Raw genomic sequence first — 104,664 nt, 5'->3', positions numbered from 1 at the left:
TTTTTGTAACAGGTAAACACAAGTGGGCAGTTTGTTGGTTTAGCGGAGATGGTATGACCAGTTGATTAGAACCAGATGGCGGAGTGCTGGCAGCAGGACAAGTGGGTTGGTTGCTTCCCTGTTAAGTGTCACATCGTTAAAGATATCCTGAATAGTTCCTTGAGGCATATTACGCTTGAGAATGATGAGAACAAGCCTGTTACTAATAGCCATGATACACAGGAGGTTAGAGAGTCTTCTGGTTTCCTTTCTTAGTTTCTCCCTCTGTCATGTGAAAAAAAATTAAATTTTAGTTTCTGTGGATTTTGAAATGGGCAGGTAAAGATAGAGCAAGGAGTCAAAGTAATCATTTTTTTTAAGGAACATGTGAGCAAGACATGCATACTCAATGATTTTGTCTTCTATGAGAATTGTGAAAATATAATCAAAGACTGGGAAAAAGAAACACCAGCTGTATAAAAGACAGGTAAAAACAACAAAACTCATAGTGTGGTGCTCTTATCTAGATAAATATCTGATGGAGATTGTTTATCTTTCAGCAATCTTTTACTGCCAGTGACAAAAAGACAACACCAAAAGACAAATCTAAGGAAACCAGTGTGATAGCAGAAGTGGCTGAAGAGATATCACAAAACAGTGTTGCAGAAGTTGCGAGCACATGCTGAATCGCATGCTGAGTGCAGCAGCAAGCTGCTTACTTTACTTTGGATGGGTTTTTTTGTCCGTTTTCTCCACCAAATTTGCTCACTCTTTTCTTAGGAGTTTGGTTTTCTTTTGGTAGTTGGTTTTTGAAGTTGTAGAAGATATATGAGTAAAAATGATTTCGAAGGCTATATATATATTTCTTTTTCTTAAAAGTTCAATGCAAAAATATATTTTCTGTATGTTTTTGTAACTTCATTCACAAAATTTCAATCAGAAAATAAAGGGCATTGTAATTGAGAAAAGAAAGAAAACAAATCAACCTTTGTGAGCTATTTGAACAAATAAATGTTGGAAACCAACTCTTGGTCGTCTCTCCGCCACTGGTGTATCCCATGAGCTTCCTTATAGTCTTCAGAAGCAGTCCGGTTTACAATCAGCTTAGCAGATGGGATGACGTGAACAGGCTCTTGCACATCCACTGTAAAATGCTTCAAAACAGTCAAAGAAATATGATATTATACATCAATTCGCTGAAACAAAATAAGTTAAAGGTTCACATATTACTTGACAGACAAGTTATTTATCAAACCACTAGAGCATAAGAGACCAAAAAACTAACAACATAGTTTTCCACTACAAAAAAGGGTCACCCACAATTGGCAAAGCCAAGTGAATGACACTTTAAAAAACTTAAAACACAACACTGTTAACGGGACTATGAAATACAGCCGATCAATACCCGAACTTAACCCAATACTTCTAACCGAAACACTACCAATCCCACACATTTTAAAAACAGCAGCAGGTTCATGGCTTTAGACTCCAGTATTAACCTTACCATATCGTAATTAACTTTTTTTTTTGTTATCCTAGAGAGACCATCTATTAAGTTATATTTGGCAGACTACGTACGATCTTGGTGGATCTATCTTTTGTATCATTTAAAAATAAATGATAGAAGTTTGTATCATTTAATTTTGTGATACAATTTACATTTTTTTTTGTAAGATCGATTTGTTTTTTTCTCCTTTTTTTTTGTTTTCATTTGGTTGTTAATGCGAGCTTTGTAGTTTTTTGGTGGGGGTAGTGTTCTCTATCGAAATCTTATTTACATGTTTGTGGAACTTCCCTGAAATCTGACATATTTTGTTTACTATTAAGATTCTAATTGTAAATTTATTTAAGAAAAAAAATATACGAACCCGGCGCGTAGCGCCGGAATACCACTAGTTTAAATAAACACCTTAAATACTCCATTATATACAAAGAATGATATATTTCTTATGTTTTACTTTTAAATTTTAGATTTTACTTTGGATATACCCGAACCGATCCGATATAACCCGAATCCGAATGATATATGGTTACTTCGGACATATCCGAACCGATCCAAAACCGAAATGTTATATCCGAATTCGATCTGTACTTGTAAATTTACTAGAATGGGACCTATGAGGTGTTACAAAATGGAACCGAAATCCAAAAAACCCGATCCGAATCTGAACGGGTACCCGAACGCCCATGCCTACTTTCAATTAAAAACTTAAGCGCCAAGGTTCAGAGAAGGCGATACAAAGGTTGCATCTAACAAGGCCTGCTTTGCAAGAGAATCAGCAGCCTTGTTTTCAGAGCGTTGAATCCAAACAAAAGACACAAAATCAAAATCTAAAATAAGATTTCGAATGTCGGAGGTGATGCCATAAATCTCAGCGATGGGAGTTTCCTCATTTAGCGTCTGAACGAGTTGAAGCGAGACAAGAAAGAGCTAACGTAAAAACAGAGAGACAAGAAAGAGCTAGACTGGTTCCCCTCCATAACTATCTAACCCAAGCATGCTAGCTGTAGGTCCGAGCGCCACGCAGCATCAGAATGGAGACTGGTGTAAGTTGATGGTCCATGGGGCGTAATCTTGTGTCCGATAGCTCATTGTATTGGCCCTGTTATTTGCTCTCGAAGCCATTCCTGAGCCGCAACAATGGCTTTAGTGATCACTTCTTCCGGGGTTGTTTCTTTGTTGTTGAAATGCGGTTGTTCCTGGCCAGCCATAGGGACCATAGGATCCCTACTGCGCCGCTGATCATGGCGACAACTCTCACTAGTTCGGGAGTTTTGCTCGCGCTCCTGGTTCTGATAGTAACGGTTCCTATGGTCCTCGTTCCTTTGTGGTGTAGGATGAATGCTAAGTTCTCTCTGTTGGTGTGGTAATTGATTTCTTCCCGGTGAGCTCGTAGATAGAGAGTGCTCCCGTGGGGTTTCTGAAGCAATAGATAATGCTTTTCTCTTCTCTGCTTTAGCTTTGAAGCTGTCGCGTAATTCATGACCGAGCCTAAAGCAGCAAGAGCAGTGTTTCCCAATATTTTCATAGACTAGCGTCGCTGTAACTTCATCACCATTTGGATATTCTATCACAGAACTTGTAATTAGTGGTAGACGCCCATTAACTTGGACCCGCATACGGACATCAAGAGACGAAATTTCTGCCTTTTCAAATATTCCAATATTTTTGTTTATGCTTTCGACAGTGCCTTCTCTCTATAGGTGAAGGGGGATGCCCTGGACTTTAATCCAAAAAGGGATGAGGCTGGGGAAATCCGGGGCTGTCATTTGCTCCCAGCGTTGAATGATGACCATCCATTTAGCATAGGTGTAGGGTCTTTTCTCCAGAATCTCAAGCAAGTTTGCTTCACTATCGAATTGAAATTGGAACATGCCTTGGCCCACGTCGGAGCCTCGAGGTCTGGTGCATGTGCTCCATTTTTCAGTAAAGAAAGGGATTAGTGACCAAACTTTTTGGAGAGAGGGGTTGGTGACTCTGCCCACAACCGTGAGCGAGTGCTTCTGAATGAGGTGCAAGTTGTCTCGTTCTTCCACTCGGACGCGGCCCGTGCACGGTGCTTGGTGTAAGTGTGATAGCATCCAAGGCCCAACAAGACACAAATGTGAAGGCCCAAGACAAGCCAAACGTCTCTCTTCTCCAACGGTCTTCACCAAAACAGAGTTTGTCGTCTTGTGGAACAGAGGCGAGTACGGGAGCTCAGCTGGAGCTTATCCAGAACCGTTTCGCTCCGTTACTTTGGTCATGAGCTGGCCGTCAACGTTACTTTACCTTTACAGCTATTGTATTCAAAGGATTCGAGATTGTTCTCTCGAGTCTATTTAATCTCCTTTGTATTGTTCATGAATGGTTAACGAAGATATTATTCAGTCAAAACCCTTATTGTGTTTCTCATATTCACATGGTATCAGAGCCATCTAAACCTTAACAGGTATGGCAGATCCAGTTACTATGTATCCGTTTCCGAGTAAAGTTCATGTCTTGAGCTCCGTCACACTCAAGCTCAACGACAGCAACTATCTTCTGTGGAAAACACAGTTCGAATCGCTCCTGTCCAGTCAAAGATTGCTGGGATTTGTCAACGGGGCGGTCACCACGCCACCAGCAACTCACCGTGTCACCAGGAACGATGTTGAAGTGGAGGAAGCAAACCCTCTCTTTGAGACTTGGTTCTGCTCAGATCAACTTGTTCGGTCATGGATATTTGGTACCCTCTCAGAAGAAGTCTTGGGTTCGGTCCACTCGCTCACTACGTCTCGGGAAGTCTGGGTCTCTCTAGCCGACAACTTCAACAAGAGCTCCTTAGCTAGAGAGTTCTCTCTCAGAAGAAGTCTTCAACTTCTGACCAAAAAAGACAAGACCTTGTCCGTTTACAGTCGGGACTTTAAGTCACTCTGCGATGCTCTGAGTGCGATTGGGAAACCTGTAGATGAGTCCATGAAGATCTTTGGGTTTCTCAATGAGTTTGGAAGAGAATATGATCCGATAACAACTGTGATTCAGAGCTCGCTAAGCAAGTTCCCGGCGCCTTCCTTCACTGATGTCGTGTCAGAAGTTCAAGGCTTTGATGTCAAGCTCAAGTCGTATGAAGAGATTCCTTCTCCAAATCCCCATGTTGCGTTTTCAACGGAGAGAGCTGATCAACAAGTGGAATACAAACCACAGGTTCCTCAATACAATCAAAACTTTCGAGGCAGAGGTCGTGGTGGTTATCGTGGTAGAGGAGGCTACTCAAGCAGAGGTCGTGGCTTCCCTCGGCATCAGAGCAACGTCAGAAACCAAGGAGGACGTCCTACTTGTCAAATCTGCGGTAGACTTGGACACACTGCTCTCAAGTGCTACAACAGATTTGACAACAACTACCAAGCTCATGAAGCCTTCTCCACTATGCAAGTAACTGATCGAAGGGAGTGGATACCAGACTCTGGAGCCACGGCTCATGTCACAGCGTCTGTATCTCACTTACAGCAAGCTCATCCCTACATGGGTAATGACGCAATCATGATTGGGGATGGCGCTTACCTTCCTATCACTCACGTTGGCTCTACCACCATTGCCTCCAAATCAGGTACAATGACACTTCACGATGTCCTCGTTTGTCCTGATATACAAAAATCACTCATGTCTGTATCTAAACTGTGTGATGACTACAATTATGGAGTATTTTTTGATGCCACTCACGTGTATGTAATTGATCTACTAAATGAGAAAGTGGTGTCAAAGGGGCCTCGCAGTAATGGTCTCTATACGTTGAAGAATAAAGAGGAAGCAGTCTACTTCTCTAACCGTCAAACAGCAGCGTCTGAAGATGTTTGGCACCTCAGACTTGGACATGCCAACTCAAGTGTTCTTCAACAACTCAAGTTATGCAAGGAGATTGTAGTCAATAAGAGCAGAACCAACCTCATTTGTGAGCCTTGCCAGATGGGGAAGAGTAGTCGGTTGCAGTTTAGTCAGTCTAAATCTCATGTGTCTAAGGCTTTGGAGAGGATACATTGTGATCTCTGGGGTCCCTCTCCCATTGTATCTAATCAAGATTTTCGGTTTTATGCTGTGTTTGTGGATGATTGTACTCGATTTTCGTGGCTTTATCCACTTCATAATAAAGCTGAATTCTATCAAGTGTTTATTGCGTTCAAGAATCTCGTTGAGAAACAGTTCAATGCCAAGATAAAAGAGTTTCAGTCAGATGGTGGAGGTGAATTCGTGAATCATCAACTGAAGAAGTATCTGTGTGACAATGGCATTCATCACATAATCTCCTGCCCATATACGCCAGAACAGAATGGACTAGCAGAACGCAAACATAGACATCATGTCGAGCTGGGTCTATCTATGATGGCTCAGTTACCAGTTCCTTTCCTTTTGCCATCGCCGAAAATCTTTTACTTGACATCGCAAGGGTTTTGTTAGATAGTTATTGTAACTCGAAATTTCTGCTGCAGAGAGTCTTCTGTATTGTGGGAGGAGGAGATGAACAAAGTGAAAAAGCTTCAGGGGAGCTTGCTAGTAAGGAATCCCTTTAACTAATTTATACAAACCTTCAGGAGAGGGAGCTTATAAGTTTAGCTTCGGTAATCACCGGAAACCAAACTAAACATCGCTGGTCCTACGCAAATGAGATCAGCAGTGAGGATCCTCATAATGGCCGAGCTCCAGTGAAGTTGTCGCCGGCAAGTTTTCTTCGGTGAGCCAAGAAACCGCTGGATAATAGAGGACTTTTGTATTTTCTTAACTCTTATTTAGTGTAATTCCTGCCTATGTTGACTTTCAGAAAATCATTTATTAAATATTTTTTTAATTCTTTCTTTTAGATCCATGATTCTATCAAGTTCTCAATCATAAAAAGAAAATATAGCAAACTATCTGTTCCAATTTACAATAATCCATTGATCCTTAAGCTACGCAGTGGATATGAATTCCATCAATAGAATTGAATCTGTCGTATAAACTTGCATAAACATAATTAAGTCTAATCTAAGTAGGAAATTCAACCAAATTGAATCCCTTAATTGGAACAAGTCTTCAAAAGTTTGAATTTTTTTAAATATTTAGTCACATATAGAAATGAATCTTAGCTGGCTCATTTGTTTGAGGCAACCCATTAGCAAATTAACAATTAGCCTTTTGTCTGTAATTCTTGTTTTAAGTACTTAACTAGTATACTATATTTTAAATATACACGAACTTGGTATAAAATCCAATAAAAATACATATATCTAGTTTTCTTCAATTCAATGTTGGAAAGAAAAAAAAGATATCATGTAAAAAAATCTGAGACAAAACTACACCGCATTTAATCACCCATTGGAAGATAAAATAACCATTTCAACTCACAGCTAAAACCTTTTATTAGCACTTTAATTAGTCAAAATATTATCTATATAAACAGATCGAATGTAGAGAGCAAGTCGTAATACTCAACTTCTTCTCGAGATATTATCATTTTTGATTCTCTCCCTGGCTGTTTGATAATCCTCTGTTTTCATTGTTTCTGTTAACATAACACTAGTTTTCAGAAAGTCAATCTCTAATTATATAACTTTTCTAATAACTCGAGAAACAGAGGAATTTAAGAAAAGGAATGATTTTTCTTAAGATCATTATTATTATTTCCAAATATATTTTTCAATTTGTTCGTGGAACACACTGATTCATTTCCACCCAATTTTTTTCTTTTGAATGATGTAAAATTTTATTCATCAAAAAAAGCCATTTGTTACATCAAGTGCATCAAATTTTAATTTCAACTTATTTCAGTTATAGTTTTCATCTTTCGTTGTTGTTGAGTGTAACAAAACAGTGCAACTGTTGTTTTCCTTATCTTTCGTTTGAAAAAATGGCGTCTTTGGAAATGGTTTCGACAAAGATGTTCGAATGTGTCCCGAGTGATCGTAGCAAGGAAGAAAAGGATCTCAAAGTTATAGCCAGAGATCAATCCGAAAATTTTCGTGTCTTTCCTGTGGATGATTCTGGAAGTAAACAAGATGGAAATGAGGTTCTTGAATGTTCTTCAAGAACCTCTGTTTCCGAAACAGAGGAAGCTCAACAGATTATTTCTTCTCCAGAGACCAATTCAAATGCGTTTTATAATCTAGTTGAAACAGAGAACCCGTCAAGAAATGAGATCATCATGGGAGCTTCTTCTCTGGTTCAGATTTGGGAAGCTAGGTCGCGACCGTCTAGCCCGACTCGAAATCATTTCTTCATTGATAGCTTATTTTTTGAGTCTCTCAATGACGAGGCAAGAAACAACGGTGAAGAAGTAGATTGGTGTTTACAGTTAAACATATCAGATTCTTGTGAGAAGGAGAGAGAATCAAGATGTTCACCTCCGTTGGTAAGGATAAGAGGACGACAAGCATTTGAAGATTTCTTGATGATGATTCTACGTGAAAGGAAAAAGTATCTCAAATGGATCGCTGGTCTCACCGCGGTTTCGAAGTTCTCACCTCGTGGATGCGAGCGTCTTCAGGTACTTTTATTTGATCAATATAATAGTGTTGAATTACACTTGATGAATGCTAAAAACCGATTGAGACAAATACCAGTTCTAGGTTTATTTAATAATTGTGTGAATGAATTTACAGCTTTAAAATCCGTATTTATACTACGTACACCTTAACAAAGATGGCATTTTACTAGTGCAGTGGAGTTTAAGTGACTACTAGAATCAATAAATAGATTGCAGTTTTGATGAGGTTTGGTTACTTTTATTTACCAGTTTCTTTTTGTTGTTGTTGTTGTTGTTTAGTATATGCTTAGGATCAGATCTTTTGAAAGGTGCATCGCTATGCAAGAAAGACATCTGTTTAAATCATCAAAACGGTCTTCAAGAGGGTCAGGTGTGATGAATAATCTCAGGTGCTACAAGCTTATTAGTAATGTTATTCAGCTTGTTTTTATTGCAGTTTTTTGAAGAGCTTTGAACCAATCTATATTTGATTAATCAGTTACAATCACAATGCAATGATAGGTACAAGAAAAATATCGGGCAGCCGAAAATCGCCAATGAAGCTGTATTGAGTGAAGATACAAGCAACAAGAATGGGTTAAAGAAACATGAAACTGAGAGGAAATATACAGAAGAAGGAGAAGGGTCAGGAGAGACTACAGAGAAAGGTATTGTAATGGGAAGTGTAGAAACAAACAATACATTGAGTATCGCGGAGAAAGTGAACCTGTGGGACTCTAAGGAGAGAAGCAATATGGGGAAAGCTAAAAACGAGGGAAAAGCTGCAAGAAGCGGTATTGATGTGGAGGTCACAGAGGTAATCGATATAGAGACTGATGGATATAGACTCAATCCTCAAGACGTTACATCAATGATTAGTTTGGAGAAAAGGAAGGAAGAAGAAAACGCGAGCAGAGTATCTAGAGAGAGGCATACTGATGAAATGTTTTCAAAGGACGATGGAGAAACGTCGAAAGACAAGAAGCTAGAAGCATCAGAAACATTGTGTCTAGTCCTTGAGTCACCAAGATTCCTAAATAGTTGGGTTAAACATGACATGGAAGGCGAAGATGAATATGAAGATTACAGTGGAGAGAGTGTGAACTATGATTGGGTTAGCCACATATCGCGACCACGGAGTTATTGGGACGATCTAAGGAAAGAGAGGGAGCTGGAGATCATAAAAAAGCTTTCAAAGAAAGATGATATTTTTCAGAAATTAATCAAGGAGTATTGTTATATGATCAATTCTTTTTTTTTTTTTCTTAACTCGTTTAAACTTTTTGATTTTCTAAGCTTGTGATTGATTGTGCAGAAGGACAGTTTTTAGCTTCCTGACAAGCGATTTTCGGAAAAATATTGAAAAAATTCTGATCTCACGGCCACAAAAAGGGTTAGAAGTAAAAGGCAATCATGTGGATGGAGAAGCTAGTGAGGAGTGCTCAGCAGAATACCAAGAAAAAGAAAACGAAACAGAGAGTGTGGATCTTGAAAGTGTAATTGTATGTGATGGTTTCAGCCAAGACTCAGCGATGAAAACGTGGAGCTTCGAAGATCATGAACCCTACCTTAAGGATCATGAGAATACCTCCTCTGTGAGTTTTGCTCTTCTTTTCTTCTTCTTAGGTCAGTATGGTTACGTGTTAGTGAAGTAACAGATTTATGTTTCACATAGGAAACACAGATGGTATGTGGTCTCATGGAAGAAGTTAAAAAGATGCAAAGAGAAATGCTCGAACTAAAAGGCTTTGTCAAATCTTGCGTCGATTTCCAGAAATTCAAATCAGCTTCAGGTGTGCAAGCCTTTACAAGTATTCTTAATTAGTTCATATAAAAACCCATCAAGCCATTGAATGATGTAACTGTAACTATGAGTTATCTCAATCTCAGTTTCAGATTCTGTACAAGGAAATTGTTCTGTCTGCTTCGAGAAGCCTATAGACTCGCTTCTATATAGGTACGTTGTTTATGTATGCTTGTTGAACCTGATAATGATTCCGTCCAAACGCAAAAGCTGTAACAGAATCGCGATTTCATTTTGCACTTTTGCAGGTGTGGACATATGTGCACGTGTCTGAAATGTGGCCATGAGCTTCTATGGAGTACTAAGAAATGTCCGATATGTATGGCTCCAATTATAGATGTTGTCAGAGCATTTCTTGATTCTTAGGGCTCAAAAAACAAATGATATAGAAAATAAAACTAAAACTTTACTCAGTATTGTAAATTATCAATAAGGTGAAACAATCTGATTATATATACTAAGCAAAGTATTTTTTGTTGTTGCTATGTTATTAACTTTTCATGTGTATAATAAGACTGGTGCTTCAGTTGATGATTTACGTCATTAAAATTAATGTGTTGGCTAAAACCGTTGCAGAAAAAAACATGAAAATGAGAATTAAGGGACCCGTTTGTAACGACTAGAGATGTAAATTGGATAGAGACAAAGTTTTTTTGATTGCCCAACATCGGTTGGACATATCTCTTGAAGAGTTTCTTTCAGAGTGACAGAAAGTAAATTTATGCAGCCTGGAAATCTAGTAATCACCCACATTTAAGCATATATATGTTCATATATGGCAAAAATTTGTCAAAACTAATTAATGACAATATACATATACAAAAGTATGTTTAATTCACAGATTAAAACAATAATAAATCACAATAGAAGCTTTTTTTTTTTTGGAACTCTCACAATAGAAGCTACAAGTTGTTTTTTTTTTGCTAAAATAATAGTTATAACCTATCATTTTTTTAAAAGCGATTCTTAGCATTATTCATAACCAGACCACATGAGTGAAAAGTGTTTCTTTACATCTTTCTACAATATATATTACTATCATGCAAGACTATATATATATATATATCATTATTAATATATTGAAGAAAAATAGCATGGTATACGTATATGGGTCCGTATACGGGCAACAAAAAATTGTTTGGCCGAAGAAATGAATTAAGCAAATGAAAACTATTTTAATTAAGCTAAAACTATTTTAAGCTCTATGTTAACCAAAAAAAAAAAAAGCTCTATAGAAAGGAAACGAAACGCTTTTACAAATATTTAATATTTCGTTTAAATGTTAAATCAAGTCACAAAACTTTATTTTATATGGTTTGTTGATTAACACATGGGATGTCTCCTCCTCGTGATTCCATTTAAAGAATCACATCCCATATTTTTTTCTCTCACCTGGCCTTTTAGTAATATTAGCATATTATCTTCTAATAAGACATCAAACAATATTAATAAATAATAATTAAAGGAGACTACGGTCTATTAAGAAGAACAAGAAAGAGTTGACGTTTGAAGAGACTTCGGTTGTTCGGTTGTCATCCCACAAGCTCCAGCTTGACTTAAAATGATTTAACTTTTTTTTTTTTCCGTCAATTGATTATATTAAACACCGGATGAAATACAAAAGCCGGCGGAACACGTTGATATCTCCGGAAACAAAAGTCCATAGGAAAGACACTAAAATCCATACGAGGGCACCAAAGACCAAACTACAACATAACTTATATAAACGCAAATTCTTACAACTAAATCTTCCTACAATCCTTTAACAAACTCATAGATAGTAAAGTCAAGGCCAAAAATAATCACAAGACCACATTCAACCAAGCTGATAAGTGGCAAAAATGACTTAACAGAACCGAAATCACCTGAACTTCCTGTCTACGATGAAAAGCCAGAACCACGCCGAATAGCACCACACACACACCGACCCCAAACCATGGGTCTAAGAACCAAAACACCCGGGACCAACCCCCCTACAAAACTGCAACTTCATCCGATTGAACCAAAACCTCAACCTCTTTATACTGCTTCAATCATCCAAGAAGAAGCCACCGAGGAAACCAGAGATCAGCGAACAAACCAGGAAGGAGACGAACTCTTATTAAAAGCTGCAGCAAGGACTCCTTCACAACTGGAAATGGAGAGGTGACACCAACCAACTTCTTCACAACAAGGATGCTAAACCTGTTCTGCTCACGGATTCGTCATTAACGCCACTGCCGTACCGACACCAAGAAGAGACTAAAACAGCCAATCTATAAGGTAAAAAGGGATTCAGAGGATATAACCTCTCCGTTGAGTAGATAAGTAGGCAAAACAGGGGAGATGAGCCAAGATGGAGAGGAGCATCAAAGCACATCTGAACCTTTGAAACCCAACGGGTCAACACCACCACACGAAGGAGACACTCTCCACACGCCCCTAGCCACATAACTAACCCACCCCGGAACAAGGAAGATCTAAACCGCAGGAAATAGCGATTGACATATAAGCTAAACCGAAGACAAGACACAATATTACCAGATCGAAATTACTCTCATATGAAACCCTTCCTTCTCGACTCCTTGCAGCATCTCGCTGCTACTCCAGCAACGTGACAGAAACTGTCTCACCGTTGTAAATCCACCAGAAAATCCATGGAAATCCAGAGTAACTCGCATCTCGACGACGTGTGAAGAAGAGAAATAGAGATGGGTAACAGAGATACATATAACGTAATAACTTTTTCTAGACCACTTAATTTCGTGATTATTCTTTTTCTGTTAAATTTCGTAATTATTCTATTATCTAGTCTATGATGTGTCTCGCTAATTCGTTCTAATAAAACCTTTTTGTATCTAAAAAGAGGATTTCCGACCTAATTATAGAATATCTATTCTTCTGAATTTGTGAAATAACCGTATACATATTGTGCATTTGCGTACATATAATTATTGTATCCGATCAATACACGAATAATTAGTGTTTCATAATAATATGAATCGAATATAACTGTTTTAATCTTTTGGATATTTGTTTTGTGTTAATCCTTAAAAGCTTTTATTCTGTAATTCTGAAGGACCATATAAAGGTTTAAATGTAAGCTTTAGCTAGCTAAAAGATGAGATTCTATCAAAAGCTGGAAGCTGGTCCATTGGTACACAGCTTGAAACTTGGGACCAATTTCATATTTATATTCTTATAGATATACCATATTTGTGTTCCTCTCCTCATCTATTTGTATTTAGTTATACCATCTTAATATTTTATTAGTCTTTTATATTCCAGAGCGTAAGGGCTTTGAAGCCAAATGCAAAAATTGTTAGTTGATGATATATAAGTGGTTTTTTTTTTTTGTAACACGATGATATATAAATGGTTAATGAGAATAATTATTACTCGAGATCATCCATCTACTTTGGGTCTTAACTTCATAAATCTGTGAATGTATATTTAATGTTTTAGTTGAAAATTATTTGTAGAGAATAATAATATGTACATGGGTTGAGGAATGATAGGAATTAGAGTTGGAGGTAATAAACAGAAAAATGAAATATTTGATTGTGAAGCGAAATTGTCAAGCTGGATCTTTAATGAAAGGTCTCTCTCAAAATTAAAATAACTAAGGCACTTGCAATATTAATAGTAACGGCAAAAGTGAGAGAATGACATTTCTTCTTCTCGCTGACAAATTGCTAATTGCCAGTATAGTTCATATAAAGTTTATCAAAACCGAAATGATAACGAATCATAATAACATATACTTAATCATTTCTGTTCATAAGCATTAGTACGTATTACACTAATACTATACTAAGAAATCTATAAGTATCTGGTGATAAAAAGATTTTGTGGTGAATGGTGATCTAATAGCTCTTGAGAGTACTAAGGATCACTAGTTGTTTTACCTAGGATAAATGAATTGTATATCTTAAAGGCGATATTATCAATAATTGACCTTAAGAGAATTATGAGTGAACATTTAGAAGGTTAGAATTTATATATATACTATAAAACAAAAAAAAAATGTATGCATAAATCTCAGATAATTAGTGAAAATCACATGCATTTTAAAAACAATTGACTTCAAATAATGGTCAAAACTTAAATGATATACATAACACCATTAGTTGTTTAAGAATACATCAAATACTAAAACCTAAAATTTGTTTTATAAGATCCTAAAATTTGTTTATGTTAGTTTAATAAACTTTTCTATGTTAAGAATTGTCTTCCTAATTTTTCTTTTAAATGATTATGTATTGAATATAGAAAGTTTAAATGCTTCTTAAAATTTAAAAGACTCTTTAAAACATTTCAAGCAGTTTACAACAATTTGTGAAATTAAAATTGTTGAAATACTTGAGAACGTCTTCACAAAGATAACATAATATGAAACAGTTCTTTTTATATATATATACTAGGTATTTTGCCCGCACATGCGAACATAATCATTTTACTAATAATTATTAATATATGTATTATGATTTAAACATGAGGATAACTTATTCTTAATCATTTTAGTTTTCTTCGATTTTTATTTTGGTCTATGTCTCCCTAAGACAAAAAAAACTATAAAAGCATGAGATTATAAGAGCATAATTACATATCAAATATTCTACATAATAAAATAAATTAAGAATGTGAATTTTTGGTCTCTCTTAGTCTACTTTGTATTTTTGAATCAGAAACATGTATTAAATTACCAAAAACACTAAAAAACACAAAATACAAGCAAGAACAAAGTAAATAAAAAGTACATAAAAATTAAAGTTCGATGATAATTTAGAAGAATTTTTTTTTGAAAACGAATTGAGAAAATGACAATATTTCATTGGTTTACTTGATCAATATATACACATTGACTTATCTTAATATTTCATAAGTTTACTTTTAATAAAAGAAAATAGATAATGATAGTTTTATTATTAAAGTTAAAATATGGTTAATTATATAATGATAAATCTAATTATTAATTAAAAATATATATATTTTAGTCGTTTCATAACATGATTACATATGCAACTCTCTAAACTTAATATCAAAGCATATTTTTCTTATAGATTAAACATACACGAGAAATAACTACAGAATTAATTCATAATACTTAATTCATAATTCCAAACTCCATGTAACAAAACCGACTTGCTCCTAGTCTTTCAAACTCAAAGAAAGAAAAAAAAATAGAATTCCAACTAAAAAAAATATCAAAAGTACATAAATATATATGTCAAAAACTATAATCGAGACAATTTAGAATGAATGAGAAAAATGAAACTATAAAATTTTAAAACATCTTACATCGTATGAAAATAAGAATTGGTCCTAACTTGTGTAAAATAATTATAGTTGTAATTCCGGTTTGAAAATTTGAAATAGTTTTATATTATTTAAATTAATAAATTAATGATTTATGCTAAAAACTAATAAGAATCTCGTGAAAGTTAAAATAATTATAATCATATTCCAATTAGAAATTTCGAAATATTTATATTATTCAATTTTAATGAATTAGTTAGAAAGTTTGAAATATTTATATTATCTAAATTAAGAAACTGATTATTGAATCTAAAAACTAAATAATAAGAATATGACAAATAAGCAAAATTAGCTAAAATCATAGAGAATGTGACAAATCAGCAAAATCACTTCATAAATAATAGTATACTAGAGCTTGACCCGCGCATCCGCGCAGGTGTTAGTTTTTTGATAAATGAATATTTATTTGTATAAGTGATAATATATATTTTAAAATTTACCCGTTTAATTTTTTTTAATATGACATTTATAAACACAATAATTTTATAGTTTATATTGAGTAGTTTTATTTTATCATGTAAACCCTTAATTATATCATCCATTTATTTAGAATACGACCTGTAAAATCACACAAATGTATTTTTATTTTTTATGGATCAAAATTTTATGATTATATATAATGAAATTATTGTATAAACTGTTTTTATGGATCAAAATTTTATGATTATGTATAATGAAATTGTTGTATACTATTTATTATGTATATGTGGAATTAGTAAAATAATTACCGTATAATGTATGTAATTACGAAATGTATATATGGAATTAATTATTTTTAAATACACATATGTATAATAAAAAGGAAAAGACAAAAAATATTAAAAGTTAGGTTTATTAATTATTGTTGCCATGATTTTTTAGTTAAAATTTGATTTTGGAAATATATTAATTGAAGAGAAAAGACAAAAATCCTAAAAGATAGGTTAATTAATAACTTCAGTGGCATGCCATTGTAAATATAGTGGAAAACTAAGGGATAATCTAATTTTGTACTCCTATTTTAATAGATTAGACTAGATCTGGATCCGCCCGACCGGGCGGGTGTATTTTTCTGTTTACGTAATGCAATTAAAAATTTTCACACCTTATATAATGTATCAAATTTTTATACAAATGATGACAAAAATACATCACATAATACAAATATTGTTGTAACATAATTTGATCACACCGTGGCATTTCTAATGTTTTACCTGTTATTTATCTTAGATCATCACTTAATCATCCTGATCTACTTTACTAAAATTCAAAAAAATACAAAGAGTAGAACTAACAGTTTGATCAGCTAAAACCATTTCTAATGTTTCATCAGCGTAAGGTGGGTTTTGTATCCCTGAGTGAATCAGTTTTACTTGAACATGCCACACTTCCTTAAAGGGTTTAAGATCGCTGATCAAATGAAATCTTTTGTTAGCAGACATGATTTTTTTGTGAGGTAAGTCGTAAAAGAATGTGTAGAATGAGTTTGTACTCGGATAGAATATATAGTAGAGAGACAATACCCTAGTTGAGAATAAATATCTTTGCTTATTTTGCAAGGCAATATTAGGTGAAATAAATGAAAATAATATTTTGTTGATTATGTTTCTTGTTTTTGAAATTATGGTAAAATCTTAATGGTTATGATTTGAAATAGGAAATGATAAGATTTTATGCTTGTTCCGCAAGTGTGTGGGTCAATTTTTTTAACGCAATACAAAACGCTAAAGTTGAGGAAATATCTTAACCACCCTCGTAAGGCATCTCTTGTTTGCATTAGTATGCAGAATATGTTGTTGAAATTCGAATATTATGTTTATTGTTTAGTAGTTATGGATCAAATTATATATATATATATATTCCTTGTTCCGAAATTGAAGGGGAAATCTTATTTAGAAACAAATTAGTAAATTCTGCAAATATTTCTATGAACCGCGCACCCGCGCAGGTGTTAGTTTTTTTTATAAATAAATATTTATTTGTATAAGTGATAATATATATTTTAAAAGTTACCTGTTTAATTTATTTTTAATATGACATTTCTAAACACAATAATTCTATAGTTTATATTGAGTAGTTTTATTTTATCATGTAAACTGGCCTATACCAAGAAGCCATTTCCCAAATCAATGGTCGTCCAGTTCTTCAGCCAAAATCGAACCAAGTTCCCACTTTAGACCGACGCAACTCACTCAAGAAATCTCCTCCTAAGTCTTTGATACATCCCATTGCATCAAAAATAGCCTCACCAAGACCAATATCCCTAAACTCTCCACCTTTGTCTCCCAACTCAAAACCCATAAGAAAACTGGCCTATTATGAGAAGCCTAAACCGGCTGCTAAACCGGTAAAATTATCAGAGCGCACTGATGGTGGCTGCAGAGAGGTTAAGTCCACGGTGACTGTTCAGAAGCAACCTGGAAGTATAGCTGCTGCAAGAAGAGAAGAGGTTGCTATGAAACAAGAAGAAAGAAAGAAGAAGATCTCTCATTATGGTAGGGTGAAATCCGTACTATCAAACGAAAAGAGCTTAAATGTTGAACATGAGAAGAAGAAGAGATGCAGTTTCATCACTACAAGTTCAGGTTTGTAAAAGTTACTTGTTCTGCAAGAAAAATTAATTTTCTTTTTTCCATGCCAAATCAATATTTGATTAATTGGATCTAAGATCTTAGTTTGCTCTGACAGATCCAATCTATGTGGCTTACCATGATGAAGAATGGGGAGTTCCTGTTCATGATGACAAGTAAATAAAATTTTCTTTCTTTTATAAAGAGAACAAAAATTTCTTATTAACTGAAACTAATTAAGATTACTGTTGAAATCTTTTCACAGCCTATTGTTTGAGCTTCTGGTGTTAACCGGAGCTCAGGTCGGATCCGATTGGACTTCGGTTTTGAAGAGAAGAAACACTTTTAGGTAAGAAAATTTAAGATACCCACAAAATGAAAATGATGTTTTTGGTTATAAATTTTGCTTTTCAAAAAAAAAACTGAATGTAAAATTTTATTCAAATCAACCCTGGTAACAATAAATGCATCTCATTTTTGACGTCTTGATTATAGGAAGCAGAAGTTGTAAAATACAGCTTGATGATCCAATTCATCGTATTTTTAACTTAAAAGTCGTGTTGTTGCCGTGAACCATAGTTGAAGAGTGTCGTTGTGCTTCCTATTATCTTGCTCCTCTCTGAAACTTTTGGTCTAAATTTGTAACCTTTGGTTTTACAGAGAGGCTTTCTCTGGTTTCGAAGCAGAGTTGGTCGCAGAGTTCAACGAGAAGAAGATACAGTCGATAGTCAACGACTACGGAATTGGCCTTAGCCAAGTCCTTGCAGTTGTTGACAACTCTAAACAAATTCTCAAGGTATATATTAATAGAGATTGATAAAAATGTTTTTCTTTTTGTTGCAGTTTTATTTGCAAAAACATATTAGAAGACTTGATCTTACAAAAAAAATATAACTAGACGAAAAAAATTCATCTAAAAAAATTGCAGGTGAAAAGAGATTTCGGATCATTCAACAAATACTTTTGGGGATTTATGAAGCACAAACCGGTTACCACAAAATACACATCTTGCCAAAAGATTCCGGTTAAGACATCAAAATCAGAAACCATAAGCAAAGACATGGTTCGTCGCGGGTTTAGATTCGTTGGTCCGACAGTTATACATTCGTTGATGCAAGCCGCCGGGTTAACCAACGACCATTTGATCACTTGTCCGAGACATCTCGAGTGTATGGCCAAGGCTGCTCTATAGGCAAAAAAATATCATTGTTGTTCACATTGGCTTTATTTATTAGTTTTACGTAATCAAATAATATTGATGTGTTATTATCCATGTGATATATAGATTTGAGATCCTAACTTTAGGTATTGATTTTTGTACAAAAGTATGTGTGCGTGTGTGATTGTGCTTTATATTGAATATATGTGTGTATTTGGTTTATAATTATTTAATTTGGTTTCTGAGGATAATAGTTTGTGGGATATGAGGAATATTGTACAGAAGAGAGACAGAGCATGTGCACTAAGTTGGGATGCATTGTCATGTGTTAGATTATCAATGGACTTTTTATACTTTATTCTCTTTTTATGACAAATTTTCTTTAGCGTTTGAGTTGGAAGATAATATGAAAAAGCTTTGTTAGACCCCATCTAGTACAAAAATTGATGCATTCTTCCTCCCGGAAGCCTTATCATCTTGAAATTCGTTAAAGGAACTCACACCATTTATAAATTTCTTATCATTTGTTACAGCCTTATTTTAGTTGTGAAAAAAATGTAATGTTAATTCTTTGATATAGTAAACTTGTATGATGTATACAAAGGGTGTGAATGATCGCCATAAGTGGTACAAGACAAAAAATGCTGGTATTACTATTACATTTACAAGTGAAACATAAAACTAGTAATTTATAAGAATATTTTTTCTATTTGTATGATGCTTTGCGGCCTAGTCCTACCGAGAAATTCCCAACCGACTAGAGGAGGGAAGTATGTTGTTCATAAATCATAATAATACGATAGTTCCGTCGAGATGAAATATTTGAACATATTGTATAGGGGTGGGCACTTTTCCGATATCCGAAACCGCACATGAACCCAATGCGAAAAATCCGAGCAGAAATTTGAACTGAAGTAGCAAAATATCTGAATGGGTATTAAATTAGAAGAGATTGGATATCCGAACCCGAACATGTAATATCCATCCTATTCAGTTTGATTAGATATGTCACTGCGAGAGGTGCTTTAGCAACTCGACTGAAAAGGCGTTCCTCGGAGTCATGACTCGAGCACTTGTCTAGAGAGGCACGGAGCGAACCCGAATGGATATCCAAAGATAACCGAACATATATATATATGTATAATTAACCATATATTTATAGTTTGCATCTCTTATTTTATATAAAATATTTATATTGATACTACACATACTTTAAGTTCATATGATATACATAAAATTACGGAGAAAATGATTTGTTACTCACTTAAAATGCATGTCAAACTTTTTATTTCAAAAATTGGCAAAAAGTTACATCCAAATTTTAAAAACAACAACCAAAGTAATGTCTTTTTAGTTTCAAAATGTTACGTCCAAATCTATTAATCATTCAATCTATTAAAAATAAAAAAATAAGTGAAAATTTTATTTTTAAATACAAGAAATTTGAGAAATGATTTTTTTTTTCAAAATCTAAATATCCGAACCCGATTCAGAATAACCGAACCCGAACTAAAAATATCCGAATCTGACCCAAAGTACAGAAATACCCACACGGATTCTATATTTCTATACTGAAATACCTAAAAATCTGAAATACCCGATCCGAACCCGAACCCGAACGTCCACCCCTAATACTGTACAAAGAATAAAACAAACATGACCAAAACAGCGAAAAATTAATTTTGCCATGACAGTTGGAACCCTAATTATAATACGAGTAAAGACATATTGACAAATTCTTAACGATGATAAAAAAAATGCAAATTGCATTATGGCTTTCTTGTAAAGAAATATCTTGTCATAGAGAATCATGATGACACATAATTACGTATTTTCTATTTAATATCCATAAAGATAATGAACTACTTATTTCATCATTAATCATTTTAATCAATTACTAGATGGTTTCCTCCGTCAAGTGCAGAAATAATAACTCTTAAAATATATTTTCTTTTTAAATATATATATTTATTAAATATATATATTTATTAAAAATATAAAGTAATAATTTTTAATGTTTGTTTATTTTAATTTACTAATTTCTTTGCATTTAAATTAGTTAAATTTAATAAATTAATTTTCATATGTTGAAATAATAATTTTTATATATTTTTTATTTCTTTTTAGGAATAAAATTAAATAAAAATCTTTTTGTTGGTTTTAGTTAAAAAGATTTAATTTATATAGATCAATACTATTAAAAGGGAAGGAGTTTTAATAAATCTACTTAAAAAGGTTGTTTGGACCCTTTCTTTAACTAACAATATTTTTGGTCTTACTATAATATTTAATTAACAATAAGTAACCAAAAATTTCTCTAACAAACATTAATAATAATTTACATTTATTTATTAGACATATTATTTTTTACAAGACAAGTTATACAAAGTTATATGATATTTCTTCTTTATTATATGACCTTACCATTTGCTTCACAAAAATAATATACCACATATACTTTATTATATTATTCTCTAAACATGTCTCATTAGTCTCATAATTAATAAATGACTCATTTCACCCAATATAATTAAATTATATAAATCGTTTGATCCACCAACTATGTAAGAATACACACCATCCTTTCTATACTTCTGTTTTAAATTATGAAAAAGCTAATTTATTTATTTGCTAAGAATATATCTTACTTCGTATCTAAATTTGAAACAAATCAAAAATTAAATATTCTTATACTTTTATCCTATTTTAAAAACAAGATATAGCAACATTGTTACAAAATATTTTAAACAAAAAAATAATATACCGCATATATGCTATTTAAATTCAATAACTTTATCAACTTTAACAGATTTCATAACTCATTTAAAAATTAACATATATCATACATCATACTATACCATGTCATCATACATTATATATTTCCAAATATACAAAATCAAATTTAATAAAGTAAACCATCTGTTAAAAATTATATATTTTACTTTAAATTATCTTTTATACAAAGTATTTATCATAAAATTTGTTATTTAAAATAAGTTTTAAAACTATTAAAAACCTTACAAATTTATACTATTAAATTAGCCAAAAATATTTCAAGTACATTTAAAAAATAATCAACTCAAAAAATGTAACTCTTATAAAATGCATACAATCAGAGAGTGTGAGGTCAGAAAAAAAAATACAATTAGAGAGTGTAGGTCTAATCTCAGTCAGCAGGTCGGATTCATTTTGGGTCCTAAATATTTAGACATAACTAGGTATTTAATTTTTTGGTTTAGGTTTGGATTGGTTCTTTTCAGGTCCTGATCGGTTCGAATCTATTATTCAAATACTTATAAAATACATGTAATTTTTAGGTACGTAACATGTACTCGAAGTACCTGAAAACCCAAAAAAATACTGAAACACATACCCAAAAACCCAAAAAAATATCCAAAATATTAAAATACCGAAAGATCCAAAATTTTACATGAAATCTGACCCGAGGAACCGAAAAATACCCAAAAAAATTTCCGAATGCCCTATATATTTTCTTATTACAATTTTACTCAAAACCCGAAACTAAAATCAAAAACCTGAACGCAAAACTTAAAAAGTATTCGCAATACCAAAAACATATCTAAAATACTCGAATATACCTAATATACACAAAAAATTCAGGTACTTGGGTATTAGGTTGGGTCTCGGTTAGGATATTGACTCAAAGAAAACTTGCGGGTCCAAAAAAAATTGAATATGTACTTTGCCCTAGATCTCAACGCAAACAGCATCAATATTTCTTTCACGGATCTGGTAAAATGTTCATATCTAAGAGGGAGAATTACATAAGAGTATATACATAAAATCATAAATAAACTAATTTATAAATTATACAATTTTAAATAAATTTATTATTCGATATAATATAAATTTTGTAACATAATAATGCATAACAATTTTAAAATTTTAATTCATAATCTTTGTTTACAATCCAAAGAAAAATCCGCGCTTTCGAAGCGCGGATCAAAATCTAGTATTTATTAAACTTAATGAATCAAATGCTAATCAATCAATTAAATTATTCTGTTTATTCTACTACAATTAAATTTTAAATATAATTCAATAAATTTTAAAACTTTATTAGGTTTATCCTTATCTTGAGTAATAAACTTAAATATAGATTTACTTATTTTACCATCCACAAAAATATAAATATTTATTTTTGATACGATATAAAGATTATTAAAATGTCTAAATAACTTGTCAAAATGTAAATATCTATAATAATGATCATGTTACAATAATTTTAACATCATGGCTTAAATTTTGAAAAATAATATTATATTATTTATAAAAAAAAATATGCTAGTGACATAATATCTTATTATAATATTAGAAAATATTGATATTTCTCACTTAAAACATTAAAATATATAAAATACTAATAAAATAAATGAATATTTTTATTTATTGTTTATTAATTTTTTTAATGTGTAAGTTTATAATAAATTTTTTCTAAGATTTAAGTTATTTTTCTTATAATTTTTTAATTATAGTAACTACCATATATTTATTGTTTTTTATTTGAATTTCTATTATAAGACATGTTATGTTAAACTACCATACTTTATGTCCTAATTATATTAAAGGAAAATTGGAAAAAGAGACACTTTGAACTTGGTTTGTCACAATATGATTTGTAGAAGATGTTTTAGGAAAATAGGATTTTAATTCCTGTAAATACCACACTACCGTTAATTTATCAATTAAGTTGAATTATAATTATAAATTATAATTTTCGTAATTGATTTTTAATGTTAAAATATTAAAAAGTAAAAAAAATAACAAAAAATTAAAATAGACAAAAAGGGAGATGCAGCCATCACGAAACCCTAATTTCTTTTTTCTCATTGTCTTCTCCGCCGTAGAGTAGTTGCTCTTCCTTGGCGATTTAGGGTTCAACGGAGAGAAGCCTTGTTCTTCGTCGGTGTTTAACCAGACTCCTTTGACGGCTTCACAAACTCTGCTCGATTTATCTCAGGAACTTCTTCATCCTCAACATTACTTGAATCACACGGCTCTTTATTTAAATCGATATTGACTCGTTCCTTTTGATTTACACCAGAACCAGAGAACGTGACACACAAGGTAGTAGTCGAATCCCTCTTTGCATAGCCCACCAAATTAGATGCTTGCCGATCATTGGTGATAATAACTGAATTCGACATTAACAACATTATGGTTCATCCCATAATCCTCACACACCATCATCTTGAACTTCTCCAATGGAGTAGTAGTTTCTAATGTTACCATTTGACCACGCCTTTCTTTGCCTACCACGAAACTCCACTCTTCACTGAAACTAGGCATCCATTCACCAGATTTAACATAGATTAGAACCATGTTGTATTGATAGAGAGAAGAGATGATTATGTGGATGAAGAAGAGAGAAACACAAAGAACGAAGATAAAAAGATCATGGGAGTGGGAGGAGGAGAAAAACGTGAGAGAAAATATTCTTTGAGAGATTTAGGGAAGCTTTAGTTTAGATTTAGGAAACATCTTTAACCGAATATGAAAGTTTCCATTTTACGGATTTGCCTAGAATATATATTCTACCTACGCAGAACACAGTAGAGTATGTGGGAAACATATTCTTCCTATAGGTGTTATATAACGTAAAAGGCATAACATGTTATGGCACGTAATATAGCCAATGTATATCGTTGAGTTGTGACGATATGTCGTTATCAAGCTATAGGTAGACGGAAGACATCTTTCTTGATTATAACGTAACAAATTCTAGACTTGTTAGAATATACAAGAAATGTTAGTTTACGTTATATATCCTCGATAGATCTATGTTTTAAACTTAGTATCTGATTTATAGACTACGTAGATAACCAAAATGAGTATTCTAACTTTAGCTAGAAGATAAATAAAATATGATTCCACTTTAAACAAAAAAAATTAAACATATATATTTTCATACTTATTTTCAAATAGTTTTCATTTTTTAAAATTCAATTTACTATTTTCCCATAAAAAGAGTAAAACATGTCCAGAATTGCCAAAAATACCAGAAGTTCTAAAAGTACAAACAAAAGTTCAAAGTGTCCATTTTTTCAAATTTTCCCTTATGTTAAACCATATCATAATTACATAAGATCCATGTCATTATTTTTAATAAGATATGTTATCATTTATCTGTTAGAATTATAGTATACCGCTTTTTAACGATAGATAGTTATGTTATTACTATGAAAAATATAACAAAGGATTCACGTTTGACTGTACTCGTTGCGCCAGACTACATATCTGAGCCGCCCTATAGGATCAACATTTGACGGTACTCTATACGTCATGCTACAGATCTCTTTTAAGCATTTTTCTATTAATCTGCATAATTTCGTCTTCTATGGATTCGAAACCCAGACATTCTGATATAGAAGCATTAATGAACTCTTAGTCAAACCATTGTACCAAGGAGTTTTCACTAATAGTATACCATTAGTAACAGTAAAATTGTACAAACTAATAATATTATGATTATGATAATTTATTACATAGAACTATTCAATTTGAAGAAAATATTTGTAGATAAATATTGCTAAAATATTTTATTTTTCAATTTTTAAAATAAGAAAATTTGATTTTGTGATGTTATACTCATTAAATTTTGTAGATTTGGTTTTTGTCTCTTTTATTAGATTAGAAGTGACAAATATACATGAGTTATGTGTATTTTGATAAAACAATACCAGAATACTGAAATACAAAAAAAAAGAAGATGATTTTCATTTTAAAATAAAAACAATGAATACCATCTTTTCTTTATGTTTATATAAACCTTATACAACTATTGTATATAACAACTATTAATTTATAGGTCTAACAAGACCATGTATTCATCTAAAGGTTTTTAAAAATTAATCATCAAATTATGTCTTACTTTGCAGCGGTCTCATTTGAGGCCGGAAAACTTATTAATTTATCATATTTTTAATTTATTGTTTCTATTCTATATGGAATACACATTCGTATGTGGGTTTTTTTTGTTTCCCTTCGTCGAAGAAACATTATTCCATCTTCGGGTATGTTAGTTCAAAATCACATTTTTAATATCGTGAAGTTTGGGACTAAAAACCATAACTTTTAAAGCCCAAATTACAACATGAATATAAGTTTCATCTCAAAAATCACTTGAACAAAGGACTTTTGACACAATGTCAAGAGGTTCTTTCCAGTTGATCTAACATATCTATAAGTTCATAAACTACTTTATGCTTCTTATAACCAAAAAAATGGTTTTTGTGTGTTTTAACAAAAAGTGTTCTGATGAACCATATGCCAAGCTAGATATATGTCACTAATGTTTAACTCCTCATATAGTTTGATATTGTATGCTTTTGGCATATGCCCTCATAGATTTGTGATTGGGCCGATTGCTTTCCAAAATGCCTCATATAAATTATAGTTGGACCATATATATATATAGATTTTCTTTGGTCTAACATCCGATGTGAGACTTAAATTTCCTGTTTATTCTGACAATATTTCCTGAAACCAAAGACCACGTAACCTTAGGTTTTGATACCAATTTTCTGTGACAGATCAGATGCCCTCCTTGATCAGATGCTCTACAGCCTGGCCAGATCCTTTTGACAGAGGCTATATTGTCTTGAAATCTCTTTTGTCTATATTGTGGAAACCAATCAGTTTGCGCATCTCATTGTATTTGATCCATGCAGGAACCTTCATTAGATGTCTGCTTTTTGTTCATTGCCAGGTACATGCTCGACCTCCAAAAGAGCTTTCTCAACACACGCCCTTATAAAATGAAATCTGGTATGTAGGTAAACACCAGGTTCTAAGAGCAATTGCGGATCGATTGTCTATCTGGATGACAGTCTTTGCAAAAGGAACACCAATAACCTCGTACAACAAGTCCTTAAGCTAAATAGCTTGTCTTGCCGCTTAAGTTCCTGCCATGAACTCAGCTTCACAGAATGATAGAGACACTGTATCTTGCTTCTGAGAAAACCAAGTGATTGGGCTCTTTCCAAAATAAAATATATGACCGTCATGCTTCTTCCATCATCATATCGTCATCTTCCTTGCAGAATACGTCAACTTCTTCATCTGTTAGAGTTTGGTTCAAGTAAAAAAATACTCACTTTCATTAACTATAAATGGAAGATCTAGATCAAAGTAAGAACTCATGAATGAATTTGTGATTCATTTGATTATTTTTCTATCAATATATAAACATAATTTTTTTTAAGTTTGGCTCCAACGTAATTTTTGAACCTTTTGTTTTGGCTCCATGTTAAATTTTTTAAAAAACATTTTATCACAAATCTTGTTTGTATGTTCTCAAATCAGCATATAAAGTTGACTGAAAGATTAATTGAGCATTTATATATTTCTGTGATGGTGTTAAATGGCTGAAGACTCAAATAAATTGGGATTAGTAACATTTGACTATTTAGTGATGAAGTAATCTTGGAATATGTTGACGATACTTTAACTATGAAGAAAAACAAAATAGACTTTATTCTAAAGAGAAAACTGACAATAAAACCCCGAACATTCAAATTAAATCCAAAAATACCTTCAACTCGTGTTGGAGCTAAAATACTCCAACTTTTAAATGTTGACCATTTTAACTCTCATTTTGTGTTGACTCGGCCATTTTAGAAACTTGGAAAGTCAACTATTAAACCGTAAACGTCTGTTAACTTGTTAAACGAGGTCGTCTTGAATAATACTTAAAAATTCTTCTTCGACACCAATACATTTATTCTCAACCTCATTACCATTCCCATTAGTCTCACTATCATCTTCATTATCACCTTATTCACGAACTTGATTCTGTTGTTCAGTCATAGCTTCCCTAACACTTTTCGCTTAAGATCTCTCACTACGACAAACCCGAAATAACTCCATCGTCTTAGCCATCCTTGCTTTATCAATGGCTCTGAGTTTTAGAGATTAGAAGATTGAGAAATTAGAGAATTAGAAAATTTAGGTTTCGCAAAAAATGAGATGATTTAAATGTTTATAGATGTAAAACAGCATCATTTCATTAATATGTAATCAGTTTTTGAAATGATGTAGTTTAGGAGTTAACAGACATTTATGGGTTTTACAGTTGATTTTCCAGGTTTCTAAAATGACATAGGCGACTGGTTTTCTCGCTACCACCCGCAAACACAGCTTTTACGGTTGGTAGCGGTTGTCGGTGGTTTGCAACAATCACTCAAATCGTTTTAAACCGCTTCAAACCGCTCCGAATCTCATAAATTCAAAAGCTGGCTCCAGCTAGCGTTTGCGGTTGCGGGAGGGTAGATTTTTTTTATTTTTTTAAAACAATATATATACAAAAATAAAAATATTTAATACAAAAATAAAATTGAAATTATGAAAATATTAAAATATATCTATTATATTTTAATTAATATTATAAAATTTTATAATAAAAGCAATTTCAATAAATTTTCAAAAATTAAAATTATAACTTTCTAAATATAAATTTTATATTTATTATAGTTTTATAATTTTTGATATTTTTATAATTATATTAAATGTAAATATTGTTAATTTATTATTTGACTGTTACCGCATTTGGTAGTTAACCAGTCATAAGTCATCCACAAACGCACCAATTTTTAACCGCAGTACCAGTCGTACAAATCTCTTAAAACCGCTAGAAACCACAACCGCCCGTATCCACAAACTCCTGCAATCGCAACCGCAACCGCTGCGTTTGAACCAGTCAGGCCCATAGTCAACAAAAAATAAGAGTTAAAATGACCAATATTTGAAAATTGGAGTGTTTTTTTGGTTTAAACATGAGTTCAAGGTTGTTTTATATTTTAATTTGAAAGTTGAAGGTTTTTATGACTTTTTTCTCTTATTTTAACTTTTTAAGTTTTAGTTAAATCCTCTAAATTCAATTTTAAAACAAAATGGAGGAAGTATATATTTTATATTAACGTAATTCTATGTAATTCTGTAATAGCAAAATTAAAACACTTTCTAACATTCACTAATGAAATTTTTCTCTTTGTCTATAGATGTAACTATTGGTGAATTATGTTAAATCTGTTTTCCTTGGTTTATTCATCTGTTTCGTATAATATTTTCTTCTGTTATAAGGTTATAACTTTTTAATTTTTGTTAGATACTTTTTGCAGTGTATTTCCTTTCATTCTAGATAACACAGAAATTTGACCAACATCAAAGGTTAATTTTTTTTCTAAATATATACACTAAAAATAAACTCAAACTCAAACACAAACAATCGAGAACTTGATCAAAACTAGGCAAGTCTACCATAACAAGAATATTAAAATGTATCATCAATATTGTTTTCTTCGAGTTGGAAAACAATATCTATACTATTATTTATGAAGTGATTTTGCTTATTTGTCATGTTCTCCATAGTTTTTGATTAATAGTTTTACTTAATAAATAGTTATATAATGTTGCTAGATTATAATATATATTTAACCAATTGTTATCTTTTTGTTCACAAGGTAATATTATATAAAACCTATTCATCTCTTATCTCTTAGATTTTAGTTTAGTTTATTTCATATTGAGTGACTTCCTATTGCTTCAGATATCTTATGTATATTGTTTTGATTATGTGATTCTTTCTGGTTTTGTTCATATTGAATCTTATATCCTGTTTTTTTTTTCACTGGCTATGGAGATAGATAGAAGAAGGATTCTATTGTCTAGATAAATATAATTGAATTCTCTTATGTTTTTTTACTTGAGTTTCTTTTAGTTTGTAGCATCACTATTTTGTTATATGAATTTATTGACTTCGGGCATTGGTTTGTCTAATATTTTCTCATAGAAGTTCTATATTCTACGTACTTTTGTTATTTTTCAACTTGGTTTTTCTTATTTGTTTATTATTTTGTTTTGAAGAATTTACAGATTGTATTAGTTAGTTAATTAAACAAAATTACTCTAATATAAAATTGTGATATTATTAGTTTCAAATTGATATTTTTGATCTGAACTATCACATTAAAAACTAGAGTAATTAGAGTCATTCTACATTTAATGAATAATTATCTTTATTTATATGTATAATAATTAGATAATTATATTAATTCATAATATATATAGTTATATATTCATATACAATAATAAAATCACCCAAAAACAAAAGGTAAAATTGCATAAATAATAATCAAATAAAAGAAAATTTAGTTATATATTATCATTATCCAAAAAATATTAATTAACCTTTTATTGTCCAAAATAAATAAAAGCTGATATATATACATACATACATATATATATATATATATATATATATATATATATCTTTATATATTTATCAAGGTAATATAATTGTAGTTACCAACAATAATTTTATCAGTTTTTAGTATAAAAATGTTTAGACAAAAAATATTATATGAAGATTTGGTGATAAGATTAACATCGATGAAAGATATACTTAAATGTGACAATATAAAATTTGGTGATAAGATTAACATCGATGAAGATTTTTTGGAGATTTTCCTAAAATATAGCTGGAAACAATATAATATTATTATTGAAAAAGTGGTGATTTTTAAATAAATAATGTATGTTTAAATTTTGTAAAATTATTATGTCCGCACCTAGTTGATACATACTTCGGAAATTACAACCGAAGTAAAATATTATAACAAGACTTCTTATACTACATATATTAATTGTAGTCAACACACCATCATCACTCAAACGGCCTGAGCTTCCAAGAAAGTATTGAAATTCTTGGTGGCTTCTAATAACCGTGGTGAGATCGCCGGGGACGTGGAGAATCGAACCTGACGAACCGAAGAGTCCATCGATCTACTGTTTTTCGAACCAGACATCTTTAAAACTCCTTTGATCTCTTTCTCAATAGGTTCCTTGTCGAACACGAAAGCCGCTGAAACTGGATCATCATGGTCGTTTTCATCGGAACCGCTTTTGATTAGCTCGGACGGCAAGTTAAAGGAGTGATCTCGACCTTCTTCTCCTCCGGATTCCGAAGCGTAGGAGCTACAGTCGAACTTCTCCATTGAAACTCGAACCGAGATAGTGGTTGTGGTGGATTCTCTGACGGAGACCGTTCTTGAAAATGTAACGGAAGAAGATGATGACGTGGTGGTGGTAGTGGTTCGGGTGAAGGAAGAAGAATCATCTTTCCTTGATGACCTAACCGGTTTTCCTTTACCAAAACCGGGGAGGTATAAACACAGAGCGTTGCATTTGAATCCGTCTTCTAAAGTGTTGTTATAGCTGGTGCTCTTGTTCGACTCGGTCTTAACGAAGAAAGAGTTTTTAAGAGACTGTCTCTTGCTCGTAGATCCATAAGATTTGCTTCTCCTGAATGACGCCGACCAAGACGAATCTTGTTCCTTACCTTTTAGCGCACGCATCAGACCAGAACGTTGTTTAGGAGAATTAGTGGTCGAGTTTGGGAGGTTACCGCTCACTGGCTGCAACGGAAGAGGCATAGGCGCATCTAAGTCTCTAGGAGGTGACATGGCCGGTAAGAGAACCATGTCGAAGCTATCGTTCCTTTTAAGCGAACCCGAGAAAGAGAATGACCTAATTGATTTAGGGTCCATCGATATCTCCCTCTCGGATTGCATTATACTCGCTTGCTCGACTAGAATCTTCTTCTTCATTTCCTCATGAGTGCTCTCGTCTCTGAAGCTAATCGTTGGCATGAGAACTGCAGCAGCCATTGTCTTTTTGTTTTTTTGGTCTGAAATTGTCAACTAGTAAGAAGAGATACGACAAATGGCTAAGTCTTAAGGCTAACGAGATGGTGGCTACTTATAGAGAGAGAGAGAGTAAGCATGGACTGCACGTTTGGTGGCTAATGGTGGCTAAGTCATGATTTGCACGTCCAGCTTTTCTTTTTTACCTGCGTATTACTCTCAGCCAAAAGGTTATTGACTTTATTACAATAAAACATAAAAAGATACCTAAGTTTAAGTTTTATAACATTATTTACATGGGACCATGCCCAAGATTGAGACACGATCTGATCGAGATAAGATATGTTCGCACGAACAACACTTAATAATAATAGTACCAAAAGATTTGGAGTATTTACCCGAGTTTGTGCATACCACAAGGCGTTGATTGAGGAAGAATGTGATTAAATAATTGAAATTCAATTCATAATCTTAAGTCACAAAACATTGATGATGGTTCACTGGTGATGGTGGTGCATGTAAAATCTAAATGATTTTGAATCTACTGAAGGGAATTGTAAAACAGGATTAACACAACCGAGATACCGATGATAACTGGAAATGACGAGACTAAGTACAAGGCTCCATAACCCTGCAACAGATTAAGAACAGAGGCAAGAGAAAACTGATCAGATCCAAAGGTTTTGAATAAACCAAAGCGATGAGAGAGATTTGGGAACAAACCATGGCTTTGCTGGCTACTCCAGTGTCATCATCATCGACGTCAGCTTCTTCAATTGCAGCAGCCGAGTCCCACTCTACGTTTGAGTCTCTTGGCTGCTTCTTTGAAACCTCAACCTTATCAGATATATAGGAAATAATATAGGGGTTAGGATAAAGGCTTTGAAACAGAGTAATTATGCTCAGCTAATTTACTAAATTTATATTAGCAGTCAGCAGAGTTACACAAACATAAGGGATACTCTTCCATCAAAATGTAGGAATCAGCACCATCAATGAAACTAAGGTATGAAATGTTTTGTATCAATATACTTTCCGCGGATGTCTCATGAAAATTAAGCTAGATGATTTGTGACAGCTTGATAACCTTATGGCAGTTGTTTCATCATAGATTTGAATTCACTCAGGCGCAATTCTAGGACTTAAAGAAGAAGCACCTCTAAATTTGGCCAACGGATCATTTCCTCATAGAGCATCTGGAGAGTGAGACTATCTTTAGGGATTTTTCCTTCATCTACCTGTGAGAAGACAGCAATACATTTTTAAGGAACTTCATACTTATTCCAAGAGTAAACTATTTCCTCCACCAAATTTTCACTTGATTACTTACCCCTAGTAACAAAGCAAACTACTTTATTTTGATTTTGTGAAGTGACACCTTGAAACAGTTTTTGCATAATACAAAGCGTAGATGTAACATTTAAACAAACAGACTGGTTGTCTCACAAATGGAACTCAAGAAAGGTTGGTTAACCAAGGCTTCCAAGTAACTGCTGTAATTAGCTATTATTATTTCGAGGTAGATGTTTCACTTAAAGGGAAGGTAGAGTCAAGATTTAAAAGACAAGAATACTAATTGCATCTTAAGTGAAGACAGAGCAAAGTTAACCTGCTCCAAGGCTTCAGCCAAGTCTTCCCTACTAGGGGCCATCTGCATCTTCTATTCCAAGCAGCCTCTTTTTTTTTTCCAGTTCGCTTGCATCCTGGATCATGATGGTCAACTTAACCTATGATTTGAAAACTCAGACTCATTAACATCCCATCCCAAGCATTGGTACTATAAACAAAACCAGTACATAAAAGACTGATTGAGATAGGCTTTACCTCATTGAACATCATCATCATATCTCTGTTCCTTCTGAGTAGCTCCAATACCTAAGAAAAGCTGTTTATGTAAGCAAATTGTAAGACAAACCAAGTTTCCAGAACACTATCTACAATTTTACAAAATAAAAATTAAAAAAAAGTTCTGAAGATGGGGATTACAAACCCGTCAGGATCTACTTCTCCTTCAACTTCTCAGTTTTGTTTTTCCTTCTCTTCTTGCTCCAACGTGCGTCAGCACACTTGCCAACCTCCCATTCTTCCACTTCCACTACGTCTAAAACAAACACCGCGCAATAATAACTCCGTTGGCCGGAAGAACCACAATACTGTAACGGCAACTGAATTATCTGAGTCGCAGCCGCTACCATTTTTCTCCTCTTATGTAATCTACAAAAAAAAAACTCCGCGATTCTTCATCTCTCGATTTAAAATGAAGAAGACGATTCAAACCGTCCAACGTTCGCTACTCCGTTTTTTTTATTTAGTTCTTTCTGAAAAAGAAAAATGAATTAAAACAAAACTCGATTAAAACTCATAATATAACTAGGCCCAACATGTAGGCCCAATGGACGCTATAGATTTGGCGGGAGTACATCAAGAACGTCGAGCAACAGTTTAAGTACACACAGGTGCTACACTGCTTTGATATTTGATCTTTTGAACACGCTGTGGATGTGTGTTTAGCTTGTTATAACTTTATCTATTTGTTTTATGATTTATGGTTTTGATGCAGCCTACGATCTGTGTGAGCCCAACTTGTCTGAACAGATCAAGATGGGCACTGCTTAGACAAGAGAGCAAGTTTGCGGATTGGCAGAGAGTTAGAATGCAGGAGACTTCTAAAGAGATACCTGCTGGTTCCTTACCACGCTATTTGGATGTCATTCTTCGCCATGAGATTGTTGAACAGGCCAGAGCCGGTGACACGTCATTTTTCATCTTAAGTTATTTTTCCCATCAAGAGTTGGATTCATCCTGAGTTCTTCTTCTTTGGGTTTTGTCCTCGCAGTGTTATATTTACGGGAACGGTAATTGTTTTACGGCCTGACATATCGGCACTGGCATCACCTGAGGAGAGAGCAGAATGCCGTCGAGACTCATCGCAGCAGAAAAGCTCCACCGCTGGACACGAAGGAGTCAAAGGTTTCAAGGCTCTGGCAGTTAGAGATTTGTCGTACCGGCTTGCCTTTATCGCAAACTCAGTGCAGGTTTGTCAAACTGAGGTGTCGAACCAATCTCAATGTTTACTTTTCTTTTCAGATTGCTGATGGTAGCAGGAACACTGACATGAGGAACCGCCAAAACGATTCCAACGAAGATGATCAGCAGCAGTTCACGGTGAGCTTATCTTCCAGGGGACCTCTTATATACTTAATATATATATACAACTAATGAAATTGGTACTTGTTAAAACTTGGTAGAGAGAAGAGCTAGATGAAATTCAGAACACTCCTGATTACTTCAATAAGTTAGTTGGAAGCATGGCGCCAACCGTTTTTTGTCATCAAGACATCAAGCGTGCAATTCTACTTATGCTCGTAGGCGGTGTACACAAAACCACTCATGAAGGCATCAACCTTAGAGGAGACATTAATGTTTGTATAGTTGGGGATCCCAGCTGTGCCAAATCCCAATTCCTAAAGTACTGATTCCCATTGAATATTAACAGTGACTGTGGTTTGCTTCTTTTTTTTTTTGTTTTTTGTCTTTCTGAAATCTAATTCTAAACCCTTCAGTGTGTGTTTATTTGTTGTTTTCAGGTATACAGCAGGCATAGTGCCAAGATCTGTCTACACATCTGGGAAGTCCTCTTCTGCTGTTGGGTTGAATTCTGCATTGAGGTAATTTTTTGCATTGATGAATAATAGTAGAATGTGGGTCTTCCTGTGTGTTTCTACGATCTTTGTTTAAGATCGTTTTCTATATCTAATTGTGGTCTATATTCAGTACAACTTTAACCTTCCACCTGCCATTCTCTCGAGGTTTGATCTTGTGTACGTTATGACTGACGGCCCTGATGAGGTGACGGATTACCACATTGCCCATCATATCGTGCGAGTTCACCAGAAGCATGAAGCAGCGCTTTTTCCTGAATTCACTACCGTACAACTCAAGCGCTACATTGCATATGCAAAAACCTTAAAGCCAAAGGTTGTAAACTAACTCAAAAAACGGTTTTAGTTGCTAAAGGATCTTTTGTTGGGGATGCTAAAAATCTTTTTGGTATCTTCCTTCTTCTGTATTACTGAAGCTAAGCCCAGAAGCAAGGAAGCTACTGGTCGATTCTTATGTTGATTTACGTAGTGGCGATACAACCCCTGGCACAAGAGTCACGTATAGGATGACAGTTAGGCAGCTGGAGGCCAACTTTTTTTTTTCTGATCTAGGTAAAACCAAGTCATGTTCTTTTGGCTGTCACACTATTGAAGACTTCTGTCATTAGGTAACTTTCAAACCTCTCCTAAGTTTCTCTTATTTTGTTCCAATATTATAACCATAAACAATCATGTTTGCTTCTCTTATCCAGTGTTGAGTCAGGTGATGTTGACCTCTCTGAGTATCAAGATGCCAACGGTGACAACATTGACAACACAGATGATATCGAAAATACTGGTAATCGAGATGAAGAGCAACACAATGGTGCAGCTGAGCCAGCTTCTGCAACTGCAGGTACATACTTACCGCATGATATTCTCATTTCATCTTCCTTTTCTACTTCAGATCCGTAACAAACATTACTAATGTAACAACAGATAAAGGAGAAGCACCTCCAAATCTGGTGATTAGCGAGGAAGAATATGATAAAATCACCCACGCCTTAGTTATTCGACTTAGACAACACGAAGAAACTGTTAGCAAAGAGAGTAAGCAACATCACTCACTCTTCAATTCTCCATACTAATGAGTTCTTACAACTCTTGAAACACATGAGTAACATTTACTTTTTATATTCAACTAAGATATTTTTGTTACACAAATTAAAATTTTGATTACTTTTGTTATTTTCATGTAGATTGATTATTGTCTTAGATTTGTATATATATTTTTAGTAAGATTATGTATAATTTAGTATATGTTGTTTTGAGAATCAGATAGTAAAAGTAAACTAAAATGTTGATCTATTCAAAGTTACATAAATAAATATAACAATGATATTTAGTTGTAATAATTGGTTAATATATTTATAATATTATTTGAGAATTTCATATCTATTTAGTAATATGTGGAGTCGTTCTATAATTTATATGTATAAAAGTATTATTATAAATGATATTATTTTTTATTTAATATTTTACTTTATATACAAATTGGATTGGTCTAGTTACTCATTTTGAATAAAAAGAAAACTGACTTATAATTATTATATATTAACTATTATATATTAATTATTATTTAAGAAAAATCTAAATATAAAAAGGAAAATAACATAAAATAAATATTGAATAATGATAATTAGATATATTTGATTTATTAAGGGTATCATCGTAATCAACCACCATGAGAGTTAACGTGAGCATGACACATAAGAAACTGACTTATAATTATAAAATAAAGTGATGATAAATACAAAATTGCATAAAAACATAACTGATACATTCTAAAAGAGAAGATTAATTCTTTACTTTAATATCAAAATTATTCTTCTAAACTTCCTTTTTATTAGATCACATTATGTATAAAAACTATATTTTTTTTTATGTTTTATAAATATTTTCTTTATCATATATGTTATTTGAAAAATATAAAAGGGAACATAAAAAAGATTAAATTATTTTGTAATAATTTGAGAAATAGACTGATTTAAATAAAATGCATGATACTTTTAAAATATACATTACTAGTATTAACCCCATGCTTCGCATGGGAATATTTTTTCTTACAAATACAATATAAATTGATTGTTCTTAAGTATAGATGGATAGTTGCGAACACATGAAAGATCCTGAAAGAGTGCTTTACCCGATCAGAGCTAATCTATGTACCACAGACGCGAAACTCAAAGGCGGATAGTCTAGCACGCAGTGCTAGAAACCAATCGTCTTTTGGTGTTCACATGGATGCAGATCACCCGGTTTGGTTTACAGAGTCGATATGAGTCTGTATAGTTGATGACAAAAAAAAAAAATGAGAAGCACAATGATTTTCCAAATATATATATCAAGAAATATTTCAAAAGACTACTTTACAGAAAATGTATCAAATTGCTCACCATAGTATATTGAAGGAAGTTTCCAATCTACCTTATTGATGTAAAACTTATTGCACAGTAGAAAAACAGTTCAGAAATATGGGGCCTGTTTGTTTCTCCATCTGGATGGACCATCTCGATGAAGATGAGAGTTTTGTTTGTTTAGGCACTAAAAGTGCAACTCATTCAGATGGATCATCCGGATGACTTTTGAAAATTTAGGCTTAATTTTAAAGTCCATTCAGCTGAACCAATTTGGATCATTTGAATGGAGATGGTTAATTCAAAATGGTATAATGTCTATTATACCTCTAATGTAATTCACAAATTACAAACCTAAACATAATATCATTTTTGTCACAAATGAAAACTGACAAAACTACAAAAACACTTTTTCCCGTGCTAAAAACTACTTTTTCACGCCAAAACCCCAAAACACATTTTTCCGCTAAAATTGCAAAAAAATGTTTTCCCGTCAAAATTGCAAAAACGTGTTTCCCACAAAAACCAAAAAACATGTTTTCATGCCAACACCCCAAAATACATTTTTCCGCCAAAACACAAAAAACGTGTTTTCCCGCCAAAATCGCAAAATGTGTTTTCCCGCCAAAATTGCAAAAACGTGTTTTTCCGCCAAAACCAAAAAATGTGTTTTCTCGCCAAAACCGAAAATTTCTATTTTCCCGCCAAAACCGAAAAATCTTGTTTTTCTGCGAAAACCGTAAAAATGTGTTCCCGCCAAAAACATGTTTTCTCGCCAAAACCACAAAACGTGTTTTCCCGCCAAAACCGTAAAAACGCGTTTCCTCGCCAAAATCGCAAAAAAACGTGTTTCCCTCCAAAAACGCAAAAATGTGTTTTCCCGCCAAAATCGCAAAACACGTGTTTCCCTCCAAAAACGCAAAAAATGCGTTTTCCCGCCAAAAATGTGTTTTTCCGCCAAAACCGCAAAATGCATTTTCCCGTCAAAACCGCAAAAATGCGTTTTCCCGTCAAAACCGCAAAAATGCGTTTTCCCGCCAAAATCGCAAAAACGTGGTTCTCTCCAAAACCGCAAAAACGTGTTCTCGCCAAAAACGTGTTTTCCCGCCAAAACCGCAAAAACCTGTTTTCTCGCCAAAACCGAAAATTTCTATTTTCCTGCCAAAACCGAAAAATCTCGGTTTCCCGCTAGAACCGAAAAATCTTGTTTTCCGCCAAAACAGAAAAAATGTGTTTTCTCGCTAAAACCAAAAAATCTTGTTTTCCCGCCCAAACCGCAAAAACAAAACTCGTTAATTTTAAAATAATTCTAATGTAAATATATTAAACTAAATAATTAAATGTAATATAATTAAAATTAATATCAAACATATGATTAAATCAACACAAGGGTATTTTGGTAATTTGTTTACTAAATTCATTTGAATGGAAATAAAAATAAAGAAACAAACATAAGATCCATTTAGATTATTCATCTTGATGAGCTATGTGGATGGACAAACAAACAATCACAAAAATCTAAATGGATCATTTGAATAGATCATACAAATGAATCATTTGGATGGAGATGACAAATGGTGAAACAAACAGCCCCATGATCTTTTGTGGTCAAACAATGTAAACGCGTTTACCTTTTATCAAACCCTCTTCTTCTGATTGTTCCATATCTGCATTTGAATTTGTGTTTTATTTCTTTTTCTCTTTTACTATGTCTTCTGCAGAAAACCATCCTTCGTTTTGTTTGTAGTGTAGGCTTTTCTTTTTCTTAATTATCTATTGGCCCAAAATTTTTGTTTTGAAAACTTGTATGTACAACAAATTTTGGCATCAGTAGAAGATCTCAACATAGAGAAAAATGAAAAAGATGAAGCCATGGAGGATGACAGAGAGAGATGAAAAAGAGATAACGGCATATCAAAGAGAGAGTAAAATAATAAGAGAGTGAAAGATATATAGAAGAATTTAGCAGTTTTAAATCGTGATTTTTTTTTTAAACGTGGTGGTGAAATATGAGAAACTAGTATTACCTCCCGTGCTAATGCACGGGCATTATTATTAGTATGTAACAAATATATAATTTACAACGACAATAGATGTTCTTTAGAGAGTTATTACTCGTATACTTCAAAAAAATAATGTTTATATCTTATAAAGATCCAATATGGATCCAAAATGTATATAACATATTGATCACTTAATCTCAATAAATATGAAAATTGAGGGAAAACATATATATGGAAGAAGTAAAATTTTAAATATTAACTTTTCTCTTTAGATAATTGACATCTTTTCTCTCTTATATATTTATGTTTTTCATCTTGCTTTTTAGTTTCTGCTATGTTTATCTTAAATTTTTATTTATGTAAGAGCTACAAAAATGTATGTTAATCCAAAAAATAATATCATTAATACAAAAATAAGAAAGACCTACCTGAAGTTAGGTCTTGCTCTAAAAGTAGACATGAGTCCTTCTTGTTCTTCTACCACTCACCTCGGTCTTGTATGTGTGCATTAGGTGAACTTCTTACTTTATTTACTTGAATTATGTTCAGCAAAACAAACAAAAAATCATGTTCAGCAAATTGAAAACCAAGTTAGTCCATTTTCGAAATATAATACCTTTTTTTAACACCCGAAACATAATACTTTTTACTGCAGAAAAGTACATAATAGGTGCCTTGTGATGGTCTTTAGTGTTATTGTGATTGTGATAGGCATTGCAGGCATTGCGTAGTCTACCCTTTTCAAAACAACAAAGGAAGATAAATTGGTTTAAAGGAAACAAAGGAAAATAAAATATCTATAAAAGAAAAAAATTCAAAAATATCTTAAAGCATTTGAGAAAAGAAAAAGAGAACGAAGAAAACGTAGATACCTTGTATGGTTGTATCTCCTCATCATTGACCAAATAAACTTGCAATTTGGTCTTGGCCTCTGATGCAATGAACCTTAATTCATAAGACACTGTAATTTTATGAGGACCATTGATTATAATTTTGAAAAGCATAGAAATACACACCTTTAATAGTTGAAAACCGTTTCTGTGGATGAACTTGAACGCATTTGAGGCCCTGAAAACATTTGGTAAAATGTTAAATGAGAGGAGAAGAGTTAGACATTTGAGTCATAAAAAGCGGAGTGTTTTGAGTCTTACTGACCAGAAATTTATTTTTTATTTGTCAACTTCGTAGGAAGCTTTGCTGCAGAAATTTCGTTTTCTTTTTCTTCTACAGTGAAAAAAAAATCTCCCAGAGACTATTGTCATGCAACTGTTTACCAAGATTTAGAATTGTAGACTCGAGAGTGTTTATACGATCGTTAGAACTCAGAATTATCAATCTATGTTAAAACTGAAATCTCATCAGATTTTCAGAAAGATAGAATCAGTGGAACCATTTCAAATAATTTAGAAAAATGGAGTAGAGATGAATTTTATAGCGTCGTTGAGTCATCTCTCTTGTATAAAAAATTAACTGTTTTAAGAACGTGAGGAGATCATGGTATCGTGTGAGAAATACCAAAAAGAAGAAAATAAAATTAGTGTTGCATTTAGGAGATGAAGAAAATATATCAGATATATAAACTAACGTAAATAATTCTAGTGTTGCATTAATTTAGGATCCGCTGAAAATTTTAAGTTAAAATTAGGGATCTGCTGAAATCTCAACCAAATTTTTTTACGTTAAAGTATGATTTAGGATCTGCTGAAGTTTCATCCTAAATTATTTTGAAAAAAATAAGGAAGTTGGTTGAGACATATTTTGACCCTAGAAGAAAGGGAGATGACAGAAAAAAATCAAAATTTTTTTTTGCAAAATGATTGCCACATGTCTGGTTTTGATTCGCCAGGTGACTTGCGCTTTAGTAAAACAAACAAAAAATCATGTTCAGCAAATTGAAAACCAAGTTAGTCCATTTTCGAAATATAATACCTTTTTTTAACACCCGAAACATAATACTTTTTACTGCAGAAAAGTACATAATAGGTGCCTTGTGATGGTCTTTAGTGTTATTGTGATTGTGATAGGCATTGCAGGCATTGCGTAGTCTACCCTTTTCAAAACAACAAAGGAAGATAAATTGGTTTAAAGGAAACAAAGGAAAATAAAATATCTATAAAAGAAAAAAATTCAAAAATATCTTAAAGCATTTGAGAAAAGAAAAAGAGAACGAAGAAAACGTAGATACCTTGTATGGTTGTATCTCCTCATCATTGACCAAATAAACTTGCAATTTGGTCTTGGCCTCTGATGCAATGAACCTTAATTCATAAGACACTGTAATTTTATGAGGACCATTGATTATAATTTTGAAAAGCATAGAAATACACACCTTTAATAGTTGAAAACCGTTTCTGTGGATGAACTTGAACGCATTTGAGGCCCTGAAAACATTTGGTAAAATGTTAAATGAGAGGAGAAGAGTTAGACATTTGAGTCATAAAAAGCGGAGTGTTTTGAGTCTTACTGACCAGAAATTTATTTTTTATTTGTCAACTTCGTAGGAAGCTTTGCTGCAGAAATTTCGTTTTCTTTTTCTTCTACAGTGAAAAAAAAATCTCCCAGAGACTATTGTCATGCAACTGTTTACCAAGATTTAGAATTGTAGACTCGAGAGTGTTTATACGATCGTTAGAACTCAGAATTATCAATCTATGTTAAAACTGAAATCTCATCAGATTTTCAGAAAGATAGAATCAGTGGAACCATTTCAAATAATTTAGAAAAATGGAGTAGAGATGAATTTTATAGCGTCGTTGAGTCATCTCTCTTGTATAAAAAATTAACTGTTTTAAGAACGTGAGGAGATCATGGTATCGTGTGAGAAATACCAAAAAGAAGAAAATAAAATTAGTGTTGCATTTAGGAGATGAAGAAAATATATCAGATATATAAACTAACGTAAATAATTCTAGTGTTGCATTAATTTAGGATCCGCTGAAAATTTTAAGTTAAAATTAGGGATCTGCTGAAATCTCAACCAAATTTTTTTTACGTTAAAGTATGATTTAGGATCTGCTGAAGTTTCATCCTAAATTATTTTGAAAAAAATAAGGAAGTTGGTTGAGACATATTTTGACCCTAGAAGAAAGGGAGATGACAGAAAAAAATCAAAATTTTTTTTTGCAAAATGATTGCCACATGTCTGGTTTTGATTCGCCAGGTGACTTGCGCTTTAGTATATAAGGGATTTTAGAGATTTAGTTATTTGGAAATTCATCAAATTTGGAAAAGATTTTTTTAGTTAATTTTTTTTTGCCAAGTGTCACATTTTGATTCGTCATATGACTTGTGCTTTAGTATATAAAGGATGTTGTTTAAGATTATTTTTTAAAAGGGAATATTATTTTTACTCAAAATCAATGATTATTTTGTGAACTTTCCTTACTATTAATTACTCTATATATAAAATATATTTTTGTTTTTAAAATTTATAAAAAAAACTTATTATATAGGTTATTTGAAAAAAAAAAGAAATCTAAATATAAAAAGGAAAAATAACATAAAATAAATATTGAATAATGATAATTAGATATATTTGATTCATTAAAAGTATTATCATAATCAATTACCGTGAGAGTTAACATGGCCACGACACATAAGAAACTGACTTCTCAAATAATATTATAGAGATATTACAATAATATCGGTTTAATATTACTAAATCAAATTTAATATAAACACACACATATATATATATAATATTTTTGTATTAGTAAAGTAAATATAATATAAATTTAACTATGATATTATCGTACTTATTCATCAAGTCATGAGAGTTCTCTCTCCTCTTCTCCGTTCGCTCACTACCAGATGAGACTCTTGTTTTTGTTTCTGTAAAATATTCGATCCAAGTGATCGACTTGTTTTCTTTCCGAATCTCTTCTTCATCTCGACGAATTTTATAGTGTTTCACTTCTGTGATTTTGTTGTCTATTCAATTGAAAAACAGATTAGATCTTCAAGATGTTTATTTATCTCTGTTTCTAAGTTGATTCAGTATTGGAGGCAGAAGAATTGGAGCTGCTTTATCTGTCAACAAGGTCCTGTTCTTGTTTCTCTGAAGCTTTTCTCTGGAATTAACTTCTGGCGTTTTGAGATGAAGACCTTATGTTCCGTGGCGATTAAAGAGCATGCAAGCAGATTTCAACTGAATTGGAGGCAGAGTTTGATGAGTTTTCCGGCAAGGTTTCCAGCACCACTTTCTCTTTCCTTGGTTCCGCAGAGAAGAAGCCACGACGACAAGCAACGCGTCTCTCATGCACTAAACCTAATCTTTTGTTGATGGGTTTCTTTTGGGCTTAATTAAAAATGTAATTAGTTGGATCTGTTTGTATTTATTAGGGGCGGGAAAACAAACGAACCGAACCGAGTCAAACCGAACCAGCCGAACCGAAACCGATTCAAACCGAACCAAAATTCTATTTCAAATCATTCGGTTGAAGATTTTTCTAGCCCGAACGGTTCGATTCGGTTTTAAACCGAACCGACCGAAAAACCTATGTGTTTTTGTAATTATTTAAACTAAATATATACTAAAATTCTAATAGTAAATCACATATTTTCCATTTTTTATTCATTAACATACTTTTAACCTAATATGTAATCATCAAAATATTTGATTTTTTTAAAAATAGAAAAGTTTGTATTCTTATATTCATATACAGTATAACCTCTTTAAATTAATACTCTATAAATTAATATACACTAAAAATCTCTATAAAATAATATATTTTTTTTTTGAAAAAGAACATTCTATTTAAAAAGACAGTACAAGATGTGATTATTAGATCACATAGTTTGGAAAAGTTGGATACATAAAGTAAGAAATAAAAGAGCTAATAAATCCAAAGGATTAATACAACTCCTTAGTTTGACCAAGATAAGAATGATACTTCTCCGCTTGATTTAGGAACTTTGACCCCTACGGTCTCGTTTCCCTTTTCCACGAACTGTGAACCATTCATTTCCTTGATACTTTTCTGTAGGCTTAACCAACCTACCGCTTCTTGTCATACTTCCAAATTCATCCATTTGTTCGGTAATACAGAAATCACTCTCTATATCACCAAGCTCTTGCTTGGATTCGGTTGAAAGAAGGGTCATGGTTAAAGGATCATTTTCTGAGAGGTTAATACCCTCACTGATGATAATATCTGATGGAACATTGTCCACAATTTGGTGGAAAGTGGGAGCAGATGATGAACCTGCTAATGTAGCGGCTGGAATAGATTTGGCATCCAAAGATGAGTGAGAGACAGTAGAGCTATCCTTCTGAGTAGTAGCTATTGGAGAGTGAGCAGGGAAGTGTGGTGGCGTTGAAAGAACCTGGTCAACACCAGCTTGGGTTTATTTAGTATATCGATAAATTAATATCTCTATAACTCAATAAAAATTTTTTTAGTTTTGGTGTAATTCCAACATTATTAATTTATAGAGGTTTCATTGTATATGTAAACATGGATATTAAACCTAAAACCTAAAACAAATTTTTTAAAAAACAAAAGTTCTTCTCTACAGCGTTTCTTTCCTCTAAGTTCCTGCATATTTTTCTTGCATCTAGATCTTTTTTGTGGTGTCAATTCTATATAATGGAATCATGGGTTTAGAGTAGTAAAGATATAAATAAATACTCGTATAGTTTGTGTATTGACATATACTAGTTATTGATTTGTTGCAGGCTTTTTTGATAATATCACATGGAAGATGATTCATTGCAGGTTTTTTAATATTAATGATGTTGGTTTTCTGATAAAAAAAAATGATGTTGGTTTTTTTTACTTTACTTTAGTTAAGTTTCATTTGTTTTAATTCTTATATACTTTTTCTGACTTTTTAAAGGTTTTTGTTTCAGTTTTATATTGAATTTAGTTTACATAGTTTGTGTTTACATTATTTATGTTTTAAAACATAATTTCTCTTAAAAATTAAACTAAGAAGAACCTAACTAAACCAATCTAAAAAACAAACCGAACCGAATACAAACTGAACCGAATATAAACTGAACCGAACCAAACTAACTATGGTTTATTTCAGTTGGGAAAATACTAGAACCGAGCTAACCAAACTGAACCGAACTCGAACCGAACCGAGAAAATAACCGAAGTGCCCACCCCTAGTGTTTATGGCCATTGGGATTCTATAATGAAAAGAGAAATTTGATAGAAAAAACTATGATATTATCGTTACAATATTTCAATTATGGATATGACAAATTAACAAATTTACTTCTGAAATAATAGTATGCATAGATAAAGTGTTTAAATAAAAAAAATGAGAAAACATGTTTTAAAAGCAATCATATGACTTGTGTTTTTGTTTTGAGAAAGGACCTCAATCATAGGGCTGGGAAAAAATCCGAACCCAAAAACTCTAACCGAATCGGATCTGAAAAATTAGTATCAAACCTTCACCAAAATTGGTTAAATATCCGAAGAGGTTCAAAACTTTGGTATCTAGAACCGAAACCGAATCCGATCCGGACCAATATATTTAGGGTATCCAAATATCCAAATTATATTAATATACTTAAATATATTAATTATTTTCAGATTTAATTTCCAAAAAGAATCCATAATATATAAGATTTTTTATAGTTGTCCAAAATACTTGAAAACATATACATATAATCAAAAGTAAATATCTAAAATAGCTAAACACAATACTCAAAACATCATAACTACATGAAATATCTATTGATTCTCTATTTAAATATTCAAATATTCAAGTTAAACCAACTTGTATGCTAAGTTTAGATATTTTGACATATATTATTCAAATTTTTATGTTATATAGTATTTTTTTTTTGTTTTTAGATTTTGAGAAATTTAAAGTATATATGAATCTTAAATTTCTAAAAGTAATTTCATCAGGTTATCCGAACCCAAACCGAACCCGCAAAGATCCGAACATTACCCAAATCAAAATTTAAAAATACCCGATGAAATTTTTAACTCTGAAAACCCGAATAGAACCGAACCGAACCTGAACGCCCACCCCTACTGTCATATGACGTTCAATAACTTTCTTTACCTCACGACTGGTCTCGAGATTTAAGCCCATGATTTACCCGGGCTCTTAGGGTAGGGTTCTTAGCTTCGGCTAAGAACCATTTCTTAATTTTTAACTAAGAAAAGCTAAGAACCGTCTCTTAAATAAGAGATATAAGAGCCGGATCTTAGCCGAAAGGTGTAAAGAAAAAACAAAACAAAAAGTGTCAAATCATGAATTAAGAACTCCAAATTAAGAACCAGGGTTAATCATGCTCTAAGAAGCTCTAAATAATTTATGTAAGAAGTTTGGGAGCCATATCAAAGCTTCAAATTTTGGTCAATGTTGCATATGGTTATGCACAAAACCTGCTCTGTTTACTTGAGGACATGTTGTAACCATATGCTCGTAAAACTCTGAACCTGATGGAGATTGTCGAAGAAGTCCTCATAACAAAATAATTTTTCTTTATAAAACATAAATTCACTAACACATTTTATTCGAAACCCAAAAAAGTAAGTTAAGCTATGATTTCTCTAGTCTAAACTCTAAAGATGTATTGGATCAACAAGCAAAGTGGTGATATACTCCTTGAACATGCCTTCACGGTGGTTGTAGACATCGTCAGATGTATAGAGAACGTCTAATGAGCGTCCATAATTGATTATTTGGTTAAAAACTCTACGAGAGATGTTGGTTGTCTTCAAGCACTCCTTGTTAACGATCTTGTTGATATCTTTAATCATCTTACCAAACTCTTTTATAGCTTCTTCTTTGGTAACTCCATGTTGTTTTATGTAATAGTTGAGTGCGTTTGCAGTGTAACATTTACCAATATCCTCCTGATCATATAAACCACAATCCAATACATGATATATTAGCCAAATATTACAACGGAGGAGTTTTTCACAAGGGAATTAAACCTTTTGCATCTTCAAGTTGATTTTTTTTCACATACATTTCATTAAACCGCGAATTGAAAACCAAATCAATAATTAACTAGTCAAGTAGAACCAAATTTCTCGAAATAAACCTAATGTCATATTTGCGACTTAATAGTTTTAAAATTATTTTAGTAAAACTGATACCTCATAGTCGGTCATGTCATCCATTAGACGGGTCTTTGCGGCTAGAACTTGGACAACCTTTGGTCTAGATCTTAGCCACTCAAAATCTCTCTTCTTACCAATCTCTCCAAGTCCCATAACAGAGCAAGTTATGGTCGCATACGAACCAATCTCAGCTCCACCAGCCTCTATATACTCATCAAAGCTAGGCATGTAATCTTCTCGTGCCCATTTGACAAGTTGGAGGTTTGTCCTCACGATTATCTTGAACTAATAACAACAATATATAATGTTACCAGCCAGTTTATGTGAACATATTAATTATTTAAGCTTTTGAAAGTAAAAACCTCTTCTATCATTTCGTCCAACACAAATAATCTTCCTTGTGACCTCAATATATCTTCATACTCTTTATAAACGCTCATCACAAATTTGAAGGCCGTCTGCATGTGGCCTTGAAGTTTTCCCATGTAATCAGGGTCCCATCTATTGATAGAAGAATGCAATATTTCACTCATTACTAGCTAGCTTGTTGATTTTTATGATGCAAATTCCAATTTTTTATTTTATTTTTCATTTTTTACTAACAATATGTGTATTAGATTTAAATTAAAATAGTGTTACAAATGTAATAACATAAAATATTTTAATCTGAAAACAAATAAAAACATATAATTTTGTTAATTTGTTTTAGAAATATAATTAAAATATTAAAGATTAATAATAATAGGATTATTTTTTCCCAAGGGCCCAAAATGAAGTTGAGCCGGTCCTGGCAGCATCATAAATTTTCATGAAATATATATAACGAATGTACCTTTCTATACAATCAACCAGGTTCATAACTTCGTCAATAGAAGCATATGTATCGCAAGCATCATCTAGAAATGTGATTGCTAAGTATAACTTAGCCGACATAATTCTCCCAAGTGAAAACTGCGGCTCAAAGTACATCATCAATGCTGCTAACCAAGTCTCAATGGTTCTTTCTCTGAAATTAGGTGGTAATTTTGATGTATGATCTAGTCCCCTCCACCACCTGCCAGAAAATATGTACAAAATGTTAAAATATGAAATCACAAAGAAAACTTGCTAAAAGTAGATGAATATTCACATACAGGGTGATTGTTTTTAGTTCTTGGAAGTAATGAAGCTGTAAGAACTTGAAATTGAGCTTTGCTAATTTGAGCAGCGTGTTATCGTGGTTACCTTCTTGTTCATAAAATGAAATATACTCCCTTGCAACCAGTGTTTCAATGTTCATGTGTTGAGGTATGTGAAGAGCTTTTTGTATAAGCCTTGAAATATGTCCTGGACATGCTAATTGACTTGTAGCTATTGGCTCCAAGTGGCTCAATGTAATGTTCAATGCTTCATCCAATATATAATCCGTTGTTGTTCTGAAGTGTAGTGCTTCATAAAAACTTAGCATCCCTTTGAAATCATTTATTAGATATCTCTTGAACTTCTCATCATTTTCTATGAATCTTTTGAACACATCTATTTGGAAACAACCGTGTTGTTAAACACTTTTATTGTATTTTAGAGGTAAGCAAGATAGTTTGATATTTGAATAGGTGTTTTTAGCCTTTTGACTTTATAGGTAAAGATAAAATAATTAAAAATTATTTATAGTTCAGTTTAGTTAAGTTTCCTATCAAACTAAAACATGCATACTTCTTGATAGGTATATGTATATTTTCATTAACGCTGCTATATGAAATGAGAAACATGCAACACAAAGCATTCAATTATATGACATTTTAAAGTTTCTTACCAGATGACATGTTGTGACCATATGTTCTGAAAACGCGGAACATGATGGAAATCGTGTACAGGTCATTCTCATCGGTGATCAAATTCGCTATCTTCTCGAAAGCAACTTTCACTATGTGTTCAATCTCATTCTCGAAATGATATGCCAGACCAAGAGTGACTAGAAAATGAATTATAAGAATTTTCCTCTTCGTCGCCTCTCCATCATCTTCCGAATACAAAATTAGCATGTCCCTCACTTTAGGCTTTAGTACCTCAATTTCTTTTGCAAGAGCATCAAGATCCTAATAGTTAACACAATTCATAGATCGTTAGACATGCATGTAACATACAAAGAATTATGCACAAATGTATGATCTAGATTAGTGTATATATATACATATTAATATTTGGACTCACCGAGTCAGTGACGGTCACAGTAAGAAAGTGATCACCCCACTTAGAGGGTGGGAATTTTGTAAAATCAAAACCAATTTCATGATCAACTTTTCTTTTTTCTTCCATGTAATTCAAGAATGAGAGAAAGAATGGTAGTGGTGGGAAGAACAAGAAAGATCACTAAAATACCGAGATGTAGCGAATGATCAATTGATTATTTTTAGTAACCATATATATAGACAAGAGAAAACACTAAATACTCGCAAAAAGTAAAATTACTGAGTGGCCTTGGTAGTGGACGAGCCTTGGATGCAAACACATTCCGGGTTTGATCTTTCTGTTGCGGAAACTAAGTCACATTGTTCTACTCACCACGGCTACGGATACGTCTGTATGAATACTCATGAGAAGGCATGTCGTGCACTGCATCTCTCATCCGGAGATTAGGTTTGTATCTTTAATAAACTCGGGTTTAACTTTTCTTTTTTCAAAAAGAAAAGTAAAATTACTTAGAAATCATGAGTTACTTTTTTAAAGCCGGCACTTAGATTTTTGGGGCCGTATTCAAAATTAAAAAATATTACCTTTTATTTAAAAGTTATTAAATATATTTATTAAATTTTAAAGTATATTTAATTATTTTTTTTCTTTAACAAAAAAATCAAATTATTAATTATAATAATATAATAGTATATCATTTTAATTTTTTTTTTTGTCGACAACATTAGAGACTCATATTGACTCTGTAAACCACACCGGGAGATATTGATCCATGTGAACGACGAAAGACGTTTGTTTCCTGACACTGCGTGCTAGGTTATCCGCCTTTGTATTCTGCGTTCTTGGTACATGTATAATCTCTGATCGTGTGAAGCGCTCTTTCAGACTCTTGATATCTTCCAAATAACTTGCAAAAACTGGCCACTCTTCTGGTTCTGAAACCATCTTCACCAATTGAGAATAATCTGTTGCAAACGTAACCTGGAATTGACGTAAATTCTTCATACATTCCATAGCCCATAGTAGCGCCTCCATCTCTGCATGCAAGGGAGTTAAAGAAGCTCTTACATTCCTGGCTCCCATTAGACCTTCAAAACCTTCTAACGCACTGAACCAACCCTGACCAGAAAACATATCCCCCTCTTTCCATGATCCATCTGTAAAACACCATCTTCCAGGAATTGACGGCAAAGATGCCTGAACCTGTGTTCCCGTGTTCTGGTCCTACAAAATTTGTGCCTCTGCCCAGAGTGTGGATTCTGTCTCTGCCAACTTAAGAGTGTCCCTAGGGTCCATATCCAGATTACTAAAAACCTTATTATTTCTTCCTTTCCAAATGTACCAAAGGATCCAAGCAAAGTGATGATCCTCTATCGGTGGAGCAACTCTCCAGAAAAGATGATCCATGTTTGTAAATATAGAGCTTGTTGGGAAAATAGTTGGATTTGTTGGAATCTTTGACAGCGCCCAAACCTGAATTGCTGGAGGACACTCAAAAAAACACATGGTTAATCGACTCCTCATCCGCTCCACATCTTGCACAACATATATCTCCCTGGATCCCCTGCGCTTGCAAATTCTTCTTAACTGCGACACACCCTGAAACCAATTGCCAAAGAAAATGTTTTATTTTTGGTGGACACCTTAGTTTCCAACAATATGCCTTCAGAACATCAACTGTAGGTCCAAGTAATACCGGTGATCTTTCCCTATCCGGATAAATCCTCTCCACTTGATATCCTGATTTAACCGTAAATTTCCCATTATTTGTGAAATGCCATCCTTCCTTATCAACCATATGGTTTCTGCTCAGTGGTATGCTCTCTATGATTTTCACATCCTGCGGGTCTACCAAAGTCCGAATAACCTGCGAATTCCATTGTCGCGTAGTGGAATCAATAAGGGAATCCACAGTAAGGTCTGGGTACAAATTGTGTTGATTTTTATTGGCTGGTCTCGGGCGAGTGGTTGGGAGCTAAGGATCGTTCCATACAGATATAGAGGATCCTGTTCCCACCCTTTTGATTAGTCCTTTGCTTACCAGAGATCTAGCAGATACAATACTCCTCCAGCCGTATGACGGAGAGTATGATCGAATCGGTTCCAGGGGTGAGGCGTTCCTATAATACCTACCCTTGAAAACTCGAGAAAATAAAGTGTTTGGCTTTTCTATTAGCCTCCACAACTGCTTACCAAGCATAGCTGTATTGAAATCAGTTATATCCTTGAAACCTAGTCCTCCATCTTCCTTGCTGACACATACCTTGTCCCATGATTTCCAATGTAATCCTCTTGTACTACCCCCAGGACTCTACCAAAATTGTGCTACTGCACTCGTCAATTTTTTTGCAGTTGCCTTAGGCAAACGATAACAAGACATCGTATGGTTCGGCAGTGCCGTAATCACTGATTTGATGATCACTTCCTTTCCTCCTTTTGTGAAAAATTTAAAAGTCCAGCCATTGACCCTATTATTTAGACGATCCTGCACAAAACTAAAAACTTGAATTTTAGAACCTCCAAGATTTTCTTGTGATCCTAAATAAGATCCCATCCCTCCCAAATTTTGTATGCCCAAAATATCTCTTAACTCCTGCCGAAGCGAGTCTTCAATCTTGTGTCCAAATTGAATTGAAGACTTTTCAAAATTAATCAATTGACCAGAAGCCACCTCGTAATCCTTTAAAATCCTGAGAATAGTATGACATTCCTCCCTTTGAGCTTTGCAAAAGAACAAGCTATCATCTGCAAAAAGCAGATGGGAAACCGATGGGCATGCTATGGCTACCTTAATTCCTGTTAACTGTTTTTCTCTCTCCGCCTTCCTAATATTTGCAATCAGCGCCTCAGTGCATAAAATAAATAAATAGGGGGATAACGGATCTCCCTGGCGTAAGCCCCTGTGTGGCACAATGAGACCTCGTGGGTGTCCATTTAGGAGGATTCTATATTGAACCGACGATATACACTCCATCATTAATTTAATCCAATGTTGATGGAAGCCCATTTTCTGCAGAAGTGCTTTAATAAATTCCCATTCTATCCTGTCATATGCTTTACTCATATCCGTTTTAACCGCCATATACTTCCCTTGACACGCCTTATTAGTCCGCAATCCATGAAACATTTCCTGAGCTATAAGAATATTATCAGAGATCAACCGACCAGCCACAAATGCCGATTGAGTCTCTGAGATTAGAGAGGGTAAATGGATTTTCAACCGCTGACATAAAACCTTTGAAATTATTTTATATCCTACATTACATAGACTTATAGGCCGCAATTCCGTCATCCTTGTAGGTCGTTCTGTCTTTGGAATCATACATATATGAGTAATGTTTAACCTTGGATCCATTTCCCCGGACGCCAAAAAATTGTTCACCATCTCCACCAAGTCATTCTTAATAATATGCCATGAGTGTTGAAAGAAAAGAGCAGTCATACCATCCGGGCCTGGCGCTTTTTCTGGATGCATCATGAATAGTGCCTCCCTAACCTCATCCTCCGTCGCCACTCGCAATAACCGTTGGTTCATCTGAGGAGTAATCCCTGGTACTATCTCAGATAGAAAATCATCAAACTCTGATGGAGAGGTGGTACTAAATAGTTCTTCAAAGTAGTCTACTGCTACTTTTTCTACTCCATTATCCTCTGTAATCCAATTTCCTGCTGTATCATGGAGTCCGACAATCCTATTTCGTGCCCTCCTTTGCTTAGTGAGAGCATGATAGAATTTCGTGTTGAGATCCCCCGATGAATACCACATATTTCTACTTTTCTGATGCCAATACTCCTCTTCATCCTTATATGCCTCTTGTAACTTCCTGGATACTTCCAATATCTCCTCTTGCGACCTAGTATCATCAGTTTGTACCTCCTCGAGAGCCTTCTGTAAATCCGCTATTTTGTCCTTCCCAAAAGGTGGATTATTTTTCCGCCATTTTGCTATTTTGTGCCGACAATTACTAATCTTGTCCACTATGCCATTTCCGCTGCCCTCCTTATATACCGACCATCCCATTGTAATTGATTCCATTAGACCATCCTGACCAACCCATCTCTTATCAAATCGAAATTGGCCTCTTCGTCGAACAACCTTATCTTCTAGATAAGCTACCACTGGGCGATGATCAGATGCCACCAGTCCCAAATATTCAGTATGGGAGTATGGGAATAGGGTGTGCCATTCTTCATTCGCTAATGCACGATCTAGACGACATCTTACCATTACTGCCCCTTTTCCTTTACCTCTTCGTCCTTGCCATGACATTTTATTTCCCTTCGCAGGAAACTCCAATAACCCACTATTTCTAATCATATTGTTGAAAGGAACAAATGATGCCGCACTTCTCAGAGATCCTCCCTCTTTTTCATGATTTCCTGTAATCTCATTTAAATCACCAATAATAAACCAGGGTTCTGATCTCGAAAGTCCATATCTAGTCAGGCGTTCCCACACCTGTTCCCTCAAATCCTGGACTGGATCCCCATAAACAAATGTCAAATAAACCGTTTTTCCCAAAGCCACTGCTTCCACGTCTATCATTCGATTACTTGAATATAGCACCTTGACCTGATAATCATTATTATAGTAAAGCGCAAGTCCCCCACTCCTTCCGACTGGATCAACTGTGACGAGATTATCAAATCCAAAATGTGACTGAAACCGTTGAACGAACTCAACATCTTGCTCAGTTTCCGATAAAAATAAAAAGTCTGGTTTATGTTTATGCCATATCTCCTGTAAATAACTTATAGTCCACTTACTTCCCATTCCTCTGCAATTCCAACTAAGTGCTCTCATTATAAAATCTGCGACGAGGCTCCCAAGAGCTGTTTAAATTGGGCTTAAAGATACCCTGAAATCTCAACCACCATACCATAAAGTTCACCCAAAAAGTCCACGCCAATACCGTTTTTACCAGCATAGTCTCACAACCCCATAATAGTTCATTTCGACAAACTCTCTTACTGAACCTATGAATATGGAAAAATTTACCAGACTCTCCAATGAATAAAAGAGTTTTTGTCTCCACGTAGGAGATACTTTCCATTATACTTCCTGCCAAAGTGAATTCAAAAACATTTTTTCTCATTTTGTCTTCTTGCATTTGTATATAATGTATAACCCATTCCTGTTTAAAAATTCCAGCTACAATACGTAACAAACCTATATCCAAAAACATGAGAAGCCATATATAAGACCCGATCCTACCCCCATTTAAAATAAATCGTGTAGCACATGAATTAGCCAGAAACTTAGACCATATAACATCTCTTGCCTTATGCCACCTTAGTATAAACCATAAAGTACTTATAACCTCTTTTCCCAAGTTGCCAAAACTCCTCCCATATAGTGACCGTACAGTCTGCCCATGGTTTAATGAGACCAATGACCAGACCTGATTCCCACCCACTCCATTGTGCATTAACAAACTCCCAATGATCCGATATAACTCCAGTCTATCTCGCTTCTCCTTATTCCTGAACTCAGACCACTGGACCACAAAGTTCCTCTCAATCCTTATCTCTCGTATTCTACTATAAATGCAAAAAGCATAACAAACATTAAGTTTATTCCAGCCAAAATAATAACCAAGAGCTGCATACACTGCAGTACCAAAATAAAACCATAAAGATCCCAACCCCAACCACAAATAAATGCTCACTGAGCTTATTTTTAAAACATAAGAAAAGACTCCCAATCCCCACCACAATACATCTTTTATTGTGCTATCCATAAAATAATTAACCCGGTTTTGCTGAGTTCTTAGGGTTTAACGGACCCTTCTCCTCCGCTTGCTTTAATCCCTCTCCTCCTCCTTGACGCTTGCTTGACTTGGAAGCACCATTCTTACGCGGGGAAAGCACTGCCTGAACAAGCCGCAACTTAGAAGTTCCCATTGCTATCCCTGGCGGCTTCTTAAACAAGACCTTACGTGCTCCCTTCTTCTTCTCCTCCTCTCCCACTTGGGCATCTTGGTCCCCATTCCCACCCAGTTCCTCCTCACCCTCTGCTATACCTCTCATATCCTCATCAGTCTTGATTGTTTCCTCATCCGTAAGAGCTTGGAAATCATCAACGCCCTCCGAGAGCTCTTCTTTGCGTCCCTCAATCGCCACTGATCCATCCAGAGTCATTGCCACATTGTCTCCAACAGCATTCCCATTTCCCACTAGGTCCATAGCCTGTTCAAGGCCATTCACCAAGTTCTCTATCTCCGTACTATCTCCTAGCTCCCCCTCCACATCCATACCTGTAGCACTGGCCCCACTTATCGCAAGCTTCGCACCGTTGGGTTCCGGTAATGCCAACTGAGGCTTCTCCACCTTATGCAGATTCCTCGGCCCCCTCTCTATAACACCAATCTCGCCCTCTTCCCTTGGTTCCTGACGTTCCATCTCCACTGTACTTCTTGCATTTCTTGCTCCCCGTTGATACCTGTTTCTATCATCTTGTACTTGATACCTTGGTTGTTCCCAACGGGTATTACGCGACCATGCTCTTTCTTCCTCTCCTCTGTTGGGACCACGATAGGATGAGGGCCTCTTGCTTCCTCTTTCCGGAACCTTAACCCACTTCGACTCCGGTTCCTCATACATTTTTCCTTTACCTTTGCCATAGTAACCTCTCTGATCCTAGAAAGTCTCTTGATTGCCTGCTTCCCCATTGATCACCACTCCCTTATAACTCCTTGCCCGATCCTCCTTTTTCCCTTCTGTCCCGTCCTTAGTTTCTTTTTTCTTTGGAGGGTTCGGATTCAACGGGCACTGATCCTCGTCGTGACACAGCTTGAAACATAGCTTGCAAAACCCAAACAGCTTGTCGTATTTCAGAAGAACCGGCACCTCCTCCCCCTCATAGAACTCACCACCCTTGAAATCAACCGTTGTTTCAAAGCATAGTTCCTTGGTACCATCAATCACAACCCTCATCTTGCCAAAGTCCAAGTCCACGTCTGTTGTCTCTCCAATAGCATCACCTATGCTCTGGAATGTTGCTGTTGACCAAAACTCCAACGGGACTCCCTCCACTTTGATCCAAAAAGGAATCTCTGATGGAAAATTCCTAAGCATACGTGGTTGCCATCTTGCCAACGAGAGCATCCAGTAGTCAAAATGGTATGGCTGCATCTCCATTACCGCTTCAATGTCTTCCTCTCTCTCAAAGTGGAACTGAAACTTCCCCATTCCCAAATCAGCGCCCGTTACCCTCTCTTCCACCTTCCAAATCTTAGGTAACATTACCAAAAGCACATCAACCTTTTGTTTCTCCGGGTTCATGCATCGCCCCACCAATGTCAATGCATAGCTCTTGATCAGGTCCGAGTTATCAAAGTGAGGAACGGATATCTTCAACCGCTTCCGAGCCATCTCACCATTCTTCATATCTCCCCCCGTACCTACTAGCTGGCCCTGAGTCATTGAAAAAAGAACCAAAAGCCACGAAGTGAAAAAAATGTAGTTATATGTAAGACAAGTTGAAACTATAAAACAACAGAACAACGTCCATCTGCTTTTATAGCCAAAACTACTCCAGTCAAAATTATTCTCCCAATCAAACCCATTAATACCATATCTGCTCCAAATGATTTCCAGAATCACCACTATCCCAAATCCCCTCGTAACCATCTTAACAAAAATCTGAAACAAAATCTCCATAATCTCCAAAATTTCCTCAACACTCCCCAACCAAATTCCTATTTCCAAAACTTTACCAAAACAATCTCGTATATTAATATTCCAATCCATCAAATGGTAACAGAAGATGAGAAGAATATCGTTTGACTATTGATGGTACTCATACCTCCCAAATCCAATAGATGATTTACCAAATTCCCAATCTCCACCCCATATCGGGGAAGATTCCAGATCCGTTGAGCCACCATCATAACTCTGATCTCCTCGATCTCTTGAGATCTCCTAAAAATTCCTAAATGCCATTCTCCTTTGATACTCCCCATCGCCATACTCGTATCATAGTGATAGAGATCCCTGCGAATCCATGTTAATCCAAAAATCCCCGGATCCCAATCCCGTAACCGCATCGAACCCTAGATAATCGCCATCGCCGTCGCTTTCTTTTAGAGAGAGTTTTTTAAAATTTAGAGTACATTTAGCATGTGACATCTCATTTTAATTGTACTATCGAATTTATTCATATTTAAATCACAATAGCATAAATATATTTTATATTTTATACTTTTCTCTAGGAACTATTTTTTTATTTTAAGTTTTTTTAAATTTCCTAATAGATTTTACACTTATGTCAATGTATATGTAAATAAGCAATATATTTTTTCAAAATATGGGCTCCTTAAAAATGGAGCCCCATTCGTATATTTCATATAAATGTTCCAGGTCCAGCTCTTTACTTGCTTAGCAGCAATAGGCTATAGCACAAATTGCAAAGTTAATTAATTTTAATTTCATAAAATTTATTAATTTATGCAATTCAGTAAAACTATTAAACAAATTAAATAAAGTTATATTAGTATATAATTTCATGACTAGTGTAGTGTACCTTTTGATGATTTTGTTTCGATTATGAACGGTTATTCTATTATTTAAAGAATAAGTTTGAAGTGATTTGGGTAAACAAAATAAAATAAAATAACTAATGTAACGCAACTCTCTAAAGAATAGCCGCCGAAGGTTCATATATATTAGTATACTTCTACTTGCACTATATTAATATATACTCGAGAAAATAAAGTACGCAGAAAACTTTTAGATTCCTAATTACTTTCGCTTTATATACAGTAATAAAATTTAAAAGCATATTTTCATGACTAGTGTACCTATGAATTTCTCTAGAGAATAGCTACCGACGGTTTGTATATTCTATTAGTATACTTCTGCCGTCCAGTATATTAATATATACTCGAGAAAATAGAATTTTAAATGATTTTTTAAGACAAAGTATATCAAAATCATAAACTTGCTGACACACAAAATCAAAAATAGTGTCTTGTTATCTTTGTTAATATTATATTTACTAGAGATTTTTTCCGCGTTTCGCGCGGATTATGTCTTATAAATTTATTTTATTTATAATATTATTTGTTAATTTTTTTCTTTTATATTAACTTCTTGTTTTTCCAATGTTAGTTTTTCTTAATTTAAATTTATATGTTAATAATTTTTCATTTTTTTGTTGTAGATGGAGAATTATATTTTTTATTGATGGTTTTTTGTATGTGATAGTGACATAAACTTTTTGAAATTTTAAAATAATATTATATATAGTACGATTAACACATTAAAGAAGAGAAACATATTCAGACACATTTTACACAGGTTTTATATGCATAATTTTAAACATTATATATGTATATATTATAAGTTTGAAACATGTAAATGCTTTCTAAAGCTAAATACTTGTTATGAGTTTACATAACTTATCGAAAGTTTTATCTCTTTTTAAATTCAAATCACAGAAAAAATATAAAAAATTCAGTATAGATAGGTTTTTTGGGCTTTTAAATCAACACTGAAAAATTACATGAATCAGATAACAACAGTTTTGTAAACAACTGGATAAAATTTGACCGAGCCAAAGATTTTCACACAATATGTTCTTTCTTCTTCAAATTGCGAAGAGCCTATAGGCACAAGAAAAAAATCATAATTTTTGTTTTCACTTATATAACATTTTTTCTCCTTTACACACGGAGTTTATTACACTGCTATAAGCAATGTAGAACTCTATTCATATAAGATTCACATCTATGCATTTTGACAAAGAAGAATTTCAGCCATCTTTAGTTTCGGAATGTACCAACTTCAGTCATATACACTATATTTTCTCTATGATTCAAAACTTATAATTTTAATATATGTGTAGATTTCCATGTGAAAAGGCACGCACGCCATCTATCATTCAACCTATTACTTTTTCCAAAGTAAACACTATAATCCTCGTTTGGTTAGCTCCACAAACTAATCTCTTTGGATCAGTTTATCAAAAAATATGGATACTAATGTCAGAAAAGAATATAAACACTATCAACAATACATATTGGCACAAGAATATTTGGTTCAAGGAACATATTCCACGTAATACGTTTATATCATGGCTGGCTTTGCGGAGAAGACTGCCAACCAAGGATCGCTTGAGGCGTTGGGGATTAAATGTCTCAGGAACGTGCGCCCTTTGTAATCTGGAAATAGAGACTCACCATCATCTCTTCTTTGAGTGCTCTTTCTCTCGCTTGATATGAGAGCCTTTTGCTGCTGAAGTTTGGATTTCTCCTCCGGCTGATCTACACTCTGTTGCAGCCTAGATCAATCAACCTCGCATCAACGTAGATGCACATGCTACTCCAGTCATCAAGCTCTACTTTCAGTCATGTCTCCTCACCTTCATCAGTCATCCTTGCCTCTTTCGACCGTATGATGCGTGACCGTCTCCTCTCTTACCCGGTAAGTTCTTCTTTCTCATCTTCTCTACTTCTTTTTATATTTCTTGTATAAGACTTCCTTAAGGCTTTTTTTACTTTGAGTTGTTGTTGGTTGTTTTTGTTTCCTTACTGTAATAAGTTGTTTAAAAACAACAGTGTTACCTTTTAGAAAATAATAATCTTAACATCTTACCAAAAAAAAAACAACAAATATTGACTTATTTAGGTGAATATATATTTTATTTTAAATCATTATAGTGGACGAATAAAACACCATAATTTGTACAACAAATTTTCTTAGATTCACCTCATCATACTCACCATTTTGCCATTTTAATTACATAATTTTACATGAGCTTCTTCATCCTTCCCGGTTATTTTCTCTTTATTTATAACTACAATATAATGTTATAAATTATATATATTATAAATTAATAATTTATTTACCCTTAAAGTTTAACTATTAAAATATAACATAATTCAATATAGATATATGATTCTATTAATAAATTAGCAGTTACAAATTTGAAATTTCTAGAAATATCAAAAGTTGTATGTTAGTTAATTATTTTCTAAATGATATTTATTTTTAATTCTTTTTAGATGAGAATATTTTGGCTGAGGTGGATAGTCTCAAAAGCCTTGAATTTAGTCCCTTTTATATAGTAGGATTAAAATTTTATAACTATAGGTAGATATGGGCATTCGGGTACCCGTTAGCGTTCGAATCGGGTTTTTCGGATTTCGGTTCTCTTTTATAACACCTCCGAGGTCTCATTCTAATAAATTTGCAAGTACGGGTCGGGTTCGGATATAACACATCGGCTTCGGGTTTGTTTTGTATCACATCATAGAACCCATAAAGTAATCATATATCATTCAGATGGGTTATATCGGATCTGTTCGGATATACCCGAAATAAAATCTAAAATTTAAAAGTAAAACATAATAAATATATATATTTCTTTATATATAATTAAGTATTTAAGGTATTTATTAAAACTTTAAATACTTACTATTAGATAGCATATCAAAATAAATATGAAATTGAATATTTGAAGTATATATTCATGTTTTATATAATTATATTGTATATTTTTTTGGATATTCGGATCGGTTTCTTCGGATATCTTATCGGACTTTTTGGTTTTTTCGGTTTTTCTGGTTACCTGTTCGGGTTCGGTTAATAACACTTCGGGTTCAGATATGTTTTGTACCACCTTACAAGATTCATTCGGATATTTTTTACATTTCGGACCGGGTACGGATCGGATTTTTTGGTTTGGGTTCTTTTTGGATTCGGTTCGGATGTCGGGTTACGAATATTATGCTCAGGCCTAACTATAGGGTTGCTTCTATGTATACATTTTCTGTGTTTTTTTATTTAGGTATTTAGATTTTTTGAAAATTTTATTATTGTAAAATTTTTTTTTCTTTTGTTATTAGAGTTTTCGTTGATAACATTGGAACATATACATGTAAAACACGAAAACCTCGGAAACACATAAAAATCACTAAACCCAAAAGAAGGAAACTAAAACCCAAACACACGGCCGTCGTATCAACATCCAGAAACTACACCAAACTCCTACAATCCTTTATAAATCCAGAAGCAAACCATCAAAAGATAAAAAATAAAAACCCAATAATCTATAACTAGCAGGAATTAGTAGAAGAGGCGGCTACAACAATCACAAAAACGCTACAACCCACTTTACACCGCTTCAAACCTCTCAAAATCAAAACCTGGTTTCATGCTTCCAACTAATCTTTGCGGTTGCGGATAGTTGCGTGAGGGTAAAAGTTTTTTTTTTAATTTTTTGTAAAAATTATATAAATAGAAAAATACATAATTTTAAACGTTTTAAAATTTGAGATAACATAAATACTAATATATATACATAGGTTTAATAATAGGATTTTATAAATATAATTTATAAAATTATTATAATAATATGATTTATAACTATAATTTTATATATATTATTTTATTACTGCGTTTTAAATTATCATTTTTGCAGTTAAATTTTTGTCTATCAAATAATTTTTTATTATTTTTGCACTGATGGCTAAACCACTCGAAAATGACCTGCAAACGCAACAATTTTCAAATGTTATGCCAATTATACAAAACACCTAATAGCGCTTGAAACCGCAACCACCTGCTTCCACAAACTTTTGCATCCGCAACCAATGCGTTTGAACCAGTCAGATTCTGAGTATATATTTCTTTGATCTATATTCGTTGGATTTTATTTTGAATTTTTTCGATGAATCAAGTTTTTAGAGATATTATGGGGGAGGAAGATGAAAATAGAATGGTTCTTATTCAAAATGATAAAAATGGAAGAGATGATGACTGTGAATAAGAAAATGGAAGAGATGAAGATAAAAGAGAGGAAAATCAGTTTGTATTTGAGAATATGAGGTGGGAAAGTGAGATCCGAAATATGAGAAGAAATTAGAGATTCAAGATTAATATTGGGTCGGATTACGAGTCAAGTGAATGGGTTTGGATAAAAGTGGTTGGGTTGGTAAATAACTTAAACTTTATAGGTTTAAATGACATTTTACTTACTTTTTGAATTAAATTTAGTTATAAAAGAAATTCAAATTAGAAGAAGGTCACAATAGAATAAAAAGATTCCATGTGTGTCACGACAGAATTTGTTTTAAGGTATACTGCATGCATAGTATCTGTCTACACATTTAGGAAGTCCTCTTCTGCTGCTGGGTTAACTGCAACTGTTGTTAAAGAACCAGAAACTAGTAAATTCTGCATTAAAGTCATTTTTGCATTGATGAATAGTATAATGGGGAATTTGCCAAAATTAACCCACAACTTGATCTTAACCCCAAACCTATATTTAAACTTGAATCAAATACAAAACTAACCTAAAAGTCTTGTGAAATTACAGCCCAACCCCTTATGACCAAACAACAAAAAACAAAAGTCATTTTTACGAATATAGCCCTAGTAAGTTGTCTGAGTTGTTTGAGATGTTGGAAGTCGTCTGGACGACTTCAAAGTAAGTATTCTGGTGTAGCTGATCTTAAAAATAATTTATAAATTTTTTAAAAAATATTTTGATAAGCGAAAAATTAAAATCATATAATTATAAACATTTTTAAGTGATATAAATTAAAATATAACAAAATTGAATTGTTTTCAACATAAATGAGTGTTGGTAGTGAATCATGGTATTCTTTGGTCTAGGGTTTGACAACATATATTGTAGTATTGTATGTATTCTTAGAGTTAGATTTTGGAAAGCTTGAATGTTTTTTTTTGAAAATTTAATTTTTTACCTATACGTGTTTATTTTTGGGTATAGTAAACACTTTTGAAGTTTAATTTGATTTTATGAAGTGTTTAGTTAGTTAATTAAGTTTAGAGGTAATGTTTAGGGTCTAGACGACTTACATTTCAGTCGTCTGGTGAAGAAATTAAAACAGACGACTTACATGTAAGTCGTCCAAATATTCCCACCTAAAATTTTAAAAAAATTATTTTCCCGCTTAAATAATTTAAACCAGACGACTTACTTGTAAGTCGTCTGGGAAATCTTCTCTTTTAGTTTCTCGCTAAAAATATTTTAATTTCCCGCTAAAAATATTAAAGTCTTCTCGATGACTTACAAGTAAGTCGTCTAGGAAGTCGTCTGAATCAAAAATATTTAACCTAATTAGATTTTTTGTCTCCCTATATAAAGAAAAATTTACACATTCTCTCTCCTCCTCTCAAATGGCTGCAACAAACATGTAATGTTCATCATTCTAAAACTCTTCAATCTCTCTCTAATCTCTTTGACTTGAAAACCCCAAACTTTATATGAATTTTTCAGTTTTGTCTCATGTCTTTCTTACTAATCTATCTTCTTTTGTAGGTTTTTAATCAGATGGTACTCATTTTCCACTCATTTAAAGGTAGATCTATTAATTTTAGATATGTATTTTTGTGTGTTCTATAAAGGTAGATTTATCTAATCTTCCACTCATTTTCTTTGTTTTAAGTCATTCGAACGTTTTTGGATATGCAGGTTTTTCAGATCTGGATTTTATATACAGGTTTTTCAGATCTAGAAGACTTCTGGGACGATTTACATGTTAGTCGTCTAAAATATAATGCACTAGACGACTTCCAGGAATTCTTCCATTTCAGTCGTCTGGACTTTCTGGAAGTCGTATGGACTTCATGGAAGTCTTTTGACGAAGTCTCCCTTTCATAATAGATCTGAGCGTTTTGGTAAGTTTTTATGTCTGATTTTTTTTTCATTTTGTAACTTCTTGTTGTATAAAGTTCTTACTTTTTTCCCAAACTAAAACTCTCCAAACCCACATTAATCTCTTTGACTTGAAAACACCAAACTTTATATGAAATTTTCAGTTTTGTTTCATGTCTTTCTTACTAATCTATCTTTTTTGCGGATTTTTAATCAGATGGTACTTATCTTCCACTCATTTAAAGATAGATCTATTAATTTTAGATATGTATTTTTTGTGTGTTCTATAAAGGTAGATTTATCTAATCTTCCACTCCCATTTTTTCTGTTTTTAAGCCTTTTGAACGTTTTTGGATATGCAGGTTTTTCAGATCTGGATTTGATATTCAGGTTTTTCAGATCTGGAAGACTTCTGGGACGACTTACCTGTTAGTCGTCTAAAATATAATGCACTAGACGACTTCCAGGAAGTCTTCCAGACGACTTTCATTTCAGTCGTCTGAACTTCCTGAAAGTCATCTGGACTTCCTGGAAGTCGTCTGGACTTCTTGGAAGTCGTCTGGACTTCCTGGAAGTCGTCTGGAAGTCGTCTGGACTTCCTAGAAATCGTATGGACTTCCTGGAAGTCGTATGGACTTCCTGGAAGTCTTCTGACAAAGTCTCCATATCAAGTGGAGTCCAAGCTTGTCTTTGTAGAGGAATGATCTATAATAGTTTTGTTTGTGGTCTGTTATGTGAATTGCATGTCTAATCTTTTAGTTGTGAATTTTTTGTAAAATCAGTAATAATTTTTCCCAAGATGTAATACATGTGCTAACAATGTGTTTACATCTGAATTACATCGAATGGAAATTCACCTTATTTGCAATTGTGTGCTATGTTAGACTTTTTCATTTCACATTATGTACATCCAAATTCATACTTGTCTTACCTGTTTCCCAAATTCTATATTTCAATTAGGGTTCGTAGTTTCAATTTAAGGTTTAGTGATTAACTAGTGTTCTGTCCTGTACTACGTACGGGCACAAAAATTAATATGCATATCTTATGAAACTCTAATATATACAATAATATTGGTCGAAGATCCAATGAGATAACTGATGAGATCCTCAAAAAAAATTTCCTACCTGATATACTGTTGTTATAATCTGATCCAGTAAAATGATGTGGATTCTCTAGTCTAGTGTTGTGTTAGAAGAATTCACTCACTTGTACGTACATCGTTTTAACTTTTTGTTTTTGTTTTTATTGGCTCTTCAGATTTTGCATAATACTTGTGTTAATGGTCCACTAATCACGTATTCCCTCCTTTTCTATATAGAAGCATTACCAAAACATGCAAAACTTCTAATAAATTAGAACTTTTTGATTGAAGAATATACCTTTCTAAAGATAAGCCATAAAAACTAATTTTAAATAGCCAATTCTTTATATAGAGAGAATGTACTTATGTTTACCTCATTTGCAAACATTGCTCTGGTTTCCCTGACCTTTTGAAGAATTAAGCTCTGAAAAAATTGAACACTCAAGTTACGTCTTCTATCTGAATCATTTTAAACGAATCAAATGATATTAATTTGAACATAATAGAAAAAGAATATGAATATAGTCACAGACCTGTACTGATTTTTGTTTATATACTGAAAAGCTGGGGAAAAATGAATATGAAACTATGGAGAAGAAGAGAGAAAAAAAACAGTTATGGAAAATTATATAGTAGAAGATGAAACAGGTTGAAGTCATATCATGATTTGAGAAGTTATATATGACGTGAAACAGATTCATAGATCAAAAGTTATGTAGGAAAAAAATTGTTTGAAGTGGTGAAAACTAATTTTGAACGTGGGGTGAGATCATTTGAGAAAATATAGGAGTTTAGTTATATTTGAAGTTGCAAATTTTGGAAATTACGTGATGTTTTTTTTAGCTTTTTTTCGAATTCATTTTTTTTTTGAAAAACAATAGCCATATGTCATTATTTTAGTGGGCAAGTGACTTGTGCTTTAGTATATAAAGGATGTATAAGTTTTAGTTTCTGGAAGAATAAATTTCACAATTGCCGATATCATAACCTACTTCCATGAAGGCATACTCATATAAATTGAGAAAGTTGCTAGAGTCTTATCATATTGCAAACGTCATTTTAACATTTCTATGTCATATGCAGCATGTAGAATATAAAGTCAGGGGTCTTGTACGTCGACCGTTGAGTTTTGTTTCTCGCATATTTGAGTTGCCATTCGATTAGGGTTCATATTTTCTATTTAGGGTTTAGTGATTAATTTATAAGTTTTAGTTTCTGGAAGAACGAATTTCACAATTGCCGATATCATAGCCTACTTCAATGAATGCATACCCATATGAACATTTGAGAAAGGTGTTAGAGTGTTATCATATTTCAAATGTCATTTTAACATTTCTATGTCATATGCAGCATGTAGAATAGAAAATCAAGGGTCTTGTACTTCGACCGTTGGGTTTCGTTTCTCGCATATTTGAGTTGTCATTCAATTAGGGTTCATATTTTCCATTTAGGGTTTTGTGATTAATTTATAAGTTTTAGTTTCTGGAGGAATGAAATTCACAATTGCCGAAATCATAGCCTATTTCATGAATGCATGCCCATATGAATATTTGAGAAAGGTATATAATAGAAAATCAGTTGTCTTGTACTTTGATAGTTGGGTTTCGTTTCTCGCATATTTGAGTTGCCATTCGTTTAGGGTTCATATTTTCCGTTTAAGGTTTAGTTATTAATTTATAAATTTTAGTTTATGGAAGAATGAATTTCACAATTGCTGAAATCATAGTCTACTTCTATGAATGCCTTCTCATATGAACATTTGAGAAAGATGTTAAAGTGTTATCATATTATGACTGCCATTTCAACATTTCTATGTCATATTCATTTCTATGTCATATGCAATATACTCTTGCATTATATGTGTTTTATACAGTTGTCAAACTCGCATCATATAATTAGGTGTCCTTAAAAGAACCACGTCTCTTAGTTTTGAAAATGTAACTGGCAACTGGTTACCTGAAGGGGTAGAACTGACTTGATTGAAACCAAAAAGTCTGACATTAAATTATGTCAAAATCAATGTTAGTTCCCTAATTTGTCAAATATGGGGGACATTTGCTAAAACCAACCCAAATATTCAAGTCAAACCTAAAAGTGTACTCCACTTTCAGTCAAATGCAAAACCAACCTAAAGAGGTAGTGAAAGTACTACTTAACCTTTATGACCAAACAAAAAAAACAGAAATGTATTTTATGTTTCTATCTTTGGGAAATCTACACGTAATAAAAGAAGTCTACATATATATAAAGACTTCCTACGAAGTCTCACTTATAGACTTATTTTGTAGTCTACACTCTAATTTGATCTAATAATTTAATTTTGAAAATGTATAAAAATAATTATTGTGATATTTTAACTAATCATCAATATAATGGATAATATAAAGTAAATAAATTAAAATTTCCATATAATTGAACAATTTTGAAGAATATATATTAATTTAGTTATCATGTGTTAGACAATGTTCATAGTTTATAAACAAAAGGTTCTAACATGTTATGTCTTTTAGTGGTTGATTTCATAGAATTAGATTTTAGATTTTGATTTTTTTTTTTGTTTTATTAACTTAAATCTGCATATTAATGTTTAGTAGTTTATATTTTGTATAATTGAGACATTTTGATTATCAAGCAAAACATTTAAGGTTTGATATTTGTGGTTTAGGGTTTCGTAGACCTACAATAAAGTCTGTTTATCTGAAGACCTCTTTTTCAGTCTATATTTTTCAATTTGTTTTACAAAAAATCATTATATTTAAACTGAGTTAAGTTTCTTAAGAATAAAAAAGTGAAATCATATACTATAACTATTAAAAAATAAAGAAATAAATTTAATAAATCATATATTAAAACTATTAAAATAATAAAAAATAAATAACAATAATGAAATTATTTTAGTAGACTTCCAAAAAGGTCTATTATATTACAGTAAAATGTACTCCAAAATTTTAATTTTAGTAGACTTCAAAATAAGTCTATAGTGTCGTAAATTTTAACCTAGTTACATTTTTGTCTCCCTGTATAAACAAAATTTATACAGTCTCTCTCTAAAGTGGCTGCACAAGTGTTTAAAACTCTCTCCATTCTCTCTAAAATTCTCTCAATTGTTTCTAAAACTCTCTCATTTCTCTTCTTTTTCTCTAAATTTTCTCAAGTCTTTCTCACAATATTATCTTGTCATTTTAGATATTATGATTCATGGTTTTCATCTATAGATTTTAAATGTGTATTTTATGTTATTTATTTCTCACAATATTTTTTTTTGTAGGTATTATCACTCATGGATTTCATCTTTTCCTCTAAAAATGTAAGTATTAAATTAATAGATTTTAAGTATGTATTTATATGTTTATATTCAAATAAATTTATTGATCAAGCTCTGTGCATTAATTTGCTACTAGTTTTTCTTATAAATTCTATTTTGTAAAGTATTTTCAGATTTAAAATTATTTTCACATTTTAAAATGTATAGATTTTTCAGATCTGAAAATTATCAGACAGTGTAGACTTCTTAAGAAGTTTACTAAAGCTAGTAGACTTCATATGAAGTTTACTAAACCACAAAGTTTAAGCAGACTTCATTGGAAGTCTACAAAAATATGACTTTAATTTTTTTCTATGTTTTAAATAATTTTATATTATTTTACCGGTATTTTCTTCCATAGTTGTTATCTTCTCCTCCCAAAAATGTAAATATTACATCTATATATTTTAAATATGTGTTCTAGTATTTATATTTAAATAAAGTTACATATTAAAATTCTATGTCTTTAATTTATTACTATTTTGTCTATTAAATTAAATTTTTAAAAGTTTTTTAGATTTAAACTTATTTCATATTTTTAATGTATATATTTTTCAGATCTAATTTTTTTTGATAGAGTAGACTTCAAAGTCTACTTAAAAGTTAAAGCTGGTAGACTTCAAATGAAGTCTACTAGCCTTGACTTTTAAGCATATTTCATTAGAAGTTTACTCAAATATGATTTTAATTTTTATCTTTCTTTTCATAATTGTATCTTATTTTGCAGGTATTCTCTTCTTAAGTTTTCAAATCATCTTTCCAAAAATGTAAGCTTTACATATATTCATTATAAGGTATTTTCATTTTATAATGAACTAGATTTATAGATTCACACTTTATCTTTTTGCTTTGTTACAAGGATGACAAAAAAAAACATTTTGAAATATTTTTCAGAACAAAGTATTTTCGAATTTTATAAATGTACACTTTTAGATATGAAAACTTTCCATTAGTGTAGACTTCAACTAAAGTCTGCTAAACAATAACTTTACGTAGACTTAGTAAAAAGTCTACTAAAATATGATTTAATTTTTTATCCTATTTTTTTCTCATAACTCTATCTTATTTTGCAGGTACTTTTTTTCAAGACTTTATTTGAGGTATCAAGATTTTGAAAAATCAAACATACACAAGAATACTTTTTAATATATTGCTCTGTAATAATTTTCATGATAAAATATTAAATTTTTAATAATTTTTTAAATAATTTTTTAATGCATAATCTATAAACATTGTATTCATTTTTAGTTGTGTTTCACTTGTATGATATTATTAATTTTTTTGTTAGATATCAATATTTTCACAAGATCTAACCAACCAAACAAGTAAAACCAGAATAAGCTAAAATAATAACTAACACACATGTGAGAAGAAGAAAATCTATACAAAATTTTCCCAAAAAGTTTCAAGAGTAAAACTAATCAAAAATATTTGCAATAAGTTTCAAGTGTATAGTTATAACACATTAACTTTTGAAAATTATCCAAGACCATTAAAAGTTTACTAAAATACATTGTAAAATAATTAAATCATGAAAAAAATATGATGAGTAATACACAAATATACTTTTAATAGAATTTACGACGTAGACTTCAACTGCAGTCTATATTTGTAGATTTACAAAGACGTCTACACTTATTATCTAACATATAGTCAATCAAAAAATTTCTAGTGTACTTGGCGCTGGCTTGATAGACAAACGCGTACAAAGTGTGTCTTAGATAACTCGATCAAGTTCCGTACTTGTCGATCATTCGTGACATGCATAAGAAGAGTATTTGCCTATTTGGAGTCATTTGTTGTAAAATGACGTCTGGTAAGGAATATGTTAGCACCATCTTCTCGATTTTCTTGTAATGGTCATAATCTTCTTGTGCCATTTCAAGAAATTCACCATGTGTACAGCCATCATGCACAAGGAACATTCTTCCTCCTTTCCGATTATTGACCACAACCTCCCACAAAGAGTCTTTCACTACCCATCCTCCGTATACAATATGTAAAAGAGCTATTTCCGGAAAAAAATACAGTTTACATAATTAGCGGAGAAATATTTTATGTTTCAAAAAACTATATAGGTAGACTTACAAATACGTCTACAATTATTAGCTAACAACATAGTCAAATCAAAAGTATTTTACTTTCATAATTATAACAGATTAGGATTAACTAATACACACTGTCAAACAAAAAAATATATTAAAAAACTTAATAAATAATATACGAATTCACTTTTAATATAATTTTTTATGTAGACTCCATATTCAATCTACGAAGATGTAGACGTTCTTTTCAGTTTACTAATGTAGACTATCAAATAGGTCTACTCTTTGGGTTAGTTTTTGCAATTGAAAATTTTACGGGTTACTTTCTATATTTAAAAAAGTTGTGATTTTATACAAGTAGACTTCAATTTCAGTCTACACTTCAAAATAGTTAGGTTTTTCAATTGACCAAAATTCACCCATGATTTGACTTTCGGATATAGACTTCATATGCAGTCTACATTTTTGATTTTTTTTAAAGAGGTTAGTTTTGCAATTGACAAAGTTTGACTTTCTACGAGTAAATGGAAACGAACATCTATATATTTTTAGACTTCGTTTGAAGTCTACTCTCAAATTAAACGGGTTAGTTTTGCATTTGACCAAAATAAAATAGTAGACTTTACATGTAGTCTACTTTTTTTTCTAAGTTAAGAAGACTGCATATGAAGTCTACAGTTTAACAAAATTTTAATTAATTTTTAAACTTTTTAGTCAAACACAAAAGTAACCTAGTTTTGGTCAAATGCAAAACTGACATTTTGCAAACTTTTCAGGCAGTCTACAATTCGTAGACTTCCGTTGAAGTCTACCATAAAAGTCAAAAGTTCGGTCAAATGCAAAACTAACCTCTTTTACATAGACGTCTTAGTAAGTTTACCTAAATTTTTTTTTTGTTGTCAAAGATAAAGACGAAGACTGCCGGGGAAGTATGCGGCAAAAAATAAATTGTTTGGTCAAATGCAAAACTGACATGTGCGTTGACAAGTAGACTGTATCGTACATCTGCATATAGGCATAGACATACAAAATAGTCTACTATCTCGACACCGATCTGAAAAATGATGAAAACCATGTAAATAGTAATCTTTTTATGGTGTAAAGTTCGTTTCCAACCTTCTCAACCGTCCAAACTCCAAATATGAACAAAAAGAACTGCCTTTAACGATTCACTAATGAAAAAAACTCGAAAATATGAAGTTTGCGTTTATGAAAATGAAAATTATGAGAGTTTTCTAGCTGGAAATGTAGAGGAAACGAGAGGAAATGAAGATTTGTTGGTTTAGAATAAAAAAAAATGGTTGAAAATTGAATTCTAGAGCTTTAAAAGCTTAAAAATGGTGGTTCATGATGGTTGGAAAAATTAATGATAATGACATTATTGTAAATAAGAAGAAATAATGTGAGTGTATTTGGTTTTCTGTGAATTTCGAAATTAATAAAAAATTAAATAATAATGGTAATTTTATAAATAATTCAAAAATATAGGAATAATATAGAAAATTTATTGATGAGTTTGTTTTGAAAAACTTCTCAAATATGGCTATCTTGCCAATAAGCCCTACAATAACGGCTATCTACTTTTTAGTTCTCCGATTATATAACTGGATATTTCATTTTATGATCCTGCAATGATTTTCCTCCATAATTAATACTCCCTCTGTTCCTAAATAATCTATGTTTTAGAATTTTCACACTTATTAAGAAAACACTTAAAATTTTGATAATAAATGTATGATTTTCTGTGTTTAGCTATTTCCTATGATTTTTAACCAATCAAAATTCAGTAAACACAATTAATGTTTTTGAAATTTACAATTTTCCATTATTACATACATTGAAAATGTAAAATATGGATCTTTTAGAAACAAAATATTTTTCTAAAACATGAATCATTTAGGAACGGAGGGAGTATATGACTTATAACCAACGCCCATTTCGCTAGTGTGATTTGGGTTGCTGGATTAAATCTTGAGAGTAGAAATTTAACAGATCTAGTTGAAAGGTCGTCCCATTATCAGCAAAGGTATGCGAAGGAACATACGGCATTGAAAATGATATTATAAACAGTCACCAAGAATAAATAACCAGTCATTTAACAGGCAGGTACCAAGAATAAATAGCCAGTCACCAAGAATAAATAGCCAGTCATTATCAACTAAAGTGTGAAAATCGAGAAGGAACTATGACCGTGATTTACTAATTGTGTACATAAAACTGCATAGAAAGTTAAAGCTCAAATTTAAATGGCGAACTGAAGGTAGAACAACGACTGCATTATACAACACCTATCAATTAGGTAATAATATAGGAACATGAGTCTGTTTTACAAAAAGGTGAAAGATAGAGTAGAGATAAAAGTTGGATAGAACTTAGGTTCATCCTCTAGGGTGAACCTTTAAATTCACTCAACCTTTTAAAACTAATCAAATTTTCGTATATATTATTAATTAAAAAATATTAAATTAAATAAAAAATAGCTACAAAAAAATAAAAACGCTAAATTTAACGACGCTAACGCTTACACCTAAATCTTAAATCTTAAATTCTAAACCCTATAACCTAAATTCTAAACCCAAATCCAAACCCCTAAACCCAAATCCTATACCCTATACCCTAATCATAGACCCTAAACCCAAAAACTAGACTATAAACCTAAACTCTATACCCTAAACTCCAGTCCTAGACCATAAACCCAAACCGTAAACCTCAAACCCAAATTATATACCCTAAACCCAAAACTTTAACCATACGTCCAAACAGTAAATCCTAAACCAAAACCGTAAATCCTAAACCCAAAACCTATACCCTAAACCCAAATCCTAGACCTAAAACCTAAACGGTAAACCCTAAATCCAAACCCTAAACTTAGATGCTATAAGGTTTGGGTTAAGGTTTACGGTTAGGTTTAGGTCTAAGACTTGGGTTTAGGGTATAGGTTTATAGTCTATTTTGAGTTTAAGGTATATAATTTGGGTTTAGGATCTAGGATTATGGTTTAGGGTATAGGGTTTGGGTTTGAGGTCTAGGATTAGGGTTTATGGTATAGGGTTTGGGTTTAGGGGTTTGGATTTGGGTTTAGAATTTAGGGTATAAGGTTTAGAATTTAAAATTTAGGGTTTAGTGTTTCGCTGGAAGCGTTAGCGTCGTTAAAATTAGCGTTTTTTATTTTTTGTAGCTATTTTTTATTTAATTTAATATTTTTTAATTAATAATCTATGTGAAAATTTGATTGGTCCTAAATGGTGGGGTGAATTTAAAGGTTCACCTTAAGGAGTCACCCTAAGTTCTGTCCATAAAAGTTCGGGTATACAAACAACTAAAAACACCCAAAAAGCCAAAATAGCAGAAGAAAGAACATGAATTCAGAGGACCGCAACCCGCTCTCGGTAAATCATAACGGCAAGCCTCTCAACCTCAGCATCAAGGACGCTGCTGTCATTATGCATTTGCATACGTCGACACCTGCAACCTCATGTGCTTGGATTAGAAGAACTGCAGTGACGGTGGATTCCGACTGCTTGGGATTATGTGGCACAATGCAGGGCCTGTCAACAATCACAGCTTTCAGGTCTTCATCTTAAGATTTTGCCAACTTGTGGGGGAAATCAAGACTAGAACAGAGGTGTTTTCATAATATGGAAGGAAAAGATGAAGATTTAAGAAGCTATAGGTTTTTTGGAGACTCCATTATGACTGCGACTTCATCTTTATCGAGGGCGTTTAAAATTTTACTGATACATGAATGTTTGTGATAAGGGTCAAAGGACATCATAAAGGAAAGGGAGGATGATGGATTACACCACCGCTAGGAGACATTAAAATCTTGGCGCTATTGGATGGTTTGAAAAGAATCTATCTATCTGGCTATATTATAATAGTTGAGTTTCTCTCCCTCTAAAGCTGTCCACGTCGACATGACTTTTATTTATGGGTCCCATGTTCATGTCCGGTTTGGTTATCACGTTCGATTTGGTTATTAAATAAATATGTTTATGTTCTTCTTCTTCATCCCGTGAACCGTCTTCATCGTCTCCACACCCTATCAAGCGATCTAAAGTCAAGATCGATGCCGCTATTGAATCTGTATATTAGTTCTTGTCCTAATCTGAGTTTCTTTTTCTTTTGGTTTCAAATCTAATTTTTGTTTTTTATAACCTAGGTGGCAGCGGCAGAACCTGCGGGGACTTCGTCGGCGAGCGAGGTTCCGGTTGATAATCAAAGAACGGTTTCGGATGCTGATTGAAATCTGGAGAGTCGGAGTTTGATTCCTCATCCGCAAACTATGGATGCGGAGAAGCCTCTTTTAACTGACGTGCCTGTGATGGAGATCTCTCTTGAAGCCGGCACAAACCCTGAAGTCGATGTCTTGGCGACACCTACAATAGCAGGTTTGGTGGTCTGTCTCACGATTTTGTCTGATTAATTATCATTTCTAATGTTTTTGTGGATTTAGGTGAAGTGGTGACGGATTGCAACAGTTGACTGTGAAGATTAGATCTCTTGATTTCTTTATTCCACCGTAGGAAACATGTCTAAAGCTGTTATACAACTCTTCATAACACTTGCTTTGCCGTTTATCATATAAACATTTGCAGGTTTGTCATACCCGTATTTTTTTTTTTTTGCATCTCATGCTGTTTCTCTGCTTTTGGCTGGTATCTGAACTTTTTTTTTGTGTTAGGATTTGTGAGATACTAATTTTCTATTATCTAAATATTTTATTGTGAACAGAAATTCAGAAACACAAGGTTTCAACCGGAGATTTCAAAAGTTACCAGTATATACTTTCACAGAATACTTTTGTGCTTTCCCTGAGCTATGTATGAACCACACATGCCTCTTGAGAATTAGTCACTCTTTAGAAAGGCTAAAGTCTTGAAGGCAAACATGCTACAAAAAGACATGTATGTATCTTTTTATAATTGTGTTTATTTCTTTCACAGGAGAACCTCAAGTAAAGAAGATGACATCGATGGATATAAAAACTTCAGGAATTTTTATGCTCCACTGCATAACAAACCTGAATCTTTCGTTCCTAATTTTTTGAATTATTTTTGTTAATAGTGTTGCTTATATATTAACTTTGTCACTCTTTATCAGGAGATTTGAAATCAGTTAAAGTCCAAAGTTTCATATGGAAGCTAAAAAAGTCTCTGTAAAACCTAAAATCTACACTAAGTATTTGATAGTGATACACAGAAAATTGAGTTAGCTTTCTAATGGAAGTGGTTTCAAGTCATTTGGAGATGTAATGAAGGAGTTATGATCAATTTACTAAGGCATATACATCCTGGTCGAGCATCGCAGAGTGACCTCTCAGAGCGACCTACCGAAGTCACTCCCAGCCAGAGCGACCAGCCAGAGCGACCAGCTCAAGTCACTCGCATTTTGACGCGGTGAGACACGAAGAAACGCGTCGGGAGTGACCTCCTGGAGCGACTATGCTAGGTCACTCCGCGTGTTTTGCTTGGACGATTTTTTATGTTATTTCAGGGGCCTTTTGGTCATTTGTTTTGATGTTTTACACTTTCTAAACCTAAGTTAAGTACTTTTGTAAGCCATTGGAGGCAAAAATAATCTCTTTTCTAGAGAGAAGAACTAGTAAAAACTTCTTTTGATTCAGATTTCATTGCTTTCATCTTGTGTTCTTGTTGATTTCTTATCTATTTCTCTACATGATTAATCTGAAATCCGATATGAGTTTTAAGAGGAATCATGGAGATTAATGACTAATCACCTTTTGAATTCATGGGTTAGGGAGATTAAGAGTGATTAGGTTAGTTCTAGGATGTTTTAGTGTAGATCATTCTTGTTCCTTGCTAGTAGAGTATTCATAATGCATTTTCTGAGTTGGCCACTCAAAAGTTGATCAATAGATATTTTCCACCCAAAAGGTGTTTGATGAAATGTCTGAGACAACTCTCCTAGGCTTTTAGTATACTTTGCCAAAGACATTTGTTGTTAAAGATGCTAAGATAGCTAATAGACTTGTTAGTAATGATTGCTTTCATATTATTCAACCAAAGACATTTGATGTTTGAGATATGTTAGCAAATGAGCATTCATCTAGACATAAAGCTTGCTTAGAATTGTGTCTAGGCTTAAGGTTGATAGTTTGATTGATCATTTGTCATCCTTAGTTCGATACTTGATCACCCAAGGTCTAATCCCTATGCCCATGAGTTCTCTTTTTCCTTAGTCAAGAAAGTATCATTCTGTTATTGCTTTCTAGTATTAGTAGTAGTTTAAAACCCATCTAAATCATTGGTTGCACTTAGATTAAGTGAGTACTTGCATTCTCAGTGTTTTGTTATCCCTCAGAACTGGTTCGACAATCATTTATACTATAACATTTGTCTTAGGAGCTTTGAAAACTCCTAACATCAATAAACGTCACAATGTCCATCCATGGTTGAACGAATGATTCACAAAATAGTTATAGCTGGTTCTTACATGTTATTAGCCGATACCATATAAAAAATGAGCACTCTTATAAACGTCACAATATCCATGGTTGAAATAATGATTGACAAATAATATTAGATTAGTACATTGTATATTACAAAGGTTAGTATTTCATATAGGATATGCATTAATTTTCCTTTTATGTGATTTATAAATTCAGGATTCCCCGGATCAAAGGCTGCATGTGAACCTTCATCTACCGGTTCTGGACCAGTAACATTCATATTTGAGAAAGTATGTTTGTTTCTCCCGGCGGTGGAAAAGTCACGAGAGGTAAAAATTGTGGAGGAAGTCGTGAAAACTGATGAATCTTTCAAAGACGAGGGAACTCCAAGTAGTGAAAAAGAGATAGAAATAGTTGAAGAGAAGAAAGAAGAGGTTAAACCGACATTTGTTCCTGTCCCCGCTGCTGCCGAGGAGAAGAAGCCAGCCGTGGAAGAGGAGAAGAAGGCGGTGGTGGAAGAGAAGAAGCCATCCACGGAAGAGGAGAAGAAGCCAGCCGTGGAAGAGAAGAAGCTAGTCGTGGAAGAGGAGAAGAAGCCAGCCGTGGAAGAGAAGAAGCCAATGGAGGAGGTCAAAAAAGAAGTTGTTGCCCCAGTGCAAGTAGCTGAAACTCCATCCACTAAGGTCACAGAGGCTCCAGTGGTTGTAACTCCGGCCAAGGCTCCAGAAACTACTGCGGCTGCGACACAAAAAGCTTGAATTTTTTCATTATACATTTCTTTAGAAAATATTGCTCGTCTTTGTGTCGATGATCTATTTTGTTTGTTTTATATATTTATTATCCATGTAATTTTCCTATACATTAATTTGTTTGCTTGAATTATCCATTTTATGATCACATTCTTATCTTTCTAGCAACGTTCTTTAAACTTTTTATTCATTTTAAATTCAGTTTCAGAAACTAAAAATCAAAATTTAAATTTAATTTTAGATTCTTGTTTTTAGTTTTCATTTATTAATTCACATGATCTGAGTAAAACTCTGAATGTGTGTTAAGGAGTTTAATCCAATGACTCAACTCACCCCAATTCAAACCATACCAAAAATCGCAAATTTAATCCAACATAATATAAATGAAACTATTCTTTCTAGTTCAACGAAAACGATTATGTCTTTTGAAATAAACTGAGGGATTTATTATTAGAGACAAGTTATTCTATTATCAGTACTCACTGAGTAAACGAATTCGGTCCAGCAGTAAAAACGGTAAGAGAAAATCAAATCAGCAAAAGAAATGAAAAATACCTAGCCAACTTCTTATAAATAGAGAGGAAATCATTCTGAAAAAGGAACATTTACAAACACGGAAATCTATAGAAAATTAACATGTATAGATTTATCGTCTTAAAACATTGGTGGTGATTGGTTTGGTTGTAGATGTAAAGTTGTTACTGTAGACTTTTATGCAGAGATTTCTGCTTAGTTAAATTTGTTGTAGCTTACAGCTATAGACCGTAGATATTTTAAAATAAAATATTTGAACCATGTGATTTATATATGTAACAATTATTTTTATCAATTAAATAATTTATATTAATATTATTTTTATAAATTATCAAAGTTTACTATTATTTAAAATGTGGTATGAAAATAATATTTCGATTATTTAAAATATTTTAATAATCTTAGAAACACCAAAACTAAATTAAAATAGTTAAAAATATTTTTATTTATGACTATCTAATTTATTTTATAATATAGATAGTTTTCCATTTTCAGATTCTACAACCTATAAAAAGATAATGTAGGGTTTTTTGTTTAAAATACATAAGAAAAAAAATTGCTTTATTTTTTATTACTGTAGCTTTAAAAATAACTAGAGCTTGACCCACGCGCCCGCGCATGTATTAGTTTTTACGTATTTATACATTGATATTTGTTTTTCATGATTAGTGCAATATATTTTAGATATGTCTCCATATAACTAATTGTATTCAAAAAATCCGGATATAACCGGATAATATGATTATTTTTGGTTCAAATATCTAAATCATTTTCAAATACATTCGTTATTTGAATATTTTTAGTTTTCTGTACATCAGAACCAAATTCATACATACCCACGAGATCCAATTTGAAACCCACACATAAATTTATATCCAAACATGGCCTAATTTCAAAACCCAAAAAATTTATACCCGAAAAACGATCCGTACCTAAATGGGTACCCGAATATCTATGCCTAACAGATTCCATAAACAAATATATATATATATATATATATATATATATATATATATATATATATATATATATATTTGTTTATGGAATCTGTTAGGCATAGATATTCGGGTAAATTAAGGTACGGATCGTTTTTCGGGTATAAATTTTTTGGGTTTTGCTAAATTAAGTGATATAGAAAAAAATTATTTAGTAATATTTTTACAATATTAATAATGATCAATATATGAATATCGATTTGTTTAGATAAGTTTTGGAATTGTAATTAATTAATTTAAATTGATTTTAAATGTAGTGGTAGAATCCGTAAATAAAAAGAAATACAAAAAGGAAGTAACTAAAAAGAAATTTCAAAACCCAAAAAATCTATACCCGAAAGAAACAACTCGTACTTAAATGGGTACCCGAATGTCTATGCCTAACTGATTTTGTAAACAAATAAAAAATTTGTTTTAATGTGTTTGGCTAAATTAAATGAAATATATTTTTTTTTATTTAGTAATATTTGTACAATGTTAATAATAATCAATATATGAATATCGATTTGTGTAGATAAGTTTTGGAATTGTAATTATTTAATTTAAAATAATTTTAAATGTAGTGGTAGAATCCGGAAATAAAAAGAAATAAAAAGAAATATCTAATTTATTATAAATGTAATGACTAAATGTGTAAATAAAAGAAAATATATATGTTGCTATTCAAGTTTCCAAACAATTCTCATTTAATATTGTCATCCATGTTTCCAAACAAACCTCTTTTTTAAACTGTAATTCATGTTTCCAATCAAACTTAATTTGTACATCAGTTTTAACAATATAGAAGTTAAAGCATGATTGGTAAAAATTAATAGAAACTTAATGTAGGCTTTAACTTTTTTTTGGTGTAAATGTAGGCTTTAACTTTCAAAAATAAATATATAACATGATTGGTAAAGTTTAGTGATTTAAAAGAAAATAAATATAAATCACTGATGTTTGTTAGCTAATTTATTGTCTTTGGCACGATTTCATATACTTTACCTTATCAAGTGTGATCCTTCTAATAAACCTATTCCAGATAATCTAACATCAGATCGGTGTTATAATCTCAGAATACATCAAATCCAGATTCAAAAATCAACATTTCTTCTCTTAGTTAAAAAAAATATTGCGGAAGACAAGATTGGTTAACGGAGAGTGCGATGTTGGGTGCAAACAATGTGGTTCCAAATGCTTTTGTTCTTTGCCGTAAGCAATTATCCGTAGCTACGGGTCTTTTCTCCACTACAAGAAAACACTTGGGAGGGTGTATTGAACTGTGAATTTTAAAGTGTTTTGGTATTGTTTTAAAATCCCATGTTATTCAACTAATGATTTCTAAAAATAATTTCAAATCATCTATCTTATTAAAACTCAAGTACAAAATTGGAGTGTTTGGAGACTTGAATAGGACTATTAAAAAATTTATACTGTTTGGAAACATGGATTGTAGTCTTTTAAAAAAAAAATATTTTTGTTTGAAAACAAGGATAGATTAAGAAAAAAATAATGGGCTTATGTTTTTTTTTTTAAATTGAAAGTTATCTAGACCAGTATTAAAATATACCAAAATGGGTCAATCTAATTGCCTATATTTTTTTTTTCTAAACTAACCATAAAACAAAATTTAAACTTTATATACATATTTCAAATCAAAATAATAATTCAAAGTTGATTTATATTAAAAATTGATTCAAAAATATACATATATTCAAAACTGGATTTTTACTAAACTATTTTTCAAGAACCATTATAAAACAATATTATCAATATATATAAGAAAAATATAATACAAAGCCCAATTTGAAATATCAACTTAAATTATGGTTTTTATATTTCATATTAAGTTTTAAAAATATAATATATGTAATTATTTATATGATGGTATGTATAAAATACTATTAATTATATTATTACTTATATGATGGTACATATAAAATACGATTAATTATATGATGACAAAATATAATATATAATAATGACTAGAGATGGGCTTTTGGGTACCCATACGGGTTTAGTTCTGATCGGTTTGCATTTCGGGTTTTCGAGGTCAAAGATTTCAGCCTTATTAGAATGTTTCTAAATTTTGGTTTGAGTTCGATTCGGATCTTTGCGGGTTTGGTTCGGGTTTGGATAACTAATTTAAATTATTTTTAAATTCTTAAATCATTATATATTTTAAATTTCTCAAAATGTATAAATAAAATAAAATATTACGTATAAATTTGAATAACATATATCATAATACTTAAGCTTAACATATCAATTGACGTGATTTAAAATTTTGGATACGAAATCAATAATTATTTTAAGTATTTTTGGTGATTTGAGTATACTTTAACTATTTCAGATATTTACTTTAGACTATATATATATATATTTTCAAGTATTTAAACTAATTTAAAAGTATCATTCTTGATATTTTATATACGTTAAATCTAAAAATAACTAATATATATATAAGTACATAAATCTATTTTTAGATAAATTCGGATACCCAAATACTTCGGTTCGGATCAGATTCGGTTATCTAAATAACAAAATTTTGAATAATTAGAATATTTATTTAATTTATGTTCGGGTTTGGTACTATATTTTTGGATCGATATTGGTTATGTTCCTCGGATTCATTTTTCATAATACTAATAATTACATGAAAAACAAATATCAACATATTTTTCAAAATATACACCCGCGCGCCTGCGCGGGTCAAAATCTAGTGTGTTATTGAATATGACATTTCTCTAAAGTCTCTACAAATTATTTGCAATCCACTGTTATTCAATTAATAATTTATAAAAGCTAAATTGAATCCACTGTTATTGAAAGACAAACAATTTTAAAAAGAAAAGACTATGAAAATAATTTGAAACAAATTTTATCATCAATTTCAGTCAAAACTAACATAATACAAATCACAGCTCTATATATGTTATTTGGAAAGACCCAAAATCAAATATAAATAATTGGCAAAAGAAAAATGATGATCTATACGACTCCACCACCAGCTCTCCAAAACCAGTATCTGCACCAGCATATTTCCCTCTCTACACCTCTATGTTGACTTGAATCTCAACAACGTCTCTGACTTCTTTTTCACAAGTACGACAGTGACGATGAAGCTTCTGCCGTCTTCGTTGATTCCTTACACGGAAAGTTTGCACCAATGGCAAAAATGACGACAGTTTGTCTTTTTCTTGATATTGAGGCAAAAAAAGATCAGGAAGTGCATCAAATGGATGTCTACAATGCATTTTTGCATAGTGATTTACAGGAAGACGTATACATGAAACTGCCACCAGGGTTCAAATACAAAGGAGAAACACGTGTGTCAACTCCAAAGGTCATTATATTGATTGAAACAAGCTCCCCGGTATTGGTTCGCAAAGCTTTCTCATACTCTCCGAGCGTATTGATTTACGCAGTCACGGTCTGATCATTAATTCTTCGTATATCATAAGAAAGGAGTTCGGCTGTGTATACTGATTTATATTGATGACTTGATAATCTTCGGCACGTCGCCTCAAGATATTCAACTATTTAAGGATTACTTATCAACATGTTTCTATATGAAAGATCTTGGACCAGTTAAGTATTTTTTGCGTTTGGAAGTCGCAAGGAGTAAGGAAGGCATCTATCTTTGTCAAGGGAAATATGCGTCTAATATAGTAGCTGAAGTTGGCCTTCTTGGATGTTGTCCCGCAGGATCTCCAATCGATCAAAATCAAAATCTTGCGAAGTCAGACAGTGTATATCTGGCTGATCCCGAAACATATATACCGACGCCTGGTGGGGCGTCTTATATATTTGGCAGCTACTCGACCTGATCTTGCATACTCTATTCACATTCTCTCACAGTTTATGAATAAACCGTGTGAGGACCATTGGGTGGCTGCACTCAAAGTGGTTCGATATCTGAAGGGAACAATGGGGCAAGGTATTTTACTACGTGCTGGTTCGCCAAGACACTTGACGGGATGGTGTGAATCAGATTGAGGAGGATGTTCACTGACCCGACGTTCGCTTACAGGCTGGATAGTGCAGTTTAATGATTCACTTATTTCATGGAGAACGCAAAAAAAAAGATGCAGTTTCTCGCTCTTCCGCAGAGGCGGAATACAGAGCAATGGCAGATTTGACAGCAGAACTTCGAGGACTGAGGACTTTTGTCTGAGTTCGACATTAGTCATGAGAAGCTAATGACGATAATGTGTGATCGTAAACCAGCTATCTGTATTAGTAACAATGCAGTTTTTCATGAAAGAACTAAACATGTAGAATCGGATTGTCATTTCTTTCGTGATGATATTATTAGAGGGTATGTGATATACTAACGAAGGCATTGGGCAAGAAGGAGTTTGATGTTTTTCTTCATAAATTAGGCATTCAAAATTTGTATGTTCCAACTTGAGAGGAGGTATTGGAATATGCTAAGATCCCATATATTAAGATTGAGTCATATCTTTATTATGTAAACTTTCCTATAAACTCGAGATTGTCTTTGTATATATATGAGGGCTTGTTAACGCCTAAGGAATAAGAGAAACAGATTGAAACCTAAAGTGTAAGAAAGTTAAATTCCGGTCGTTACATCTTTCTTAGCCAGTTAAACCGGTCCCATTCTGTTTTGAGAAAGTTGGCTTAGTCACAAAATGTTTTAATGCATGAAATGTTCTTTTACGATTAGTTCAATTGTTTCTGTCGTTTTGTTTATCAATGCATCTCCTTATAGAGCCTTTTCTAAATTCCAAACGTGTTTAGCCTTTCAAAAAAAATATTTTTGTATTCCATTTTGTAAGCAAAAAATTGCTTGAAGTGTACAAAAGCTAATGTGATTCATTAGAAATATGATTACACTATATTTAAATGAAAAAAATACAATCAAACAATCGTGTTTTAAATTTCATAGAAAAGAAAGACGCAAATGAAAAGTCAAGAAGTCAATACTTGTTTAAGCTTTGGGTAGCTGAGATTGTCCCAAGAGTAAGTTAACTTGCCACAGAACAAAAAAACAAAATAAAAAGAGATAAGAAATCTAAGTTTTGATTTTTTCTCACTGAACCTTCACAACCACCAACACCTAAAATTAACCCTACAAAGTTAGATTGTCAGACAAAAGACCAAATACAGACACTCAAACTCACATATATATATATATACTCACACAAACACAACACTCTTTCACAGATTACAACACAAAACAATTACCTCTTAAGCAAATGGCGGTTTCAAAGCTTGTATTGGCTGCTACAAGCACTAAAAGCTGCAAAGTACTCTTAGGGCTAAGAGTACTTGCCTTCTCGGCTACGCTATCTGCAGCCATTGTGATGGGATTGAACAAAGAGACAAAGACGTTTGTTGTGGGAAACGTTGGAAATACTCCGGTCAAAGCTACTTTCACCGCTAAGTTCCAACACACTCCAGCTTTCGTGTAAACCATCATTGCTTTAAATTATAAATTTGAGATTTCAAATGTTAGTTGTTTGTAGACCAATCTTGTTGATGATTCTTGGCGTGGGGGAAATAGGTTCTTTGTAGTAGCTAATGCAATGGTGAGCTTCCACAACATGTTGATGATTGCTGTGCACCTATTTGGAGGGGAAATGGAGTTCACTAGTTTTCGTCTTCTCTCCGTCGCCATTCTCGACATGGTAAACATACATATCACATATGTACAATTATATGAATATATAATCTCCACATGATAAACATATACGTATGTACAGTTCTATGAATATATTCTCGAGATGGTAAATATATACATAGGTACACATATGAATATGTTAATGTTTCTTAAAGACCTTAGTTGTTAACGTCTAGACCAACTAGTTGGAGAAGGTGGACTAGTAGATGTTAATTTTTTTAATTTAATATAGGTTCTAATAATCCCTTATATATTAAAAGCGAAGCATAGTAATAAATGCATTCACACTATAACACTACAAGAAAACACAAGTTTTACGAGGGCAGTTTTCCTCGTGACTTCGTCGTAAAAGCATTGTTACGAGGAATTAGCGAGGAAACCCGTTTCGTCGTTATACGTTTGTCGTAACGCATATATCCTCGCTAATTCGTCGTAACGTAGCGAGGAAATAATTTCGTCGTAAAAGCGAAGAAGAATATTTCGTCGTAAAGACCACGTAAAGCTTTCACGTAAGGACGTCGCTAAATTTCCTCGTAAATACCTCGAAATCCATTCCTCGTTAAAGCCACGTAAATAACTCGAAAGTAAATACTCGTAAAGTAAACGTAAATACCTTGATAGCTTTCCTCGTAAAGACCACGTGAATTTTCCACGTCATTTCCTTGTAAACATTTCCTCGTAAAAACCTCGTTAAGCTTCCACGTAAAGAAGTCGCAAAATAGCTACGAATTTACTTCGTTTCGTTATTTTACAGAAAAAAAAAGTACTTTCCTCGCAAAACCTCGTTAAGCTTCCACGTCATTTCCTCGTAAAAAGAATTTATTCTCTTTTTCCACGTACTTTCCTCGCAAAATCAACGTACTTTTACGATGATTATTTTTCCTCGTTAATTATCCTCGTTAAACTTACGTTTTCTTGTAGTGTAATAGACACGTGGCAGTCTCACAATGATTTGATAATAAATATGCTAACGCGTTCACACTATATTTATAAATGTGTTTACACTATATATTTTGTATTTTTTTTAATATAGAACTTACATGCATGGTTCCAATAAAACTTTGAAATTATCTTGTTCGAATCAAAACAAAAAACGAATCAAAAGCTAAACAATATATATTATTTTTATTGTTTGCGGATAAAGTTGGGCAAAATATTTATATGTTTTGATTCGATTCGTTATCCGTTTTGATTTTAAAAAAAAAAATATGGATATTCGTAACTCTATGAAGCAAATCAAATACTAAAATACAATATAAAATAAAACAAATCACAAATACCAATATTTTAGGAACGGATATCAAATTTAATATGTTATATGCATATATATACATATATGTACAAAATTATATATATATATATGTTATATATATTATAGTTTATATAAGTTTTACACTATTTTTATTATATTAGGTATTAAAATTTTAAAAGTTAAATAATATTTTATTTTTGTAATAAAATGTTATTATAAAAAAATTCAATTTTTTTAAAAAATTTATTTTATTTACGGATCAAATCGGATATTCTTAAAATTCTAAATCATTTCAGATATCAGAGTCACCGACTATCCATGTGGCTAAAGACTGAATCGACATGAATGCCTTCAAATACCCAGATATTCGATATATGCCTACTTCTATTTACGGATACAATTTATTTTTATTTATATGAAAAAAATCACTAATATCAAGGCCTTTTAATTTTTAATTAATTTTAGTTTTATCTTTCATGTATTATTTTGAACAAAAATGTCATTCAATATTAATTAACAATATCTTTATATATTTGTCAACTATTTTTATATACTTTTACATACACATACATGTGTACCTTGATGTGAGTACGTTGTAACTGAGTATTTACCACAACTGAAATACTTTTTTTTTGGAAGTTAAAATTTTCTTTTTCTTAATGCTTCTTTGACTACCAACCAAATTGTAGTGAAATGATTTGTCTTAATAATTTTCTTTTATTTTTCTTGAACTATTATCCGTTTACAAACTAAGATATAAAACCATTGGTTCGACATCACGACTATTTAAAATTCATAACATGAAAATAAACAAATAATAGTAATTTTTGGTTTTTACCGAAAAAACTAAAAAATCAAACATTCTAACCGAATAAACCAAAATAAATATTAATTTAAAATAATAATTATAATTTAGGAGATTAGAAACCAAAAAAATAAACTTAAAACCAAACATATATCGAAATTAAACAGATTTAATGTGTTTTTATTAAAAATAACGAAACTAATAATCACATTCCACGCAAGGCGCATATTATATTACCTACTATGCAAACTATAGAATGTTCATTTCATGAATTTGGAAACAATACTGGCATATCTTTGTCGAATATTAGTTTAGAAAAACTGCATTTTCCGAATTTTTGGCTGACTTGGCTTCTTCATGGCTCATGCGCTAAACGTTAAAACAGCTGAATGTGACACTGATTTCGGCCGCAGCTAACGCGGCGGCGTTCATATCGGAAGTGGGGAAGAATGGGAACAAACACGCGAGATGGGACAAAATCTGTGATAGATTCGCCACTTACTGCGATCACGGCGCCGGAGCATTGATCGCCGCCTTCGCCGGTGTGGTCCTTATGCTCATTATCTCCGCCATCTCAATATCTCGTCTTGCTCAGCCTAATAAATGCTCCTCCTCCACCGCCGCAACTCCCTCTGTCCTCCCCTGAAAACATCACCGCCTCAAAATTATACAAACACACATGTCTCATTCCCTTGTTTCCTTACTTCTTTGCTGCTTTGTTGAGTGTTGTAGTGTGTGTATACATCGAGTGACTGTGTAACCATGTAAGCATTTGTCTTGTCTGTTACTCTGTTAGTACTCAAACTTTCTTCTCGTGATTTGTGTTGTTTTGTTTTGTTTTGGGTTTTCTTAAATACAATGTGATGACCCGACCGACTATAATCCAATTCGACATGTCGTACTTGATCACGTATCCAGTATCCGGCTGCTTCATCACATATATGATGTACTATTGGTATATACATAGAACATAGTTACAAATAATTAACTCTATGTGAAATCTTGCTGCATGAAAATACAACTAGTATACAATTATTTTCTGAATCTTGTGATGGTGTTAGCTATGAACCTTTTAGATTATACAATACATTTTTGAATCTTATAATTGTTGACTATGAACTTTATAGATAAAAACTGTGAATGGCAATACATTTCTCAAGGTCATGCTCAAATCATGAAGCCTTAGTTCGAGTGGTTTAGGTGAGTGGTAGAAACCCAACGTTAAAAATGCCAACCTTTTTCTCCTCATCGAACACCTCTCTTCTCCAAACTCAAAATGGCCACTTATAAATAAAGCCCTCGTAAAGCTCAAAACACACACACAATCACAAGGAAAGAGAGCTCAAGAAACACCAAGCAACAATGTCAAAAGTCTCAAAGGCTTCTGCTCTCAGTTTGCTCTTCGCTGTCTTATTCTTCCTCAGTTCTCAACCTGCATTCTCACTTCGTGTCCTGAAACCGCAATCAGAACGAACATCACCTCAAACCATAACGGATGATTCGTCTTCAATGGGAAAGATCGACCATGCAAAATCCATGATTGCTGGATTCTTCAGCCACAAGTTTCCATTAAAGGGCTGGCCTTTCCCCAAGTACCCACCTTTCAAAATGGTTAACCCAAACATTCCAACAAACCCATCTGGAGTTCAAAGGGAACCAGAGAAGCTACCTTTTTCCCCACGCAAAGGCAAGAAAGATGGAGGAAACGCTTGAAGATTAAAGTTTCCTTGTGTTTGAAAACATGTCTATCATTTTACATTGCATCAAATAAAAATTGTATCTTTAACAACTGAAGCTAAAAAGAAAGAAGATATTATCTATCTAACTTTCAGCTCCAAGCGGTTAATTTCGCTATGACGGATACATGATAATTCACAATGTGTCCAGTGTTCCCAAACAATTCTATTCTTCCAAAACTACAACTTAACCTATTCTTAATATTATCTAACTTACACTATTTTATAATATATATATATATATATATATATATATATATATATATATCCATAATATTATTTTGGGCAATTCTCTTAAACATATCATTTTCAAGAGTGGGTTTTATGCATGCAAAAAGCGAGAAAAAATTCTCTCAGGCACATCTACCGAGAACGGTCCTTAACTTTTGGGTTTTAGGCAGTCAGCTCTTCGACGCTGACTTTCCATTTCTAGTAAAGATTCCCTTGCCCCTACTTCTGACTTTTCAAATTTTTACCGTCTTGAGGATAATCTGCGAGTCACTCCCCGGGCCTGGTCCTAGACCAACGGTCCCTTCGAAATCCTCCGGCCGCCTAAACGTCGCTACCGGACTTTTCACCGTCGCCTCTCCGCTTCACCGCCTTCTGCCGCCTTCGAGAGACTGGAATTATGTCTCCTACCGCAATAACTCTGTAATCAACTTTGGATACCTTCAGAGTCGACAAAGACTCCTCTGAAAAGGCGACTCCATACCGGCTTGGTTTTGCAACTGTCTCCTACATACAGATCTTCCTCGCCTTCACTCAGACTCACTCCGCGCACCTCTCTTCTTTTGCATAACAAACCTTGTGACTGTGCTGCGCAAAATGGACTCTCGTCGATACACCGCAGAGGAAAAAGGAAAAGGAACCACCCAGGCGCGGGATGAACAAGTTCATAAGCGCATCAAAGCGCCTGTCTTTGATACCTCGGCCCTTATCAGAGAAAATGCTCTCACCCTGATAGGGCGTGTACTAAATGCTAAAGAGCAACCTATTGGAGCCTTGATATCCTCTCTACCGCGGAGATGGAGTCTCAAAGGGAACGTTGTAGGCTCAGATCTGGGACAGAGCTGTTTCCAGTTCAGATTCGACCTTGAAGAAGACCTGAAAGGCGTGCTAGAATGCAGACCTTACCATTACAACCACTGGATGCTTGTACTGCAGAGATGGGAGCCTATCATCTCCCCCACCTTTCCCTCTCAGATTCCTTTTTAGATCAAACTGCACGGCTTACCCCTCCATTTCTGGCATGAAAAAATGATCTATAAGATGGGCCATGACCTAGGCACCCTGGAGGACTACAAGATTACGAAGACATCGGCACGTATGCAGATCCTCCTTGATGGTCTGAAACCGCTCACAAAAACAACGCTAGTTGAATTTGATACGGGGAGGAACTTGTGATCTCTCTAGAATATGAAGGCCTGGAATATCACTGCTCACATTGCAACCGTCTTTCCCACCTTGCGAGGAACTGTCCAGAGCTACCACAAAGAACATCCCTAGCATCTCGTGCTAGTAATGTTGCGCCGGATACAAGGAGAGACCAGCCGCTACACATCACCTCTGGAAGCTACAACGCTCAGAAGCAACAAAAATCAGCTCACTCTCCTAGACAAGATTCAGCTTTTCAACACCGCGTGGATCGTCATGGGAGACCATTTGGAAATAGAATTCCACTCCCACCTGCTAGAGGACAACCCCTCAACAACAAAATCGTCCCACAAGCAGAAACCGTAAAGCACAGAGGCTCCTCCCACCCCCGCGATCGACCTCACCCGCACCATCAGAGTTCTAGTGCTGCTAGTGATATCAGAAGGGTAGATTCCTCCCCTCGCGGGACCTCTCCTCAGAGAGTGTGGAGAGAAAAGCAAAGACCTTCCTCTACAAACCAGATGGACTTACAGATAGAAGAAGCTCCTCTGGCGCTAATTTCTCCAGTACAAGAAAGAACTCCTCTCCCCCTTGAAAGGAACCTGGCGCTTTGTGATTTCCCTCAACCACCATCGGGCATCCCCACTATGGAGGAGGTGATGAATGATCTCAGGGAGGTCACCTACCAGTATACTAGCTGTGCGGATCCTACGGAGAGCGCAGCGAGACGTCAGAGGGTGATGAATCCACAAGATACAGATTTGATGGCTGATACTGCAGCAGGGATCATAGCAGCGTCTTACCAGAACCTTGGACGAGAGCAAAATCCATCTCCGCTAGTGGCAGTGGAGATAAACACTCCCCCTACAGAGACTCATCGGACCACCTCACGCCTCTCTGTCAGACGCAGCATTGGAAAGCAAACACGATCAAGAAGAATCCCCCCCAGTCCTCACTATGGTGGATCCTCCTTCAAGAGACGCATTCTATCTCAAGCACATGCCTCATCGTCAAGAAGAGAAGCATCAGCTAGACATGGATTTCCTCATGCTTCCCCGGTCCAGCCTCTCCCTCCCAGAAGTAGGAATCACCAAGATACACCCCCAACAACTGTGCAGGTCCAAGACTCCTCGCCTCCACGAGAACCTGCACGGTCAGATCAAGCTGCAAGAAGATCCCAGTCGGATTTTCACACCCACCATCCTCCTCTTCCTTAGTGGTTATGAGCTGGAACTGTTGTGGCCTAGGGAGCACCATGACAGTCCAGAGGCTCAAGGATCTCAATAAAAAATGCTCACCTAACATTATCTTCATATCTGAAATCAAGAATCAAAGCGAGATGGTGCTCAAAGAATTTGAACCATTAATGCTGAACTCACACTTCTTAGTACCTCCATCCTCGCCTGGAGCTGGAGGTCTAGCTCTTTTTTGGAAGGAAGACGTTGATGTACAAATTCTCTCCTCGAACCAGAACTTCATAGATACCTTGATTTCGTTCAAAGGGGTTTCGTTTTACAGCACGTTTGTCTACGGAGCTCCAGAAGTTTTTAAACGCCAAGATGTTTGGAATCTCCTTACTGACATCTCCGCCACTAGAGCCAGCCCCTGGTTTCTTACAGGGGATTTCAACGAAATAGTCGGAAACTCAGAAAAGTCCGGAGGCAGGGAAAGACCAGAAAACTCCTTCACAGGTTTAGATCCTTCCTATCTTCTTGTGATCTCTTCGACATTAAACACTCGGGAGACTTCCTCTCATGGAGAGGACAAAGAAATTCCCACCTTGTGCATTGCAGACTGGATCGATCCCTAGCCAATAGCTCCTGGTCTGACCTCTTCCCGGATGGAAGAAGCCATTACCTCCCCTTTGAGGAATCAGACCACAGACCAATCCTCTCGGTTTTCGACTCAAAACAGAGAAGAACAAATGGGATCTTCAGATATGACCGACGACTGCGAGAAAATGAAGAAGTCACAGCTTTAGTGGAAAAAACATGGAACGAATGGCCAGACATCACAGTGGTGGAAAGACTAAGTAGATGCAGGAAAGCCATAGCAGCTTGGAGTAGAGTAACTTACACTAATAGCCAGAAGATTGTTGAATTGAAAGCTGCCCTCGATAGCGCCATGTCAGCCTCCACAGCAGATAATGATGCAATTTCAGAGATCAACCACAAACTTCTCCATGCGTACAAGGCAGAAGAGGAATATTGGAAACAACGATCTCGTCAACTCTGGCTCACTTTCGGGGACAAAAATACCTCTTTTTTTTCACGCAGCTACAAAGAGCAGAAGAGCAAGAAACCGTATCACTGTGATAGAAAACGAAGATGGCACCCCGGTCTTTGAGGATGCTCAAATATTAGAGGTCATTTCTGCTTATTTCAAAAATATCTTCAGCTCCTCCAACCCCCCTGCAACGGAGGAAGTGCACAGAGCAATTCAACCTTGTATCTCCCCGGCCACCAACGAAGCCATTACTTCCATTCCCTCAGATAGTGAGATAAAAGAGGCAGTTTTTGCCATTCACCAGGATAAGGCACCAGGGCCTGATGGCTTCTCAGCAAGTTTTTTCCAAACTAATTGGGACATTGTCGGTCCTGCAATTACAAGAGAAATCAAAGGCTTCTTCACTACAGGGTCTCTTCCGTATTCTATCAACTCGACACACATCAGACTGATACCTAAAATCCAAAGTCCTAAGCTTGTCTCGGAGTACAGACCGATAGCCCTATGCAACGTATACTACAAGGTTATCTCTAAGATCCTATCTCTCAGGCTGAAACCAGTACTAGAAGATGTTGTTTCAGAGAATCAATCTGCATTCATACCTGGAAGAGCTATTTCGGACAACGTTTTGATTACACACGAGATGCTCCATTTCCTCAAGACCTCAGGAGCCGTCAAGCACTGTTCAATGGCAGTAAAGACAGATATTAGTAAGGCCTATGATAGGCTCGAATGGTCTTTCGTGCGCTCAGTCTTGGAAAAGATGGGATTCTGTGATACATGGGTAAACTGGATGATGGAATGTGTCTCAACAGTCTCATACTCCTTTCTCCTGAACAATCAAGTCGTGGGCATAGTCCTTCCAGAGAGAGGCATCAGACAAGGGGATCCCCTCTCGCCGTACATCTTCATTCTCTGCGGCGAGGTCCTCTCTGATCTCTGTAACAGAGGACAGGAAGTTGGAAACCTCACCGGGTTAAGAGTATCAAGAAACAGTCCAAAGCTGAACCACTTATTGTTTGCGGATGATACTATGATATTCACCACCACAGACGCCCACAGCTGCTCCACACTGGTACCATCCTACAAAACTATGAACAAGCATCAGGTCAGATGATAAATCCTCAGAAGTCATCGATCTCTTTCTCGTCAAAGACGCCAGCAGAAGTAAGAACAAGAGTCAAGAATCAGTTAGGAATTGACAAAGAAGGAGATGTGGGCAAATACCTAGGCCTTCCTAAACACTTCGGCCGCAAGAAGAAGGATTTGTTCTCATCTATTGTAGACCGAATGAAGCAAAAAGCGATCAGCTACTCCACACAGTTCCTCTCAACGGCTGGTAAAGCCATCATGCTTCAAGCGATCCTGTCGGCAGTTCCAACATTCGCTATGACATGTTTTTTACTACCAATCAGTCTTTGCAAACGTATACAATCGGTACTCACCAGGTTCTGGTGGGATGCAAAAGATGGTCAGAGGAAGATTTGTTGGCTCTCATGGGAAAAGTTAACGCAGCCGAAATGCTTAGGAGGTCTTGGCTTCCGTGACATCCAAGCTTTCAATGTGGCCCTCCTAGCAAAACTAGCATGGAGATTATTGACCAAACCCAACTGCCTTCTCTCCCGCATACTTATGAGCAAGTACTGCAGCAAAGCCTCGTTTCTCAAAGTCACCCCCGGAGCCTCAATTTCTCACGGATGGAGAGGAATTCTTGCAGGGAGAGACCTCCTGCTGCAACATCTGGGTAAAGCTGTAGGGAATGGAGACAACATCCATCTTTGGTCTGATAATTGGATAAAACCATCATCGAGCCTAATGCCTTTCGGGCCAGTACTCCTACAAGACCAAGATCTTATGGTGTCAGATTTGCTATCGAGGGAAACAAGAGAATGGAACAAAGCACGTATTGAACACTTGCTCCCAGAGCTTACCTCACATATTCTCTCCCTAAAACCCAGCCTTCTGGATACTCATGACTCCTACATTTGGACTCTGCGAGAGGATGGAGTGTATACAGCAAAATCGGGCTATGTTGCAGCACAGACACCTCAATCAAGAGCGCTTTAACCACTCCCTCAAGACGACGACGACACAAGTAACTGGAACTGGAAAAAACACATTTGGTCGCCTCCTCTACTCCCGAAACTCAAATTCTTTTTATGGAAGATAGCAACTAACACACTCCCCACTGGAGAAAACCTACAAATTTGAGGTGTGTTAGTTCATACAACTTGTAAAAGATGTGGAGAGCTAGAGACAATCCATCACCTCCTCTTTCAATGTGATTTTGCAAAAGAAGTTTGGAGCTATGGCCCATGGTCTGACAATCCAATGCGGGATGAGAAATCTTTCAAACTCTTACTACAGGAGTCAGGACAATGGATCAATCTCCCACCGCAACCCGTTACCGGTAACTCCTTCCCTTGGATATGCTGGAACATCTGGATTGCGCGGAACCAACTCATCTTCGAAGATCGATCTCCGACGCCACGAGAAACGACTACAAAGGCCTTCGCAGCACAGAGGGAGTAGGAATCAGCACTGGGAACACCTGCTCACAAAACCCCTAACACGATCACACATCCTCCCCCTGATGCTTCCGCTTGCAACTCTGAGCTCTTAATCTTCTGTAACAGCGACGCTTCGTGGAGAGCAGATCGAGAGGCAGCGGGTCTAGGATGGATCTTCACCACCAGAAACGCCTCAGAATTGACCAGAGGCTCCAGTTTCCAGGACCATGTCTCATCTCCCCTAATGACAGAAGCTTTGGCAATCAGATCAGCGCTTCTACACGCCGCGTCAATCAACCTCACACACATCTGTCTTAGAACAGACTCCCAAGTGCTCACACGAGCAATTGCATCGAGAAGAAGACCGACGGATCTCCATGGAATCCTATCGGACATCATCTCTTTGATATCTACACCGACCTCTCCGTTTATTTTTGCTTCTGTTGTTTTTGTCTCTATAGCCTCTAATGGGCCAGCAGACTCTTTGGCAAAGAGCTGCCTATCTTCCAATTTAGGCCCAAGGCCATAAAACCTTTATCTCCTAATCAATGAAATTACTATGTGTTCAAAAAAAAAAAAAATCATTTTCAAGTTTTGATCACAAAAATATACCACAAAGAGGAAAATTACCAAAATGTTACATTTAATAGGTAAAATTACACTAATACCCTAGATATAAAAAATTAAAAAAAAATTAAAAAATTTTAAAAAATATTTTATAGTTTTAGATTATATGTTTTCAAATTCAAAATTTTTATAAATTTTTTTTTTTGAATTTTTTTTTTAAATTGTTTTTTATTTTTTTCAAATTTTCTTTTGTAATTCGAAAATACTTTTTGAAAACATTTTTAAAATTTTTATTTTAAAATTTATTTTTTATTTTATAAAATTTTAAATCTCAATTCAAATTTTCACCCCTTAACTCTAAACCGTAAAGTTTAGATTAGTTAACCTAGGGGTATAAATGTATATTTACCTCTTTAATAAAACATTTTGGTCATTTTTCTCCTTGTTGTTTATTTTTGTGACCAAAACTTTTTTTAGTGCTATCCTAGGATATTTTTCTATTATTTAAGAAGTCAGTTTCTTATGGGTCGCGGTCACGTTGATTCTCGCAAAAGTCAAATTCATGAATACCCTTACTAAAAATTGTTTTTTTTTCCTTTTTATTAATAAAAATTAATTTATAAAAAGGAAATATATACAGATTTTGCCTATATAAAACGATTTTTACTTTAAATAAAAGAAAATATCTATAATTTTAAAATCTATAATTTATATATATAACATAATTTGGAAAACATTTGAAAAATAGTTTAGATATCTGTTATCTTAGATAGTATTTTATAATTTTCAAAATATATAAATTATTATATATAACATAATTTGAAAAAAAAATGGAAAAATAAAAATAATTTAGCTATTGGTTTATTAGAGAACATAATTGATCATCTAATATCATATTTCTCAAATCACATTCCAAATTAATAAAAATACAAAATTAAATAATATTAATTTAATTATTATAGGGCTTAGTTATTTTATAAATATTTATACATACATTTAGTTTTCAAAATATTATAGGTTATATTTATTAATGCAACTCCAACATTTTATTTTTGTTTTCTATATTTTTGAAACAACATATATCAAATTTTATTAGATTAATAAATATATTTAAAATCTTAGAGGATGTACCAAATTAAATGTAGCTAAGAAAATGAAAAATTCATGTTAAACTTAATATAAAATAATTTTTTTTTAATTTGAAACAATATATGGAAATCAACAGACCATACATACAAGAACCAATCCAAATTATTATACATGAAATCGTATAACAAATTAAAAAGACAATATAATGATATTTAATACAATATTATTTCTGATAGTATAAATTAAAATGACTTCACACTTATAAACCGACATGTAAATATTTATATCCATTCATAAAAACACAATGATACTTAATAATTTATTTTACTCATCATAAATATAAATTATAAGATTACTTAAAAAATTATACACAATAGAAGCGAATATTTAATAATTATTGTGATTTAATTATCTTATAAATATATATATCAAAAACAACTGATGCCAATATAAACATATTGGCTACATACTACAATTGTCACAACATCTTGCCATTTTTTTTTTGTAATGCTCTTAAAGCGTTTTTTTTTCTTGTTTCATTCTAAATGAGTTTGCTTGGTTGTGTTGATCCAACCTCGGCAAACATGTTCGGCGTTCCAAGCCTATGTTCCACACTTCCACCATTAAGGGGGCGACTGGTTTTCCCGTTACCACCCGCAAATGCAGCTTTTTACGGTTGGTAACGGTTATCGGCGGTTTGCAACAATCACTCAAATCGCTCTAAACCGCTTCAAACCGCTCCGAATCTTATAAATTCAAACGCTGGCTCCAGCTAGCATTTGCGGTTGCGGACAGTTGCGGGAGGGTAAATTTTTTTTCTTTTTTTTTAAATAATATATATAAAAAGTAATTTAATAAAAAATTTAAAATTGAAATTATGAAAATATTAAAATATATCTATTATATTTTAATTAATATTATAAAATTTTATAATAAAAACAATTTCAATAAATTTTTTAAAATTAAAATTATAAATTTCTAAATATAAATTTTATATTTATTATAATTTTCTAATTTTTGATATTTTTATAATTATGTTAAATGTAAATATTGTTAATTTATTATTTGACTGTTACTGTATTTGGTAGTTAGCCAGTCATAAGTCACCCGTAAACGCACCAATTTTTAACTGCAGTACCAGTCGTACAAATCTCTTAAAACCGCTAGAAACCGCAACCGCCCGCATCCACAAACTCCTGCAACCGCTGCGTTTGAGCCAGTCAGACCCTAAGTACATAACCAATCGCAATATATCTTCTCTATATATATTATAAGCTATAAAAGCTCTCAAAAATTATTCAAATTCAATTTGTTGTCGTTTCCTCTGTTTTTAATAAGAAGCATAACCATGAGGATGGATGAATTTGAAGACTATCCTGAAGATTAGTGAATCGAGCAGTCCAATTCAAATCTCCCAAAATCTTTGTCGGATCACTAGGCAAGAAGTCTACTTTGATCTCAACTCCTGTTGCCTTCTTACAAGCCTCCACAAATTCCTTACCCGATCTTCCTGTTTCACCAAACCACAAAACGGTTAATGTAATGTCAAACTGTACCTAGAATAAAAACTTGGAGGTACTGAAACCTAGAGTTTCTTTTTTTTTCCAATGAAAATGTTAAGAAAGCCGGGACTTTAGGAGGCTGATTTTTCTCGAGCCTTCACGTGAGCATCCACGAGGCCAGTAACATCTATATAGTCTCTAATGCAAGTCCCATCAGATGTTTTGTAGTCTGTTCCTTTCACCTATCACAAACCATATCATGTAATGTTTCTACCAAGAAGAAAATTATAAAAATTATTCATGTTGAGAAAGGTGAGTTATTTACTTGCAGTCCAGGAATGAAATGAAACCAGGAGCAGCATCAAAACAAGCACCGCAAATAAGTCCTTGTTCACGAAGCTCCGGTCTTGGAGCTTCACCTAATATACCTCCTGGTCCTGGGTCTGAACCAATCACATTGAAGTATCTGTAAGTTCATAAGATCCATCAACATTTGCATAATGTCCAAAAAAGGGGCTCATGAAAGTACTAGTTGAACCTAATCTTAAGATCATAATGGCCATGTCATAGTTCTTGAAGAAACCAAGCTCGTATCCTCTGCCATCTTTTTAGTTTTTCCATAAGGGTTAATCGGCAAGCTTATTCCAAAGCATACGGCTTTCTGCTAGGAGTTCGTCTATGTTTCTCCTTTACAAATATGATATTTTCTGGACATTTTTAATAATATCAAGTGCTATTCCTGTTTTGGGATTTCTAATTTGCGGATCTCATATTTATGGTCTTGAAGAAGTAATTGCAGGTGAGAAAAAACTGCAAAATCCGATAGAATTTATTGTAATTGATTAGTTAGCAGGTTGGTTAACCATTTTCTCTGAAACACGGAAAAAGTCATTACCTTATCAAATTATCTATCGAGTCTTGAAAAAGATTCAACAAAAGACAGACGAATAAGTTCCATAACTTTGAGTCCGCTATGGAACATGGTTATATGTGTTAGACTAATTGTTATATTCTCTCTATATAGCTCGGATTTGAATATTTAATCTAATTTCAGACTGATTGTAATACTCTTTCTATTTCACAAAGAATATCATTTTAACATTTTATTTTTATTTCACAAAATTTGTTTGCAGTTATTTCTTCTTCAGTACCTTAACTTGACATGAGCGTGAAAGGGGTTCAAGAATATGGTTTCGTTTTTTGAAAGGCATTTGCTGCAATCGGTCCTGTGAACCAAAAATCTATTAATAAATACAAACACATTCCAACAAATTCCCCAAAAAATAAACTTGGAACCTTCCGGAAAACCTAACAAGACTGAGAACCCCAGTTATTTTGAGGTCATATCTAGTATTCAGAGTTTCCTCGATTTGGTACCGCTCTCACGGCCTGCACCGAAACAGTTATTTACCCCTAGATGTCCAGTCAACTGCTGCGCCTCAACGCATTTTGGGGAGAACCAGTTAGCATTGGGTTCGAGTGGGGTGTTTTTCTGTTGTAAATGAAAGGATCTTTTTGTATCATTTCAAAAAAGTTGAAAAGTTGGGACTTACTAAGACTACAGAATGTTTTTGTAAATTATGGCCGATACCATGTATATAAGCAGTTATTTCAAAGTCCGAGGTTAATCGTACTATGGCAACTTTGAACAACTTTGACTGGAGCCGACTCTTTCCTTTCACACTATTGCGGATATGAAATGAAAATAATGGAAAAAGTTGGAGACGTGCTACAAATACTTTCCGTTAGAAAAAAATGGGAAAAGGAACTTGTATCGAATTAATGTTCTAAAGTGAATCTAAGGTTATATACCTGCGGAGTATCTTCAGTAATCGGCATTTATTCAGGCCTCCATAGGTAGCACAAGTGCTAGAATATATCAGTTTCTTAACTTTATTGTCTAGCCATAGCTTCTAATGTATTCGATGTAATGTTATGGTAAATATCTACAGCACACAAACATCAACACCAATGAGACCAAAAAACAAATTCTTGCAACAAAAAAAAACTATATGTAAAAGAATGAGAACTGTACTTTAGAGGGTAAAAAGTGTTCTCTCCAACATAATCTACCGCAGCAAAAAGCATCACAGCGTCAAAGGCATGTCCGTCAGAATACCGCTGTTTTCTTGTAGTGTGAGATGATTTTATTGCCCATCAAATCTGAATGTGTTGGACTTGCTATTCACTTTGTGGTATCTACCTCTAAATAATATGAGCTTCAGTTCTATTTGCAGCGCATGGTTTTAACATGAGCTGTAAATAGAAATTATACATAATTTGTAAGAAAATAACAAATATTGTATAAAAATTAGTGTTAAAGAGAAAAGTTAGGTTTAATTCAATACAATTGGTAAGCTGTACTAAACTCATGCTTCTTATATGCTCAAATCAAGTTATTAGTAGTTTCGGTTGTTATGTTCTCGACTTTGAAATAAACCTAACTTGTTAACACTGATTTGTTACTTTCTTATAAATTATATGAAATATTACATTTACCAATTTACAACCTGTAATTTTATATATCTTATGAGGATTTTTGTATGGTTCTATATACAGTACACTCAGCCTCTCAGCGGCTAAGAGAAAGTTGATAAGTATGATTGTAGAACCATGTCACGCCATTGCATGGTCAGTCAAACGTAGAGGGGCCAAATAAAGACACAAAAAACTGTAACAACGCTGGGCTTATCGAAGAGACATCATGGATTGGATCCTTATCGAAGAAAGAAACAGAAAAAAGCATTACACAATAGTTATCTTAAAATTGTTCTGCGTTCAAGGAAAGAAACCAAACGAGAAAGTTTAACTGAAGATTCAAGAGGAAGGGACAAGAACAGTTTGCATCATGTTCTTGAACTCAAAAAAGTCAACGCGACCGTCGTGATTGCTATCTACAGAGACAATCATCTTCTCCACGTGTTCAATCTCTACTGCTTCAGGAAGCCCTAACTTCTTCAAAACCTTCTGAAGTTCCTCGGGAGATATAAATCCATCACCGTCTTCATCAAACACGTTGAAAGCTTCTTCCAGATCCGAATCCGGAGATCCGTCGCACTCGCAGTCTCCTCCGAAGAAGGATTCGTCTAGTGTTTTGTGGAGTGCTTCGAAACCGTCGAACCGGAGTCCGGTCTCGTCAGGTTTGATGAAAGATTCGATGGTTGGTTTGAGCTCGCAGATGTCGGCATCGAGACCAAGTCGTGAGAGGGCTTGACTCAATTCTTCGACCGTGATGAATCCGTCGTTGTTTTTGTCGAATAGGTCGAAGATACGGTGGAGACGAAGAGTGTTTAGACTGGGACTTCGTAGCCGGAAGGAAGAAGATTGTCTCGAGAGTTTATTTTTCTCGTTACTGATGATCTCCATTGTTGCTGCTCTCTTCTTCTTCTTGTGTTGATGCTCTATTAATATAGGCAGAGACTTGTGAAAATTACGAGGACCGAGACTTATAACTCTGTTTTTATATTTAAAGACTGAATCTCGAGGCAGAGATTATTTAATGTTTGAATATAAATCTTGAAAAGTAAATCACACAGAAAATTAGTACTACTTAATCCAAATGAATTAATAAAAATGGCTATTGATAATTATTCCTTCTTATTTAGGAAAACTTTTATACCATAAGGCTTTTCTTAGTCAATAATTTCTTTTTGATTAAGAGTAAATTTTTAAAAATTTTGATTTCCGGAAATCTCTTTGCAATATTTTTGCTATCAATAAACATGTTAAATTAATATCTGCCAAAAATGGGTATCCATTCATTCGGTTGTGGACACCGAAAATTAGGAAATGTTGACCGTTGACGGTGTATATAATAGACACTGCAATTAGTTATTAGTATGTTTCACGTTGATAACGTTCCCATTGTTTCCATCGCCGAGTGATACTGTTAAATGACATTGTTTAAACCGATAAAGACACGTTACTAATGTCAGAGTGACTTATAGTTAAATGGCAATGACTAAAATAATATGTGCCAGACTTATCGTTAATGCCCATGATCAAATTAATATAATTACTAATTAGGTGTAACCCAAAACAATAAAACATTTTTTATTGCTAGTATCTCTAAAGGGTTTACAAAATTTAAAACAAATAATATTAAATATGTATTAAAAACTTGAAAACATCATGCAGTAGCAGATTTTAAAATTTTAGAATACAAATTTAGTATTTAATTATATTTCTTATTATAAAAATTGCAGAAGTCCTCTTACGTACTTGGAAATAAAATGGTTTCATTTAGATGTCATTTGGGATGGTTCGGTCTAGTCTGGTCCAGCCCAAAACCCGAAAACCCATAAATATTTGGGTCCCAACTGGTCCAAAATATTTTCAATCACTATTCCTAGCTTTCGACTCTAATAGAGTTTCCGTATTTTAAACTTTTTTAATTGTTAAATAGCTGATCGTGTAGTTTGTATTTATTTAGTTGACTCGATGTATGTGTCGTTGAATTTTAGTTGAGGTGATTGGATTGGTATATTTGTTTTAAAATTTATTTCTAAGATTAGACAAAAAAAGAGGTGATCATTGACAAATCTTATTATGAGATTAATGAAATCTTGAATATTATTAATGATGAAGCTTGGTATTTATACCAAGTAAAATATTTTGACACTAGAAAAACTTAAAACCATAGTTATCTAGGAAAACAAGATTAAATCCTTATGTAAATATAGTTGTATGACTTCCTATTCTTTATAGGAATCATACTCCAATACTCCATGGCTTGTTTGAAGTGTCTCGGTTCAATATTAGTTGATAAAGCGATGATGTAGCTGCGATGCTTAGAAGATATACGGTCATAAAATAAATAATCTGATAAAGGATAGTACGAACCTGAGGATGGCATTGGAATGGAAGACGGGAGAGAGGGAGTAGAGGGGATTGCAGTAACGGAGTTGATAACAAAGTCGCGGTAGCGGGTAGATGGTTTGCGCGTTCTATGGCCACGTCCCAAGGGTTCTTGGTTTGCTGTGTGGTATGTTTCTTGATGCTCTGTTTCGGAGACAGAGTTTTCAGGATCCTCTGCTTTGGGAATGACAGAAGTAGATGGCGATGTGTTGATAACAGATGACTGCCTCGTATTCTCTGCAGTATCTGACGCCGTTGCAGGCGGTAATATTGCCTGAGGCATAGCATCTGTTTTTGGAGATAAGGTTTTCTCAAGATAGGGAAAAACGTCTTCTTGGAAGTTGACGTCTCTTGATATGAACACAGATTCTTGCTCTAAATCAAACAATTTTCATCCCTTAGTACCCGATGGGTAGCCCAAAAGAATACACTTGCGGCTGCGAGAAGCAAACTTGTCACCGTTAGTGTTCTTGATATGAGCATAGGCTAGACATCCGAGGACACATAAGTGTGTCATTGTTGGTGGTTGGCCGTGGAGTATTTCGAATGGAGTCTTCTGTTTGAGAATCGGCGATGGTGTGCGATTGATTAGGTGAGTAGCTGTTAACACACATTCTCCCGAAAACTCAATAAGTAGATTCGCCTGAAAACGAAGGGCTCTGGCGATGTTGAGGATATGGCGATGCTTGCGTTCTGCTCATCCATTCTGTTGAGGTGTGTGCACGCACGAGGTTTCGTGGATAAATCATTTTTCTTTAAAAAAATTTGCAAGACACACGAATTCAGTTCCGTTATCACTTCACAAGGTTTTTACTTTCTTAGAGAATTGTCTCTGGGTAAAAGCCAAGAAATCTTTGAGCTGTTGTGCGGCCATGGTCTTGTCTGGGAGAAGATAAAGCCATACAGCTTGTGAGTGATCATCAACGATCGTAAGAAAGTAGCGGGAACCACATATTGTTGTTGTTTTGAATGGTCCCCAAAGATCACAGTGGATTAAATCAAAAATCTCTTTTGCATTATGAAGACTATCAGGAAAACTTTCTCTAGTTTGTTTGGCTCTAAAACAAATATCACATGTTTTGATAAAATGTTCATCATGTCTAGACGATGAACTCTCAGATGCAGAGATCATGCCCGTGATCCGAGAAGATGGATGTCCAAGACGTTGGTGCCATAGAACTATGTCTTCAAGAACAGTAGTCTGGAGTGGCGCCATTGATTCAATCCCTCGGAACCGGTATAACCCCTCTCCCTCTCTTTCACCCGCTCCAATCAGCATCCTCGAGTTATGGTCCTGTAATATCATAAGTTTATCAGTAACTTGTCCAACCAAGAAGTTATCTGTAACAAGTTGACCAAAGGAGATAAGATTTATGTGAAAGCCCACCACATAATACACATTCTGAATGTGTAACGTTGGAGTAAGCTTGACGGTTCCTTGTTTCGAAGCCATTGCTTCAGAACCCGCCGGCAATATAACTGGTATGCGTGGGATATCACGTGTATTCTCCATTGTATCAAGACGACCTGTCATATGATGTGTAGCTCCTGTGTCTAGGATCCATACACATTCATTATCCTTACCCTTCAGATGCTCATTGGTTGTTCCTTTGTTGATTAATTTCTGAACAATGTCCCATTGTTCATCGGTGATTCCACTTAGACCTTGTCGATCTGCATCAGTAATGATTACGTTTGCTTGAATCTTTGCGGACAAAGTTGTTTTACCAACTGTTGCCGTGTTAGCCTTCGGTAT

At 33.6% G+C, this 104,664-nt stretch overlaps 8 protein-coding genes, 1 long non-coding RNA gene and 2 pseudogenes across 9 annotated transcripts; 7 read left to right on the top strand and 4 right to left on the bottom strand.

The window, feature by feature from the left end:
- Nucleotides 1-5,945: 5,945 nt before the first annotated feature.
- Nucleotides 5,946-14,930, top strand: LOC103848459. The gene is made up of 7 exons (XM_033284017.1): nt 5,946-7,955; nt 8,235-8,344; nt 8,457-9,164; nt 9,250-9,529; nt 9,610-9,727; nt 9,825-9,891; nt 9,987-14,930. Exons 1-7 carry the CDS (start codon nt 7,320-7,322, stop codon nt 10,102-10,104), a joined length of 2,037 nt encoding a protein of 678 aa, XP_033139908.1. The 5' UTR covers nt 5,946-7,319; the 3' UTR covers nt 10,105-14,930.
- Nucleotides 14,931-17,097: 2,167 nt separating this feature from the next.
- On the top strand, nt 17,098-19,100 carry LOC103848479 (DNA-3-methyladenine glycosylase 1). The gene is made up of 5 exons (XM_009125378.3): nt 17,098-17,600; nt 17,704-17,761; nt 17,851-17,934; nt 18,246-18,381; nt 18,514-19,100. The coding sequence occupies exons 1-5, from the start codon at nt 17,471-17,473 to the stop codon at nt 18,775-18,777; spliced, it is 672 nt and encodes a 223-aa protein (XP_009123626.3). The 5' UTR covers nt 17,098-17,470; the 3' UTR covers nt 18,778-19,100.
- Nucleotides 19,101-29,146: 10,046 nt separating this feature from the next.
- Nucleotides 29,147-31,584, bottom strand: LOC103848457. Its single transcript, XM_009125358.3, has one exon. It carries the CDS (start codon nt 31,428-31,430, stop codon nt 30,432-30,434), a length of 999 nt encoding a protein of 332 aa, XP_009123606.1. The 5' UTR covers nt 31,431-31,584; the 3' UTR covers nt 29,147-30,431.
- Nucleotides 31,585-31,837: 253 nt separating this feature from the next.
- Nucleotides 31,838-33,601, bottom strand: LOC103848458 (annotated as a pseudogene).
- Nucleotides 33,602-33,798: 197 nt separating this feature from the next.
- On the top strand, nt 33,799-37,384 carry LOC103848477 (annotated as a pseudogene).
- Nucleotides 37,385-40,180: 2,796 nt separating this feature from the next.
- On the bottom strand, nt 40,181-50,092 carry LOC103848456 (alpha-barbatene synthase). The gene is made up of 7 exons (XM_009125357.2): nt 49,637-50,092; nt 49,239-49,521; nt 48,580-48,961; nt 48,279-48,500; nt 47,809-47,947; nt 47,483-47,731; nt 40,181-47,236 (listed from the first exon to the last, which is right to left on the bottom strand). Exons 1-7 carry the CDS (start codon nt 49,739-49,741, stop codon nt 46,943-46,945), a joined length of 1,674 nt encoding a protein of 557 aa, XP_009123605.2. The 5' UTR covers nt 49,742-50,092; the 3' UTR covers nt 40,181-46,942.
- A 19,751-nt stretch (nt 50,093-69,843) lies between these two features.
- Nucleotides 69,844-75,617, top strand: LOC108870423. Its single transcript, XR_004454959.1, has 2 exons — nt 69,844-75,065; nt 75,131-75,617. It is a non-coding gene; the product is annotated as an uncharacterized LOC108870423 (long non-coding RNA).
- Nucleotides 75,618-77,075: 1,458 nt separating this feature from the next.
- Nucleotides 77,076-79,808, top strand: LOC117131995 (plasma membrane-associated cation-binding protein 2). Its single transcript, XM_033285269.1, has 2 exons — nt 77,076-77,088; nt 77,303-79,808. Exons 1-2 carry the CDS (start codon nt 77,076-77,078, stop codon nt 77,842-77,844), a joined length of 555 nt encoding a protein of 184 aa, XP_033141160.1. The 3' UTR covers nt 77,845-79,808.
- Nucleotides 79,809-81,922: 2,114 nt separating this feature from the next.
- LOC103848454 (CASP-like protein 1B1) lies at nt 81,923-87,926 on the top strand. Its single transcript, XM_009125355.3, has 3 exons — nt 81,923-84,777; nt 84,874-84,997; nt 87,433-87,926. Exons 1-3 carry the CDS (start codon nt 84,566-84,568, stop codon nt 87,691-87,693), a joined length of 597 nt encoding a protein of 198 aa, XP_009123603.1. The 5' UTR covers nt 81,923-84,565; the 3' UTR covers nt 87,694-87,926.
- A 430-nt stretch (nt 87,927-88,356) lies between these two features.
- LOC103848453 lies at nt 88,357-88,925 on the top strand. Its single transcript, XM_009125354.3, has one exon. The coding sequence runs from the start codon at nt 88,410-88,412 to the stop codon at nt 88,758-88,760; it is 351 nt and encodes a 116-aa protein (XP_009123602.1). The 5' UTR covers nt 88,357-88,409; the 3' UTR covers nt 88,761-88,925.
- Nucleotides 88,926-100,551: 11,626 nt separating this feature from the next.
- LOC103848449 (probable calcium-binding protein CML43) lies at nt 100,552-102,752 on the bottom strand. Its single transcript, XM_009125348.3, has one exon. It carries the CDS (start codon nt 101,415-101,417, stop codon nt 100,869-100,871), a length of 549 nt encoding a protein of 182 aa, XP_009123596.1. The 5' UTR covers nt 101,418-102,752; the 3' UTR covers nt 100,552-100,868.
- Between the last annotated feature and the right edge of the window lie 1,912 nt (nt 102,753-104,664).

Source organism: Brassica rapa, chromosome A02 (assembly GCF_000309985.2).
Source record: "Brassica rapa cultivar Chiifu-401-42 chromosome A02, CAAS_Brap_v3.01, whole genome shotgun sequence".
In the NCBI taxonomy this organism is placed as follows: Eukaryota; Viridiplantae; Streptophyta; class Magnoliopsida; order Brassicales; family Brassicaceae; genus Brassica; species Brassica rapa.
Note: the sequence above shows the minus strand (reverse complement) of the source record. Positions and strands in the feature narration are given on the sequence as shown.

What these genes read in the sequence shown, in the direction of transcription:
- LOC103848453 (XM_009125354.3), top strand. Translation starts at nt 88,410, where the DNA reads ATGTCAAAAGTCTCAAAGGCTTCTGCTCTCAGTTTGCTCTTCGCTGTC.
- LOC103848479 (XM_009125378.3), top strand. Translation starts at nt 17,471, where the DNA reads ATGAAACAAGAAGAAAGAAAGAAGAAGATCTCTCATTATGGTAGGGTG. An exon ending in GTTCCTGTTCATGATGACAA is followed by an intron (nt 17,762 to 17,850) that starts GTAAATAAAATT and finishes ATCTTTTCACAG; the next exon opens with CCTATTGTTTGAGCTTCTGG. An exon ending in AAGAGAAGAAACACTTTTAG is followed by an intron (nt 17,935 to 18,245) that starts GTAAGAAAATTT and finishes TTGGTTTTACAG; the next exon opens with AGAGGCTTTCTCTGGTTTCG.
- LOC103848456 (XM_009125357.2), bottom strand. Translation starts at nt 49,741, where the DNA reads ATGGAAGAAAAAAGAAAAGTTGATCATGAAATTGGTTTTGATTTTACA. An exon ending in CTGTGACCGTCACTGACTCG is followed by an intron (nt 49,522 to 49,636) that starts GTGAGTCCAAAT and finishes GTTAACTATTAG; the next exon opens with GATCTTGATGCTCTTGCAAA. An exon ending in GAACTAAAAACAATCACCCT is followed by an intron (nt 48,501 to 48,579) that starts GTATGTGAATAT and finishes ATTTTCTGGCAG; the next exon opens with GTGGTGGAGGGGACTAGATC.
- LOC103848457 (XM_009125358.3), bottom strand. Translation starts at nt 31,430, where the DNA reads ATGGCTGCTGCAGTTCTCATGCCAACGATTAGCTTCAGAGACGAGAGC.
- LOC103848454 (XM_009125355.3), top strand. Translation starts at nt 84,566, where the DNA reads ATGGCGGTTTCAAAGCTTGTATTGGCTGCTACAAGCACTAAAAGCTGC. An exon ending in CAACACACTCCAGCTTTCGT is followed by an intron (nt 84,778 to 84,873) that starts GTAAACCATCAT and finishes TGGGGGAAATAG; the next exon opens with GTTCTTTGTAGTAGCTAATG. An exon ending in CCGTCGCCATTCTCGACATG is followed by an intron (nt 84,998 to 87,432) that starts GTAAACATACAT and finishes ACGTTAAAACAG; the next exon opens with CTGAATGTGACACTGATTTC.
- LOC103848449 (XM_009125348.3), bottom strand. Translation starts at nt 101,417, where the DNA reads ATGGAGATCATCAGTAACGAGAAAAATAAACTCTCGAGACAATCTTCT.
- LOC103848459 (XM_033284017.1), top strand. Translation starts at nt 7,320, where the DNA reads ATGGCGTCTTTGGAAATGGTTTCGACAAAGATGTTCGAATGTGTCCCG. An exon ending in TTTCAGAAATTAATCAAGGA is followed by an intron (nt 9,165 to 9,249) that starts GTATTGTTATAT and finishes TTGATTGTGCAG; the next exon opens with AAGGACAGTTTTTAGCTTCC. An exon ending in ATCATGAGAATACCTCCTCT is followed by an intron (nt 9,530 to 9,609) that starts GTGAGTTTTGCT and finishes TGTTTCACATAG; the next exon opens with GAAACACAGATGGTATGTGG.